Raw genomic sequence first — 124,984 nt, forward strand, 5'->3', positions numbered from 1 at the left:
CTGGGATAGATATACAATCCTCCTGGATTCAGCCCCTGGTAACAATATATAATATATGAATAATAAAAATAAGAGTGGGCTGGAGATGTAGCTCAGTGGCAGGGCATCCCTAGGTTCAATCCCCACTACTTCAAAAAACAAAAATAAAAAGCTATGCAGGCATGGTGGTACACACCTATAATCCATACACTTGGGAGGCTGAAACAAAAGGATTGCAGGTTTGAGGCCAGCCTCAGCAACTTAGTAAGACCCTGTTTCAAAATAAAAAATAAACCGGGCATGGTGGTGCGTGCTTATAATCCTAGTACTTGGGAGGCTGAGACAAGAGGACCGCAGGCTCGACAGCCTCAACAAGTAGTGAGACTCTTAGCAACCTAGTAAGATTAAAAAAAAAAAAAATAGGGGTGTAGCTTCATAGGTAGAATGCCTCTGGATTCAATCCTCAGTACCACAAAGATAAATAAATAAAATACAGCTAGGGGTATAGCTCAAAGGTAGAATGTCCCTGGGTTCAATTCCCAGCACCAAAAATAAATAAAAAGCTAAACCCACTATTAGCTAACTAGCAACAAACAAGAACAAAACTCTTTCATATTTTATTTATTTAATAACATTATCCATGTAATATATATAGCTTCATTATAAATTTAATTGAAAAACAAATTCTGGGTCTGAAGAGGCTTAGAAAAAGACTTCTTTTTGAAATGATGTCCATAGCTACAAAGCAATTTTTTCGGGTCAAAGTCTCTGAAGCCTATTCACCCTCTGCTGCCTCTTCTTCCCCACATTCAAACCGCACAAAGTCTACTACAGACACGCCCTGGGGCTGCACATACTGCCCCAATGTGATGGAGGGGTCTAGCAAGTAAGGCTGGGACAGCATCTTGGTCTCCGCCTCTCCGCCAGGCTCATCATCCAGGGAGCCCACAGAGAGGGGGGACATGCCCACCACGTGCTGCCCAAGGCGGCGGCCGAGGTCGGCGAGGTCTGCCTGCTGCGCAGACGTCTCGCAGATCACCAGGGCCGCATACTTCCCCAGCACCAGGTTGTGCAGCGAGGGACCGTTCATTGCTCCGTGGACGTATGAGCCAACGTAGAACCCCGATGGCACCTTCACCCACGCTGCTCGCGTAAGAGTCATGTTTTCTCCCAGCTTCCCTAAAAAAGGCAAAAGCAAAAAGCAACACATCACAAGAATATTGTGCCTATGGCCATACCGACCTATGCAGGGAAGAGGTCATGTCTGGAAGATGGTCTCTGCAGGGACACCAGAAGTGCAGTAAGATGGAGATAGCATTTTCAGTTTGTTTAAAGAGGGAAGGAGGCGGGCTGGAGGGAGTAGAGAGTACTTTAAAGAAACATAAACTATGTGCCAGTATGTATTATGTATGTATTATGTATGTGTAATGTATGTATTTATTGGTGGTGCTGAGGATGGAACCCAGGGGCCTTCTACCTCCGGGCTACACTCCCAGACCTATTTTATATTTTATTTGGAAATAGGGTCTCACTAAGTTGCTGAGAGCCTCACTAAGTAGCCGAGGCTGGCTTTGAACTTGTGAGATCCTCCTGTCTCAGCCTCCCAAGTGCTAGGATTACAAGGGTGCACTACCACGCCCGGCTCCGGCATTATTTGTTAATTTTTAAGTCTTGCTACTAGCTAAGGCTGTACTCGATCTGAGATCCTCCTGTCTTAGCCTCCCAAGTACTGAGATTACATGTATACGCCACCATGCCCAGCTTAAAGTTGTTTATAGGAACCAAAAACAGCTAAGTGTGGTAGTGCATGCCCATAATCCCAGTATTTGGGAGGGTGAGAAAGGAGGGTTGCAGGTTTAAGGCCAGCCTCAGCCTCAGCAATGTAGTGAGACCCAGTTTCAAAACTAGAAAATAAAAAGGGATAGGGATATAACTTATAGGTAGAATGCCCCTGTGCAAAAAAAAAAAAAAAAAAATCAGTTTTCTCCTTTCTCTGGGGATGCCATTCTAACAGAAGTCCAAATAAACCAAAAAGTCGCAAGGGGCAGGAGGATAAATGAAAGTCTCAACTAATCACAGTTATAGCTAAGAGTTATGACAAGGAAGAATCCAGAAACCAAAGCAAGTTTTAAAATAGCTCAAAACATCTACTTACCCAATAGTTCATTCCCAGAAACTGACAAGGAAGAAACACCCTACCCAGTCCTTCCAAAATTTCTTAATAAGCTCCATTTCTGCTATTCTCTCACCCATGACTCACTGAAATATCTTAAATACTCTAAGGTGCACTGATAAAAACAGAATTGATGCCTTGACTGGAACCTTCAGGTGAGCAGTAATTCCAGCAGTCCAGCCCCAGCTTCCCCCCACCATCAAGGACAAGTAGACAGCAAAACCCCAGCAGTCTCAGCACAGCCACCCAGATGCAGCTCCCACAACCAGCAGGCTCTAAAACAATGTGCCTTCACAAATTCAGGACCAGATTCTTTGAAGAGATCCAAATTCCTAAAAATGATAACCCTAAGTTTTCCCAGATCTGTGTATAAAGAAAAAATTAAGTCAGCCATGGTGGTGCATGGTTGTAATCCCAGTACTTAGGAGGCTGAGACAGGAGGATCGCGTAGGTTCGAAGCCAGCTGCGCTGGCTTAAGAGACCCTGTTTCCAAATAAAAACATATAAGAAAATAGGTCTGGGAGTGTAGCCTGGAGGTAGAAGGGTTTCCAGGAACCCCAGTACCACCATAAATAAATAAATAAATAAATAAATAAATAAATAAATAAATAAATAAATAAGAATTTAGACATTCTAATGACATTGGAACTCCATTTACCCCCAACACCTGATTAACGCCTGGTGACAGGGGCCCTTTAGCAAAGGAAGAATGCTTCAAGATGCCTACTGTTCCCCAAGACCTAACACAATCCATTTCTCCAGTTCATGTCACATGGCCCTTGTAGGCACATGAGCTTACAGCCCTATTTTTTATTCTTTATTTTGAAACAGGGTCTCACTGAGGTGCAGAGGGCCTCACTAAGTAGCTGAGGCTGTTCATGAACTGCGATCCTCCAGTCTCAGCCTCCCGAATGCTGGGATTACAAGCGTGCGCCACCACGCCCGGCTCCCATTTCTTCCTCTAGATTTGGAGGAACATCACAGATAGCAAGAGATTCAGTCCTCCATTTCCAGCTTCCAGAATCCTTATAAATACTTACCAATTGCTAAGGCCAACTGATCCTTGAGAGAGCCTTCTTTGTTCGGCGCAGAGGGAAGTCCAGAAAGCTCAGAGGAAGTCAGGAAGCCCTAGTGTGCAAGGGAACAAAAACAAACCAGTTCTGCAATACTGAAATTATCAAGAGACCAGGCAAAAACAGCATGTTTTGGGGGTTTTGTTTTTGTTTTGGGTACTGGGGATTGAACCCAGGGGCATTCTACCTCCATGAAACGGTCTCACTAAGTTGTGGAGGGCTTCACTAAGATGCTGAAGCTGGCTACGACCTGTGATCCTTCTATCTCAGCCTCCCAAGTACTGGGATTACAAGCGTGCACCACCACACCTGGCTCCTAAAATAGTCTGTTTCTAAGAAAACGGTTAAAACAACTAAATATAAACAGATGATATTTTCATTAAGCCAAGGATTTTAAATTGGTGACATTTTTACTTCTTTTGTGTGTGTACTGGTACTGGGGATTGAACCCAGGAGCACTGTATCTCTGAGTTATACCCCAGCCCAATTTTACTTGTTACTTAGAAACAAGGTCTTGCTAAGTTGCTGAGTCTGGCTGTGAATCTGCAATCCTCCTGTGTCAGCCTTGCAAGTACTGGGACTACAAACATGTCCCACCACACCCCGCTTACAGTTCTGTGTTTTATAAATTATTATATTCTACTAGTATTCCACTCCCAATTCCATTTTACTCTCATCCTCTAGCCTAATTTCTTAAAATGTAATTTTCTAGAATCCAAAATAATAGTTTCATACAACCACAAAATGTTAAAGCTAGGATTTACAGATTGTGGGTAGGAATGCAAAATGGTACAAATCCAGCAGAGAGAAATTAGACAGTATCTACACAGCTATATATACACATATACATACATTCTCTCTCTCTCTCTCTCTCTCTCTCTCTCTCTCTCTCTCTCTCTCTCTCTCTCTCTTATCCTGGGGGTATTGAGGGTTAAAGAGGTTTCTACCTCTGAGCTACAACCCCAGCATATTTTAATTTTTATTTTGGAACAAGACCTCCTTACCTTGCTGAGGCCTCACTAAATTGTTGAGGCTCTCCTTGAACCTGTGATCCTCCTGTCTCAGCCTCCCAAGTACTGGGATTACAAAGTGTGAGCCACCATGCCCAGCTATGCTTCTAGGGATTCGATGACACACTTCCAATGACACAAAAGTACAAAATGTACATTATTCATTGAGCAGTTATTTCTTTTCTTTTGTGTGTGTATATGTGGTGGTGGGGGGGGGGGTTACTGGAGACTGAACCCAAGGACATTCTACCTCCGAACTACACTCCTAGCCCTTTTTATATTTTCTTTCGAAACACAGTTTTACTAGGTTGCTGAGAATCTTGCTATCGCTGAGGATGGTCTCGAAACTTTGGTGCTCCTGTCTCAGCCTCCCAAGCACTGGGATTATAGCTGTGGGCAACAATGCCCAGCTTTAGCACTTATTTCTAATAGCAAAATTTTGCAAACAAGCCAGGTGTGGTGGCACACTTATAATCCCAGTACTGGGGAGGCTAAGACTGGAGGATTGCAGGTTTGAGGACAGTCTCAGCAACTAGTGAGATTTTCATCAACCTAGCAAGACCTTACTTCAAAATTAAAAAAAAAAAAAGCAAGATCTTGTTTCAAAATAAAAATAAAATAAGGCCAGGGGTATAGTTTGGAGGTAGAACACCCCTGGGTACAATCCCCTGTACCACACAAACAAAAAAAAAAAAATTGCAAACAAGCTGGGCATGGTGGCGCACACCTATAATCCCAATACTTAAGAGGCTGAGACAGGAAGATCACAGGTTTGAGGACTGCTTCAGCAAGTAGTAATATTCTCATCAACCTAGTGAAACTCTATTCAAAATAAAAATAAAATAGAGCTGGAGGTGTAGCCTGAGGTAGAATGCCCCTGGGTTCAATCCCTAGTACCACAAAATAAATAAAAAATAATTCTGCAAACAGCCTAACTTCCCAAGCACAGAGAAGACTGGCTAAGTAATTCATGGCACATCCACACAACAGAATACTATGCAGTTGAAAAAAAGAAAAAGGAAGATCTCTATGAGTTGTTATAAAGTATATCCAGGATACATTAATTGAATAAAACAAATTAAGACTGTATGTGCTGGACGTGGTGGTGCATGCTCTGCAATCCCAGCATTCAGGAAACTGAGACGGGAGGATTATAGGTTTATGGCCAGCCTCAGCTACTTAGCAAGGAACTTAGTAACTCAGTGAGACCCTGTTTCAAAAAAAAAAAAAAAAAAAAAAAAAAAAAATATATATATATATATATATAGCAGGGGGGTGTAGCTCAGAGGTAGAATGTCTCTGGATCCCCAGTACCACACACACACAAAAAGACTATAGATACATGTTATACCAATGTCTGTATAAGAAATAGAAACACACACACACACACACACACACACACACACACCAACCTAATGAGACCTTGTTTCAAAATAAAAAGGGCTGGGAGTGTATAGTTCATAGGTAGAAAGAGAGTGAGATGGGAGTGTTTCTAACAAACAAACAAAAAATAGCAGGGGTTGGGGGTATAACTCAATCATAAAGCATGCATTTAACATACATAAGGCCCTGGGTTCTGCCCTCAGCACCAAAAAACAAAAACAAAACAGTAACAACAACATAAACAGCAAAGACTCACTTTACTATACGTGGAGAGTTGATCCTTTAGGCTCTGGCAGTGCAACATGGTTCCCAGGGCTACTTGTTGGACCAACTCTTGAAATTTTAAATTTCTGGAAACAAAATCTGTCTCACAGTTTACCTGTAGAGATAAATTGACATTGCTACATTAGTTATTTACTGATTGTTTCCAAAAGGACTTTGAGGTTTAAGGTTTGGAGAGAAAAAACAAGATACTGACAGAACAAGCTGTAGACTCCAGAATTTCAAAGCCACAGTCCCTCTCTCACTTGAGGCCAGAAACTAAGTGAAGTGATTCCTGCCGTGCCGATGAGTTAGCAACAGCACGCACATCCAAAGGGGACAACATAAAGTCCTAAAGAACTCACAGCAAGTTCCCCACTGTGCCTGCGGCCCGCACAGTAAACACCTCATTTCTCCAGCCTCCTCCACTCTCAACCACTTTTGCTATCATCTTATTTCCTTCTCTTACTCTAAACAAATTCACATCTGTTTCTTCACCAATTAAGACCTCAAGCCTCCTCTGAAACAGCTACTCTCTATCCATCAACTAATTAATATAATTACTAGCGTTAAAATCTAGTTTTTGAGCCCGGCGTGGTGGTGCATGCTTGTAATCCCAGCATTTGGGAGGCTGCGACAGGAGGCTCTCAATTTGAGGCCCTCTGCAACTTAGTGAGACCCTGTTTCAAAATAAAGAATAAAAAATAGGGCTGGGGGCGGGGAATAGGTCAGAAGTAGAATGTCCCTGGGTTCCATCCCCAGTGGGGGGAAGAAAAAAAACTTAGCAAGACCCTATTTCATAATAAAAAATAAAATAGGGCTGGGGGTGTAGCTCAAAAGGAAAATGTCCTGGGTTCAACCCCCATTACCACCAAAGGAAAAAAAAAAAAAGGAGTAATATTATAGACTGCTAGGCTATTTTCTCATCAATACACCTGTGCATTTCTATACTGAAAGGAATCCCTAGCTAATAACTGACATCCCTCAAGCTTAACTCCTTTCCATTACTTGTTTTGGTTCTCAAGCATACTTCTTTAAGAATACCAAGAGTCTACCACAAATCTTACTCAAACGACAGCTGTTTCTGATTCGTGGAATTCCCAACTCACCTCTACTAATACAGCCGTGTTTCCTTCCTGCAGCAGCCCAATCAGGCCTTCTTTAGTCTTCCTACCCTGGAGCTTAGCAGCTTTGCTCCAGCCCTCTTTCTGGGCCTGCTTGTGCAACCAGATCTCTGCCTACAAATTGGAAAGACAAAGAGTAGAAGACAAAGTCAAAGAATTTAGAACTGAATAGGACTCTAAAATATGTTCAAGATCCCTTATTCTTTTTGCTTCTCCTAAATTCTATAACAAAAACTAAAGTAATTTCTAATTTACTGGCAGTCTATCACTAAATGCTAAACACTAGGCATTGTGAGTTTAATCTTCACCAAAACCGTACGGAACAGATGGTAGTGTCGTCATTACACAGACAGGAATAATACGCTTATGAGAGATAAATTAAAATGTCCAAAGTCAAAATGTTACTGCGAGGGTGCCATAATTTGAGTCCTGATGGATCTAACTCCAAAGTTCAAACATCCCTTTCAGCTCCACGCTGCGGATAACACCAGATTAGTCTTGAATGGAATAGGGCTTGTGAACCCTAGAATCCTAAATTAAATGCTTCCAAATAAGCCAAAGTCAAAGGCTGAAGTAGTTTATGCCAGACTCCCATCTCCGGTTCTGCCCTCACGGGCCCCGGGCGGCTGGTCTGATTTCCAGGCTCCCCCGCGTGGCCTCCCGTCGCCCGAATCGGCCTGCGTCCCCTCCGCACCTGTCTAAGATCCCCGTCACACGTCTCCAGGGCTTTCTTGCAGTTCACAAAGGTGTAGCCTGTTTTCCGCCGAAGCTTCATCAGGAGCTCCTTTCTGGAGGCCGAGGAGGCCGAGCAGGGCCCAGCGTGGAACACGCGCCAGGGCTGGGGTGACGGCGGCAGAGGGGGCGCCGCCTGGAGGGGGAGAGGGCAGGGGCCAGCAGTCCTCACCGGGCAGCTCCGGGTCCCCGAGAGCACGCAGAGCCGCAGAGACCTCAGCAGCGCCATGGCCAGGGCCCGGCACACGCCGCCGCAGGACGCGCGGGCTACGGCGAGCGCAGGGGCCAAAACGCTCCCGCGCGCGCAGCCGAGCGGCGCCCCCTGCCGGCCGCGGGAGGACGCGGGCGCCTCCACTGTCGGGTTATTGAAAGGTGGCTCAGGAGAATTACCTCCCCGCTCCCACCCCGTAAAATAATTTTTTTAAAAGATAGAACGTTATCACAAAATAACAAGACGTGTGGTAACACTTTGTTTTTTATTTCCAACGCACGTTTATATTCATTATCCATTTATGACTCGGGACAAACTTCCTGAGGTAGACAGATGGGTTCAGAAAATTGCCCAAGGTCATGCATGAAGATAGTAGAGTCCCTTCCACAAACCGAGTAACTGTTAAATATTCTGGACCTCCATGTACTGGAAACTGTGCTAGGCTTCAGGGGATTGGAGGTGAATAAATCACAGACCCACACTTCCCCTACCCCAAGAAAATCTAACGGTGAGAAAATAAGGCTCAAATATCCACCCTGGGCATGGTGAGGTCCTGTAAGATGGACAGTTAAAGGCTGGAGGAGGGTCATATTCAGACAGAAGTCTCAGAAAAAGACGCAAAGAGAAAGGAAGGTTTCTGTCAGGTAGCAATAGCCCTTCCAGGCAGGACATCATCGTGAAGAATGGAAGAAGTCAGAAAGAAAGAGCTGACCTTTGGTAATTTGGCCAGGGATCCAATACATACAAGAAAGAATTAGAGAAATAGGTAGAAAGATGATGTGGGACTGCATGGGGTTAGATTGGGGATTACATGGAGTACCAAGCCGGGGACCATGCTTCTGTAGGCAGTAGAAGCTCATCAGAGCTGATGTGGGAAGACCACAAGAGATTGCAGAACAGCTTGAAGGCAAGAGAATGATGGCAGAGGTCCAGAGGAAATGACTATGGGCCTAGGGCGTAAGTAAAGAGACCGCAAACCAGAGAGGCCACAGTGTGAAGAGCCAAGGAAGGACCTGTGAGTCCTTCCTTGAAGGAACACATCAGGAAGGACTTGTGAGCGTCGGAAGAAAAAGAGAAGAACCTGGGACTTAGTCCAGGGTTCTGCACAGCATGATGTCCTGAGACTCAGACTCCAGGTCTAAAAAGGATAAAAAAAAAGCTACAGCCCAAAGGACAGCTCTACTGCTAATCCCCAGCTTCAGGGCTAAGAGGACATGACCAGTTAGAGCCACAATCCTACCATATTCTTATCTGTACAAGCAAGAAACACGTGGTCTGAAGTGTGTTCCTTCTCAACTCCCTGGCAAAAGCTGAGTTCTTTGGATGCAGAAGAGTTTGCCATGGCACCCTGGAAATGCTCAGAATTTGATTGGAAAATATTCAGAGGTAATGGGAGCATGGTGGTACATGGCTGTAGTCCAAGTTTAAGGCCAGCCTCAGCAACTTAGTGAGACCCTCAACAACCCAGTGAGACCCTGTTTCAAAATTTAAAAAGGGCTAAGGGTATAGCTCTGAGGTAGAACACCTCTGAGTTTAATCCCCAGTACAAAAAAAAAAAAAAAGCTCAGATGTGAAATAATTGAATGATGAGGGTTCTAATCTCATCAGTGGATGAATCCATTGGTGAATTAATAATTTTGATTTATTGAGTGGTAGCTTATGCAGGTGGGGTGTGGCTAGAGGTGGTCACTAGGGGTGGGACTTTGGGCACTGTATATTTGCCCCTCTTGTCTTCCTTGTCCTCCTCCTCCTCCTCTCTCCCTCCCTCCCTCTCTCTCCATCTCTCTCTCTCCGTCTCTCTCTCTCTGTCTCTCTCTCTACCTCCTCAGCCATGTCCTGAGCTCCAAGAATGTGATTGGGCCCGACATGGACTGAAACCTTTGAAATCCCCAGAACGGTGAGCAAATAAATATTTCTTCCTCTAAGATGTGGTCGTCAGGCATTTTGGGTCACAGCAGTGATTGAAACATCATTAATGCTCATTTTTTCCTTTTAAAATTTTCGACAGATAGCCAGGTGTGGTGGCGCTCACTTGTAACCCCAGCATTTGAGAGGCTGAGATAGGAAGATCGTGGTTTTTCCCACAGCCTCAGCTACTCAGTGAGGACATTTGCAACTCAGTGAGACCGTTTTAAAATAAAAAATAAAAATAAGCCTGGAGATATAGCTTGGAGATAGAATTCCCTTGGATTCTATCCCCAGTACTGCAAAAAAAAAATTGTTTTTTCCAACAAAAACTGGGCCATTAGCACATGCCTGTGGGGAGGCTGAGCAGATCGGGAGAACTACAAGTTTGAGGCCAGCCTCAGCAACTTTATGAGACCCTGTCTCAAAATAAAAGGGCTAGGAATGTAGCTCAGTGGTAGAGCACACCTGAGTTCAACCCCTAGTATAATAACAAAAAACTCCATAGATTTTTTTTAAATGTCTGTATAAACAACCAGGGGACTGGAAGTCATCAGTGACAGTCTCTTTGCAGCTACCACTCTCACATCCCATTTACCTTCCTTATCCCTAGAAATATGGACACCCTGCCATCCTCCTTCTTTGAAAACAAGACCTGGAAATCTCCTTTGTGCTTTAAAAGCCAGTGCTTCTAAAGCTCTAGATCTTTGGTAAGCAGGCATCTTCCTAGATCTGCCTAAGCACATCTCAGGGAAAAAAGAAGCAAAAGGAAGCTGAGCATGGTGGTGCGCGCCTGTAATCCCAGTACTTAGGAGTCTGAGACAAGAGGATCACAGGTTTGAGGCCAGCAAGCAGGACGTAGCAAGACCCTCCCTCAAATTAGAAAAATAAAAAAGGTTTTGGGAATAGCTTGGAGGTAGAATGCTCCTGGGTTCAATCTCTAGTACCAAAAAACAAAAGTGGGGTGAGGGGGAGGCCAGGTAAATCCATCCTTTTGGTCCTAATGTTTACGGCTCAGAAGATATGGTTGTGGAGACATGCAGTCCCTTCACTGGGACAAGAAGCTGAGAACAGAAGGGGTGACGTCGAGCAGGTCTTGGTTCCCTGTGCCTGGCCTTATAGATGTTGACATTCTCATCCTCATCCCGCTGGGCCAGCTCCAGTTGGAAGTGCTGGGGCAGGAGGTGCTGAAAGAAGCTCTCCGTGCCATGTTCCTCTCTCATCTTGGAAGCCAGATAGATGGTGCCCTGGGGCCCGCACAGGTGTCGGAGGGTCCCCAGCAGCAGTGGGAAGGTGGGCTCCAGGTACACGATATCTGCCCCCAGCACCAGGTCATAATCTCCAGGGAAGACATGCTGGTCAATCCCCCAGGACAAGGCTCGGACCTGGGCCCGTCCTCCAGTTGGCACGTTAGCCTGGACGTTGCCCTGGATCTGCTCTAGGGCTGGAGGCAGGTCAGTGATGGTAACATCCCCCCCTGAGAGAGAGCAAGGAGGAAAAATGCAAGTCAGAGGGACCAACCCAGGGCTCTTGGCTCCTGCCTGGAAGGTCAGAGGCCTCAAGACCCAGAGGACAATGTCCACGGCCCGAAGTTCACTGTGGCTTAGTTGCCCTAACGTCCACCTCACCTGCTCGCTACTCTACATTCTACAACATCAACATTCTCTCTGAGCTAATCTTCAACCTCTTTGCCCAACACACAACTATCAGATGTCAGCAGAAGCCTGTCCAGGGCTAAGCAGGGGATGGGCTATGCACCCGCCCCCAGAGACACCGACCACCTTCGGGGGTCTGGAAAGTTTCCCAGAAGACATGACCTCAGCTGAGCCCAAAAGGGCAAACAGGAGTTAGTGAGGCGTAGATTTCCAAGAGACTAGTGAGTACATAAGGCCTGGCAGGGGAAGGGCATGCCATTTTCAAGGAAGGCTGTATCTTAGAAGAGGCGAAAATGGGAGAGAAGTGTCCAGACATGAGATGAGAGCTGTTTGACATGCTAAGGGAATTCGGGTTTCATAATGAGGGCTATACGTTTTAAGAGGAAAAGCAAAGCTGAAGAGGACCTGACTAGCATTTCAGAAAGCTTCATTCATGCCCCAAATACATGTGTGAGCACTTTCTGAGTGCTAGGGAAGTGGTGGTGAGCACAGGAAAACTGTGCCTTCCCTGGGTTTTACTCTAGAGGTAGGAACCAGCACCCTAGGCACTGCAAACGTAACTATTCAATCATAATCGTGATGGGCTTTAAAGAGAAGCAGGAAGTGCTGATCGTTCACTCATTCATGTTTATCATGTGCCTATAACCCAAGTACAGCAGCGATCCCCACCCCATGGGGCTACGGTCTCGTGGCAAGAAACAGATGACAATAGACAAAATAAATGAAATTAAACACAGTGAACATCAAGTGGTAGGAAGTGCTGTGGCAAAGCCCCAAGCAGGGAATGGGGCTACGAGCTGCTTGAGGATCGGGGCAGGGAATGCAATTCTAAACTGGATGATTTGGGAAAACCTCACTGACAAATTATGTTTATGTTTGGGCCAAGACCTAAAGGCAGTGATGGAGCAGATGGTGTCTAAAGGTTAAAGTCTACCACACAACAGACCAGCAAACACAGAAACCTTGAGGGACTGCGCCTGGCAGGGGTGGGGAACAGCAGAAAGCCAGCAGTGAGAGGAGGAGGGAGGCAGATAATAGTAGAAACAGACCTGCAATCAAGGCCTTTTGACCAGCCATGGTAGCACACACCTGTAATCCCACTATTTTGGTGTAGCCCGGAGGTAGAAATCCCCTGGGTTCCATCCCCAGTACCACCAAAATAATAAATAATAATAATAATAATTAATAATAAATTATTTAAAAATAAAAGGGGTGGGATGGTAGCTCAGAGGTAGAACACCCCTGGGTTCAATCTCAGTACCACCAAATAAAAAAAAATCAAGGCCTTTTAAGGAAAATATGAAAATATAAGAAACTTAGTTTTTACTTCATGTGATATGGAAAGCTATGGAAGAATTGCATGTACTGAAGACTTATGTTTTAAGAAAAGCACTCTGAATCAGGCTGGGGGTTGAGCTCGGACGTAGAATGCCTCTGGGTTCAATCCCCAGTGCCGCGCGCATGTGCGCGCGCACACACACAGTGATAGGGCCGCTCAGGAGGAAGTGCAGAGAGAAAAGAGGAGTCAGAGGACAACTCCTGAGCTCCAGGTTCTCAAATGTTCAGCTCTGAATATGAAAAGGAACCAAGAAAAGAGAATGGAAAAATACCCCCGGGAAGTAAGCAGGAGCCTGGTGCCCAGAGAGCAAAGGGAGTTCCGAGGAGGAGGGATGCAAGCTGCAGAGTTGGGCTTATAACTGCTTTCCAGGTTTAACAACACGGAATTAAAAGTAAAGTTCACAGCCTTAGCCAGAGCCGCTGGGGCGAAGGAGGCATGTGGAGGGAAAGCATGATAAGAATGCATTGGGAAGAGAATAGGAGAGGAACTAGGGACAGTAGATACTAAAACTTTTGAAGAGTTTTGTCTTACAGTAGAGCCAAGCTAGGCGTGGTGGTGTGTCCCTGTAATCCCAGTTCTTGGAAGACTGAGGCAGGAGGCTTAAAGGTTCCCAACCAGCCTTGGCAATTTACCAGGGTCCTCCACAATTCAATGAGATCTTATTTCAAAGTTAAAAAACAAAAGCCAGGCGTGGTGGCGCACGCTTGTAATCCCAGCATTCGGGAGGCTGAGACCAGAGGATCATGGTTCCTGGACAGCCTCAGCTATTTAGTGAGGCCCTCCGCAACTTAGTGAGACCCTGTTTCAAAATAAAGAATAAAAAATAGGGCATGGGGTGTAGCTCTGAGGTCAAATGCCTTTGGGTTCCACCCCCAGACCCGCAAAAAATAAATAAATAAATAAAAATTTAAAAATAGCCGGGCGTGGTGGCACACGCTCTTAATCCCCGCACTTGGAAAGTTGAGACAGGAGGTTCACTCTGGTTCGAAGCCAGCCTTGCTGGTTTAAGAGACCCTGTTTCCAGCCAGGCGTGGAGGCGCACGCTTGTAATCCCTGCGCTTGGGAGGCTGAGACAGGAGGATCGCATGGGTTCAAAGCCAGCCTCAGCTACTTAGTGAGGCTCTCAGCAACTTAGTGAGACCCTGTTTCCAAATAAAATAGAAAAAAGGTCTGGGAGTATAGCCCAAAGGTAGAAAGCCTCTGGGTTCCATGCCCAGTACCACCAAAAAATAAAAAGAGAGAGACCCTGTTTCCAAGTAAAAAATATATAAAATAGGTCTGGGAGTGTAGCCCGGAGGTAGAAGGGTTTCCAGGAACCCCAGTACCAATAAATAAATAAATAAATAAATAAATAAATAAATAAATAGGGCTGGGGGTGTAGCTTGGAGGTAGAATGTCCCTGAGTTCCAGCCCCAGTACCACAAAAATAAATAAATAAATAAATAAATAAATAATAAAAATAAAAAATATATAAAACAAAGCAGGGCATGGTGATGCATGCTTGTAATCCCAGTACTTGGGAGGCTGAGACAGGAGGATCTCGCAGGTTTGAGGCCAGCCTCAGCAAGTACTGAGACTCTCATGAACCTAGCAAGACCCTGTTTCAAAATTTAAAAAAATTAAATAGAGCTAGAGATGTAGCTCAGAGGTAGAATGCCTTCCTGGATTCCATCCCCAATAACCCCCCCCACACACACACACAAATAAAGCTGGAGGTGTGGAGGTATAGCTCAGAGGTAAAACGCCCTGGGTTCCATCTCCAACAACACTGAATAAACAAACAAACAAACAAACAAACAAACAAATAAAAGCCGAGCATGGTGGTACACACTTGTAATTCCAGTACTTTGGAGGCTGAGACAGGAGGGTCACAGATTTGTGGCCAGCCTCATCTACTTAGTGAGGCCTTCTGCAACTTAATGAGACACTGTTTCAAAATAAAGAAAAAAAAAATAGGGCTGAGAGTGTAGATCAGATATGCCCCTTGGTTCAATTCCCAGTAAAACACACACACACACACACACACACACACACACACACACACACACAATAAATAAATATATATATATATATATATATATATATATAGAGAGAGAGAGAGAGAGAGAGAGAGACATATATAAATATAATAATAAAAATAACAGGGATGAGAAATGGCTTGGAATCGCCCGGCGTGGTGGCACACCTTTGTAATCCCCACGCTTGGGAGGCAGAGACAGAATTGCACAGGTTCAAAGTCAGCCTCACTGGCTTAAGAGACCCTGTTTCCAAATAAAATATAAAATAGGTCTGGGAGTGTAGCCTGAAGGTAGAAGGGTTCCATCCCCAGTACCACCAAGAAAAAAAATGGCTTGGAAACTGGACAGAGACATAGGATCAGGGATTTTTTCTGAGAAAGGAGAAGTGTGTATGTGTATGGAGAGAGAGAGAGAGAGAGAGAGAGAGAGAGAGAGAGAGAGAGAGAAAGAGAAAGATAGATAGGGGAGGTTTTGCTACAACAGTGTCTGTGAGCAGGTGGGAAGGTTTGAGGTCCTGCTTTTTTTTTTTCCCTGCTTGTTTGTTTGTTACCTGGGAATGGGGATTGAACCCAGGGGCACTCTACCTTCAAGCTACATCCCTAGCCCTCTTTATTTTCTATTTTGAAACAGGGTCTTGGTAGGTTGCTGAGACTGGTTTTGAACGTGTGACCCTTCTCAGCCTCTCGAGCGTGGGGGTTACACGCATGGGGCCCTACATGGGCTGGTGTGGTCTGAGGTGAGCGGAGACCTGGACTGTAGCTGGCGCTGGGTGTTGACCCACATAACACGGCAGAAGGCAGTGCGCCCGGACAGACACAGGAGAGTCGATGTGGGAGGAGCACGTGAACCAGCAAATACAAGCAACATAGCTAGGAAACAAAGTCACCAGCTGAGGGTGGAGAGTAGAGGGGGCATTTACAGGTTCAAAGAGCAAGAAACTAAGGAACAGATGAGAGTGGAAGAATAAGCAGAAAAGAGAAGTGTGACCAGCCAGCCAGCTGGGCAGCACTTAAGACCCACTGAGGCTGGGCGTGGCAGTGCACACCTATGAGCCCAGTACTTGGGAGGCTGAGACGGGAGGACTGCAGGTCCAAGCCAGCCTCTGAAATTTAGAGAGGCTCTCAGCAACCTAGCAAGACCCTGTTTCCAAATAAGAAATAAACTCAGGTTGGAGATGTAGCTCAGAGGGAGAGTGCCTCTGGGTTCAATCCTCTGTACCACAGGAAAAAAAAAAAAGAAAAAAGACCCACCGGAGGTCAATGATAAATTTGAGACCTGCCAGCATAGCTGGGAATGTACTCTGAAGGCCTAAACCAGCCTGGGATGGGATTATCAAGGAAGCCTTCCCTAGAAAGTGAGGTCTGAAGCTACGTATGGTAGTGCACACTTGTAATCCCAGTATTTGGGAAGCTGAGACAGGAGGATCACAGGTTCAAGGACAGCCTCAGCAAGTAGTGAGACTCTCAACAACCTAGTGAGACTGTATTTCAAAGTAAAAATAAGCCAGGCATGGTGGCACACCCTTGTAATCCCAACACTCAGGAGGCTGAGACAGGAGGATCGCACAGGTTCGAAGCCAGCCTCAGCTACTTAGTGAGGCTCTCAGCAACTTAGTGAGACCCTGTTTCCAAATAAAATAGAAAACAGATCTGGGAGTGTAACCCAGGGGTAGTAAGCCCCGGGGTTCCACCCCAGAACCGCAAAAAAAAAAAAAAAGTAAAAATAAAATAGGGAGCCGGGCATGGTGGCACATACTTGTAGTCCCAGTACTTAGGAGGCTGGGATAGAAGGATCACACAGGTTCAAAGCCAGCCTCAGCTATTTAGTGAGACTCTCAGCAACTTAGTGAGACCCTGTTTCCAAATAAAATGTAAAATAGGTCTGGAGTGCAGCCCGAAGGTAGAAAAGTCCCTGGGTTCCATCCCTGGTACTACAAAAAGAAAATAAAGAAAATAAAATAGAGCTGGGTGTGTAGCTCAGAGGTAGAATGCTTCTGGATTCAATCCTCAGTACCGCACGCACACACAAAAGTAACGTATGAGTTGAGTATTGCAGAATACGCATGCATTAGCCAGACGTCAGGAGGGTTTCAGACAGAAAGCACAGCTGGGCAAGGTCCCCATGGAGGGAATATCAAATAGGCTTATGAAACTGACAAAAGAGCAACAGACAGCACAAAGAGGACAGAAAGAAGAGAGGTATGGAATTGTACATACCTGTAATCCCAGGTACTCAGGAGGCTGAGGCTGGAGGATTACAGGTTCAAGGACAGCCTGGGCAACTTTGACCTTAACCCAAATGAAATAAAAACAGCTGAGAGTTGGGCATGGTGGCGCACGCTTGTAATCCCAGTATTTGGGAGGCTGAGACAGAAGGATCTGGGTTCACGGCCAGCCTCAAGTACTTACTGAGGCCCTCCTCAATTTATTAAGACCTTGTTTCAAAATAAAGAGTAAAAATAGGGCTAGGGGTGTAGTTCAGAGGTAGAATGCCCCTGGGTTCAATCTTGAGTAACACACACATGCACACGGAGCTAGGGAGCCAGGTGTGGTGCACATCTGTAATCCCAGTACTTGGGAGGCTGGGACAGGAGGACCACAGGTTCCAGAGCAGCATGCAGTAATTTACAGACCCTGTTTCAAAATAAAAAGTAAAAAGAGGCTGAGGGTGTTGCTCAGAAGTAGAATGCTCCTGGGTCCAATCCCTAGTACCACCAAAAAAAAAAAAAAAAAAGGCTGTGGATAGCTCAGTGGTAGAGTGCACTTACCTGGCATGTGGGAGGCCTTGGATTCAGGTCTCAGTATGAAGGAAAGAGAAAGTGTATAGACAGGGAGGCAGAGCACTGAAGGCCAGGCTAAAGGTGTTGGTTCAACATTGAAAGCAAGAAGAAGCCACTGAAAGATTTGGGGTAAGCCAGGCGTGGTGGCTCAAGCTTGTAATCCCAGCATTTGGGAGGCTGAGACTGGAGGATTGCAGTTCGCAGACAGCCTCAGCTACTTAGTGAGGCCCTCTGCAACTCGGTGAGACCCGGTTTCAAAATAAAGAATAAAAAATAGCGCAGGGGGTGTAGCTCGGAGGTAGAGTGCCCCTGGGTTCCATCCCCAGACCCGCAAAAAAAAAGAAGGAGGAGGAGGAGGAGGAGGATAAAAAGAAGAAGAAAGATTTGGGGTAGCCGGGCATGGTGGCACACCCCTGTAATCCCCGTACTTGGGAGGCTGAGACAGGAAGATCACAGGTTCGAGGCCAGCCTCAGCTACTTAATGAGTCCCTCTGCAACTTAGTGAGACCCTGTTTCATAAATAAATAAATAAAAAGATAGGACTGGGGGTATGTCTTGGAAAAAACTGGGGTAGGAGTGGGGTATGATTATATTTGTTTTGAAAAGGTCATTTGAGCCGGGCGTGGTGGCGCACGCTTGTAATCCCCGCTTGGAACGCTGAGACAGGAGGATCGTACGGGTTTGAAGTCAGCCTCAGCTACTTAGTGAGGCTTTCAGCAACTTAGTGAGACCCTGTTTCCAAACAAAATACAAAAAAGGTCTAGGAGGATAGCCCGGAGGTAGAATGCCTCTGGGTTCCACCCCCAGTACCACCAAAAAAAAAAAAAAAAAAAAAAAAAGGTCATTTGACTGCTAGGTGGTGTGGGCAGAGGGGTCAAAGTAGGAAGACCAGTTTGACTAACTGTACAGTCCAAACAAGTGACCATAGTGGCTTGGACTGGGAGGCCATCAGTAGAGATGGCAAAACATTAAGAAAATTCAAGACATTTTTGGGAGATAAAATTAATAGAACTTAGCCGAGCATGGTGGCCCACACTTGTAATCCCAGCATTCGGGAGGCTGAGACTAGAGTATCGCAGTTCTTAGTGAGGCCCTTTGCAACTCAGTGAGACTGTTTCAAAAATAAATAATAAAAAATAGGGCAGGAGGTATACCTCGGAGGTCGAATGGCCCTGGTTTCCATCCCTAGACCCACCAAAAAATATTAATAGGACTTGAATCATGCTATGAGGGTGAGAAACAGGGCCATGTCCACAGCGATGTCCAGGTGGACTGGTGGAGAGTGGTCTGACTCACCAGGACGGGGAAGCCTGAGGACGAACAGGTTTGGTGAGGGACGATCCCCGGCTCCAGCTTGGGCGTGCCAAGCTTTCCTATGGGGAAGCGTGAAGGCTGTTGTGGGAATCCGCACAAGAAATGGTAATGTCCAGAACCAAACACGGTGGGAAGAGAAGCAGACAGCTGGGAAAGTGCTGAGGGCACAGAGCAAGGGCAGGGCTGATTACTGGGATGTGAAAGAGGGGCAAGAGAGATAACAGCCAGATTTCCGACTTGGCCACTAAATAGGGAGCAAAAGAGGAAGGCCGGAGCTCCCCTCCATATACATGCCTGTCCTCCCCTTTAGGAGGACTACCTGACTCTCCTCCACCACCCTCTTCATGGGAACTGCTGCTGACGTTCTCTTCGTTCTTTCTGAGGCTTGTGTGCTGATTCTGTTCATCTTCCCACCTGACAAAGCTTGCAGGGCTCCAGGGAGGCAAGGCAGACGTGGCCAGAGCATGTGTATGGGCTCCACACACTTCACCATAGCTCTGACACCGCTTGACCACAAGCCCCTCAGGGAGGGCATCCTTATTCACTGCAGGATCCACAGAGCGGGCTTTCTGGCACACAGGGGACTTGGAGCACATGTTGGCTGAGTGAATGCCTGATTCCAGGAAGACTTCCCTTACTGTGACCTAGTTTGTCCCTATCAACAGGACATACTAGTTTGCATGACTTCGTAAGTGTTTTTTAAATTCGTGCTTTCATTGTGGAGTTTTGTTTGCACCTTGGATTATAAGAAACTCTTTATAAAGTTTCTGGTTCCTGATACAATGGAAGCATTTTTTCCTTACCCTTTCCATTCCCAAGTGTGCATCCTATCCCTACTCCCTCCCCGATATACCCTAACCCTCCAAAACTCATAAGCTTGTTTGTCCTAGCAATAAAGGCCTAAGGGACCTAACAGATACTCATTATAAAATCATAAAGCATTCGTGAGGTTTAATACCTGCAGGTTGTTTCTCTTCAGAAACCCCCATATATGTATTTTTTTTTCTCTTTCTTGCCATATGTGCACATTTTGACCGAAGATCATGTCCAAACCAGCGGGGATTGTAAAGTGACAACATCCCCATGAAATCATGGACAACAAAAAGAAACGACTCCACTTAGGCTGGGCATGGTGACACATGCTTGTAACCCCAGGACTTGGGAGGCTGAGGCAGGAGGCTCAGAGGTTTTTGACAGCCTCAGCAATTTAGCGAGGGCCTCAGGAACTTAGTGAGACCCTGTTTCCAAATAAAATAAAAATAGGGCTGGGGATGTAGCTAGGAGGTAGACGGTCCCTGAGTTCCATCCTCAGTACCACCAAAAAATAAAAAATAAAAATAAAAAAAAAACTTCTACGAGGTCTGTCTGATTTTTATTTCCTATCATACACAAACCATCTTGGATGTTTAGACAGCCAATTAGCACTGTAAGGCACAGAAGATGGAGGGTAAAATGTAGGAACTGAGCTGGGCCCAAAGCACTGCTCTCCCAGGAATCCCCGAAGTGGCAATTTCTCCACACACTCCGTCACCACCTCCCTCTCTCCAACCGCAACCCCAAATGCCAGCTCACACACCCTGCAGCGCTGCCAGGATTCCCACGATGCCCGTCCCCGCGCCCAGTTCGATCACCTTCTTGCCTCGAAAATCCACATTTTGACTCTCGAAATAGTTGCACAGGCTCAGAGCCTAGGGGAGAAAAAAGGAAACACGCCCGCGGTGGAGACGGCTCCATATGGCAGAGGAGGGGTCCGGGTTCCGGACCTCCCAGGGACCCTTGCCCGGCGCTGCCCCTCTCTCACCGAATCCCACACGCAGCCCGCCACCCCCAGGCTGGACCCGAAGTTCTGGGTGATGCTCAGCACATGCCCACAGAAGCAGAACCGACTCTTCTCCGAGTAAGAGTCGGCGAAGAGCCCGACTTCGCGAGGGAACACCGACTCGGGCTCCGATTCCGGATCCAGGGGGCACGTAGCCATCTGGAGATGGAGCCGCCGCTCGCTGCAGGCGGGTCAGCCCCGGGGCCGGCGTCCACGCAGCACCCGCCCCGCCTCCCGAGTCAGCCCTCCTCCGTCCAGCTGGACTTCCTGGAGGTGGACGAGGAGCTGCCCCTCCCGCCCGGGTCCCTAGAGCACAGCCAACAAGCACCGCGTAGGACCACACGGCCAGCCGGGCCGACGGCTCGAACCCGGGGGCGAGGGAAGAGAAAGGATGCTTCACTGTAGGGGGCGGGCCCGACTCTCTCACCTGTGGAGTGCACAGGCGCCTGCAACCAACAGGATAACCGGACCAGAGAGCAGAAGCAAGCTAAGAGAAGAGGTTGGAGCCTGGGTCGGCCAGGCCAGCGGGCCAGCGTCTGGGGAGCGCAGCAGGCGCCCACACCCGGCCCTCGGGGCGCTCGGCGCCCAGCCCCGCTGAGCGTGTCTGGTCCTTTAAGGGGCGGGACCTCCTCAGAGCGTGCCCGTTGCGTCATCATCTTGCGCCGCGGGCCGCCCCCTCCACGTGGGTTCGGTGGAAACCCGGGGCTCGGCAGGATGGCGGGAGCCGAGACCGCGATCGCTGAGGCGGCGGAGGCCCCGCAGCCTCAGAAGCGTTACTACCGGCAACGCGCCCACTCCAACCCCATGGCGGACCACACGCTGCGCTAGTGAGCGAGCGGGGCGGGCGGAGGGGAAGGAAGGCGGGCTCTCCCGGCCGCCCGGAGAGCTGCGGCGCCGGGACTCGGAGGGCTGGGATGGGCGGGACGGGCGACGTCAGTCGGGGTGGGTCCGGGAGATTTGCCCGAGGGCGGAGTTGGCCAGTTGGGAGGGGGCGTGACGTTCCAGCCTCCTTTTGAGTAGCGGTGCCAAATCAGGGGAGAAAGAAATTGTTACTGAAACTAGAGTGAAGAGGCAGGTTGTCGTTTCCATCTTTCAGTTCTGTTTGTTGGATTTAATAAGACAAGCATATGCACAGTTCTGCCCACTGCCTACTCCAGCTTCTTCCCACAGAGCACACAAAGAAAGATCCCGGTGCCTTAGGCAGTCAATCTCCAGGGAAAGGGGAACTTCTGCCTCAGAAAAGAGAGTTGCCCAGCCAGGGTCTCATATCAGTCCCCAGAAATGGAAATGAGCAGGCCACAGGCAGCAGTCGTGGGCCTCATGCTGAGCTTGTAATTCACACGGGAAGGCAGGGGGCCTTCCATTGTGCCTCCTGGAGGTCACAGGGCCCACTACTACAGAATTTTTGAGAAACCCTCCTCCGTCCACCTTCCACCCTCACCCACCGTCTCACAGGCAGTACCACTTCTGCAAAATGGAATGGCCAACCTTCTCATATTTCTCATGTCTTCTTTCCAATAGCCCTGTGAAGCCAGAGGAGATGGACTGGTCTGAGCTATACCCAGAGTTCTTCGCTCCGCTCACTCAAAATCAGAGCCACGATGACCCAAAGGATAAGAAAGAAAAGCAAGCTCAGGCTCAAGTGGAGTTTGCAGACATAGGCTGTGGCTACGGAGGCCTGTTAGGTATCACTCTGACCCTGGTTCTACCACCTCAGCAGGTTTGGCATGGGCCACAGTTGACCTTTCCCCTTCAGACCAGACGCTAGTGACATCAATGTGGAGAGCCTCCACCTCCCTCTACTCTGGGTCTGTGGCCTTTGCCCTGGAGAAGGGAGGGGGCTGCCTCAGATGTCTCTTAGAACCTGGACTGTCCTGTCTGGCCCAAGTCCCTGCGTGAGCCATTTCACCTGCCACGTGCTGGGTCAGTGAGCTGGTCAGCACAAGCGTCAGAGGTTAGCCACTGTGGCCAGTGATCCCAAACTGTCTTTCTCAGGGGTTTTACCACCTGCCCTCCCACCCCCCTTACCAGAACACATTCTTTCTGCGCTGCTCCCATGTCTTTGGGCTCCTCTTGTATTGTCTGTGTTGTCCCAGGCATGCGTGCCAAGCCACTTCCCTAATGTTAGATCTTCCCATACAGATAACAGCCAGACAGAAAGGAAGAACATGGTACTTGGAAAAAACCTTGGTTCAGGTTCCAGCTCTACCACTTATTACCTTTATGATCTTGAGTATTTCTGGCCCTTAGTTTCCTCATCTTTACAGTCTACAACAGAGTGATACAAAGATTAAATAAAACTGTGTGCACCATCACTGTGAAAACTTGAAAGCAATTACAAATTGTACCTGTAGTCTCAGACCTCTCACTCTAGTCCCGGTAATAGGTTTTTGTTTTCTTTTGTTTTGATTTTGATGGTACTAGGGGTGGAACCCAGAGGCTTTATACCTCCAGGCTATACTCGACCTTTTTTATATTTTATTTGGAAACAGGGTCTCACTAAGTTGCTGAGAGCCTCACTAAGTAGCTGAGGCTGGCTTCAAACCCGAGTGATCCTCCTGTCTCAGCCTCCCAAGCGCGGGGATTACAAGCGTGCGCCACCACGCCCGGCTCCCGGTGATAGTTTTTGTATCTCTCCACCTCATCTCCAGCAGAAAACTACCCTTATAGGTATCTCTTCCCCACTCCTGACTTTAGTATTTCAGACTGAGGTCTCCTTTCCTGTATCGACCTCTTTTCCACTTCTCACACGAATGATGTTGATGATCCCATTGCTGTTTCTGTGTCCAGTGGCACTGTCACCGCTGTTCCCAGACACGCTGATTCTGGGTCTGGAGATCCGGGTGAAGGTCTCGGACTATGTACAAGATCGGATTCGAGCCCTACGTGCAGCTCCTGGAGGTGGCTTCCAGAACATCGCGTGTCTCCGTAGTAATGCCATGAAGCACCTTCCTAATTTCTTCTACAAGGGCCAGGTGGGGAGGGGACCTGGTACAGTAGGCTGGTTGGCAGGCCAGGCCTGGAGAACAGATATTACAACCCCAGTGGTGCCCATCTGTCTCACAGCTGGCAAAGATGTTCTTCCTCTTCCCTGACCCACATTTCAAGCGGACAAAGCATAAGTGGCGAATCATCAGTCCCACGCTGCTGGCAGAATATGCCTATGTGCTAAGAGTTGGGGTGAGTGGGGAGGGGGATGTTCCTTGCTCAGGGGCCCTGCACTAGGAATTGATTGGAATGCTTTCAGGCTCTCGCATGAACACTCCCATTGGTCCATTGCTTAGCCGAATGCAGCCTGTCTAGAATGGTTTTGCCTATGCAGGGGCTGGTATATACCATAACCGATGTGCTGGAGCTTCACCACTGGATGTGCACCCATTTTGAAGGGCACCCCCTGTTTGAGCGTGTGCCCCTGGAGGAACTGGTAAGCGGGGGACCTAAGGGAAACTGTAAAGATGTAGTAGTTTTATATTCTTTGAACCCAGGTCAGGGGAAGGAGGATGGAATGGGAGTGTAGGGGCCAGGGAAGTCCGAAAAGTTGGCAGGGTCTTACTGGAGCCTTCTTTCTCCCAGAGTGAAGACCCCATCGTGGGACATCTAGGCACCTCAACTGAGGAGGGAAAGAAAGTTCTACGCAATGGAGGAAAGAATTATCCAGCCATCTTCCGAAGAATACAGGATCCTGTCCTCCAGGAAGTGACCCCCAGTCCCACCCTGCCTGGTCACTGACTGCTGACCCGGCCTTGGCTGGACCCCATCTTTCAGGAAATAGAAAGAAGAGACCTGCTAGGCCTTCCCAGCTGATCTTGGGGCTGGGGGACTGCAGTCTCCAAGACCTTGGAAGGTGCCTCTGTTCACACCAACCCGAGCTCCTCTCACCTTGTTCTTCCAGTGCCAGAAGAAAGCAAAGGAAGCTGCTTGTGAAAGACACCTTGGACAAGAGGGGATCTTTGGAAGGGTGTGGGGTCGGTCTTGCTCTCCTTTGGGACTCCCTTCTCCTGTGGGGTCTCTCCAGCTGGAGTGAGGAAATGTAATGCTCCTCCGTCTAAACTGCCCTCTCTGCTCCCATCACCTGTCCTCTTGTGTTTACTTTGGAGTCATGGGGATTGTGTGTGTGTGCACATGCCCACGCTGCTGTTTCTCAGAAAAGGCTGAGGCATGTGTCACATGCCTCCTCCCAGGCTCTCCCTGCCCAAGACTTGACCTGGGCAGTCTGTGCTTCTCTTATTGTTGCTGTTTCTGGAGAGTCCCTGGGGGGATGAGGGGGTAGAGACCCTCTCTATTCCATGTTGACCTTTGATTCTAAAACTCCAGAGCTGACCGGCTGGCACAGCGACTGACAAGGGTGGAGAGGGGAGTAAGGTGAGGAGCAGGGAGCTAAATGTGGAGGATTCTGAAGCTAACTGCTGGCCAGAAACTACCCAGAGGAGAATGAGGTAGCTAGGAATTTAAAGCATGCACTTAACCCTTGTTTCATCCAGTAGTCCAGAGAGAATCTCAAACTTCTCTACTTGGCAAAAAGTGCCTAATTTCTATTCTTCATGCCCCAGATTTCCACAGCTGGAAGGAGAGAGCCTTTCAACCTAAGAATCCCCCCCCACACCACGAAACAGATGAAAGTGCCTGGAGCCATTTTACTCCATTAACCCACCTGCCATCTACCCAGAATGCATTAGATTCTGTAGCTAACGGGAGGGGGATATCTAGCTAGTGCAGGAAAATTCTGCTCACCTGCAGAGAAGGTGCAGCCCACTGAGCCAAAAGTATGGGAACAGTTACAGCTGTGCCGCTACCCAGTTTCTTTTGGTGGAGGAGACAGAGCACGGGGCATTCCCAAGGTGGACCTGAGGGGCTTGGCTTGCAAGGGAAGGAAGTGGTAGGAATTACCCACCAGTGACTCCTGTAATCATACCGAATAGCCTTTCCCAGGAAAAGAGGCTGCTGGACTAGGGCACTGGCCCAGGAGGAGAAACAGGCCTCCCCTCTCATGAGGGTCATTGTAAAATGAGACCCAAATGAGCCAGGAAATCAGCCCCAGCCCCGCCCACTGTTTCTGAGTGCTGTTTGCCAGCACAGACCACTCAGGCAAAAGGGATTGGCTGAGGAGCTTGGAGAGGGGTGTCGCCACAGATTCGCCCAAGGGTTAAATAGGGATTCAGGTAAGCAAGCCAGAGAGGTGTTCTCTTTTGTGGGCTCCCTGAACCCCACCATGACCCAGACCCTCAAACTTGCCTCCAGAGTGTTCCATCGAGTCTGTGAGGCTCCTAAGCTGGGCACCTCTCTAGGCTTCAAATCAGTGCCCCAGAGCTTAGCAGACATCCCAGGTCCTTCTGCACCTAGCTTCCTGACTGAACTTTTCTGCAAAGGAGGGCTGTCGAAACTACATGAGCTGCAGGTAGGAGGGGACACAATTCAATTCCTGGAGCAAAGAACTGGGGAACTTGCTTTGCTAACACTAGAAAGAACAAATTAGTGCAAATGGTAGGAGGGAGAACAAGTGAGAATGGATGCCCATGAATTATAATAAAGGCACTTTGGGACGGGGGACGGGGGCGGGGGTCCATCCCAACACTCAACAAGTGGTGCCTAGCGCTTTGTTGCAGTGCAGACATCCGGAGATCTAGTAGGTTTAGGAGAGTGCACTAGGAAAGAAGCAGGTGGACCTCTGACTGTCCATTGGCTTAAAGCTCTGTGCACTTTTCATGCACTGGAAACTCGTCCTGGAACGATGGGACAGGTGGAAGATTTTTAGGGATCTCTGCCTCGGCTCTACCCATCACACTTTCACACCATCAAAACTTTCCGAGGATGGGAGAAAGAGGAGTTTGCGGCATCGGAGCCTTAACACTAGCTGGATACTCCAGAAGCTTCCCTGTCCCAAGCCTAGCCAATGCCTTTGGCTCTGGCATAAGCCAAGCTGAGTCCGGGTCCAGGTGTCCAAGCGTCCGCTGTACCGGTTCTCCCAGGTGCAGGGCGCTGCGCGCTTCGGGCCCGTGTGGCTGGCCAGCTTCGGGACGGTGCGCACAGTGTATGTGGCCGCCCCAGCACTCATCGAACAGCTGCTGCGACAGGAGGGACCTCAGCCCGAGCGCTGTAGCTTCTCGTCCTGGGCAGAGCACCGCCGTCGCCACCAGCGGGCTTGCGGACTGCTCACCGCGTGAGTCCCCTTGCCCCCAAAACCCATTCCCTCAGCAGCCGCCCTCTGCTGCGGCAGGTCGCGACACAATGGATCCTGGGGCGGAGAGAGGTTGCTGTTTCTCACAGCCTTCTGGTTTCTGCAATCTGCTCCATTTAAACTCAGGTTAAGTCCCGCCCTCGCCACCCACCCTCCCACTTTGAGATCACAGAATCCCGGGAACCTGAGGAGCCGGCAGAATAGGCGAGGGTACCAGAATCTGGATAGAATGTAAGATTACGTGACTCAGACTACCTGGGAACCCAGGTCCCTCCGAGACAGGAAAGTAGTAAAGAAGGAGGGAGATGCAAGATGGGCTCAGGTAGGAGCAGCCAGCAGCACCCGAGGAACAGACGCAATACCTCTCCTGGCCACCGCGGCCCAACACACAAGCTTCCTCTCCACCCCAGTGCCGTCCACCCGTCTTCCGACACCTCCCGGCGCTAATGCGCCCTCTCCCGCATCCCACCCCAGGGAAGGCGCAGAGTGGCAGAGGCTCCGGAGCCTCCTGGCCCCGCTCCTCCTCCGACCTCAGGCTGCCGCTGGTTATGCCGCGACCCTGGACGGCGTGGTCCGAGATCTTGTGCGACTTCTAAGGCGCCAGCGGGGACGTGGCACCAGGCTGCCCACCTTGGTTCAGAATGTGGCAGGAGAGTTTTACAAGTTTGGACTAGAGGGTAAGTTACTCCCAAACCTTTAGGGACACGCGTAGCAGGCCCGGGCCTGGGTCTCCGCGTGCCTGACGGCGCCCCCTCCCGGCCAGGCATAGCCGCGGTGCTGCTGGGTTCGCGCCTGGGCTGCCTGGAGGCTGAAGTACCGCCGGACACCGAGACCTTCATCCGCGCTGTAGGCTCTGTGTTTGTGTCCACGCTCTTAACCATGGCGATGCCCAGCTGGCTACACCGCCTTGTGCCGGGACCCTGGGACCGTCTCTGCCGAGACTGGAACCAGATGTTTGCGTTTGGTAAGTCACAAAAGCAAGGTGGGGCGGCGGGAAGCACAAAGCTTGCCAGGACGGGGAGACATCAGTGTGTCTTGTCCCCACGCAGCCCAGCAGCACGTGGAACTGCGAGAGGCCGAAGCAGCCATGATGAACCAGGGAAAACTGGAGGAGAATATGCCAATGGGAGTGTACCTGACCTACTTCCTTTTCCGGGAGAAGGTGCCTGTCCAGTCCATCCTGGGGAATGTGACAGAGCTGCTGCTGGCTGGAGTGGACACGGTGAGGCTCTTCCTCTGCGCTGTGAGCCCCCTTTGCAGAGTTTAGCCTCCCCAGTCTCCGAGGCCACGTTCCTGCTCCCAGGGATCCGCAGCAGCCATGCTACCAGCTTACTTACCACCTCTTTGGCCCCAGACTGCTCCACCTCCTGCCCCCCTCTGCATGGTCCCCATGCCTAATATCTCAGATGCTTGTCTTCTCAGGTGTCCAACACGCTCTCTTGGGCTCTATATGAGCTCTCCCGGCACCCCGAAGTCCAGACAGCACTCCATTCTGAGATCACAGCTGCCCTGAGCCCTGGCTCCTGTTCCCAGCCTCAAGCCACTGCTCTGGCCCAGCTGCCCCTGCTGAAGGCAGTGGTCAAGGAAGTGCTAAGGTGTGGGGGAGGAAGAGAGGGATGGAAGCAGGGAGCAAGAAGAGAGGAAAATGGAACTTTACCCCCAGCCAAAAATGGGTTGGAATTGCAGGCTGTGTTCCTCAGCCTCACCTTGCTGTCCCCTATTTTACTTTGCAACCTAGATTGTACCCTGTGGTACCTGGGAACTCCCGAGTACCAGATCGAGACATTCGTGTGGGTGACTATATTATCCCCCAAAATGTGAGTAGAGTCTACAATCCCCCCTACTTACTATCCTACCATTTCTTACTATCTAGGGCCCCAGCCCTATTCCCAAACATCCCCCCAAGCCCTCCAGCCCCTCTCTTTGACCAAATGCCTCTCTCTAGGCTATGATAGGGCAGTGGAGAAATCATTCCAAAAGTGGCCCCAGAGAAATTTCCCATTACCAACCAGGGCCATCCTCTGTCCTAGTCTATGGATCCTTTTTCGTGCCCCCGCATACTTCTGGGCCCAAATGACAAGTTTGTTTCTTCCTACCTAGACGCTGGTCTCTCTGTGTCACTACGCCACTTCAAGGGACCCTGCCCAGTTCCCAGATCCAAACTGTTTTCGCCCAGCCCGCTGGCTAGGGGCCAGCCCAGCTCCCCACCCGTTCGCCTCTCTTCCCTTTGGCTTTGGCAAGCGCAGCTGCATCGGGAGACGCTTGGCAGAACTTGAGCTGCAAATGGCTTTGGCCCAGGTACGTGATCTCGACCTTCTCTTCTCCCCAGACTGGAGTGACCCAAACTTTCTAAAGCTGTGAGCTAGCCGGGCGTGGTGGCGCACACTTGTAATCCCAGCATTCGCGGACAGCCTCAGCTACTTAGTGAGGCCCTCTGCAACTTAGTGAGACTCCGTTTCAAATTAAAGAATAAAAACTAGGGCAAGGGGTGTAGCTCGGAGATAGAATGCCCCCGGGTTCCATCCCCAGACTGCAAAAAATAAAAAAATAAAAATAAATAAAGCTGTGAGCTCTGGTCATCTGATAAGCATAGGAAAATATATAAGACCCACCAGACCTAATCATTAAAAATGTGAAAATCCTGCTGGGCGTGGTAGCGCACGCTTGTAATCCCCGCGCCTGGGAGGCAGAGACAGAAGGATCACGCTGGTTCGAAGCCAGTCTCACTAGCTTAAGAGACCCTGTTTCCAATAAAAATATGAAATAGGTCTGGGAGTGAAGTCTGGAGATAGGAGGGTTTCCAGGAACCCCAGTACCAAAAAAAAAAAAAAAAAGAAAATCCCATTATAGGACTAGAGTGTTTCACTCAAGTAGTCCAAAGGTACTTGGACTTTCTTTACTTCCATAATCTCTTACCCTCAGTGACCAAGAAGTTTCCCCCCTACTGGCCACAGGTGTGACCCCAAAGTAGTGGCAATAGCTACTATTCTAACACGAATCATGCCCTTTATCAACGACCCCTCCATTGTAGATCTCCCCATAGTGATAGCTTTCTTTCTCCCTTTCCAGATCTTGACTCATTTTGAGGTGCTGCCTGAGCCAGGTGCTCCCCCGGTCAAACCCATGACCCGGACTATCCTAGTGCCTGAGAGAAGCATCAATCTACAGTTTGTGGACAGATAGTCCTTGGAAAGAGGCTGTCATCATCACTTTTGTGTGTGTGTGGTGCTGAGGGTGGAACCCAGGGGCCTTTCTACCTCCGGGCTATACTCCCAGGCCTATTTTATACTTTATTTGAAAACAGGGTCTCACTAAGTTGCTGAAAGCCTTACTACGTATCTGAGGCTGGTTTCAAACCTGTGTGATCCTCCTGTCTCAGCCTCCCAAGTGCTGGGATTACAAGCATGCGCCACCACGCCCCGCTCACATTTTTCTTATCGTAGGGCTTTATGGAGCACAAGACCAAGAGATAGACCTGCCCTGAGGCCTGTCTGGCTGAACTAGGTAGAATGACCATGGCACAGCGAGGGAGGGAGCACTGATCCCGGCGTGAAGTGCGCATTTGGTCTGACTCAGCAGGTCCTCCACTTGCTTGGCCCTTCTCCTGGTCACTATGCATCCTTCAAGGATCAACTCAGGTTTTAACAGATAACACTGGGTGACCTCAGGGAGGGCTCAAGCACTGCTCTCTCTGGTGATTCCTGGTATTCACTTACCATGAGCTGAGAGTGTGCACTGGGTCTACACCTGGTTGGTTCTCCCTCTAAACATGTGAACTCTTTGAGAACAGGAGAGGATTTATTTGGGCTTTATATCTCCTATCGAGCTATCCCTGGGTAGGTGACACCACACACATTCTCCTGAATCCGGACCCTGCGGCAGAAGGGGTAAGCAGTGTAACAGGCTTCTAGAAGTCTGCCCCTTCCTTCTTCATCTCATCCATAAGGTGAATCTGCTGTAGCCTGGCTTATAATTTATTTATTATTTATTTTTTTTTTTTTGCGGGTCTGGGGATGGACCCCAGGGGCATTCAACCCCCAAGTTACACCCTCTACCCATTTTTTATTTTTTATTTTGAAACGGGTCTCACTAAGTTGCTGAGGGCCTCACTAAATAGCTGAGGCTGTCTGCAAATTGCAATGCTCCAATCTCAGCCTCCTGAATGCTGGGATTACAAGCGTGCACCACCATACCCAGCTTATAATTTTTTAAATTTAAATTCTTGGTTCTCTTGTCACTTTATTTTTCTGAGATGGGTTTCCACTCTGCCACTCGGGCTGGCTTTGAACTCACAATTCCCCCCTCCCAACCTCCCAAATAGCTGAGATTCCAGATGTGTGCCACTGCACTCTGTCTCTGGTCACTATTAAGTGGGTTTGTATCATTGCTTAATTCCCAGGCAAAAACACTGTTGGGCCTGTCCTTGTCATTTTTTATACAGAAGGTTTTAAATATTCATGTTTTGGAATAAAACCCCAAAGGTTTAATCCTTGGCTTTTGGTTTACTTTTCTCTCCCTCCTACTGACCCCCATCTCCCACCTTGGCTTCTCAAATCCAGGGAGCGATTCCCATGACAATGGGAGGTCTGGATACCTGGAAGAGTGGTTTGCAACACAAACCCAGACATGTTTCTGTCTGTAGTGGGAATAGCCAAGTCTAGTTTGGCTTCCTGTAAGAGATTAAGGGAGTGGTGATGAAAAGTAGTTGCAGGAGCTAAATTGGGTCGGGGAGCTAGGGACTTACAGAGATGGGCAGAGACAGACCCTTTGGCAAGAGAAGTGCTTTTGTCACCTGCGCTGCAGAACCAAAGGATATCCTAGAATGGCAACTTTGCCCTCTTCGGAAAAGTTACTCCAAGAGAAAGGGTTGCAGGCAGAGAAGTGGAGTCAAACAGGTCTCTACTCACCGAGTGTGAGGGTGGCCAGAAGCCCTGGGGCACTGAAGTGGGAGAAGCAGGGTGGGCAGAGGGAGCCTCTCTCCTTGAGTCAGTACTCTCTGGCCCCCCAGAGGCAGGGCACAGTACTCCCCTTGTGAGGTACACAGGTTAACTCATCTTCCATCCAAATAAATCTCTCAGCCCTCTGCGCAGTTCCCTCTCCATCCTGGATTACACTCCTGTCAGGACCTGCCCCTTGTCCTGTTTCTCCCCTGCCCATTCCAATTAGCTGGGTGCAGATGGAGATTTCACCTCACATTTCCTCCTCCATACCACCTCTGCCCCCTGTCTTAGACATGGCTTCCTAACTGCAGAAACTCCATTAGTCATCCGGCCTTTTGGAGGATCTACAGAGGGACAGGGCATGTCCAAAGTCCTATACAGAGACCCAGGTCTTAGGGCATTACTGCCCCTCCTCTCCTTTTCTATTATACTGTCTCCACCTCTACTCCCATATTACCAAACTCAACCTGAATACCTATATAATGTGATCTTTATCAGATTTGAGACTTAAGGGAGAACAAAGCCCAGCCTACTATTGGACTATTTTCTCTGGAATCATTCATAAGAATTCTGCCCACCCACACTTCCCCACTGGGCAAGAAGGAATGCCCACTTGAAGAAGACAGCAGTGCCCATGATGCTTTTCTTGGACAGGATTTAAGTCAGAAAAAGGGGAGAGGAGACCATATTGTCCTGGCCCTAACCCCAATCCCAATCCTCCATTTGGTACTGAAACAGAGAGGAAAGAACTCTCACTGGGACTGGCTTCAGGACCCAGAGTGGAAATGTAGATTATGCATGTGTCTGTGATCTTGAGTATGTCTACGTTTCCACGTGGAGCCATCACAGGAGACAGCCCAGGCTCGATGCATTACCCTGTTATATTTACCTGAAACTTATCTGGAAGTATAGCTATTAGTAGTCACTCTGATTTTCTGCCTCTCATCTGGTCCCTACCAGCTCTTCTGTGGATGGAAAATCAATATGTTTGGCCTCTCTGCTTCTCCAGGTGGGGGTGTACAAGGGTATGTTCCTGGGGAAACAATTTTTCACTGGGAAACTATAGGGCTCAGCCTCAGTCCTCTATCCGTTTGGATTCCCTCAGAACTATCCTTGCACACTTTGAAGTGAATCAAATTCCAGAAAGACCATCTTTGATTCCTACACCCCCAAGCACAGCTAGGTGCCAGTACCATGGACAGCGGCTGAGGACCCCCCCCCCCTTTTCTAGAGAGGGAATCAAGGTTTCCTGCCCAAGAATGTGTAGGCTTTTAGAAAAGAAGCATTTCTTCCAAACACCTGAAGGGAGGAGACAGAGCAGAAACTTCCTTAAAAGAAGGACCAATAATAAGAAAGGCCTCTGGGTCTGACTTTAGCAATGTATGAAGAAATTATTTTAATTGCTGATGAATGGTTCACTTAAAAGACACCATCATTCATATAATACACAGCCCCCAGGCCTCAGGAGAAGGGACCAGGCTTCAGTCTGACCCACTTTTTTCTTTTTGTGATGCTGGAGATGGAACCTCAGACCTCGTGCATGCTAGGCAAGCACTCCCCCACTCAGCTACAACCCCAGCCCTCTCACCCACATTTCCACCAGTCCCTCTCGTCTTCTCTCTAAAAACAGGCTTCTACGCTTCTGCCTCAAAGCGTAATACCTTCCACTCAATACCACTAATGGGCACACCAGGATCAGCCCTGTGACTCTGAACTGCCATAGAAACAGATTAGACTGGAGCTAGAGACCCATAACATAGGGGGATTCCCTCCATCTCAGTCCAAATGAGCCCATATTCTCTTTGCACCATTTTCTGGGTAAGCACAGTACCTGGGAGGAACTAATAGAACTCAGAAGATCTCCAAAACAAGATGAATGGCTCCACATCCCCAAGGGGGATGAGAGTCTGAGGAATCCTTTTCATACAAATAACCACCATCCTTCACATTACAATGTCTATTTCCCCCTCACATTTCCATTTCTATTTTATACTCATACACAATTCCAAGGTTCTGTGTCATTTCCAATGAAAAGCACATTTTGGAATTTGTTATACCAGCTACTATTTGAAATATATGGACCATCAACTAATCTAGAAATCCGTTTATGCCATTACCGGTTTTCTTTGCAATGGCACCCAACCTGTCCCTCGTTAATCTTTGTTCCAACTCTATGAGGTAGACAGGAAAACCATAGCTTGGAGATTTTTTTTCTAAAACAGACAACTTGCAGGTGGCAGGTACACCCTCTTTAGATACCTTTGAGCACTGCCACCTAGCAGCCAACGTGAATTATTCACCAGCAAGTAGGAGTCACACCTCCAACTGAGGATCCACTGCTGCACTTAGGATTGGCAACCTGTGCAGAGAAACCTCCCCATACCTCCCAGAAAAACCCCAGATGAGAAAGGAGTCTCCACGTGCATATAAATGATTCTTTATGCCCTTCCCCCATGCAATGGGGGTGGAGCAGGGGGAGGTCCCCCGCCCTCATGCAGGGAACGGGAGGTCAATGTATTCTAGTCTTATTGCCAGACGCCCTGTGGCCATGGGGTGGGGAATGGAGGTGGACAGCCCCTTTCTTCTGGCATTGGTCCCCCTTTGCCAAGTTACTGTGGTAGAGCCAGGGGGCTAGAGGCCCTAGGAGCTGAGGTAAAGATGGTTCTCTCCAGGGAAGAAAAGGTGCTCTTCCCACTTGCCCACTGACCATCTCAGGATGAGTATGAGGAGCTGTCAGCGGGGGCTGGAACGGCATCCAGGTGTCTTTACCCAGTGAGCAGTAGTGGCCAGACAATGTCTCCAGCTTGAGGCTGCCCACAGAGATTCTCAGTGGTGGGGCAGCACTGTGCCCCAAACACCTTGTCCAGGTGGAACCTCCAGCAGCCATGAGAGCTCATCTCTGGCTGATGCACTGACTTAAGATCCCTGCTCCTGGAGTCCAGATCAGACCGTGGTGACCCTCATGACAACCTCTCGGCCAGAATGGGAGCTGGAACGGGCATCTGGTGGCCGCAGCTGTCCAAGGAGGTGCAAGATTGTGTAACCACAGCGCTGAGGCAAGAGCGTCCGCATGCGCTGGGCAGCTGGAGGGCGGCTGGTGGCCCCAGCGGGGGGGCCCGTCCTTGAGGTCCTGGGGCCTGGCTTCCCTGCCGTCCCTCCCCCTGCATCTCCTCCTGTGTCCTTGGTCTTGTCATAATTCAGGACCTTCCACTGCTGGTTCACTGCCTGCCAGCGCTTAAAGATGCGGTAGACAGAAGAGCCTTCGTGGACGATGAGGCCTGAGCAAAGAGGATAAGAAATCCAGGGTCACCTGCTGAGATCTGGGCCAGAGGCCATTAAGCACGTGTGTGTGTGTGTGTGTGTGTGTGTGTGTGTGTGTGTGTGTGTGTGTGTGTTACTGGGATTGAACTCAGGGGCATTTTACCTCCAAGCTACACCCTCATCCATTTTTTAAATTTTTTCTTTTCTTTCTTTCTTTCTATCTCTATCTCTTTCTTTCTTCCTTCCTTCCTTCCTTCCTTTCTTTTTCTTTCTTTCTTTCTCTTTCTGTTGCTGGGGATGGAACCCAGGGGCATTCTACCTCCGAGCTATAACCCCAGCCCTATTTTTTGTTATTTTGAAACAGGGTCTCACTAAGTTGCAGAGGGCCTAAGTAGCTGAGGCTGTCCGTGAACCCAGATTCTCCTGTCTCAGCCACCCAAGTACTGGGATTACAAACGTGCGCCACCACACCCGGTCTATCCCTTATATTTGGACTTGTGTGTGTGTGTGTGTGTGTGTGTGTGTGTGGTACTGGGGATGGAACCCAGGTGCTTTATGCCCCTGGGCTATACTCCCATACCTATTATTTTATATTTTCTTTTGCAAACAGGGTCTCACCAAGCTGCTGAAAGCCTCATTAAGTAGCTAAGGCTGGCTTCAAACCTGTGTGATCCTTCTGTCTCAGCCTCCCAAGTACTGGGATTACAAGTGTGCACAACCATACCCGGCTTAAGCACCTATTTTGCGTAGTGAAAAGATAAAGCTGCAAAGGACCCTAGAAAAGTAGTCAAGGAAGGGGTACCAAGACAGCCCTAAGAGCCGGTAGCGGTGGCACACGCTTGTAATCCCAGTACTTGGGAGGATGAGACAGGAGGATTGCGGTTCGCAGACAGCCTCAGCCTCTTATTCAGTGAGACCCTGTTTCAAAATAAAGAATAAAAAATAGAGCTGGGGGTGTAGCTCAGAGTTAGAATGCCCCTGGGTTTTATCCCCAGTACTGTAATAATAATAATAAGAATAATCATCATCATCTCTAAGGACTCACAGTGGCAGAAAACATGGCCATGAGACAGTGGGAATGGGCAGGGAAGCTGAGAAGGTAAGAGGAAGATGCTGAGCAGGTGAGGGGGGAGAGTTGCTCTCACCTATGCAGACCACATCCATGAAGCCGTACATGCCGTAGCAGATCTGAAAGAGCAGATCCTGTCGTTGCCACTTGGCTGACGGGCTGAGTGAGGACCAGATGAGCCAGGAGATGCTGGCGACGAGGAAGAGCGAGCCCAGAACTATAGCAGCAATCTGAACCTTCTCAATGACCGTCAGGGAGATAGCCTGCCACTGTATGGAAAAAAGGGCTCCAAATAGTTACAGAAAGGGATGGAGGCTGGGTGATGGGAAGCATGAACAGGAGACAGCTCCAGAAGCCTTCCCTACACCCTGTGGGCAGTATTAACATCTGTCTTTTCTGCTGGGCGCGGTGGTGCAAGCTTGTAATCCCCGCGCTTGGGAGGCGGAGACAGGAGGATTGCGCGGGTTCCAAGAGACGCTGTTTCCAAATAAAAATATAAAAGAGGTCTGGGAGTGTAACCCGGAGGTAGAATGGTTTCCAGGAACCCCAGTACCACCAAAAAAATAAATAAATAAAATCTGTCTTCTCTGGCCCTGATCAAGCCTAAAATGTGGCACTCTCACTTGTCTGCTGACATTTGTCCATTTTATTTATTTATTTTTGTGGGTCTGGGGATGGAACCCAGGGGCAGTCAACCTCCGAGCTACATCCCCTGCCCTATTTTTTATTTTGACTTTCTTTCTTTTTCTTTTCTTTTCTTTTTTTTCTTTTTCTTTTTTTTTTTTTTTTGAGGTACTGGGGATGGAACCCAGGGGTTTTCTACCTCCAGGCTATACTCCCAGACCTATTTTTTATATTTTATTTGGAAACAGGGTCTCACTAAGTAGCTGAGGCTGGCTTTGAACTTGCGCAATCCCCCTGTCTCAGCCTCCCAAGCGCTGGGATTACAAGCGTGCGCCACCACACCTGGCTATTTTCTTTATTTTGAAACAGGGCCTAAGTACTTGAGGCTGTCCACGAACCGTGATCCTCCGATCTCAGCCTCCTGAATGTTGGGATTACTAGAATGCACCACAATGACCGGCTCCATTTTATTTTAGAAAAGCAGAATTAGACAAGTGCCCTGAAGCCCAATATCTAGGTTTGAATTCCAGATTTTAACTCCATCCCTCAATGGTTGAGTAACCTTAGGTAAGTTTTTCAATCCTTGTGTGTATCAGTGTCTCTATCTGTAAAACAGGGATAGTAATGGTATACAACTAATAGGATTATTACAAAGATTAAGAGTTAATACAAAACAAGGCTTTACACAGAAAATACATGTTAGCTCTCATCATCATTGACATCTCTTTCTTTTCTATTGTCCCAATGACTAGAATAGGGCCTGGAAGTGACATCCAACAAATGTCTTTGTGAATAAATGAAGGACTTAGAGACATGAGACTGCCATATGGTGGGGAAAGGGTGTCTGTGGAAAAACAACAAATGAGATGAAACAGGTTCCCCGGAGGGCCCCGGATGCTGATGGCTGCAAGGCCCTCGCCCAGTCCGAGTCCTTTCCTTGCACCTCACCTGCAGTGGGTTCTTGGTGCTGATTGCCAGGACCTGGTACTTGAAGTAGCAGAGTTCACAGCTCCAGGAGCCCCTCTCGCTGATCCAGCGGATGAGGCAGGGCTGGTGTGTGCAGCGTACAGAGCCGTCGCAACGGCAGGGGCTCAGCAGCTCCCCCTGAGAAAGTATAAGGAGGGGCCCTGTCAGTCATCACCACCCCACTCCCCTCTGCCCAGCTCCAGGAGAGGGATATCTCTGCAGGTCATTCTCCCCCCTTAAAAAACTGAGACCCAGCCAGGCATGGTGATGGATGCTTGTAATCCCAGCATTTGGGAAGCTGAGACCAGAGGATCATAGTTCTCCGCCAGTCTCAGGTACTTAGTGAGGCCCTCCACAACTTAGTGAGACCCTGTTTCAAAATAAAGAATAAAAAATAGGGCTGGGGGTATAGCCCAGAGGTAGAATGCCCCGGGTTCAATCCCCAGTACTGCAAAAAGAAAAAAAAAAAAAAAAGTAGACCCAATTGGAGTGTGGTGGTATACCACTGTAATCCCAGTACCTGGGAAGTCAGACAGGACGGCAGGTTCATGGCCAGCCTCAGCTACTTAGTGAGGTCCTCCACAACTTAGTGAGATCTTGTTTCAAAATAAAAAGCCGGGCATGGTAGCGCATGCCTGTAATCCCAGCATTTGGAAAGCTAAGACAGGAGGATATGGTTCGCAGCCAGCCTCAGCTACTTAGTGAGGCCCTGTTTCAAAACAAAGAATTAAAAATAGGGCTTTGGGTATAGCTCAGAGGTAGAATGCCCCATGGGTTCCATCCCTAGTACTGCAAAAAAATAAAATAAAATAAAGATTTTTTAAAAAATAAACTCAGATACAGAATGCCCCTGGGTTCAACTCCTGGTACCAAAAAAAAAAAAAAAAAAAAAAAAAAAAATAGTAAGGCTTGAGCCAGGATGGTGGTGTACACTGGTAATCCCAATACCTGAGAGGCCGAGATGAGGATTACAGGTTCAAAGCCAGCTTCAGAACTTAGCGAGGCTCTCAGCAACTCAGAGAAACCCCACTTCCAAATCAAAAACAAAAATGGTCAGCCGGGCGTGGTGGCGCACGCTTGTAATCCCTGCGCTTGGGAAGCAGAGACAGGAGGATCGCGCAGGTTCGAAGCCAGCCACGCACGCTGGTTTAGGAGACCCTGTTTCCAAATAAAAATGTAAAAATAGGTCTGGGAGTGTAGCCCGGAGGTAGAAGGGCTTCCAGGAACCCCAGTACCACCAAAAAAAAAAAAAAAAAAAAATGGTCTGGGAATGTAGCTTAGAGAGAGAATGCCTTGGGTTCAGTCCCCAGCACCACAAAAATAAACAAACAAAAAAACCCTAAGCCCTGGGCTGGAGATGCAGCTCAGCGGTAGTGCTCTTGCTGAACATGTATGAGGCTCTAGGTTTGATCCCTGGCATCGCAAAGAATTTAAAATACCACTCTCAGGCCCTCCACTCAAAGCAGGGGAAGAGGCCAAGGCTGAGAGCAGACAAGAATTTAAAGCTCAAGGAAAACTTTCCATAGAAAAGAGGTGAGGGATGGGGGTTGGAGAAGACTGGGTCTTCTCTTCTTCTAGAACTTGGAGAGGGCAGGTTTGGGGGCTTTGTTTGTCATACTGGAGACTGAACCCAGAAAGGTGCTATCTCTGAGCGACACCCTCATCCTTTTTTTTAAAAAATGAAATATGGTCTTGCCAAGTTGCCAGAACTGGCCTCAAATGTGCAAACCTCCAATCTCAGCCTCCAAAGTACTAGATTACAAGGCTGGAGAGGGTAGTTTTTAATACTTCCCAAAGGGAAGGCTTCCCCCTAGGATCTGGAGGAAGGGGTGGGTCAGAGCTTCTGGGCCATGCCTTCTCTTTCTAATACCATCATTGTAAAGTGGCATAGATCGGGTGGAGACTGGGATGGATTACCTCTCTCGGTTTCCATGTATTAAAAAGAAAATCCTGGAGGTGGGAGTGAAGCACATTCCTCTCTATTCAAAGAATCATTTCCCACTACATGGTGACACCCTCTGGCACTATCCCGGGACAATTCTGCCCACAGAATTTAACAAAGGCGGCTCTTTGGAATGAGATGAAAACTTGCAGAATGAGAAGTGAAAAGTGCCCCACCAGGAGAAATACCGAGCGAGGCAGGGTCAGGCTCGGCCCCTCCCTCCAGGTGGGAGCAGACAGGACTGTCACTCTGCCTCCCGCAGAATTGGTCCCCCAGCCAAAGGTGACCACGGGGTAAGGGAGGGGGAGGCAACCGCTATTCCCATCAGTGAGCGAGAGGGATGCTTAGCCCTCCGGGAGAAAGCCCCACCCCCTCCGGAGCACCCCGACACCCCGGCCAGACACCCGCGCCCCGGGCGTCCCCAGCCCGCGCCCAGCCTCGCCCAGCCCCACTCGGCCCCGCCCCCGCGGTCTCCGCGGACGCCCCGGGCGCCCCCCGCCCCGCCAGGCGCCGCGGCCTGACCTGCTCCGGGCCCTGGAAGCAGATCCGGCACTGAGGGGTTCGGAGCCCGCTGTCCAGGCTGCTGCTGAGCGACAGGGCGTCCAGCGCGCCCGGGGGCGGCGGCGGCGGCGCGGGCGGCGGCGGGGGTCCGGTCCGCGGCTCCTTGTCGCCGGCCAGGCCCCGGGCCCGCGGCTCCGACCCGTAGTACTCCTCCTCGTCGCCGTCGCCGTCCCGGGCGGAGCAGCCGGCGAAGGGCGCCCAGCCGCAGCCGCCCCCCCCGCCCCCCCGGGGCTGCGGCTCGGCCCGGGGCCGCCCCCCGCCCGCCAGCACCAGCAGCTTCAGCTCGTTGAGGAACATGCGGAGCCGGGACTTGAGCATCGTCCGGGCGCCGCGGGGCGGGGGGCGGCGGGGGAGGGGCGCGCGGGCGGGGCGGGGGCCGGGGGGCTGCGGCCGGTCACTGCGGCCACCTCGGGGCGGCCATGGGGGCGGGGCGGGGCTCAGGGCGCCGCGCCCCGCGGGTCGGGGTCCGGGGCGGGCCGGGCCCCCGGGGCCGCGCGCCCGGGTCCTGCTGCGGCGGGGCCGCCCCCCATCGCCGCGGTCCCGGCCCTGGTCCCCGCGGGCTCCGGGCTCCGGGCTCGGCTCGGCTCAGCCCGTGCGCTCGGCGGTGGCAAATGGCGGCTCCTTCCGGCGGCGGCGGCGGCGGCGGCGGGGACCCCCCCGGAGCGGCGGGCGGGCGGGGCGCGAGCCCGAGCCGGTGAGGGCGGGAGGGAGGGGCGGGAGGGAGCGCGGAGAGGGGCCGCGGCTGCGCATCCCCGCCCTGCCCCGCACGAGCAGGTGTCCCCAGGGGCGGGGCGAGCGTGCGAGCCGAGGGCGGAGGGAGGGGCGTGGCCAGGAGGGGAGTGTGCGCTCGGGTAGAGAATAGGTGTGTGTGCGGGTGGAGAAGGTGAGCGGTCAGAGGATGCCAGTGTGGGGGGGGGGAGGAGATGCTTGTGCAAAATGGGAGTGTGCAGAGAAAGAGCCGTGCAGCATCCGAGGTGCGAGAGAGATGAGTAGGCAAGGGACCGGCTCAGGCAGTAAACACTTTTACACAAAAGACTGAAAGTGGTCTGCCTGCAGTGGCACACACCTGCAATCCCAGTGCTTGGGAGGCTGAGGCAGGAGGAGGCAGGTCTGAGGGAAGCCTCCCAACTTAGCGAGACCCTCTGCAACAGTAACAAGACCGACTGGAAGTGAAAAGATAAAAGGGCTGGGGGTGTAGGTCGGGTAGAACGCCCCTGGGTTCAATCCCCAATACAAAAAAGAAAGAAAGAAAGAGGAGATAGTGCAAAGGGGCTGAGCGCGTCTCTCCTAGAACCCTCCTGCCCTCACCTTTGCCTGCTGAAGCCAGTGCCGCCCCCCTCTCACACACATTTAGCGCTTTGTTTGTATGAGAGCCAGTTCTACCCAGCTCCTTTTTTTCTGCCTTCTGTTTACATCCTTCCTTTCATCCCCTTTGCAAAGCCAAGGGAAAAGGGATTCCAGAGGAACCCACTGGGTCAAACACCCTGGGAAAAAAAATTAATTAGTAAAAGAGTAATTAACAGGAGAAGGGAGGAGACGGGAGCCAGGAACATACCGCCAAATTAAGACTCCTCAACAGAAAGTGGTAAAGAAGAGACAGTAATGTTTTATTGGAGCATTCAAATGTTTTGGATGGACGAATGAATCAGAGAAAAGGGCTAGGACTCAAGCTGACTTAAAGTATAGCTTCCGTTCCAAAGACAGTCAACTGCAGTAGGCTTACGTGGAAGGTGAGGCGGAAGTGGGTACTACTGGCATAGGAAAGGAGTTTGACAAACTCACAGCCAGCCTTCCAGAAGATGCACAACTAGCAAAGTAGAACTAGCAAGGTAGACGATGAAACTTTCATTTCTCCAAACCTTCAGTGCAGGCCTGGAGGTTTTTCTTTTTTTGCATTGCTGGGGATGGAACCCAGGGACATTCTACCTCCACGCTACACCCCCGGCCCTATTTTTTATTCTTTATTTTGAAACAGGGTCTCACCGAGTTGCAAAGGGCCTTACTAAGTAGCTGAGGCTGTCTGCGAACCATGATTGTCCTGTCTTGGCCTCCTGAATGCTGGGATTACAAACATGCACCACCATGCCTAACTTAGGCCTGGAGGTTTTTCTTACTACTGTTCCAGCTACCTTGCCAGCAAGGGCCCAGAGCTATAAGCATCAGAAGGAAAAAAAAAAAAAAAAGTACCAACATGCAACATGTCCTCCATTTTGTCCTGAATCCTGGTTTACATTTATCTTCAAGCTGAAACTCTTACATTCCTAGCCAGATATTAAGGAGAATACAAGTTAGGGTGGAAGGAGTGGCAACAGGATAATAAAATGGTTTCAGATTTTAGGGCCGGTGGTGCAACCCTAAGCCCCACCCGGGGTTCAATCCCCAGCATAAAAACAATTATTTAAAAAACCTTTTAAGCCGGGTGTAGTGGCGCTTGTAATTCTAGCATTCAGGAGGCTGAGATGGGAGGACTGCGGTTCACAGACAGCCTCAGTTACTTAGTGAGGTCCTTTGCAACTCAGTGAGACCCTGTTTCAAAATAAAGAATAAAAAAATAGGACTGGGGGGAGTGTAGCTTGGAGATAGAATGCCCCTGGGCTTCATCCCCAGTACTCCCCCCCCCCTCACACACACACTACAAAAATACAACAAACAAAAAGGACTGGGAATGTAGCTAGGAGGTAGAATTTCCCTGAGTTCAATTCCCAGTACCACACAAACAAAAAACACTTCAGATTTTAGACAAATCTGCTGCAAATGGGGCAGCAATCCTTTAGTTCTATAACCCTAAAGGTTTGGGGGATTATAAAGAAGTTGGAACTAGTAGGACAAAAGAAGCCAGAAAAATCTACCTTTGCCTACGTAAGTGTCTGTGGGCCGAGGCCATTTGGGAAAAGCTGTTCTGGGCAGGAATAAGAGCTAAGAAAGCTGCACTTGGGGCAAAGGGACAGAGTGATCTCAAAGAACACTCAGGTTTGCAAAGAGCCAAGTCATTCTCATGCAGTGTGATGGTCTGGGGTAGTGATGCTGTCCTTGCACATGCTCACCTTAATCTGCCCATCTATGTACATGTGTGTGTATTACACAAACACACATCACAGACTTGAAGGTTTTCTTTTGTTTGTTTGTTTGTTTTTTTGCGGTACTGGGGATGGAACCCAGGGGAATTCTACCTCTGTGCTACACATCTAGCCCTATTTTTTATTCTTTATTTGGAGACAGGGTCTCACTGAGTTGCAAAGGGCCTCACTAAGTAGTAGCTGAGGCTGTCCTCCAACGGCGATCCTCCTGTCATTTCAGCCTCCCAAATGCTGGGATTACAAGCGTGGGCCACCACGTTTGGCTTAAAACAACTTTTAAAGTATTCCTAGCCGGGCGTGGTGGCGCATGCTTGTAATCCCAGCATTCCGGAGGCTGAGACCTGGAGGATCGCGGTTCACGGACAGCCTCAGCTACTTAGTGAGGCTTTCTGCAACTCAGTGAGACCTGGTTTCAAAATAAAAAATAAAAAAATAGGGCAGGGGGTGTAGCTCGGAAGTCGAATGCCCCTGGGTTCCATCCCCAAACCCGCAAAAAAAAAATTTAAAAAAATAAAGTATTCCTGTCTTCTGTTCATCAATAACTTCCTGTCATATGGCACCTGGTCTCTGCTTTAACACTTCCCTGGAGGTTTGGAAGTTGAGAAGAGGTTGCCGCTCTTCCTGTTGGGTTACTGTATTAATGTACTAATCTTTCTTCCATCCACTCATTTTTTTGTAGTGGGGACTGAATCCAGGGGGCCAAGGAGCATTCTACTGCTGAGCCACACCCCCGAGTCCTATTTTATTTTTTATTTTGAAACAAGGTCTCACTGAATTGCAGAGGGCCTAAATTGCTGAGGCTGGCTGCGAACGTGCAATTCTTCTATCTCAGCCTAAATACTGGGATTACCAGCCTGCACCACCACGCCTGTCTCCTTCCATCCATCTTTTAATCGTAGCTTTGTCTTGTTGGGCATTGTCTATTCCCTATTGTAAGAGTGCGCAGTTGGCTACACCTTTATAGATGGCCTTCTCACTCCTTTAGAGAGCTAGTGACTGAGCTGCCAAAACCAAAACAAAAACACCACCTACAAACTGGAAGCAGGCACTTAGTAAAAATTTTGTTGAATGAATGAGTGAAACAAAGACACAAATGAGGATCTATTTTCCCATGGCGGGGAAGCGAAACAATGACAGCATCTCCGCTACCCCATCCTTCATCCCCAACCCTCCTCCCCTAGGTCGCCAATACAGATAGACAAGAGACTGACAAGCGCTCAGGTCTGGCTTTCAGCCTGGAGTTGCGATCTGGGTGGCCCGGGTTGCCATGGCACCGCCGGCTCCACCCCCCCGCCCCCGCCCCCGCCCCGCTGCCGGAGGAATGGCAGCCAGTCACGTGCCCGGCTGCGTAACCACACCTCTGCTCCTCCGAGCAATGTCAAGTGGTCACGTGTGATAGCAACAGATCACGTGGCTGCCGCCGCCCTCTCCCCCCAGGTCCCCCCCCGGCCCCGTCCAGGCCGCCCCGGCCGGCCGTCTGCGCATGGGCGGCGGTCACGTGTCCCGAACGTCCGGCCTTCGCCCCTCCCTCCCGGTTTCCGCGCGCCTATTTGGCAGCTGGTCACATGGTGAGGGTGGGGGTGAGGGGCCTCTCTAGCCTGCGGCCTGTGTCTATGGTCCCGCCCGCAGAGTGCAGAACCCCCCGCACCCAGCTCGGGTGTATGGCGCCGCAGGAACCGGCTCCGGGGTGCCGATAACGGGCCCGCCCCCGCAGCGCCTGGTGGAGTAAGGTAAGTGCAGTCCCTTCTCAGGAATGGGGGGCCAGTACCCGCCCCCCACTGCTTCCCACGCGTGCTCCTGGCGGGCTGGTTATGGAAGGGTCGCCCCGGGGCGGGCAGGGGGGCCTTTGTGGTTCTGGGGAGATGTAATTTTAGGGCCCGAGGTGCCCAGTCTCTGATGGTGGCCGTGTGTCCTGTGTGGTCTCTTGTGCGGTGCACGATGGTCCCAAAGGAAAAAAGGCATTTTTTTTCTTTAGGGCCCCACGTGGCTGGAGGGGACGGCAGTAGAGCCTTTGTGTTACCTGAGGGGCGGCCCCAGGAAGGTGGAGGAGGGGGTGGGAGGCTGGTGATGTCTTTGTGCTCTCTTCTGTGGGAATCTCTTTGTTCCTGCAGGCTCGTACCAACCTAACTCTGCAACGAAGTTTTGGTGGTAGAAATCTCTGTGATTGCAGGGTCTTCCCAGATCTGAGAAATGGCTACCTCTCGATACGAGCCAGTGGCTGAAATTGGTGTTGGTGCCTACGGGACCGTGTACAAGGCCCGGGATCCCCACAGTGGCCACTTTGTTGCCCTTAAGAGTGTGAGAGTCCCCAATGGAGGAGGAGCCGGAGGGGGCCTTCCCATCAGCACAGTTCGTGAAGTGGCCTTACTGAGACGGCTGGAAGCCTTTGAGCATCCCAATGTTGTCCGGTGAGAAGGTGGGGGTGGTTGGGAGTGGGGAGTGAGGGGCAAGGGTAAACCCTTTGGAGCATGTGGCCAGAAAAGAAAGGGCACTGAGAAAATACAGGAGGCTATGTTAGATCAAAGGAGATTGACCAGCGTGAGGCCATTTTATTCTCTCCAGGCTGATGGATGTCTGTGCCACTTCCCGCACTGACCGGGAGATCAAAGTGACCCTAGTGTTTGAGCACGTAGACCAAGACTTAAGGACCTATTTGGACAAGGCACCGCCACCAGGCTTGCCAGTTGAGACCATCAAGGTGAGTGGAGTAGGTACACATTGAGGGGTGGATTGGGATCTTTGTGATAGAACTTGGCTGGGATTTCACATACCGTGCCTACTTTCTGATATCTCCATCTCCCTCTTCCAAACCAGGATCTGATGCGCCAGTTTCTAAGGGGCCTCGATTTTCTTCATTCCAATTGCATCGTTCATCGAGACCTGAAGCCAGAGAACATTCTGGTGACAAGTGGTGGGACCGTCAAGTTGGCTGACTTTGGCCTAGCCAGAATCTACAGCTACCAGATGGCCCTTACACCCGTGGTCAGTAGAAAAATGGTAGCCACGCGGGCTTCTGTTGGGGTGGAGAGTGAGTGCTCATAGCAAGCAAGAAGTCCTGTTCTTCTTTTCTTCGGTCAAACAGTTGTGATTCTGGGTACCTGGCAGGGCCCTCACCCGCTCTTCCTATTCCCCGTAGGTGGTTACACTCTGGTACCGTGCTCCTGAAGTTCTTCTGCAGTCTACGTATGCAACACCTGTGGATATGTGGAGTGTTGGCTGTATCTTTGCAGAGATGTTTCGTCGAAAGTATGTGACCCTAAGCCCTCTTGAATTCCCCAGATCTCTTATTCATAAGCCACATCTACGCTCTGCTTTTGCACACACATACAGAGAAGCAAACCTAGGGCCTTGTGGATCCTAGGCAAGCACTTTACCACTGAGCTACACACCCATTCCTCTCTGCCCATTGTTTTACTACTGACCACTTTGCCCATAACCAGAAAATCTGAAATGTTCTAAAAGTAGAACTTTTTTGGGGGGGGAGGGTACTGGGGATTGAACTCCGAGACATTCTACCTCTGAACTACACCCCAACCCTACTTCTTCTTTGTATTTTGAAACAGTGTCTTTATTAGGTTGATGAGAGTTTCACTACTTGTCTGAGGCTGTGCTCAAACCTGCAAGCCTCCTATCTCAGCCTCCCACATACTGGAATTAGAAGTGTATGCATACCTGGCTGGAATTGGGAATTTCACATCCCTTTCTTCTTACTATTTTAAGCCACCTAGCAGTTGTCATTCCACTTATGTTTGAAAATGATTGCTACCTTGTATCCCTTCTCACTTTAGGCCTCTCTTCTGTGGAAACTCTGAAGCCGACCAGTTGGGCAAAATCTTTGAGTAAGTGCCCAACAAGGGGGAAGGGAATTTTCCATTTTGAGTCCATTTCTGTTGATCCCTGGGTGATGGTAGGCTCTGTCTCCGGGGATGAGAACCAGAGAGGGACCTTCCTGACCGGAGCTCCTCTGTCCCCATAGCCTGATCGGGCTGCCTCCTGAAGAGGACTGGCCCCGAGATGTATCACTACCACGAGGAGCCTTTGTCCCCAGAGGGCCTTGCCCCGTGCAGTCAATGGTGCCGGAGATGGATGAGTCTGGAGCAGAGCTGCTGCTGGTACTGGATGTGGGCATGGGCAGGATTGGGTTGGGTTGGGGTGAGAAACAGTGCAGTACATAAGGGTTTGGACCATTGTGGCTCACAAGATCTGGTCAGTGGATGGGCTGGAGTGTTTTTTTGTTTGTTTGTTTGTTTGGCAGTACTGGGGACGAAACCCAGGGGCATTCTACCTCTGAGCCACACTCCCAGCCCTATTTTTTAGTCTACTTATTTATTTATTTATTTTGCAGTACTGGGGACGAAACCCAGGGGCATTCTACCTCTGAGCCACACTCCCAGCCCTATTTTTTAGTCCATTTATTTACTTATTTATTTTGCAGTACTGGGGGTTGAACCCAGGGGCATTCTACCTCTGAGCTACACCCTTGGCTCTATTTTTTTAATTCTTTATTTTGAAACAGGGTCTCACTAAATTTCAGAGGACCTCACTGAGTAGCTGAGGCCGGCTGCGAACTTGTGATCCTCCTGTCTCAGCCTTCCAAGTACTGGGACTACAAGTGTGCGCCACCACACCCAGCTTTAGTCTTTTTATTTTATTATTATTTTTATTTTTGGCGGTACTGGGGTTCCTGGAAGCCCTTCTACCTGCGGGCTACACTCCCAGACCTGTTTTGTATTTTTTTTTAAATATGGAAACAGGGTCTCTTAAGCCAGCACCCCTGGCTTTGAACCTGCGTGATCCTCCTGTCTCAGCCTCCCAAGCGCGGGGATTATAAGCGTGCGCCACCATGCCCGGCTAGTCTTTTTATTTTTGAAACGGTCTCACTGAGTTGCCAGGGGCCTTGCTAAGTAGCTGAGGCTGTCTGCGAACCCCCATCCTCTGGTCTCAGCCTCCCTAATGATGGGATTAAAAGTGTGTGCCACTACACCCAGCTGTATACTTTATTTGAAACAGGGCCTAAGTAGCTGAGGCTGTCTGCGAACTGCGATCCTCTGGTCTCATCCTCCCAAATGCTGGGTTTACAAGTCTGCACCACCACGCCCAGCTTCCCATGGTTTTTTAACCTTTGCCTCTCCCCTCAGGAATTGCTGACTTTTAACCCACACAACCGAATCTCTGCCTTCCGAGCCCTGCAGCATCCTTACCTGCGTAAGGAAAATGATCCGGAGTGAGCAGTGGCATGACTGCTGCAGAAGGGAGAGAAGCTGCCATTTCCCTCCTTCTGAACACTTGAGTGGAGTGAACCCCGCAGAGAAGACAACCTCACCCTCCTCTCTGAGGCTGTGGGGACTCCTCCAACTTTTCCCAGAAAATACCTTGCTGCCTTAATGACCTTCTCCACCTCCCTCCTTTGAGGCTTATCCTTCTCCTGTCTCCCCATTTCTTTACACTAAGGGGTATGTCCCCTCTCCTCCCCCTCCCTACTTTGATACTGGGGTCCTTTTTTATACAGGAAAACAAAACATGACAAAGAAATATGGTCTTTTTTTTTTAATGTTTCTTTCTGATTGGCTTTACCTTTAGATTTGAGAAACCTCTTGAAAGACAACTTCTCTGCATAACTGGAAAAGATTTCCCATGTCATGCAGGGCCTAGGCAGTCAGTGGAGAACCTTTCCTGGCAAAGATTAGACAGGAACTTAAGAAGCTTCTTTGAATATGGAGTTAAAATGGCTTTTATTTTTATATTCCCGGAACTGCCTCACACTGGGTCCTGTGTATTCAAAGAGTTCTTGGTGGTTTTCTCTTTGGCTCTGTCCCTTATTTATCCTTGGAGGCAGGCCAGGCGGTGTTGAGGTGCTCCACCAGGTGGAACAGTGAAAGGGGGGGACAGTATGAATGACTGCCGTCCTCATCCATGCACTCCCAGGAGCTGGCCACGTCCACTTGGGGGGAAAGGGAGGAAGTTTTTAAAACTTTTCTCTTCCTTATAATCTTGCTCCCACCAAAATATGTCAAGGCATAAAGCCTAGCCATTCAATCAGTTTTGAGGGATGTGGCAAAGGGCCTTTCCTTTTTTCTCAAAAAGGGCTGCAGACCCTAGGCTTTTCCCCCCTAGGGGAATAAAAAGCTGAGAGAGCAGGGGAAAATCTGAAGGATCCACCGTCTCATAGAAAGGCACTGGGATTGGCTCGAGGGTCCTTTTGATTCCGAAATCTCATCGCTAGCCAAACACCAAGGATCTGTGGGAACAAAGAGGGAGAGACCTCAGTTTTGAATCTTGAGGGTTTCCTACAGAGAAGGGGTGTACAAGAGGAACTGGACGACATTACCTCTGTAAAGCTAAAGAACAGTCCAACACCCCCTAGGATTTTCAGGGCTTCATCTGAATGCTTCAGGAACTTTTCTCCACACATCTGGCATGTGGAGCTCCTGCTGCTCTTGCAGATCTGTGCATAAAACACTTGTGTTACACGGTGCAGAGTTGCCTATGGTGAATGTCTCTAGAAATGATTTGCTCTAGTATCTGATTCATATCCTACCGTCTGAAATCCCACTAGGCTAAATCCCCAGCCTCTGTATGCAGCAACTTTACAGAGATGCCAATCGAATCTGCCAATGTAGGCATTGTCCTTACCTAGTTCCCCTGCCTTCCTCCCGTTGTTCCCCCATCTCCAACTCACTGCATTGCAGGAAGCGTCCTCTTGATGCAGGGTTGTGAGGTTGAACAAGCCACAACAGTCAAAACTCCTTTCCAGCTCATGACGGGTTTTGTTGCTCATGACCCACCAAGAGGCATTGATGACATCTGTCTAGGGGGTACAGGCAGAGGAAAATTACCTTCCTCGATTTAACTGTTCAGCAAAGAAATGATCCCTCACAAACACGGTATGTCGTAACTTAAGGCAATGATAAGTGTCTAGGTCATCCTCACGGAGAAATAACCATACATCCCAGAGGAAGCAAATGGTTCAATTCTGGGAGCAGTGGACCTCAGGCTGATGCGGGGTAGTTAAATCCAGACTAGAGGAATTTGAAATGGGGAAGGGAGGAGCAGGTATCTGAAAGGATATCCCCTTACCTGCCTGCTTCGGTTAATAGCCAAGCATGAACAAGAGAGTCCAAACTGGAAAATGAAGACCAAACCAAGGATGATCATGTACTGAGAGGCAGAGTTATGGAGTAAAATAACGAGATCTTTATGTTCCATTTAAAATTACTATCTGGTTTCATCTGTTAATAGAAATCACACAGCCATACAAAATTGCAAACAAGATCCTGGGCTCTTGTTTTGCAGATTGTAATATAGGAAAAGGCAAGGGGAGCCCCAAGTCCCCTTTCTTCCTAGGTAACTTGGGCCCTCCCAACACTTCAGGTCAGGATACAAAGAACAGCAGGACTTGGTGGTGGTTGACAGCACCCACCAGTCCAGCCACTGCGATGAGGAGAAGGAAGACTCCCACAGCGATGACTCCTCCAATGATGTGGATGCTGGACACCAGACCCAGGCCCTTGCCCCAAGCAGCCACGCCAATGAGTAACAAGCCCACTAGCTGCAGGAGAGAAAGGAGGATACATCTCCAAGAATAATCACGTGTAGCACAAAGGTCACTATAAAAGCACTTGGGCGAAATAGGACAATCCAGTTGCCTGTGCACGAGGGAGAGGTGCTACTGGAACGAGGAGCATCTCTTCCTAAGGAAGATGGGAACGGCTGGGGTGGGGCCGGGGAGGCAGGGAACGGATAGTCTAGGTGTACAAATTGAACCCCTAGCGTCGTCCACCGCATCTGTTTCGGGAAGAAACTGGTTCACTGACGTGAGTTATGCCCACAGCCTTCAATTCTTGCCCCCCGCCTCCCAGACAAGGCCCCTCATCACCGGAAGTCTCTCCTTTTCCACGGAAGTCCTCAGGAATCCCCTCTTCGCCGGAAGTTGCTGGGAATCTCCCCGGAACCCCCAGCGCACCCCTCTACCCACCGAAGTCTCCTAGAGTATCTCCCCTTTCCACCCCGAAGCTCCCCCCATTTCCAAAACCTCACCATGTAGACCACGTTGAGAGCGCACAGCGCATTCTTGGAGCAGGCAAAGCCGCCGCAAACCATCTCCCCAGCTCTAGGGACCCAAATGGTCCCAAGGACTAAGAGAGAAGGTATTAGGGACTCGTCTTCTAGGACCCCGACAGCGTCTGTCTCTTTAAATCCAGGTCAGCCAAACCAATTCTCTGCGCCTGCACCGTCCCACCCCTGCCTCTGGATTGGCGAAGCTCGAGGCTAATCCTGGCCGTCCCTGGCCCGAATGCCAATCAATATGCATTACGTCACCGGCCGCCTCCGGCCCCTCCCTCGGCGTCTTCATTGGGTGAAACTTACGACTGGGGGCAGGGTTTCTAGACAGTCTCACAGCGACCTGAGCCTAAACTTTAAAAACCCGGATTGAAAGAGGAGCTTTCATGGTCTGAGTTGAAAGAGAGCTAATCCGAAGATGCTCTGGAGACACGCAGGTGAAGAGAGAAAAAGGGAGGCTTCCAGAGCTGGACGGAAAGGGCTCCGCCCCGCAGAGAAGAGCCCTGCCCGCCTCCTTCCCCAGGTCCTGTGGTGACCTCATGATGACGCCTTCGTTTTGTTATTCTGTCACCCTGGGGAACACCTGGAGGAACCAAATATCGAGCTATTGGAGGCTTCGGGGTGTCTCTTCATATCCCCTTCTAACAAGGGGTGAATATGGAAGAACTTCAATGTGAAAAACAGCAGCAAAGCCACAGGTGTACACACGGGTGTGCTCAGCATGTTGCAAGCTTGACGCAGGGCTTGCAAATATGACACAGTAATCCCAGTACTTACGAGACTGAGACAGAATCGCAGGTTTGAGGACACTCTTGGCAATGTAGTGCTACTGTCAGCAACCTAGGAAGCCCTATAATTAAAGGGAGTGAAGGTTTAGCTCAAAGGTAGAATGCCCCTGGGTTCAATCCCCCGTACCACAAATACAAATAAAAAATAAATTTAAAAAAAAAAGACAGAAGCCGGACATGGCGGCACACACCTATAATCCCAGTACGTGGGAGGCTGAGACAGGAGAATCACAGGTTCAAGACTATCCTCAGCAAATTAGTGAGACTCTCAGGAGCCTTAACAAGACTCTGTTTCAAAAGTGAAGAATAGCCAGGCGTGGTGGGGCGCACTTGTAATCTCAGCATTTGGGAGGCTGAGACAGGAGGATCGTGGTTCGCAGACAGCCTCAGCTGCTTAGTGAGGCCCTTTGCAACTCAATGAGACCCTGTTTCAAAATGAAGAATAAAAAATAGGGCTGGGGGGTGTAGATCAGAGGTAGAATCCCCCTGGGTTCCATCCCCAGACCCACACAAAAAGTGAAGAATATTGCTGGGCATGGTGGTGCACTCTTGTAATCCCAGCATTTGGGAGGCTGAAACAGGAGGATTGCTCTTTAAGGACAGCCTCAGCTACTTAGTGAGGCCCTTTGCAACTCAGTGAGACCCTGTTTCAAAATAAAGAATGAAAAATAGGGCCAGGGGTGTAGCTCAAAGGTAGAATGTCCCCGAGTTCCATCCCCAGTACCACAAAAATAAATAAAACAGAAGAATAAAAGGGCTGGGGGCATAGCTTAGAAGTAGAATGCCCCTGCATTCAATCCCCAGTACTGTGGCGGGGGGGGGGAATACAAGGAGTAGTGGCACACACCTGTAATTCCACAATTTGAAAGTCTGAGACAGATCAATTTATTTATTTATTTTTATTTATTTATTTGGTCTCACTAAGTTGCAGAGGGCTTCACAAGTAGCTGAGGTTGGCCATAACTTGTCTCCTGTCTCAGCTGCCCAAGTACTGGGACTACAGGCATGTGCTTGTAATTCCCAACTAGGATCACAGTTCTGAGGCCAGCCTCAGCAACTTGGTGATACCATTTTAAAATTAAAAATAAATACTGGTGGTATCGCTCAGAGGTAGAATGCCCCTAGATCCTAGATTCAATCCCCAGTACCTCCCCTCCCCACCAAAAAAAAGACATAAAGGGAGGAGTCTGGGATATGATAAATATGAGAAGAAAGAGGACTGTCCATTCTAATGGTTGGTCAGTGATGGTCTGTTATCACATAAGTGCTTTGATGCGTCCCTTTTTACAGAGGTAAAGAAAGGCATTTTCCTGGGATAAAGAAGCAATCTTGGGTGTGAACAAAAAGAAAAACCTGCCAACCCTACAGATTTGCTTGTGTGCACCGAGATTCTATGAAGGCCCGAGCAGGCGTCTTTACTGCTAGGGGCAGGCTGCATAGGTTCTAATTTTGCCCCTCACTAGCTGTATAACCTTTAACCAGGTACCTAAAACTCTGTGCATTTCTTCCTCTGTAAAATGGGAGTGCATCGACAGTTACACTTACCTCTAACTCCGCATTGCTGTGAGGACTGAATGAGTTGACACACAGTTAACTCCACATTAGTCGTCATTGTTCAGGAGCCGGGCGTGGTGGCGCACGCTTGTAATCCCAGGATTTGGGAGGCTGAGACAGGAGGAGCTGGGTTTGCAGCCAGCCTCAGCTACTTACTGAGGCACTCTGCAACTTAGTGAGACCCTGTTTCAAGATTGAATAGGAAATTGGGCTGAGGGTGTAGCTTAGAGGTAGAATGCCCCTGGGTTCAATCCCCAGCACCACCAAAAAAATAAAAAGATTCTAGTGGATAATCCCAATCTCCAACTATACAAATATTCCCATAGTTACCAATTCCTGTCCATAAATTACTACAAATCTATGCAGAAGATAAATTTGGCAGGGCCAAAGAGGTTCAGATCTTGAAACAAAATAATTGGTTGCACCCCACCACCTCTCAACCCCCACCTTATTCCTCCAGCTCCATTTTCTTTTTTAATTTTTCATCTGCCCTCTTCTCTTTCTGATCCTAAATCAAGGGTCAGACAATGTTATCAGGGAGAAGGGAACTGGTTGGCAAACTTTTTTTTTTTTTTTTTTTTTTTTTTGCGGGTCTGGGGATGGAACTCAGGGGCATTCTACCTTCTTCGAGCTATACCCCTTACCCTGTTTTTTTATGCTTTTGAAACTGGGTCTCATTAAGTTGCGGAGAGCCTCACTAAGTAGCTGAGGCTGGCCGCAAACCGCGATACTCCAGTCTCAGCTTCCCGAATGCTGGGATTACAAGTGTGCGCTACCATGCCCACCTGGCAAACATCTTGATTGTGTGTTGAAAGGGGTATTAAGATAGCAATCAGGAGACCTAGATTCATATCTTTGTTCACCTGGTATTGGCTTCTGTGAGCCTCAGTCTCCTTTTTTGTATACTAGGGATAAATAATCCTACCCTTGGGCCTGTCATGAAGACAATATGAAGGTGTGTTGTAAACTATTAAATGTTATGCACATGTTAATTATTACAAAAGTAACTGAACACACAGCATGATAATTTTGCCTGGTTTTACGTTACTCCAGGATTATACTGCGAGATGTTATCATGCAGGGCTTATTGGGATGGGTGGAGAAGGTGACTAAATACACCACTGTATGCTAGAATGTGGGGCTAAGAGTGACAGACCAAATGTATGTGTATTCCTGTGTGAGTTTGAGACAACACAAATTCACAAATCCCCAAGTTTGGGATTGCAGCTGAGACCTGGCTGGCCACATTCTCCCAGAACCGACACCCATTTAATTAGCCACCTCCCACAGGAGGCCCTGGGATGCTTGTCAAGGTGTCACCCTGCACCTGGATAGGGAATCATAGCTAGGGCCGGCTGGCAGGACTGATGGGCCAACGCTAGAGGGGGTGGGAGGTGCAGGAGGTAGTGCTGTCCCAGGCTGTGGGTTTGAAACTCACCAGTCAGGAAGTGAGGCCGACAGACGGAAGGGAGGGCAGGGGCGGGGAGTTCTGGGGCACAGCAGAAGGGGCCTTCTGAGGGTCGGGGAATGCAGATCCATGGGCTTCAGGGCCAGAGGTTGCTGTTAGTCTGGCAAGACAGGTCTGGGCAACATGCATGCCCAGAGGCAGCTGGCTGTAGCCGCTGTGAGAACAGAAGTCAGGAGACACGAGGTGGCCAAGCAAGCTCTGAGCCACCTCAGGAAGCTAGCTTGGAGAGTGGGTGACCCTGACCTTCGGGACAGCATCCAGGCCTCACTGGACATCATACGAGGTAAGAGATGGATCAGCCCTCCAACTTGGATGTATCGGAGACGAGCAAGGGCATCGAAGAGCTAGCTGTGTCATGTATCATTTCTCAATTAGCTACTTCCTAGTCCCCAGGATGAAGCTGGGACTCTGGGGAGGAATACATTTGGGGAGGATAGAATAAGACATGGGAGGTATCATTTTTCCTTTCCCCAACTCTGATCCTTGTCCCAGGAGAACAAAATACAGGTCACTGTTGAACTGACCTTCTTGGCAATGGAGAAGTGGGTAAGCATGGGGAAGACCGGCTGTGACAGACCATGGTAGACACGTCCCCTGCTTGGGGAGTCCAGAACAGGAAGCAGTCTGGGGCAGGAGGTTCTGGGACTGGATAATGTGTTCATTCCCAGGACCCACTAAGGATCAGTGACCTCTTGTTCTCTAGCTGTAGAGAGAAACACACACACACACACACACACACACACACACACACACACACACACTAAAATATACGAGGCAGAGAATCTTGGGCTTCCAGGCACACACTAACACTTAAACATCATGTTCTGCACAGCTGAAGTACAGAAAGGTCCCAGGACTCTGGTTGGTCCCTTCTCCTCCTGTTCCTGTCTTCCCCCCACACACCTTCCGCTCTACCTCCTTAGTGCCATTAGAGCAAGTGATGACAACACAGGGAGGAAGTGCTGCCATGGCAACACCATCCGCCACATCCTCCTGCCCACCCCAGCCTTCAGTCCTGTGGTGGGGCCCTGGCAGGCAGCTTCTCTCCATCCACAAGGCTCCAACCACTAAGGAACTGGTGGAATTGAATGTTGTTTTCAGCATTTTCTCATCTCATACATCTCTGAGGGAGAAAAAAAAATTACAGAAGCAGGCATCTTAGCCCATGAAGAGTTCTGGTAGAACACATTTTCCAGTATGTCCTGATTTCTTCCAGCCACGTAGTCCTCCCCATTACTTATATGTGTGTGTGGAGTAGCAGACATTGAACCCAGGGGCACCCTACCACTGAGCTATACCCCTATCTCCCTCCATTTTTTTTGAGGCAGGTTCTCAGTAAGTTGTGATCCTCCTCCCTCAGTCTCCCAAGTAGCTGGGATTACAGACCTGTGCCACCATACCAGGCTGATCCTGTCCATTCTTAGCTGCTTACCTAGGGGGTCAAGGGGCGCATCAGTCAGTCCTTCTATCATGGACACCTCCTACCAGACTTCTCTGATGGAAGAGGCCACCAGAGCATAGCCTGGGGCAGGAATGGTTGGTTTGGGCTCCTAGTAGGACAGCTGGATCCTTTCCCCATGCCTTCATCTCATTGTCCTTTGGATGCTAGTATCCCTCTCACTTCCTGTCCCTTTGACAAGAACTACACCTGATTTTGTCGTGACAGCCTTAGTAGTTGGAAAGTCAGACCTAGGAGGAGTGGCCCATGAGCTCTCTCTCCTAGGAGAGAACTTGAAGTCTCACCCATGGGTAAAAGAAGGAGTACTGGGGGTATAACTCAGTGATAGAGAGCTTGCCTAGCATGAACAAGGCCCTGAGTTTGGTCCCCAGGACTGGGGAAGAAAAGATGCATATAATAATATATATATTTGGATATATAATATATTATATATTACATAGGTAATAATATATTACCTATGTATCTATATATGCATATATATACACATATGTATATAGAGAGGGGGCGGAGAGAAACAGTGCACAAGAGTACAAACCTGCATGGTGGAATTTGCCTATAATCTCAATACTTAGGAGGCTGAGACAGAAGAATCACATGTTTAAAGTCAGCCTCAGCAAATAATCAAGATTCTCAGCAACTTAATGAGGCCCTGTTTCCAAATAAAAATAAAATAGGGTTGGGGTGTAGCTTAGAGGAAGAATGTCCCCGGGTTCAATCCCTAGCACTACAAAAGAGAGGGTGCATGATTGCACCTGCCTGTAATCCCAATACTTGGGAGGCTGAGACAAGATTGCAAGTCTGAGACCAACCTGGGCAACTTACTAAGATCCTGTCTCAAAAACAAAAAATAAAAGAGCTGGGGATATGACTCAGTGGTAGAGCATTCCTGAGTTCAATCCCTAGTACCACAATAAAATAAAATAACAAGAAGAGATATATAGGCCAAGTAAAGAAGCTCCCTCTACCTCTTGAAAAAGAGGGAGTGAGGAGAAGACCCCCCTTTTCCCTTTTGTGCTGGTGATGGAACCCCAGGTCTCCAGGGCCTTGAGCACTAGGCAACGGCTCTGCCACTGAGCTATGTCCCCAGCCCAAGACTGCACTCTTCACAAGATTTGTTTTACTCCTTCCTTGAGTCAGGCTTCTGTTCCCATTGAACAACAAGGAAAACTGAGGCCATCAAAGGAAGGAAGCTTAAGGCAGAACCAATAATTTTCCTTCACCCTCTCCTTCACAAAAGATGTGAAGGGTCTCTTGCACTGGGAATAGTGCCATCCTGGTTCTGCAGGGAGTGGGGAAAAATCTGCTGACCTCCAGGACAGGACCTAGGAGGCATGAGGTGTGGGCCTCTTGGAGAACAAAGGGCTCCTGGCACCCTGGTTCAGCCCCCCACCCTCACCCCCCACCAGGCCGAGCATGCCTCGGGCTCCTGCCTCCAAGAGCCGCCCACGGCAGCACTTATTATAGTCTGGCTGCGTCAGGAGGGCGGGTGCCAAATTAAGGGACCGATACCGATGAGACTCCAAATCCTGGGGAGGGGTCTCCAAAACTGCAGGGAGACAGCTCCCCTCCAAGACACTCCCCACCCCCAGATCTCAGCCTCTCTTCCCCATTGGAAACTGCTCAGGCTTTTCACAGGGGCTGGAGGACAGAGAGCTTTAAACTCTGAAGCCCCTAGAGGGGTGGGGGGCACAGAGCAAATGGTGTCCAATTCTCTCTTCCTACCTCCTCTTTAACCTTCTAAAAGACTCCTGCCTCATAAACCTCAGGAGACCCAATAGAAACCCAGAAGAGGCTGGCTCCCCACTGCCTCAACCGAGGGGTGCTTTTATTCAGGGAGCAAAATCCCCCGCAGGTGAGTAACCAGGTGTGAGGGTAGAGTCTTCACTAAACCAACATCTCCTGGACGGATCCCCATCCACCCTACACTGATCCTTCCTGTCTCCTTATCCCCACTGCTTCTGAGGCACTCTTGGAGCTGTGGTTGCTATGGAGACAGGATGCATTTTGGTATGGGGGGTGTCAACTCATAGATGTATTTCTCCTCCTTCCACCTTGAGCTGGGGCCTCGACTCATGCAACAGCTCAGGTTCCTGGCTCCCCAGATCTCTCCCCTCGCGAAGTGCCCCCCCCCACTTCCTACCCTAAGCTCCATGTTTGTCCCCATCCCTGGGGAACACTTTCCAAGTTCACTTTGGGACAATCGGCTGGAGTTGGAATCCCATCAAGTAATTAAGTGTGGGGGTGTAGGAGGGAGAGGGAACCAGGGGATGAGAAAGGGAACTCATCAGGTACCCTGTAGGTGCCCTGGGAAAGGAATTTCAGGGGCCCCCACTTTCCCACTTTGGCATCCTCTGAATTGGCACTGACCCCGAGTTTGCTGTGTTCTTCGAGCCTGTCTATCTAATAAATCGATTTTTTGCCCTTGCCCTTAAACGCCACACCCCCCGCCCCCCAGTTTTGCTCCCTAACCTTGGTGTGCAAGAGGAGGGGGCTAAGGTTGTTGGAGATGAATCCAAGTCCCAGAAAATCCAGCCCAGGATTTGGGAGGGAAATCCAGTCCTGGATTTTGCACCGCCCTCGCAGACAGCGGTGCTGGTGGAGAGGTGGGGGGGTAGATGAGACTGGGGGGGCCGGGGGCCGCCTCCTCCTCAATGTGAGGGGAGCGCCCGGACACAGCGCGCATCCGGACCCAGCCGAGCCCGGGCAAGGCCCCCGGACTCCGCGCCGGGATCTCACGCCCCTCCCCTCCCAGACCCCAGACCCGCGGGTTCCCACCCCCTCCTGTTCCCTCCTTCCTCCCCCGCCGCCTCCTAGATCGCCATCCCCAGCATCCTCCCCGCGCCCCTGCGAATTCCCCGCACGACCAGCCCCACTAGCTTCCCACCCTCCTCAAGACCCCCTCTCCGACCGCATCTGCGGCCCCGTCCCTGGAGTCCCCCTTCCCCGCCCTGCCTCCCCCGCGCTGGTTCCTCTCCCCCAGCCTCTGGTCCCTTTTCTACCCCCTTTTCCTCCCTCTCCCCCATTTGCCCCCACTACTGTCCTCCCCGCCCTCCTCCGCCCATCTCCGCGCCCCCACCCAGGCCGGGGTGCACGGTCCGGCGCGCCTCCCTGGAGCAGCACCAAGGTCCCGGGGCTCCAAGGGGGTGGGGGCGCAGGGCGGGGAGCATGGGGAGGGGGCGCCCCATGTGATGGGAGGGGGGCGCAAGCGGAGGCGGCGGAGGCGGCGGCGACAGCGGAGCCGGGCCGGGGGCTCAGCGGGGTCCGGGGGCTGGGGGCAGCGAGCAGGGCGGCCCCATGGCCGGGCCCCCCTGAGGCAGTCCGGGGGAGCCCCCTCCCCTCCCCAGCTCGGGGGTCTCCGGGCCCCATGAGCCGGGGCGCGGGCGCGCTTCAGCGCCGGACAACGACCTACCTCATCTCGCTGACCCTGGTCAAGCTCGAATCGGTGCCTCCGCCGCCGCCTTCTCCGTCTGCAGCGGCGGCCGGCGGCCCCGGCGCCAGGGGCTCGGAGACCGCGGATCCGGGCAGCCCCCGAGGCGCGGAGGAGCCGGGCAAGAAGCGGCACGAGCGTCTCTTCCACCGGCAGGATGCGCTGTGGATCAGTACTAGCAGCGCGGGAGCGGGGGGCGCGGAGCCCCCCGCCCTGGCCCCGGCTCCGGCCAGTCCGGCCCGCCCGGTCTCCCCCGCTCCCGGCCGCCGCCTCTCCCTCTGGGCGGCCCCTCCGGGACCCCCGCTCTCCGGGGGGCTGAGCCCCGACCCGAAGCCCGGGGGCGCCCCCACCTCCTCCCGGCGCCCTCTACTCAGCAGCCCGAGCTGGGGGGGCCCGGAGCCCGAAGGCCGGCAGGTCGGCGGCGTCCCCGGCTCGTCCTCCCCGCACCCTGGCACCGGCAGCCGAAGGCTCAAGGTGGCGCCTCCTCCGCCGGCTCCCAAGCCTTGCAAGACCGTGACCACGAGTGGAGCCAAAGCCGGCGGGGGCAAAGGCGCGGGCAGCCGCCTGTCATGGCCCGAGAGCGAGGGCAAGCCCAGGGCCAAGGGGCCAAAGAGCGGCGCCGGGACTGGAGCCTCGGCCGCCGCGGGCGGAGGAGCCGGCGCTGCAGCCACGGCCTCTGGTGGGGTTGGGGCCGGGGCCGGGGCCGGAGTCCGAGGGAAGCTGTCCCCTCGCAAAAGCAAGAGTAAGACATTGGACAACAGCGATTTGCACCCAGGACCGCCCGCCGGCTCGCCTCCTCCGCTCTCTGTCCCAGCAACCCCGGCTTCAGGCTCCGCTGTCTCCGCCGCCTCCGCGCAGTCCCCCGGGCCTGCACCGCCCATCACTCTGGAGCCCCCAGCCCCAGGGCTGAAACGGGGCCGGGAGGGGGGCCGAGCATCCACTCGTGACCGCAAGATGCTCAAGTTTATCAGCGGTATCTTCACCAAGAGCACAGGAGGGCCTCCTGGCCCCGGGCCCCTTCCGGGACCCCCGGGCCTGTCTTCTGGCAGTGGGTCCAGGGAGCTGCTGGGTGCAGAGCTCCGCGCCTCCCCTAGTGAGTGGGGTCGGGGCCTAAGAACAGGGAGGGGAGGGCAGGGCACCGGAACGCTCAGTCCGGGAAACTAGGGAAGCTTTTGGGTAGGCAGAGTAACCGAGGTTCGCTCCTCTGCCAAGGACTGGGGCAAGGAATGAGCGCAGGGCGAGCGGCTCCAGAGCCACAGGGCGCGACCTGAGACCCGACTTGGTTTTGGAGGGATTCAGAGGCATCGGCGTTTCCAGGGAAAATAATGCCCTTGGTGGGAGTGACTGTCGGAAATTGCTGGCAGAAAACCCAGACCCCACTTCCAGCCCCAGCCGGACCCTGGGAGCATGGCCACCAGGCTTTGCCTTGTCTAGAGGGACGTTGAAGGTGAAGGGGTGAGGAAGCCTCAGTTTCCCCTGAGCACTTGGGCCCGGTGGCGTGACAGTGACCTTGCAGGCAGCTTCTCGCCAGGAACAGGTCTTCTGGGTTGAGAGCAGGCTAGTGGTGGCTTCCACGCAGTGGAGGTGGGCTGGGCCGTCCGCGAGTGGCGGGGGCTGGAACGTGCTGAGTATTTAAGCCTGAAGTGAAAGGGTGGGTAGGAAGCTTTGCTTCCCCACCGCCCACCCCCGCCCCACAGCGGCATGAAACCGCCCGGGCTGACCCTGGAGTGAGTCAGGGGGGCGGCACTGCTGCAAAGACAATCCTCACCCCGGGAGGCTTGGGAGGCGGTGCGGGAAAGTGGTGGGTCCCCCCCCCCTCCCAGGGGTGTCTTTATTCTTTTTTTCTTTTTCTTTTTAACTGGGGGAGATAGGCGGGGGCTCCATGCGGCTCACACTCCCTGGAGGAGAGGCGGGTCTGGAAGCGGGGGCGGCCCCCGGGGTTTGGCTCCGGAGCGGGTGGGAGCAGATGGCTCCGGATCCCAGAGTTCCCGCCGCAGCTGCGGCGCCCCGGGAACGTCCGGCCAGTGTCAGGCGCGGGGGCTGGACCCGGCGGGCGGAAGGAGCATCCTTTCCCCCACAGGCCTGTGTCTTGTCTCGGCCATGGGATGGATGGAGCCCTTCCCCACAGTTCTTTAGGAGGGCGCTCGTGGGGAGGCTGTGGGAGAGGGAGGCTAGGAAAGCGAACTCTATCTCTTGGGCTGTGGGGAGGGGTTAGGACCACCTAGCCGTTGACCTTGAAAAAGGGGAGGGAAAGCCCTCACCTCATTTTCTCTCCTGTGAAGTGCAATGGAGATGGAGGAAGCCCCACTCCCTTCTGTGTGCTAGCACCTGCTCCCAGGATCTGCCCTGGGAATCTTTCAGACGGAGGGAGAGGAGCCCCTTTTCTCCCTCCGCAGAGAAGAAGCTGGCACTGTCAGAGCCCTGGTCTCCTGGCCTGGAGCAGGGACCCACGTTTGGGGATGTGCTTTAAGGGAGATGCCAACTGAAGTATTTTTGTCTTGCTAGCTCTGTTGCTAAGCAACCACTGAGCGGCAGCAACAGCTGTGGGGAGAGCGGCTGGGATGGAGGACTGGGGACCACTCTCAGACCTGTCTGTTTCACACACCCCTCCAGCGCAGGCAGGGTCCTGGGGGTAAAGGGAGCTGCATAGAGAGGAGGGGTGGCTGTGGGCTGGGAGCCCTCCTGGGTCAGAAGCCTTCCTCTTACTGTCCCTTTCTCATTACAGAGGCTGTGGTCAATAGTCAGGAATGGACTTTGAGCCGCTCCATTCCCGAACTCCGCCTGGTAAGTATCCCCAGCCCGGCCCCAGCAAGGAAGGCTAACCCTGCCCACTGCACTCAGCTCTGTCCCCTCACTTCTCCTCTCCTCTTTCTACAGGCCTGGGACTCATTTCCAGTCCCCTGAGAGACTACTTTCATGACACTATTGTGGGGCTTGATACATTCTTATGACTTTTTCTTCTGCGGTCTTACTCTCTTGTTTCTCCCCCTCTCTTTGTCCAGGGCCCTCTTTCAGGCTTCTCCTCATTTCTGGCATCTGTCCTTTGGCCCTTCATGTTCTATTGCCTAGAATTAATTAGGTAAAACTTTCCAACTAGTGCCTAGGCCTCTGACATGCCTCATACACAGGTCTAAAACATTTCCTAAACAACACAAGAGAACTGGTCCTGAACACATCCTTCACTTGTGGCCACTTTGAGCTTGGAATCATTTCTTACACTGGAGCATGCTCATCCCAACTGCTTTCTCCTGCATGGCAGTCATCCAGTCACCCGTGTGACTTAGCACTGCTAGTCCCTGGGGCCCTCTGGCATGGGCAGACCCAAGCATCGTGGCCCCTCTTGATGCCCACTGTCTCCGCTCCTCAACCTTACCCTCAGGGTGTGCTGGGTGATGCCAGGAGTGGAAAGTCTTCGCTCATCCACCGATTCCTGACTGGTTCATACCAGGTGCTGGAGAAGACCGAGAGTAAGTTCTCCAGAGCCATAGTTAACTAAGGATTGGGATTGGGGATGCAGGAGTAAGATCAATGACTGGGCAAGGGAATTTGGTGACCTGTCCCCTCTGACCAATGAATCCTTTAACTCTTCTGGACAGGTGAACAGTACAAGAAAGAAATGTTGGTGGACGGGCAGACTCATCTGGTGCTGATCCGAGAGGAAGCTGGGGCACCTGATGCCAAGGTGAGGGGCGGAGGTGGTGGGTGGGTAAGCTGGCTGGGAGCATGCCTGGATAGGAGTGAAGCTTTTGGCTTCCCAGTCTGACCCTCAGTTTGTCCCCTCACCCCTCGCAAGTTCTCAGGCTGGGCAGATGCTGTGATCTTTGTCTTCAGCCTGGAGGATGAGAACAGTTTCCAGGCTGTGAGCCGTCTCCACAGTCAGCTGAGCTCCCTTAGGGGGGAAGGACGAGGAGGCCTGGCCCTGGCTCTGGTGGGGACACAAGGTAAGGAGGGCTGGAGGAAAGGCTGCTTTCAGGGGGCAGTTCTTGGATGCCACTGGGCTCTTGCCCAGTGACTCCTTGGGTTCCAGTAACCCTCTGAAAGGGAGACTGATCTTCAAACAAGGGAGTCATGAAACCAACACAAACTTCCCATAAACAGAGAAAAAGGGACTGCTAGGGAAGAAAAGACAGCGAGAGTAGCCATCCCTGGTCCCCTCCTGAGATGTCACCTCTTTTGTGTTCTCATACTGCCATTTCCCCATGCCACCACCATGGGACACAGGAAATCTCAAGTAGTATGGATAGAAAGCCTTTTCCATTTCCCCTTGCGACAGCTAGGTCAGGCTGACACCCTTTGAAGGAACTGAGCTGAAAGAAAATGCTGAAGAAAACAGGAGGGCAGAAAACCTTTCAGTTTCCAAAGTAGTGACTCAGAGGCTCTCAGACTCTCCACTGGGGAAGGAGGAGCCTCGCCAGTCCCCACCTGTGTGCTGACAGTACAGAGAACTGGCAGAGCTGTCTGGATGCCTAGCCGCAGGTGCCAGCCCCCACCTGCTGCTTGCCTCCTGATTCCCACTGCAGAGTTAGCAGTCCACCTGTTACCTGTGGGCATCCAGTCTTTGCCAGGTATCTTCTCACTCAGGTCCAGATTCAATAGCTATGCAGAGCAGGGTGAACACACACACACACACACACACACACACACACACACACACACACACACACACCTACCTCCTGGCCTCCTTACCTACAATTGGGTGTGTCGGCTGGGCTTAGCACTCAGAAAGGGCTCGTCGATTCTCATTCCACCAGAGCAAGGTAGACTTTCTCCCACACTCCATCTCCAGTGGGCTCAGCCTAAGCCTGGAACACCAGGGGGAGGGGATCGTGAGGAGTGGGGAAAGGGGCCCCATCCAATCCTGCCTTTTTCCTGTCCCCTCAGACAGGATCAGTGCCTCCTCTCCTCGGGTGGTGGGCGATGCACGTGCCAGGGCTCTGTGCGCAGACGTGAAACGCTGCAGCTACTACGAGACTTGTGCAACCTATGGGCTCAATGTGGATCGGGTCTTCCAGGAGGGTGAGTGTGGCCACCCCCACCAATGTATTGGAAGTGGGGAGCTGGGGGCCTGGGATATTCTAGAGGCCCAGCATCAGGCCTCTCTGTCTGCCACTGATAGGAAACTGGCCTCTGTGGAAGGGAGGAGAGATGGGGGAGGCCAGAGAAGATTCACTCACAGGGTGTTTCTGGGCTCAAGGAGCTGGTTAGGCCACAGGTGGCACAGAGGCCACAGCGACAAGGAGGTTGGGGCCTGTGTTATCTGCAGGGGGTTTCTTAAGGCTAGGCATGGAAGGGTGGTTTGGGTATCTGCCCTGCTCAGGCCTCCTCCTTCTCCTCCTCCCTTCAGTGGCCCAGAAGGTGGTGACCTTGCGCAAACAGCAGCAGCTTCTGGCTGCCTGCAAGTCCCTGCCTAGCTCCCCAAGTCACTCAGCTGCCTCCACCCCTGTAGCTGGGCAGGTGAGTTGGGGTTTCGGAGACAGTAGAAGAGGGCCTGGGAATCTGAAGACAGATCTAACACATCAAAGGTCGGGGTGGGGTGGGGGTGGGACAGGTGGAAATGGCAGGGATACCATCTGCAGAAAGTGCATTAGTTTGGAAATCAATCAGGTTGGAGGCAGCATTTGTGAAGCTGCAAACCAAGTCATCACTTAACCTCCCAAGGTCATCTAGAAGACCGAAGTCAACCTTGGCAAAACTCAACGCACTGTAACAATGCTAGTAAAGATTTTTTAACTATTAATGATAATATACATGGCGATGAGATCAAGGAATGTCTCCAGGGCCCCATAACTGGATGTAAGTGTAGCTTTGAGGGGGCAGCTCGGCTCTGCTGATTCTTCCATATGTCCCCAGGCTAGCAACGGGGGCCACACCAGCGACTACTCTTCTTCCCTTCCATCTTCACCCAATGTTGGTCACCGGGAGCTCCGAGCGGAGGCGGCCGCAGTGGCTGGATTAAGCACCCCAGGGTCCCTGCACCGGGCAGCCAAGCGGAGAACAAGCCTTTTTGCGGTATGGGACATGCTGGCCTCCTCCCCTCCTCTCCTCTGGTACCTGTCCACCTTCCCTAGCCTCCTCTGTTGGGCCCTCCTTTATTTATCTTCCCTGTCCTTCCATTTGCACCCCTCTATCCATCCTCTGAGTTATTCCAATAACCATTCCAGAATCGTCGGGGTAGCGACTCTGAGAAGAGGAGCTTGGACAGTCGGGGAGAGATAACGGGGAGCGGGCGAGCCATCCCCATCAAACAAGTGAGTGGTCCAGGGGCTGGGGGAAGGCTGGGGGCAGCTGGTCTTAGCTGCCTCTTCTCCCATACGTTTCTCCATACTCCAGAGCTTCCTACTAAAGCGAAGTGGAAATTCCTTGAATAAAGAGTGGAAGAAGAAATATGTGACCCTGTCCAGTAACGGCTTCCTACTCTACCACCCCAGCATTAATGTGAGTGGCAGAGACTGGGCCACACTGGCCGGCCTTGGGTGCCCTTCAGCTCTACCTGTCTGTGTCTCCGACAAACACTAGCATCATTTCCGGGAAGCCCTAGTCCTGTTCTTTTAAGTTGAGCAAGCATGTAAAGAGCCCACCCTCTGCCCATGCTGGCAGTCTAGGGAGATCACCCAGGAAGGGCCACTCCTGGCCTGCCATTTGGGGCTGCTTTCTGGGGGAGATAATGCTGGGCCAAATCTGATGGGCCATTTCCTGAGAAGCTCATCCCAGCCCAGTCAATGCCCAGAGCCCTCTCTCCATCTTCCCAGCACCACCAAGGACCCCAACCTTCCCTCCACTCTTGACACCTGTGCCCCTCAGGATTACATCCACAGTACCCACGGCAAGGAGATGGATTTGCTGCGAACAACGGTCAAAGTCCCAGGCAAGCGGCCGCCAAGAGCCATCTCTGCTTTTGGTCCTTCAGCCAGCATCAATGGCCTGGTCAAGGACATGAGCACTGTCCAGATGGGGGAAGGCCCTGGTGAGTGGAGCACATGGCAAAGGGCAGGAGGGTCCTGGGTAAGTGGGCAGTTGGGTCATAAAGAGGGACCACCTAGGGGCCGGGGCCGAGAGTTGACAGGTTCACTGAGGTTTTCTCTTCCTCCCCTTCCAACAGAAGCCACTACGCCCATGCCAAGCCCCAGCCCCAGCCCCAGTTCCCTGCAGCCACCACCAGACCAGACATCCAAGCACCTGTTGAAGCCAGACAGAAATCTGGCCCGAGCCCTCAGCACCGGTCAGTGGGGCCATCCTCCATCTACTCTCTTCCAGCTCCAAATGGGCCGTGGGTGGGAAGTGAAATTGGGTTGGAGCTGGAATAAATGCATGAGTGAATACATGGAGTGTCTGCTGGGTGCCAGCACCAAGCTCAACCACACTGTCTGTCATTATGGCCGAGACAAGTGGGTCCAAAATGCCTGAGGCCAAGTCCTGGCTCACCGTGTGGGCAGGTTACTCCACCTCTCCACGCCTCAGTTTCCTCATCTATAAAATAGAGATAAGAATTTCTACCTCCCAGGTGGTGCGGTGGTACACACTTGTAATACTAGTCCTTGGGAGGCTGAGACAGGAAGATTGCAGGTTCGAGGATAGTCTCAACAATTCAATGGGGCTCTCAGAAACCTAGTGAGACTGTTTCCAGATAGGAAACAAAATTCTGTCTTAGAATGTATCTTCGAGGTAGAATGCCTCTGGGTCCAATTCCCAGAGAGACAGAGACAGAGACAGAGACAGAGACAGAGACAGAGCGAGCATGAGCAGTGCACGCTTGTAAGTCCAGCATTTGGGAGGCTGAGACAAAAGGATCGTGGTTTGAGGACAGCTTCAGGTACTTAGGCCTTTTGCAACTCAGTGAGTCCCTGTTTTAAAATAAAAAAAATAGGGCTGGGGGTACAGTTCATGGTAGAATGCCTCCGGGTTCCATCTCGGTATTCAGTAGAATACTGGGGGGGGGGGGGAAGAGTTTCTACCTTACATGGTTGCTTGGAGGCTTAAACAAACTGTGAACAATGTTTAGTGCTTGAAATGTTACTTGCTATTTAAATAGTAAGTAGCATTGTTACTAGTGATTCTTGGCCGATTATTATCAGGTCAAGATTACCATCTCCATTTTAGGGATGAAGAAACTGAGACTTAACCAGGCATGGTGGTACAAGCCTATAACCTCAGTACTTGGGAGGCTGAAACGGGAGAATCACAGGTTAGCAGCCAGCCTCAGCAACTCAGCGAGGCCCTCAGCAACTTAGTGAGACTGTTTCAAATAAAAAATAGAGCCAGGTGTAGCTCTCCTGCAATCCCAGCTTTAGGAGGCTGAGACAGGAGGCAGAGGTTGGAGGGCAGCCTCAGCAAGTAGCAAGACTCTCATCAACCTAGTGAGACCATGTTTCATAATAAAAATAAAATAGGGCTGGGGTTGTAATTTAGAGGTAGAATGCCCCTGGGTTCAATCCTCAGTAACACACACACACACACACACACACACACACACACACACACACACAGAAATTAAAATAGGGCTGGTGGTGTAGTTTGGAGGTGGAACACCCCTGGGTTCAAACCCCAGGACCACAAAAAAGAAAAAAAAGAAACAAACTCACAAGTAACTTGCTCAAGACCCCAAGGTTGATCAATGGGAAAGCCAGGATCTGAGTTGAAGACTGACCTTAAACCATTGATTTGCCCACCTACCCAGGAAACGGTCTAGGGCCCCTCCTGGAGAGAGACAGCTGAGGGGGACCACATCAAAATGCCAAAACTAGTTCAGGGAAGGAGACAGGTTGTCAAGAAATCAGGAATTCTGTGGAGGGGGCAACTGAGGCAGCTGTGTCCCCCTCCCTAAGACTGTACCCCATCTGGAGACCTGAGCCCCCTGAGTCGGGAACCCCCTCCTTCTCCCATGGTGAAGAAGCAGAGGAGGAAAAAATTGACTACACCATCCAAGACCGAAGGCTCGGCTGTGCAGGCTGAAGGTGAGGCTCTGGTGGCAGCTCCCATCCCACCCTGGACCGTCCCCCCAACACCAGATCCCCGGCCTAGTTCCTGCAGCAGGAGGAAAAGTGCCCGAGCTGAGTGCTTGACTCTCATTACCACGGCACATAATTTATTGGAAAAATGGATGGCCATTCCCCAGCGCCTGCCCCTCCCCTGTCCCCAGGAGTCTCCAGCCTCTGCTCTCAATGACATCCATAAGTCCATAGCTCCTGCTCCCTCTTTAGTTACTGTTCCTGCCCTCAACTTTACTCAATACCCAGCCTCTGCACCCTGACTCTGGAGGCTCAGCCCCTGCCCTCAGTGCTGAGGCCTCAGCTCCTGAACTCTGGTCACTCAGCCCCTGCTCCAGTAACCTCCAACAACCCTTGACCACAGTCCCCCCATCCCTGTCCCCCAGGGGCCCACCCCAGGCCCTGTGACTCCTGAGTCCCAGCTTCCGTTCTCTTCCCCAAGTTCCCCCAGATCCTACCCTCCCTCCTCTGCAGAGACCCGACCCCTCCCCTGTCCCCACTGCCCCCCACTGCCCCCGCTCTCTGCCCGGCGCTCAGACCCGGGCCCCAGATCTGCCTACTCCCATGGCTCTTGGCTTCTGCTCCACTCTGCTCCAGGGCCACTGACTTTAGTTCTGCTTTCTCTCCCCTCTGTCTGTCCTGCTTTGTCTCTGGCACTCTCTGTCACTCTGTCTCTCCGTCTGCTTCTCTTTTTCTCCTTTCTTGGTTCTCTCTGTTCTACTCCATTCTATCTCTATCTCCTTCGCTTCGGGAAACCAGCCAAGCGCAAAATGTGGAAACTAAAATCCTTTGGTAGTTTAAGAAATATTTATAAAGCAGGTAACAAGCGGGCAGCCGGGAGGGGCGCTCAGCTGGGGTGCAGAGGGGTGGGGGTGCCCCTGCCTCTCCCTGCATGTGCTCGGGCTTCCCGCTCTCCTCCACCCTCTGCTTCCCCTTCCCCACTCCCAGGGGCTCCGGCTGGATATCAGGGAGGAAGGGCTTGGGGAAATCCGCCCCTGCTTGAACTCTGTCCCTTATGACCCCATCCCATCCGCCCACCCAGAGGAAAACTTTGAGTTCCTGATCGTATCCAGCACTGGCCAGACGTGGCACTTTGAGGCAGCCAGCTTTGAGGAGCGGGACGCCTGGGTGCAGGCCATTGAGAGTCAGATCCTAGCCAGTCTGCAGTGTTGTGAGAGCAGCAAGGTCAAGGTAAGGGCCTGGGGAGCTGGGGGGAAGAGGGGAGCAAGGGTGCCTGAGGAGGAGGGGTGGAGAGGGAGCTACTCCGAGGGAGAGTCACCTAACCAGGCCCTCTCTGCAGCTACGCACAGACAGCCAGAGTGAGGCCGTGGCCATCCAGGCGATCCGAAACGCCAAGGGAAACTCTACCTGCGTGGATTGTGGGGCCCCCAGTGAGTGCCAGAGGCTGCGGAGGGTTGGAGTGGCAGTATCCAGGGCTAGGAGAAATCAGCGAATGCTGGCGTGTCTGGCAGTCCATGCTGTACAACGGGGATCCGAATTCTGCTCTCTGTCCCCAGACCCCACGTGGGCCAGCTTGAACTTGGGTGCACTCATCTGCATCGAGTGTTCCGGCATCCACCGGAACCTGGGCACACACTTGTCTCGTGTTCGCTCGCTCGACTTGGACGACTGGCCTCGGGAGCTGACCCTGGTGCTGACAGCCATTGGCAACGACACGGCCAACCGCGTGTGGGAGAGCGACACTCGGGGCCGTGCCAAGCCCACGCGAGACTCCTCGCGGTAAGTGCGAAGAAACAGCGGGGGTGTGTGCGAGAGGGTCCCCTGGGCAAGGGGCAGAAGTCTTACGAGAGTCCTCTGGAGCCCTTTCCGGTGATCCCCGGGTCTTGCAGGGAGGAGCGCGAGTCCTGGATTCGCGCCAAGTACGAGCAGCTGCTGTTCCTGGCGCCACTGGGCACCACCGACGAGCCCTTGGGCCACCAGCTGTGGGACGCCGTGCAGGCCCAGGACGTGGCGGCCGTGCTCCTGCTCCTGGCCCACGCGCGCCACGGGCCTCTGGACTCCAGCGTGGAGGACCCGCAGCTCCGCTCCCCACTTCACCTGGCGGCCGAGCTTGCCCACGTGGTCATCACGCAGCTGCTGCTGTGGGTGCGTGAGGGGGCGCGGGTCGGGAACGGAATCCTTGGGGGCTCCGTCACCTCGGACAGCGCCCACGGCGGGAGCGCCCCACGGTCCCGGGGAGGGCCCGCGCGCCTTGGGGGGGCCGGGGAGGGGCCGCGCGCCTGGGGGAGGGGGCCGGCCCGCGGGGACGCGCGGTCACCGGCCCTCTCGCTCTCCAGTACGGCGCGGACGTGGCGGCCCGCGATGCGCAGGGCCGCACGGCGCTGTTCTACGCCCGCCAGGCTGGGAGCCAGCTGTGTGCCGACATCCTCCTCCAGCACGGCTGCCCCGGCGAGGGCGGCAGCGCGGCCACCACGCCCAGCGCGGCCACCACGCCCAGCATCACCGCCACGCCCAGCCCCCGCCGCCGGAGCAGCGCCGCCAGCGTGGGCCGCGCCGACGCCCCGGTCGCGCTGGTATAGTTGCCCAGCAGCAGGAGAGACACCCCCACCCCGCGCGCCGGGCACAGCCACACCGGGCGGACAGCTGGACAGATGCACCCACTCACCTCTCCAACCCGCACCCCGCCCCCCGGGAGCACCTCCTACCCCCACGAGGGCACAGCCCCCACGCCTCCCAGAAGACACAAACTCACCGCCCCCTCCCCGATGAGGCCCGGAGACCCCAGCTCAACACGCCCCTCTCCGCTGTTTCCACTCTCGGATTGCTCTGGGTCTACCCGCTCGGTGTTTGCAGACGCGGACGCCCCCTCGCCGCGGTACCGGCTCCAGGGCGCTTGGACCTGCCGCCTCGCGCCCCCTAGGGGCGGGCGAAGGACCCAGTCCTGCCTGTCCACGACAATCCCGCGGCCGGAGCCCGAACCCAGGCTGGCTCCTGGGGCGACGCCACGCCAGAGGGAGGGGTTAGTAAGTGCAGGGCTAACCCTGGGACTTGGGGCCACTATGGGGACCCCACCCCTTCTATGCTGATCTCACTGCCCAGTGAAAGGGAGAAGGGCAGCGAGGGGCAGGACCCCTGCTGCCCACGGAGGTGGGGGGTCCCCAACCCTTTCCGTGAAAGGGACCACAAGGAGTGGAAATCAGGATGTCCCCCTACACCTACCCATGGAAGCTAAAGGGCCAGGGGGAGCTAAGATTCTGGGTCTCTCCCCTACCATCTTGGGAGGGAGAAGGGATGAAGCAAGAGCGGGCTAAGGGGGCTGGGGAGGGGCCTTGTAATTTATTGCTTTGTTCCCCCGACATGGGAGTGGGTGGGCCGGGGCGTGGGGAGGGCGTTTGGGGGCAGGGGAAGCCAAGGGTGGGCAGGGGTGGGGTGGGGTGGGGGTGCTCTCGGGTTGTGTCTGTGCCTGTGACTGCGTACCTGTGACTGTGCAGCGCCCGTGGTGATCTGGGGTAGGGGGCACCCCTACAATGGGACCCCTCCCCCATTATTTTTTTCTGTCCAGCCCCTCCCTTCCACTGGAGCAGCTCCAGACCCATCCCTCAACCCCATGCTCCCGCCCAGCGGGGCTGAGAAGCTGTGCGGTGGCTGGGAGGGCTTCCAGGTTCCCTGCCCCATCCTCAGAAAGGGGGTGGTGGGGTGGACTCCCTGGCCCAGCCCTGCCTCCTCCCTCAATCAACCCAGCCCTTGGGCCATCTGTGTCAGTGGTTTCCGGTCCTTTTTTTTTTTTTTTTTCCTGGCTAAAATATTTTGCAAAAGACCAGATAACTGGGGAGGGTAATAGGGTGGGGGCAGGGGGATGTCCCCCTCATCTCCTCGGAGGCAGGTGGTGTGAATCTTCAACAGCAATTAAAGAGGAAGTGATTTTTGTCTAGGGGGTGAGCTGCTGGTCTGTTCTTGGAGAGGCAGGTCAGGATGTGTTCTTGGTCAGCGTGGGGAACTGGAGGTGGGAAAGGGCTAGGCAGAGGTGCCTCTCCGGTCTGGTGGCAAGGCGGTACCCACGGGCATGGAGGTGGCTCCTTCTTGTACAACAGACCTGGGTTTGTGCAGTAGACGAGAGGGGCACCTGGGAGCAGAGGTCAGACTCACAAGGATGTCTGTTCTGGGGTGTGCTGTATGTGTGGGGGTGGGAGAGTGAGATGATGGGGTTCCTCTGGTTAAGAACAGGAAAAGAACTGTCTCATTTTGAAAGCTGGCCCTCCACTCCCTAGCTAGGGGATCTTGGGTAGAATGTTTACTTGTAATCTGAGAGACAGCTGTTCAGAGGGCACCTGGTGCTGCTCCAGCCTTGAGTACTAGAGAGTAGAGAGAATAGGAGGGGTTTTCTCCTGGCCCCAGCCGGGGTGCTAAGGCAGGCAGGGGTAGAAGACCTGGGAGATTTCTTCAGGTCACTGATGCCCATAAGCTCCATCCAACTGATGCAGGCATTTGCCCAGCTGTGTCAGAGCCGCCTGATTGCAGCGGCTTGAGCTGCTCAGCATGTAGCCAGTCCCGCCGTTTCCTATGTGCACTTGAAAGCATATGCTCTGGTAGAGCCTGGGCTGGGTGGTGTTGGGCCAGTAGCCTATGCAGGTTGGGTGCAACCAACACACAGCGTCATCCATCTTGAGGAATCAGTTGGTGGCACTAGCATCTTGGGGGAGGGTCAGTTTCAACCCTTAGCACCCCCAGCCTCAAGATACTCAGTTTTCAATGTACCAGCCAGCTGAAAAACATGGTGTGAGGCTTTTCAGGACTTGCAGGACCAAGCCCTGTCCAGTTTTCCCAGAGGTTGCTACTCTGGTGGCCACCAGCGCAGCAGTGATCCAGGGAGGGGCGAGCTCGGGTACAGGGACAAATGCAGGTGTGTGGTCTGGGCAAAGTGAGACAGCGGGGGAAGTGAGACCTTGGTCTCTTAGTGCATTGTTACCTTCTTAGGGCAAAAGCTTGCTCCCTTCCTCAGAAGTCTAGAATGTGAGAGTATGGACAGGAAGCTAGGACCATGGAGAGAAGGAAGTTACCTACAAAGGGAACCGCAGACCAGTGGGAAGGTCCTTTAATTTAAAGCCAGCGAAAGATGGTCAAGTGTTAAAAGCCACAGCAAGTCCCGCCACCAAGTAGCCCATGTGATTCTTCTTTAATGCGCTTCGCCTTTGGTCTTATGGGGAGACAGATGGGGCGACACAGCATCAAGCCCTCTAGGTCACAGCAGAATGGGACTTTAGGAGGGGCTCCGTGCTGCCCCCACATCCGTGCCAGCCGCAGCTCACCGTGCGTCTCCTTCCTTGGGTTCCTCTGCTGTGCCCTCCTCCCCCACCCTCCTGGCAGCCATCTGCCACACACCCTGCCCGATTCCTTTTGTCTGTCTTATACAGCTGGGGCAGCCTGACCTCCAGGGGAGTTTTGCCAAAAGCCAAAGGAAAGTAAAAAAGAATTTATTATTGAAAGTACAAAATGATTAAATACAGTGAGGTTTCCAGAACTCAGTTTTCTGACTTTGCTGAGACTCGGGAGTCCCATCAAACCCAAAGACAGCCTCCTGCCCCAGCCTCTCCCCCGCTCCCTCCCAAAGGATTCTACTGTGGCTGATGATCTACTTTTGGGATTCCTTCTATGATTCCTCTAAGTGCTCCAATCTCTTCTGGACTAAGAAGCTGGTGTATAGCCAGGTATGGTGGTACACACCTATAATCCCCACTACTTTGGAAGGCTGAGACAGGGAGGATCATAGATTCGACAGCCTCAGCAAGTAGTGAGACTCTCATCAACCTAGTGAGACCGTTTCAAAACTGAAATAAAAGCCGGCCATGGTGGCGCATGCTTGTAATCCCAGTATTTGGGAGGCTGAGACAGGAGGATTGCAGTTCAAAGACGGCCTCAGCTACTTAGTGAGGCCCTTTGCAACTCAGTAAGACCCTGTTTCAAAATAAAGAATAAAATATAGGGCTGGGGGTGTAGCTCGGAGGTAGAATACCCCTGGGTTCCATCCCCAGTACAAAAAAAAAAAAAAAAAAGTAAAAAAATTGGGCTGGGGTTGTAGCTTGGAGGTAGAATGCCCCTGGGTTTCATCTCCAGTACCTCAAAAATTTTTTAAATTTTTTTAAAAAACTGAAATAAAATAGGGCTGGGGGTATAGCTGAGACATAGAGTGCCCCTGGGTTCAATTCCCAGTACCTACCAAAAAAAAAAAAAAAAAAAAAAAAGGCTGGGCATGGTGATGCACACTTATAAACCTAGTACTTGGGAGGCTGAGACAGGAGGATCACAGTTTTGCAGTCAGCCTCAGCTAGTGAGGCCCTCGGCAACTGGAGGTGTAGCTTGGAGGTAGAATGCACCTGGGTTCAATCCTTAGTACCACAAGAAGAAGAAACAAAAGAAGCTGGTTTATATTGAGTTGGTGTGCACTGACTGTGGGCTGAGTTCTGTGTGAAGATATGACACTGCCCTGCAAGCAAAGCCAGTGCTACTAGCCACAGCTTACTAATGAGGGAATACCATTTGGAAAGTGAGATGATTTGTTCAGAGACCCTGATGGGAGCTGGAAGGGCAAGGGCTTGAACCTACAACTATACGATAGCAACCCCTGAGGCAATTTCTTCTTTTTATTGCTGAGATGGGTTCTAGCTCTGGGATCCAGGCTGGCCTTGAACCCGGGATCCTCCTGCCTCAGCCTCCCAACTAGTTGGGATTACAGGCACATACCACTGTGCCCAGCTCCTCAGGGCAGTTTCCAGTTTCTTGCCCAGCTGAAGCATTGAAGCATCCCCTCAAGATACCCAAGATGACCCTTGGGAAGCAGGATTTAGAGTGTACCCATCTACAATTCAACCTATCTACAATTCAAAACAAAACAATTTAAATATGACATGCACAATAATTACTAGTTCACATTCAGAAAGAAAAGGGCCAGTCTCACAAAACTTCAACAGCTGAATCCCTCACTTTCTGCTTTTGGAGACGGGGCATTCTGTGTCCTCCGTCCCTTTCCTTATTTTGCAAGCCAGTAATCTTCAGCAGGAAGGCTGTATGCCTCTGAGCTGGGGAGCCCGAGAGCCTTTGCACATCACTGTCCTTAGAGTCCTCTGCCCTGGGGGAAGGAGAGGAGGTGTGGGGACCCTCACCTGCACCTGGTCATGAGGAAGACACGGAGACACCAGGCCCACCTACTCCTGGCACACTCCAAAGCTGGTGTGCGTGTGCAACAGCCCTCTCTGGGCACAGCCAGAGGTGGAGATCTTTTCTGGGGAATGAAGAATGACCAGGAGGGTATAAGATGCAGCTGACAAATGGAATCTGGAACATGCTACATGGATGGAGTTCAGCGGGAGGGAAGATGCCTGGGCCTGAGGCAGGGGGATGGCTCTATGGTGTGCATCATGGCTTTCAGGGTGTAAGGAGAAAGAGGACAGGGAAGGATCGGTGCTGAATAAGGGAAGGAAATGGGCTGGAGGGGTAGCTCGGTAGTAGAACACTTGCTAAGCATGTGCAAGGCCCTGGATTTAATTCCCAGCAAGGTAAAAAGTTTAAAAAATAAAAAGGGAAGAAATGGAGAGGACAGATGAGGACCAGGAGGCATGACAGCACTGCAAGTGTTTTGACCCTTGCCAAGCCAACTTTGACTCTGTTCAGCTGTCCTGGACTGTGTGTCCCCAGCCCCACTGATATCTGAGTGGTATGGAGCAAAACCCAGGATGAGAGCATGAGCCCTTCACCCCGAAAAGAGCAGCGAGCCTCCTCCATACTTGAGCACTTTCACCCAGCCCCCTCCCCAAAAAAGGCTGATGGGCTGATGGTCCAGTTCTTTATTGAGAAACCTGATTGTTGAAGAACGTGGTGGGTAGCTCTGCACCCACCCTTCTGCTGGGATTGTGTCAGAAGTGATGTGCACTGGTCTCCCATTTCCTCAGCCACAGAGGTGAAGGCTCGTTGACTCAGAAGCACAGATTGTAGGGGACAGTGGGAACGGGAAGGGGGTAAAGCAATTCTAAATGGCAGGAGGGCAGGGGCTGGTGGCCTGCTGAGCTGTCCTGTTACCCTCCCTGGCCAGCCCCACTCCAAAGATTTCCCCAAGTCTCAAGGTAGGAGGAGGAAAAAACAACAAATTAGGGGGTGATAACAGGGAAAGCTGAGGGAGGGAGGAAGGGCATGTGGGGAGAGCCAACCCCGGGCCTGGTGAGGTCTGAGGCTGGCTCAGGGCAGCTGCGGCGGCACTCACCGCCCTCCACACTGGAGCTGGGTCCCAGCGGTCCACAGCTCAGCTCCTCTCTGCCATTTTGCCTCAGGGCCCCGGGGGTGGGGAGATGAGCAAGCCAGGGCCCGTCAGGAAGACACTGGACTCCTTGGAGGGCTTTGTGGCAGTGGTCTCAGAAGTCAAACTCCTCCAGTTCCCCCGTGCCCTCGCCATCTTGTGAGCCCCACACCCGGCGGTAGTTACTCTCCAGCTCTTTCTGCCGCTGGCGCTCTTTATGGGCCTCTTCAGCTCCCTGCACCTGGGGGTGGGAGGGGGAGCGTAGATGCTTCAGGAGCCAGGGAGGCTGGGGGCTTCAGGACCCATGGAGGTCCCTGGACTGGTGGGGAAGGCAGGGGCTAAGGACACAGCCTCCTAAGGGGCTCTCTCTGATACCAGACCAGAGATCACATGCGGCAAGGCTGGGTATGTGTGTGTATATGCGTGGGCTGTGTAAATGTGTGTGTGTATGTGATGTATGTCTGTGTTGTGTGTGATTATGTGGTGTGTGTTTGTGTGTGTATGTGTACATGTCTGTGTGACTTCAGATGACGCTCCCAGCAGCTCTGCATGCTGGGAAGGGGGTAGGATTTCTCACCAAGATATTGAAGAAAATCTCCTTGAGGTTCTTGGTGTCCTCATCAGTCAGCCAGCGTGCGTCTTCCTCAGTCCCTTCTGCCCCAGGGCGGACAATCTTGATCTCAATTTTCCCTGGAAAGGAGCAGTATGGGTAGTGAGGAGGGGAGGCCGGGAGCCTCGGGTCCCCAGGCAAGGTTACCGGTCCACCTTGACCCAGCCCCTCCGCTTCCGTGGCAAGCCCTTCCAACAGCTCGTAGCCCGCCCGCCAGGGCCCACCTTCAGCTGTGAGTCCCTCCCTCTCCAGCAGTTCTTTCACCAGCCCCTCGATTTGTTTCAGCTGTGGGTTTTCCCGTTTCATCTCGAGGACAGTCAGATCCTGATTGGGGCCTCCGTGACGGAGCTTGGTGACCCGGACCCGGACTCTGTGCTCAGGATCCTCCTCTTAGAGGGGGAGACACACAGGGAGACACAAAGCACAGCCGTGACTCCAGGGGTAGGGCTGCGGCGGTCACCACTTCCTAAGCCATCGACTGGTTTTGACAGCTCTTCCATCTCAAAGTGTTGAGCCAGGGCTCAAAAAATCTAGTGCTGCTCACCCCAGCTGCAGCCTGCCTTCTTCCCACACCACTCGGTGATTCTGCCTGCCACCTAGAGGAAAAGGTCTGTGTTTTCTGAAAGCAAAACTCAGGCCCCATGCACCAACAAAAATGTTTTGCTTGAAGGAGCAGATTGGACAACCCTGGTTTGGTCCTTCGTGTGCTAGGACTTCAAAGACCTTTCAGTGTTTATACAGAGAGTGGGATAGAAGGTTTGAAACTGGAATGTTCCACTTGGAATGTCTGATCTCCATACCTACAGAACCCTGTGGAATGGACATGGGGAGATGCAAGAAGTAAGTCTTAAAGTGCCCAGGCTAGTGGCTCGTGTGCAGCCGGGTGCGCCCACTCCGAGCCCTGATGCTGGGCCACTCCCTCTGCAAAGTCTTGAGGCTGACAGGCTGCATCCTTCACAGGTGTGTGGTTTCCACATTTGGGCTCAAAGTCAGCCAGTTAATATCTATGTGACGGGCCGCATGCTCAGCTGGGTGCACAGACGCAAGCCAGGGATCAAGACAGACACATCCAAAAAGCTGCTTCCAGATGATGGCTAGGAGGTAACCGTGCACAGGGAGGAGAACAGAGAGAATGGTGTTCCAGAAAGTAAGAAGAGGATGTGCACTCTCAGAAGGGAAAGAACAAGGTGCCCTTGGGAACAGCCCCACCTGGGGGACAGACAACCGGCCCAGCTGCTGCTCCTTCTCTGACCACTCTCACCTGTAGGATGGGGTGGTGGGGCTTGCTTTTTGGGGACAACTCTCCTTTTCCTATACTTCTTCACCAGCTCTGGACTCTGTTTTTCCTCCAGCCTTTTGATGAGTTTGTTGAGTGTGGACGTCAGAGCCAGCATTGCCCGCTCACGCTCTGACTCCTTCTTTAGCCCATCGGGGTCCAGCTCCTTCTCTGTCTGAGATGCACAAGAGAGGACGAGAGTCGAGGGCCTGGGGAGCTGGGGCCGGCGGGCGACCCTCCAGGACAGTCTGATATCTGGGTCTCATCCCTGTCTCATATCGGTTCCCTGTTGCCCCTTTCAGTTCAGTGAACCACCCATCCTGCCCCCAGGCCCAGCAGCTGGGCAGCTTCCAGAGCCACGCTGCACCCACCTCCTGCATGATGTTCTCCAGTTCGCGCTCCATGCCGGCCTTCACCTCCGAGCGGAGCCGCTCCCGGTCTGACGGGAGCAGTATCCCTTCCAGTTCCTTCTCAAACTCTCCCAGTAACTGCCGCTCGTCCTCGTCCTCGTCCTCGTCCCCGTCGCCGCCGTCCGCCTCTTCTTCCCCCTTGCTCTGATGCTCTGTGTCGCCCTTCTCCTTCACTTCAGCCTCCTTTGGAGGGGCCTCGGCAGTGTCCTCCCCCGGCTGCTCCTGGCCTGGAATCGGCTTCCCCTGGGTGGAGGTTGGGGAGAAGGAGATAGGCAGCCTTGGGGTTCAGTGGTGACACATGGGGGGGCCAACAGTGGACTGTGGTGGCACGGGACTCAGGAAGAGTAGGGCAGGAGCCAGGTCTACTGGGCCCAATGCAGGCCCGGGCAGGGTGGCTTTTCAAATGCTTCCAGACAGGAGGCAGGGCCCTCCCCTCCCTCGAGCAGGGGCTACCTTTTTTGATCCACCTTTCAGCTCCTCTATCAATCGAATCAAGTCTGCAGGACTCCGAATGACTTTGACCTGCACATTGTTCTGAAAATCTGCGAGGAGAGAATAGGCAGGGAGCTGCCATGTTTTAAATGCTCTTTTGATTCCTAAGGAGAGGCAATGAGAGACCGAGGAGGGGCATGGTCTCTGGCTCCAGGGGCTACCTTATCTGGTAACTGAGAGGGACAAATAGACCCGACGGAGAGCAAGCTCACAGTGGGCCGGCCGCATGCTGACCAGCTGCTGGTCCCCAGCTCTTCCACAGACTTCTGCAGCCCTTTTTGCAAAAACTCTGGCTTTTAGGACTACAGAAAGATTCTGGGGCTGAGGGCTCTTCCTGCTCTCTCCCCTTCCCACAAATACTAACCATTCGTTGTCCACTAAGTTCTAAGCATTCTGTTATGAATTATAGATTCATCTTCATCCATATCACAACAGTCCTCTAAGGTGGGGGTCGTTACCCACATTTAAAAATTGTGTGTGTGTGTGTGTGTGTGTGTGTGTGTGTGTGTGTGTGTGTGGTACTGGGATTGAACCAGTGGCATCTACCTCTGAGCTGCACCTCCAGCCGTACTGTTTATTATGAAACAGGGTCTCACTAAGTTGTGGAGGGCCTCATTAAGTAGCTGATATTGGCCTCAAACCCACAATCATCTGGACTCAGCCTGCCAAGTACTGGGATTACAAGTGTGTGCCACCACACCTGGCTCCCAGCCCTATTTTTTTATTTTGATTTTTGAAGCAGGGTCTCACTGAGCTGTGGAGGGCCTAAGTAATTGAGGCTGGCTGCAAACCTCCTGTCTTAGTCTCCCAAGTACTGGGATTACAAGTGTGTACCACCACACCCGACATTACCCACATTTGATGGGTAAGGAAACTGAGGTTAAGTGAAATCTTCTAGGAATAGAAAGTCAGTAAGTCTCAGAGCCTCTGTGCCCTACTATCTCCTCCAAACAGTGCTGCTATCTACAACAGCACTAACTCAGGCACAAATATGTTCTCTGGGGCAGGAGATGTAGCTGAGTAGCAGATTGCCTGTGTGAGGCCCTGGGCTTAATTCCCGGCACCACATCCCTCTCCCCACATGGTTTTCCTCCCTCCGTCCTTCCCTTCCTTTCGCTCCATCCTTCCCTTCCTCTCTCTCTGGGTGTTTAGCTGTCCCCTCCAACCCCAGCCCCACCAGCCCTAAAATACATTCAGGTGCATGAAGCGAAGGAAACATGGAGGGCTGACTCACCATCAGGAGGGCCTGGAGCTGGATCTGCCGCAGGCTCGAGGTTTAGGTCTTGTTCCTGATGAGGAGAAAGAGCAGACTCAAGTACGAGGCTTGCTGATGCCTACCATGCTCTTCAGGCAATCGATCTGGGGATATCCTTCCATCTCTGGGCAGATGCAGGTCACTGCATAATGGCCTCAGCTCCAAGCACCCTCCCATCCCAAAGCCCAGGTCCAGCCTCATGGAAAAGCATCCCAGAAGCCGGCTCCTACCTCCGCCTGGGCTTCCTCTCCTCCTGGGGCCTGGTCCTCTGGTTCATCAAGCATCTTCCAAAAATCTGACTCCTTACTGCCGTCCTTGGTAGGGCTTATATCTATGGTACAGAGAACGGGAGAAAATCCATAAGGAAGGGGAAAGGAAGAGAGCGAACGGGATGGGGTACACTTTCCTCTCAACTGCCAGGGCCCATGGCAACCTTCTGGCCCACCCGCACCCGTCAGTACAGGCCAGGACTAGGGGGAAGGAAGAGGTGGAGGCCCATCTCACAGATTAGGGAAAACCAGGTCCTACCTGCTTTCTTTGGGGAAACCACCCCAGCCTTGGTCTCGCTCCACATTTGGTGGTCCAGGTCTTGCAGGTCCTCTGTGATTTTACCTTCGTACTGCTTTGAGTCTACCAAAAACCAGCATGCAACGGGGTATGCATGCATTCCTGCCTTCTGCTGCACCCCCCACCTCTCCTTGCTCTTCTAATCACTCACCAGCCTGCCTCTGAAGGTAGGCCATGTACTCCTCAGGCTGCAGGGAGGGGTGACAGCGAATGGCCTGTGGAGCGGCACTGGGAGGGGGCCGGAGGAGCGGGTGGGGACAGAGCCGAGGGGTCCGAATGGTCAGCACGTAAGAGCAGGACAAGGGCTCATCCACACGATCAATGTAGTCCCCAGAAATACTTGCACCCTCGTCACAGAGGAACTGCCGGGACAGAAAGGGGAAAGAAACGCTAAGGACCTCTAATAACTAGCTTTAGATTTTGGAGCTGCTGGCTTTTATTAAGCACTATTATGTGTCTAACACTGTACATACGCATACGCACACAATGTCACATATTTTGTGGCACTTTACATAGATTGGCTCATTTATTGGTCACAAAAACTCAGTAAGAGAGGTATTAGTATCCCAACTTTGTGGCTTAAGAAACATAGGTTTAGCTGGGCGTGGTGACGCACGCTTGTAATCCCAGCCTTTGGGAGGCTGAAACAGGAAGATCGCGGTTTGCGGTCAGCCTCAGCTACTACTAAGTGAGGCTCTTTGCAATTCAGTGAGACCCTGTTTCAAAATAAAGAATAAAAAATAGGGCTGGGGTGTAGCCTGGAGGTGGAATGCCCCTGGGTTCCATCCCTAGTGCCGCAAAAACAACAGCAACAACAACAACAACAACAACAACAACAACAAAACACTTAGGTTTGATGCAGTTGAGGAGCTGGTTCAAGGTGACCAGCTGGTCAATGGTGAAATGGGAACCAGACTCAGGCAGCTTACTGTAGGTGACTAGCCAATTTTTGTTTCACTTTCTTGCTTTATATAAATGTGTATAGTCAGGTGTGGTGGCGCACACTTGTAATCCCTGCGCTTGGGAGGCTGAGACAGGAGGATCGCACAGGTTCGAACCCAGCCTCAGTTACTTAGTGAGGATCTCAACAACTTAGTGAGACCTTGTTTCCAAATAAAATATACAAAAGGTCTGGGAGAATAGCCCAGAGGTAGAAAGCCTCTGGGTTCCACCCCCAGTACCACCACCAAAAAAAAAAGTGTATAAATACATATATATATTTGCCTTATATTTTTATGAGTATATATGTGTGTATACATATCTATTTAGCCACTTAGCAAGACTCTCAGCAACCTAACAAGACCCTGTTTCAAAACAGACATAAAGGGTTGGGGTACATCTTGGAGCTAGACCATCTCTGGGTTCAATCCTTATTACCACCCAAAGGGGGAAAAAAAGTATGTGCATATGGTGCTGGGTGAAGTGGCACACACCTGTCATTCTTGGCCTTTGGAGGCCAAGACAGTAGGATTGAAGGTTTGAAGTAAGCCTCAGCAACTTAATGAAAGCCTCAGCAACTTAGTGAGTCCCTATTTCCAAATAAAAAATAAAAAAGAGCCAGGGTGTAGCTTGGAGGCAGAATGTCCCTGGGTTCAATCCCCTGTGCTGCTGCTGCTGCTGCTGCTACTACTACTACTACTACTACTACTACTACTAATAATAATAATAATAATAATAATAATAATAATATGTGCATATGGCAAAAAAACAAGCTCTAAGATGGGTATGGTGGCTTATGCCTGTAATCCCTCAGGAGGCTGACACAGGAAGATCAGCAGGTTTAAGGCCAGCCTCAGCAACTTAGCAAGCAGACCCTCAGCAACTTAGTAAAACCCTGTTTCAAAATTAAAAACAAATAATAAAATAAAATAGGGCTGAGGATCTGGCCTAGAGGTAGAACAATCCTGTGTTCAATCTCTACTAACACACACACACACACACACACTTCTAAGGTTCTTATTATTATTCAGAAAGAGAGTAAAGATATGCAATAGGAGAAATGTTAGCTTTTGATTAATTAAGCATGCACCACTATAATTTCTAAAGTAACTAGAAGAAGTGAAAGAAAGAGAAGCCCTACTTCTGGAAGAGCACCGTGAGGGGAGAGAGACCTGTTCCCCAGTGAAACTCTATAACTGGCAAAAATGGAAAAAACAGCCGGGCATGGTGGTGCACGCTTGTAATCCCAGCATTCGGGAGGCTGAGACAGGAGGATTGTGGTTCGCGGACAGCCTCAGCTACTTAGTGAGGCCCTCTGCAACTTAGTGAGACCCTGTTTCAAAATAAAGAATAAAAAACAGGGCATGGGTGTAGCTTGGAGGTCGAATGCCCCCAGGTTCCATCCCCAGACCTGCAAAAAAAAAAAAAAAGAATAAACTCACAACTTCGTGGTCCGTGGCCAGCCTCAGCTACTTAGTGAGGCCTTCCGCAACTTAGTGAGACCCTGTTTCAAAATAAAGAATATAACATAGGGCTGGGTGTGTAGCTAGGAGGTACAATGCCCCTGGGTCCCATCCCTAGTACCACACACACACACACACACACAAAAGAAATTTAAAAAAATCTAAAGTCATTGGAAATTTTCCTAAGTTTATACAAAGAACAAGGAAATGTTTATTTAAGAAAATCCACTGACTCTTTAACAGTGAGAGCTGTGGCACCTGAGCCCCAGCTGCCGGCCCCTCTGCGCCAGCCCCAGCCCCAGCCCCAGCTCAGTCTGACAGAAGGGCCGCTTGGGTGAGTGCTCAGAACCCGGGGCTCCCTAGCCCTCAACACCCGGTCATGGCCGTGGGATTTCACCAGAGGGCAGGCTGCCAATATGCCTCAAACTGTCCCCAGATCCAAGGTGCAGAGACTCAATTCCTAGCAAATGTGGTCAAGAGACCGAGGCTCCTTCCTTCCCCAGCTCCGCTTAGAAGGCAGCTTTTCTCAAGTGCAAGAGAACAAGCATCTTGGGGCCCTGACTGCCTTCCCCTGAGCCACTCAGGGGTGGAGGTTTTACAAAAGTATAGAGACCTGAGAGGCCAGAGGCTGTGGTCCCTGCCCAGCTCCCTGCTCAAGCAGGAATGTCACTCCAAGAGATGAAAATCGCTGCCCCAACTCCAGAGAAAGATTTCAGAAGTTTTGCTCAGGGAGGTAGGCCACCCCAAGAACTGAGAGCTTCAAGAGTCTCAAAGAAGCCAACATGAAGTGATCAGAGTTACAGGGAAGTTCAAGGTTGCTGAGATAATTCCGTTGGAAATAGTTTGGATATCTGCATGTAAAATAATAAAGGTGGACACTACCTTATACTATAAACATGAGTTAACTCAACAGAAATCAATGCATATTACATCATACAACAAGTTTCAAAAAATTTAAGAGAGCTGGGCATTGTGGCGCACGCTTGTAATCCCCATGCTTGGGAGGCTGAGACAGGAGGATCGCACAGGTTCGAAGCCGGCCTCAGCTACTTAGTGAGGCTCTCAGCAACTTAGTGTGACCTGTTTCCAAATTAAAAAAAAAATTTAAGAGGACTCTAAGTGGTATCACATTTGTCTTACTACAAGGTAACTCAACAAGAAATCAATAAAAGATAGCTAGAATAAACCCAAATGTCAGGAGAAGAAGAAACGTCTAAAAAACTCACAGTTCAAAGCAGAAATAGGGATTAGGATGTAGCTCATGACAGAATACTTGTCAAGCATCAACGAGGCCCTGGGTTTGATCCTTAGCACCACAGGGGATAAAAAAAAGTAGAAATAATACATCAACATTTAGAACTGAAGATAAAAAGATTGCTCATCAAAACTGTAGGACCAAGGCCGGGCGTGGTGGCACACACTTGTAATCCCAGCATTTGGGAGGCAGAGATTGGAGGATCGCGGTTCACAGACAGCCTCAGCTACTTAGTGAGGCCCTCTGCAACTCAGTGAGACCCAGTTTCAAAATAAAGAATAAAAGCAGGGCGTGGTGGTGCATGCTTGTAATCCCTGCGCTTGGGAGGCTGAGACAGGAGGATCACGCAGGTTCAAAGCCAGCCTCAGCTGGCTTAAGAGACCCTGTTTCCAAATAAAATATAAAATAGGTCTGGGAGTGTAGCCTGGAGGTAGCAGGCCCCTGGGTTCCATCCCCTGTACCAAACACACAAAAAAAGAATAAAAAATAGGGCAGGGGGTGTGGCTCAGAGGGCGAATGGCCCTGGGTTTCATCCCCAGACTCCCACAAAAAAAAAAAAGAAAAAAAAATGTGGGACCAATCAGATGTAGGGGTGCACACCTGTAATTCCAGTAGACTCTCAGCAACTTAGCAAGACTCTGTTTCAAAACATAAAAGGATTAGGGGTATAACTTGGAGGTAGACTACCTGGAAATTCAATCCCCCATAAGGTAAAAAGAGAGAGAAAGAGACAATGAAACAAACGTGCAATGGAATATTATGCTGCTGTAATAACAAAGGCAAAGCAGGGTGTGGCGCACACCTCAAATCCCAGTACTTGGGAGGCTAAGACAGGAGGATCGCAGATTCGAAGCCAGCCTCTTAAGACCCTGTCTCCATATAAAAAATAAAATAGGGCTGGGGGTGTATCCCAGGGGTAGAAGGCCCCTGGTTCCATCAAAACAACAAAGACAGAAGCACTAACCTAGTGAGTGTTGATACTTTGGACCTGAGTGGAAAGGACAAGGGGGAAGGGGAGGAGGAGGAGGCGATCAGGTATGGTGGCACATGCCTGTGACCCCAGTACTTGGGAGGCTAAGGAAGAAAACGATAGGTTAGAGACCAGCCTCGGCAATTTAGCAAAACTCTCAGCAACCAAGTGAGACCCTGTTTCAAAATAAAGAATAAAAAATAGGGCTGGGGGTGTAGCTCAGAGGTAGACTGCCCTTAGGTTCAATCTCCAGCACCACAAAACAAATAAGTAAAAATGAATGAGCTAGGCATTCAGTTCAAGAAGTTCAATAAAGAAGAGTAAAAATGAACACAAAAAAAGGAGAACAAAGGTATATCAAGATTAGAGTGAGCAGGCGTGGTGGCGCACACCTGTAATCCCAGCATTTCGGAGGCTGAGACAGGAGGATGGCAGTTTGCGGCCAGCATCAGCTACTTAGCAAAGCCCTTTGCAGCTCAGGGAGACCCTGTTTCAAAATAAAGAATAAAGCCGGGCATGGTGGCGCACGCTTGTAATCCCTGCGCTTGGGAGGCGGAGACAGGAGGGTCGCGCAGGCTTGAAGCCAGTCTCGCTGGCTTAAGAGACCCCGTTTCCGAATAAAAATATAAAAATAGGTCTGGGAGTGTAGTCCGGAGGTAGAAGGGTTTCCAGGACCACCAAAAAAAAAAAAAAAAAAAAAAAAAAATAGAAGCCAGGCGTGGTGGCGCACATTTGTAATCCCAGCGCTTGGGAGGCTGAGACAGGGGGATCGCGCAGGTTCAAAGCCAGCCTCAGCTACTTAGTGAAGCTCTCAGCAACTTAGTAAGACCATGTTTCCAAATAAAATATAAAACAGGTCTGGGAGTATATCCCAGAGGTAGAAAAGCCCCTGGGTTCCACCTCCAGTAACACACACACACACACACACACACACACACACACACACACACACAAATAGGGCTGGGAGTGTAGCCCGGAGGTAGAATGCCCCTGGATTCCATCCCCAGTACCAAAAAAAAAAAAAAAAAAGATTAGAGTGGGGCTGGGAGTGTAGCTTGGTGGTGAAGTGTTTGCTTAATATGCTCAAGGCCTCGGATTTGATCCCTAATATGTCGGCGGGGGTGGGTGTGTAGGTGGGTGAGAATTTAGGCAAAATTCATGAAATAAAAAAATCAATAGAGCCAAAACTTAGTCCCTTAAAGACTAATACAACTGAATAAACTCTGCAGAGACTGACCAATAACAAATGAGCGAGACAAAATAATGCAAGAGAAATAAAAAGAGGGTCCTACTTACAGATGCTACGATTAAAAAGATAACAGAAGGATATAATGAAGAATTTTATGCCAATACATCTAAAAAATCAGATGAAATGGACAAAGTCCTAAAAAGTAAAACAAAAGTAAAGTAAAAAAAAAAGTCCTAAAAAGTAAAACAAAAGTAAAGTCCTAAAAAGTAAAACAGGTAAAAAACAGAAACTGAATATTTATAAAACTGGTAAAGGAAAAAAAAAAAACTGGTAAAGGAAATAAATCATCAATTAAAGATCTTCCCACAGCCAGGCTTAGTGGCACACACATGTAATCCTAGTACTTGGGGGGCTGAGACAGAAAGATCACAGGTTCAAGGGTAGCCTCAGCAACTTAGTGAAACTCTCAGCAACCTAGCAAGACCCCGTTTCAAAATAAAAAATAAAAAGGCTGGGGTTGTAGATAGAGGCAGAATGCCCTTGGGTTCAATCACCAGTAACAATCCCAGAAAGCCTTTCCACAAAAAAAAGCTAGGCCAAGATGATTTTACAGGTGAATTGTAGCAAACATTGTACATATAAGTTCCAATTTTACATGGTCTTCAGAGTATAGAAAAAGTACATTTTAAAATTTATTTTTGAGGCTACTATAATCATATTAATAAAATATTAGAAGGATAGTACTAGGAAGGACAATTACATATAAGTATCTCTCACAAGCATGTTTAGAAAAGGCTTTTAAAAAACCAAAAAACTGGCCAGGTGTGGTGGTGCACACTTGTAATCCTAGTATTTGGGAGGCTGAGACAGGAGCACAGGTTAGAGGACAGCCTCAGCAATAGTGAGACCCTCATAAACCTAGTGAGACCCTGTTTCCAAAATAAGAAATAAAATTGAGCTGGGAGTGTAACTCAAAGGTAGAATTCTCCTGGGTTCAATCCCCAGTACCACAAATCAATCAATCAATCAATCAATCAATCAACTGGCCAGGCACGGTGGTGCACACCTATAATCCTAGTATCTGGGAGGCTGAGACAGGAGAATTGCAGGTTTGAGATCAGCCTCAACAACTTAGCAAGACTCTTAGCAACCCAGGGAGACTGAAAAACAAACAAAATAAACAGGTCTGGGTTTTAGCTTGGAGCTAGAATGTCTCTGAGTTCAATTTCCAGTGCCATACACACAAAACAACAACAAAAACAAGTTGAATAGTTAAGGATAATATATATCATAATTAAATTGGGTCCATCTCAAGAGTGAAAAATTGGTTCAACATTAGAAAACCTAAAGCTGAGCCGGCGTAGTGGCGCACGCTTGTCATCCCCGCGCTTGGGAGGCGGAGACAGGAGGACAGTGCAGGTTCGAAGCCAGCCGCGCGCACTGGCTTAGGAGACCCTGTTTCCAAATAAAAATGTAAAAACAGGTCTGGGAGTGTAGCCCGGAGGTAGAAGGAGTTCCAGGAACCCCAGTACCACCAAAAAAATAAGAAAACCTAAAGCTGGGCGTGGTGGCGCGCGCTTGTAATCACAGCATTTGGGAGGCTAAGAAAGGAGGATCACGGTTCGCAGACAGCCTCGGCTACTTAGGCCCTTTGCAACTCAGTGAAACCCTGTTTCAAAATAAAGAATAAAAAATAGGACTGGGGGTGTAGCTTGGAGGTAGAATGTCCCTGGGTTCCATCCCCAGTACTGCAAAAACAAAAACAACCTAAAAATCACTTAATTTCAAATTAAAATAGGCTCAGCTGGGTGTGGTGGCACACACTTGTAATCACAGTACTTGGGAGGCTGAGACAGGAAGATCAGAGGTTCAAAGCCAGTCTCAGCAATTAAGTGAGGCTCTCAGCAACTTCATAAGACCCTGTTTCCAAGTAAAAAATAAAACAGGTCTGGGGGTATAGCCTGGAGATAGATGCCTGGGCTCCTTCCCCAGGACCACACATACACACCCCTCGAGAATTAAAGCAAGACTGAAACCTATGAAGAAAATTAACAAAACTGCCAAGTCCACCACCATTGTGAGAGTAGTTTTTATACTTTTATTGTAGTTTTATACTTTTATTGTAGTTTTACTGTAGTTTCAGAGTGATAGTGCCATATACAAAACATAGTGGGAATTTTTTTTTTTTTTTTTTTTTTTTTTTTAGTATTGAGGATTGAACCCAGAGTCATTCTGCTATTAAGCTACACCCCCCAGCCCTTTTTTATTTTTTGTTTTGAAACAGGGTCTTGCTAGGTTGCTGAAGCCAGTCTTGAATCTGTGTTCCTTCTATCTCAGACTCCCAAGAACTCAAATTACAGGCATTCACCAGCCACCTGGCTCACAGTGGGAATTTTATTTATTTTTTTATGGCAGTGGGGATGGAACCCAGAGGCATTCTACCTCTGAGCTACACCTCTAGCCCTATTTTATTTTTATTTTGAAGTAGGGTCCCATTAGGTTAATGAGAGTTTCACTATTTGCTGAGGCTGTCCTTGAACCTGTAATCCACCTGTCCTAAGCCTCGCAAGTACTGGGATTACCAGTGTGCACCACCATGTCTAGCTCAAAGTGGGAATTTTAACATATCCTTTTCAATAATGTTTTGGCCAACTCAACATAAAATTAGTTTAAGAAAAAGAAAAAAAAAGGCGGGGGGGATACTGGGGATTGAATCCAGGGGCATTCAACTCACCACTGAGCTATACCCCACCCCTTGTATTTTTTAATTTTGAGACAGGGAACCACTAAGTTGCCCAAGCTGGCTTCAAACTTGCAATTTTCCTGCCTTAGCCTCCTTACTAACTGAGGTTACACATGTGTGTCACCACGCCCTGCATTGATTAGAATTTTAAACTGAATAGAGAAAATACATGTTTTTAAACACAAACATACCATTTAAAATTTTTTTTTCAACTTTTATTTTTTGTGGTACTGGGGATGAGACCCAGGGGCCTTCTACCTCCAGGGTGTGCCCCCAGTGTGGGCATTGTGAGGTCTGACTGTGAGGCCTGGCTGCAGGAGGTCAAGAACAAAGGACTTCGGGGATGGAGGGGAAAGCCTCTGAACGTCCCCCTGCTCCCAGCTCTAAAAATTTATCTGCCTGGCCTGCTGTCAAGCTCACCAATCAGAGAAACACAACTGCTTTGCTCTCCCTCACTCCAGACGCCACAGAAAAGGCCCCTAGTCTGTAAGGAAGGGGCTTCTGACTTTCGTGGGCTCTTTTGTGTGTCAGTTCCCTTCCCAGGCTTTATTCCAAATAAAGCCTGTTCTGATCTATTGAGCCATGTCGCTTTTATCCCTGTTTTCTTTTTTCTTTTTTTTTCAGTACTGGGGATTGAACCCGGGAGTATTCTACCTCTGATATACATCCCCAGTCCTTTATTCTTTATTTTGAAACAGGGTCTCACTAAGTTGCGAAGGGCCTAAGTAGCTGAGGATGTCCATGAAATGCAATCCTCCTGCCTCAGTCTTCCAAGTATTGGGATTACAAGCATGCATCACCAAGCCTGACTATCCCTGTATTTTCTAACACCCAATTCTTAAAACTTTTTTTTTTTTTAATTTGAAAACAGGGTCTCCCTAAGTTGCTGAGAACCTCATTACATTACTGAGGCTGGCTTCAAACCTCCAATCCTCCTGTCCCAGCCTCCCAAGTACTGGGATTACAGGTATATACCACCATGTCCAGCTCAAACATACCATTTAAAAAAATTCACCATAAAGAAATTCCCAACAATCACCAAAGAGTCATGAGCACTATGGTATAATATTCGGAATCAACCACAATTTTATTTGTTTAGAAATATAATAAGCAAATATAATAAGCATGATTCGAAATAAGTTTGTTTTTTTTGTTGGTTTTTTTTTTTTTTTGGTGGTACTGGGGTTCCTGGAAGCCCTTCTACCTCCGGGCTACACTCCCAGACTTATTTTATATATTTTTTTATTTTTGGAAACAGGGTCTCTTAAGCTAGCGCGACTGGCTTCAAACCTGAGCGATCCTCCTGTCTCCGCCTCCCAAGCGTGGGGATTACAAGTGTGCACCACCACGCCTGGCTCGAAATAAGTTTTGAGCAAGGTAGAAATCACAATGAAAATGAAAACATGTCAAAACTTGAGAGATGCAACCGAAAGACTACTTAGAATGAGGTGAGTAACTTTAAATGCATAATTAAGGAAGACTTAAAACCAGTGTGGTAAGCACCCTGCTCAAGAAGTTTCAGGAAGCTGTGCATGGTGGTGCACGCTTGTAATCCCAGTACTTGGGAGACTGAGACAGGAGGATCACAGGTTCGAGGACAGCCTCAGGAACTCAATAAGACTTTCTTTCAAAATAAAGAATAAAATAGGGCTGGGTGTAGCTAAGTGGTAGAACGCCCATGGGTTCAATCCCTAGTAACACACACACACACACACACACACACACACACACACACACACACACACACACACCGGGCATGGTAATGCACGCTTGTAATCCCAGTATTTGAGAGGCTGAGACAAGAGCATGACAGGTTTGTAGCCAGCTTCAGCTACTTAGTGAGGCCCTCCCCAAATTAGTGAGACTCTATTTCAAAATGAAGAATGAAAAATAGGGCTGGGGCGTTGGGGGTGTAGCTCAGAGGAAGAATGCCCCTGGGTTCAATCCCCAGAAGAAGGAAGGAAGGAAGTAGGGAAGGAAGGAAGGGAGGAAAGAAAGAAAGAAAGGAAGAAAGGAAGGAAGAAGAGAGAGAGAAAGAGAGAGAGAGAGAGAGAGAGAGAGAGAGAAAGAGAAAGTTAGTTAGTTACAGGAAAGAGGGCTTGGGGTGGAGCTCAGTGGTATGATGTAGGCTTAGCACTCTCAAGGCCCTGGGTTCAATCGCAGCAAGCCCCCCCCCCAAAAAAAAACAATAAAAGAAGTTTTAGAGGACAAAATAATGATGATCTATATCTAATGTATAAAGAATTTTTATAGCCGGGCGTGGTGGCGCACGCTTGTAATCCCCGCGCTTGGGAGGCAGAGACAGGAGGATCGCGCAGGTTTGAAGACAGCCGCACGCGCTGGCTTAGGAGACCCTGTTTCCAAATAAAAATGTAAAAATAGGTCTGGGAGTGTAGCCCGGAGGTAGAAGGGCTTCCAGGAACCCCAGTACCACCAAAAATAAATAAATAAATAAAAAATAATTTTTATAAATTGAGATGAAAAATATAAATAAGCCACTAGGAAGCTGATCAGAGAACATAGATGGTTAAAAGAAAAAGAGTAAAAAAGAGACAAATGGCTCTGAAATATGAGTACGGTGACACATCTTTTCTTAAATGCAAATTAAAGCCAAACTAAGAAATAGTTATTCGATCCCTAGCTGATGACTGGCCAAAATTGAAAAGTTTAAAAATATGCTACGTTGGCAAGGCTATACAGAAACTGGCATTCTCATGCATTGCTGGAAGGAGAATAATTTACCTAAGTCGGGTAATTTGGCAGTACATGTTAAAATTACACAAGTCTACTTCCAGGAATGGAATCTATATATATTTTGTAGGTACAGAATTATTCATTGCAGCACTTTTGTGTTAATAAGAGTGTGTGTGTGTTTTTTAATGTGGTACTGGGGATTGAATCCTGGAGCTGAGAATTTTGCTAAATTGCTGAGGCTGCACGCCTTCAAACCTGCCATCTTCCTGTTTGTCTCCCAACTACCAGGATTACAGGCATGTAACACCACAAACAGAGAAAGCAGGAAGGAAATCATAAGCTTTGCGTGGTGGTGCATGCCTGTAATCCTAGAACTTGGGAGGCTGAGACAGGAAAAGTGCACGTGAGGCCTAGTGAGGCTACCCAAAACTTAGTGAGACCCTGTTTCAAAATAAAGAATAACAGGGCTAGGGGTGTTGCTCAAAGGTAGAATGCCCCTGGGTTTAATCCCCAGTACTGCAAAAAAAAAAAAAAATTTAAAAATAGCAGATATTAATGGAATAGAAAATAGATAATAATAAAGCCGGGCATGGTGGCGCACGCTTGTAATCCCCGCGTTTGGGAGGCTGAGACAGGAGGATCCCGGTTCAAAGCCAACCTCAGCTACTTAGTGAGGCTCTCAGCAACTTAGTGAGACCCTGTTACCAAATAAAATATAAAATAGAGGTCTGGGAGTATAGCCCAGAGGTAGAAAGCCTCTGGGTTCCACCCCCAGTACCACCAAAAAAAAAAAAAAAAAAAAAAGAAAATAGATAATAAGCTAAACAAAATCAAAAGGTGGTTCTTGGACTAATAATGTAGGCCTTAATAAAAAAACTGAAGCAACCTAAATGTGCATCAACAGGGAACTATTTAAATAAATGATAGTAGAAGCTGGGTTTGTGGCACTCACCTGTAATTCCAGGACAGGAGGATCACAGGTTCAAGGCCAGCCTCACCAATTTAACAAAACTGTTTTAAAATAAAATAATAGGCCGGGCATGGTGGCGTATGCTTGTAATCCCAGCATTTGGGAGGCTGAGACAGGAAGATCCGGGTTTGCAACCAGCCTCATAATGAGGCCCTTTGCAACTCAGTGAGACCTTGTTTCAAAATAAATAAAAAATAGGTATAGCTTGGAGATAGAATGCCGCTGGGTTCCATCCCCAGTACTGGAAAAAAAAAAATTTAAAATAATAAAATAAAGTAATAAAGGGATGGAGATGTAGCTTGGAGGCAGACTGTTCATGGGTTCAATACCACTAAAATAGAAAAAAAATTACAAATATCTAACAGAACAGCAGCAACTGTATACATGATCAAGTTTTTTTGTTTTGTTTTGTTTTGTTTTGCTTTTGGTGCTGGGGACTAAACCCTGAGGCATTATACCTCCAAGCTACATCCCAGACCTATTTTATTTTATTTATTTTTTTACTTATTTTGTGGTACTGGGAATGGAACCCAGGGGCATTCTACCTTTGAGCTACACCCCCAGCCCTATTTTTTTTTTAATTTTTTATTCTTTATTTTGAAATATGGTCTCACTGAGTTGCAAAGAGCCTCACTAAGTAGCTGAGGCTGTCCGCGAACTGCGATACTCTGGTCTCAGCCTCCTGAATGCTGGGATTACAAGTGTGCGCCACCAAACCTGGCTTTATTTTTTTGTTTTTTGAATTGGAATTTGAACCCAGAGGTATTCTACTGCCAAGCTACACTTCAAGCCCTATTATATTTTTTATTTTGCAACAGGGTCTAAGTTGCTGTGGAATCTCATTAAGTTGCTGAGGCTAGTCTCAAAACTGTGATCCTCCTATCTCAGCCTCCCAGGTACTAGGATTATAGTGTATGCCACCACTCCTGGCTACAAAGAAGCCTTTTATTACTGAGTTGGAAAGAACTCAAAGACATGGGTACGTGTGTGTGCGTGTGCACGTGCATGTGCGTTACTGGGACTGAAGGTGGGAACATTCTACCTCTGAGCTACATAAACCTTGAGTCCTATTTTTTTATTTTTATTTAGGAACAAGTCTCGCTAGGTTGATGAGAGTCTCACTACTTGCTGATGCTGTCCTGAAACCTGCAATCCTCCTGTTTCAGCTTCCCAAATACTAGGATTATAGGCGTGGGCCATCACACTTGGCATAGTATATTAAAAAAAAAAATCTCTGGACGTGGTGGCACACACTTGTAACCCCAGTACTTGGGAGGCCAAGACAGGAGGATCACAGGTTGGCAGCCAGCCTCAACTACTTAGGCCCTCTGCAACTTAGTGAGATCCTGTCTCAAAATAAAGAATAAAAAGCTGGGCGTGGTGGCGCACACTTGTAATCCCAGCATTTGGGAGACTGAGACTGGAGGATCACATGTTCACAGCCAGCTTCAGCTACTTAGTGAGGCCCTCCGCAACTTAGTGAGACCCTGCTTCAAAATAAAGAATAAAAAATAGGGCTAGGTGTGTAGCTCAGAGGTAGGATGCCCCTGGGTTTAATCCCCAGTACTACAAAAAAGGAAAAGGAAAAAAAAAAAAAAGGCTGGAGCATAGCTTGGAGGTAGAATGCCCTTGGGATCAATCTTTAGTACCACAAAAATGAATGAATGAATGAATGAATACTAAAGGTCACTTTCCACAGCCTTCCCTTCACCCTGGACTCAGTTCCTTCCCTGTATGCTCCCTGTGGCATGCATTTCACTTGTCCAAGGGTTTATCCTACATCTGTCTCCTACAGGCGGGGCAGTCCTCTCAGCTGCCCTTTTATCCCCAGTACACAGGGTGTGTGTTCCACAGATAGGAGGAAGATGCGGTCTTTGCCCTCAGTTCTTGGAAGCCCCCCCGAAGGTATGAACCACCATAGGAATCATTAGAATACAATGAGGGAAGTGCTGTGACAGGGTAGACATGTGTGCGATGCCAGTGGGGACGTGGATGTGGGTGTCTGCGTATGAAACACTGAAGGAACCCAACTTTCTGGGTTAGTTATGAAACATGACATTTGAGCTGGCTTATCACCCGTTCCGTCTGTTCATTGGAACACTGGGCACCTGTGTGGGGCCAGGCACCATTCCAGGCACCGAGGACACGGCAGAAGACAAGACAGGCATTGTCCTGCCTTTCTGGAGCTTATTTTAGTGGGGCTATGCATACAGATATTAAACTTAATGAATTCATTTCAGGTAATGATACATGTCTTGAAACACTGTTATTACAGAACACTACAGATGCTTACCAGGGGAAGGCTGTGTGTGTGTGTGTGTGTGTGTGTGTGTGTGTGTGTGTGTGCCAGTGTGCGCAGGTGTGTGTCTGTGTATCAGATCTCCCCTCCTGTAAAGGTGTCATTTGAATATAACCTGAATGAGAGAGCAGAGCCGGCCTTGCAAAGACTTATGGGAAAACTGTCCCAGGCAGAGGGAACAATGAGACCGAACGGTTCAAAGGACAGAAAGAAGGCCAATGTGGCAGAAACACAATGAGTGTTTTTACCTCCAGCCAGGATTTTGTCCCCGAGTTTCAGAGTCACAGAGGTAACTGCAAACTGAAAATCACCACTGGGATGTCTAACAGGCATCTCAACCTTTGGTCTTAAAACCAACCTCATCGCCGGGCGTGGTGGCGCACGCTTGTAATCCCCGCACTTGGGAGGCAGAGACAGGAGGATCGCGCAGGTTTGAAGCCAGCCGCGCGCTCTGGCTTAGGAGACCCTGTTTCCAAATAAAAATGTAAAAATAGGTCTGGGAGTGTAGCCCGGAGGTAGAAGGGCTTCCAGGAACCCCAGTACCACCAAAAAAAAAAAAAAAAAAAACCAACCTCATTTCCTCCCCCAAACCTACTCCTTCACATTTCAGTAAATGATAATTCTATTGTTTCAGTTGCTCAACCTAAAAACCCTGGAGTCATATTAACTCTGTCCCACCTTCAATCAACAAATTTTCTTGGTTCTCCCTTCACAATATCCAGAATTGAACGGTTTCCCACCACTTCCCTCGATCGCTATGATCAGTGCTAAAGGGTTTGGATCTCACCCCTTGTGCAAAGCAGAATCACTGAAGGTTTTCCAGGACCAGGCACAGAAGCGACACAGGTTTGCAGTGGTATGTTAGAGCCAGTTTACACCAGCTCACAAGAACCACCTGGTAGGTTTTCGTAAATGTTGCAAGATGAGCCAGGAGTGATAGTGCACACCTGTAATCCCAGTACTTGGGAGGATGAGCGAGGAGGTTTGCAGGTATGACACCAGACTCAGCAATTTAGCAAGACTCTGTTTCACAATAAAAAATAAAATTGGAGCCAGGCATGGTGGTGCACGCTTGTAATCCCAGCATTCAGGAGGCTGAGACTGGAGGATCAAGGTTTGCGGACAGCCACAGTTAGTAAGTAGGGCCCTCTGCAACTTAGTGAGACCCTGTTTCAAAATAAAGAAAAGAGCCGGGCGTTGGTGGCGCACGCTTGTAATCCCAGCATTCAGGAGGATCACAATTCGTGGACAGCCTCAGCTACTTAGGCCTTTTGCAACTCAGTGAGACCCAGTTTCAAAATAAAGAATAAAAAATAGGACAGGGGCTGTAGCTCAGAGGTCGAATGGCCCTGGGTTCCATCCCTGACTCACCAAAGAAAAAAAAAAAAAAAAGAATAAAAAAATAGGGCAGGAGGTGTAGCTCGGAGGTCAAATGCCCCCTGGGTTGCACCCCCAGACTTGCTAAATAAATAAATAAAAATAAAATTGGGTGGTGGTATAGCTTAGAGGTAGAATACGCCTGAGTTCAATCCCCAGTCTCTCTCTCTCTCTCTCACACACACACACACACACACACACACACACACACACAAAATGCATGACGGTTGACATCATATTGAAAGGTGGAAATATTTATACCATGAACATTACAAACCAGGGCTTCACCTCACCCTGAGAGTCTGAGTGTTCAACATTGACCAGCACACATTTGCCTGTGCAAATCTGTATCCCAGAGAGCTAACTCTGGTAGGTGTTACATGGTTCTCAACAGGTGTGTAGGTTAGTAAATACTCTATCACCAGCCCTTTTTATTTTTAAACAAGGTCTTGCTAAGTTGCTGAGGTGGGCATCCTATCTCAGCCTCCCAAGTATTGGGATTATAGGCATGAGTCACCATGCCAGGTGGAAAGAATTTTAGGACGTATCTAAAAGTAGAATGGATGTGTTGTTATTTACTCTGAGAGAGCTAGATTGCTTTCTTTCAACTCACATCTTACTTTGTAATCACAAACTCATTTCTCTGTTTCTTTGTTAGCATCTGTCTTCCCCTCTAGTCTACGCACTCCACAAGGGCAGGGCTGCTTGCTCATCACTGTATCCCAGAGCTGAGCACTGCCTCGGCCCAGGTAAACAGCAAACCGTCACTAAAGAGAGTTACTAAATGAAGGACAGAGGGAACAATGGAAGGAGGAAGAATCAAGGACTGACACTCAGATTTATAGCTTAGGAGCCAGGTGTGGTGGTGCATCTTATAAATCCCAGTATTTGGGAGGCTGAGACAGGAGAATTGAAGGTTCACAGCCACCCTCAGCTACTTAGTGAGGCCCTCTGCCACTTAGACCCTGTTTCAAAATAAAGAATAGGGCTGGGGGGGTAGCTCAGAAGTAGAATGCCCCTGGGTTCAATCCCTAGTATTAGGAAAAAAATATATATATTTATATATATATAACTTAAGTAATAGAAAGGAGCACTGTGAGCTGGGCGTGGTGGCGCACGCTTGTAATCCCAGCATTTGGGAGGCTGAGACCGGAGGATCACGGTTCACAGACAACCTCAGCTACTTAGTGAGGCCCTCTGCAACTCAGTGAGACCCAGTTTCAAAATAAAGAATAAAAATTAGGCCTGGGGATGTAGCTCAGAGGTAGAATGCCCCTGCGTTCCATCCCCAGTACCGCCAAAAAAAAAAAAAAAAAAAAAAAAAAAAGCACTAGTGGGAAAGATTAAGGGTGGTTGATGTGTTTGTGTGGGGTGTCTGGGAAATGTTGACTTGCAGTACCTCTGAAAATCTAGACAATGACAGCTAGCTGGCAGCTGGAAATGAGCCTTAAATGCCGAGTTCAGGGTTTGGGAGAAACCCTCTGGACCATATGCTGTATCACCACTTCCCGCCCTTAAGAGTGTGGATTGTCAATGCCCTCTCAAGACTCACCCGAACCTCGGCCTCCCGGGGCCTCCCATTCAGGTCACACTTGGACCCGTTGCCATAGGTCTGGCTGTGGTAGCGTTTCAGGCGATGCTGCTTGGAGGCCTGGAGAAGACATGAGGCAGGAGGGTGGGACATGAGAAGGAGAGCACATAGAAGGATGGCACCGCAGCCCCATCGGGACCTTGAGACTCAAGAGATCCAGGCCCAGGGACTCTGTCCTGATGGCCACCAAGCCCCAAGAAACACATCAGTTAATCCTCCCCTTCTTGACCCGGCTCTCAGTCTGTAGCTAGACCCATTCCTCTCCCAATCCCGAACTCTTGCCACCTTGGCTGTTTCGTCATCCCAGTCGAAGGCCGATTGGTAGTAGCCGAGATAGAGGACGTCACCTTTGATCTCTGAATCTGCAAGAGAAGCCACAGTAAAGGCTGCCATCCTCTTTCAAGAGGATGAGGAGGGAAGAGGACTGGGGAGGCGGGTCACCTTCCGTGATATGATGCTGAGGGCTTAGAGAGAATGTAGAGGCAAGTCACCTTCCATGTGGTACTGCTGGATGTGGCGTCCATAACAGAATTCGTAGGTCCACCAGTCCTTGGTCTGACAATTAAAAAATGAACAATCAGAGGGAGAGTGCACATGCCTCTTCCTAGAACGCGAGTCTCCTGGATCCGAGGCACATGACCTCTCGTCTGCTTCTCCGCTCCCTCTGTTCCCTACGCATCCTCCAGACCCCCAGCGAGCAGGAACAGCTATTTTCTTCCTGCAGTTGGAGACACACTTCTAAAGTCTGGCTGACCTTCCCCTGTGGTCTTTCAATTTCTCCTTTAAAGATTTTTTTTTTTTTTTGGCAGTACTGGGGATGGGGCTCAGGGGCATTCTACCTCTGAGCTACACCCCCAGCCCAATTTTTTTTAATCTTTATTTTGAAACAGGGTCGCACTAAGTTGCAGAGGGCCTCACTAAGTAGCTGAGGCTGTCTGCGAACCTGGATCCTCCTGTCTCAGCCTCCCGAATGCTGGGATTACAAGCGTGCGCCACCACGCCTGGCTTTTAAAGATTTTTTTAAAGTTGTCTTTATCTTCCATAAAAATAAGAAATTATGGCTGGGCGTGGTGGCGCACGCTTGTAATCCCCGCGCTTGGGAGGCAGAGACAGGAGGATCGCGCAGGTTCGAAGCCAGCCGCGCGCACTGGTTTAGGAGACCCTGTTTCCAAAATGAAAATGTAAAAAATAGGTCTGGGAGTGTAGCCCAGAGGTAGTGTAGCCCGGAGGTAGAAGGGCTTCCAGGAACCCCAGTACCACCACCAAAAAAAAAAAAAAAGAAAAAAGAAATTATGGCCGGGCATGGTGGCGCACGCTTGTAATCCCTGCGCTTGAGAGGCAGAGACAGGAGAATAGCGCAGGTTCAAAGCCAGCCGCGCTGGCGTAAGAGACCCTGTTTCTAAAATATAAAATAGGTCTGGGAGTGTAGCCCGGAGGTAGAAGGGCTTCCAGGAACCACAGTACTACCAAAAAAAAAAAAAAAAGAAATTATGGTATCCTGGAAGCATTCAAACCAGGAAAACAAAGAAGATCCTAAAACCACTTTTATTTTTGTGGTACTGGGGGTGGAACCCAGAGGCTTTCTACTTCCGGGCTACTCTCCAGCCCAATTTTATTTCTTATTTATTTTATTTTAAAATTTATTTTAGTTTATTTTACTTTCATTTAATTATTTATTCTTTTTTTGTGTGTGTGTGGTACTGAGAGTGGAACTCAGAGGCTTTCTACCTGAGGGTTATACTCCCAGACCTATTTTATATTTTATTTCTAAATGGGGTCTCATTAAGTTGCTGAGAGCCTCACTAAGTAGCTGAGGCTGGCTTTGAACCTGCAATCCTCCTGTCTCAGCCTTCCAAGTACTGGTATTGCAAGCATGCATCACCACGCCCGGCTTCATGCCCAGCTTCTTAACTGAACATCTACAACATTCTTTACACTGTTCTAGCCACTGGGGATGCAACTTTGAACAAGAAAATTCTCTGACCTCATTAGGGCCAGGATTCAGACCAACAATAAACAAACTGATTCAGTTAATAAGATGATTTCAGATCATAAAGAGTGCCATGATGAAAATAAAGTAGGATACTGGGGCAGAGAGAGATGGAGCAGGTGGTGACTTCATTGGGCTTCTCTAATGAAGGGCCTGCCCCTCCTGCTCCACACTGTTCCATTTAGGCACCTCGATCTTGATTTAACCTATTCTGAGTTGTTTATTTTATTTATTTATTTATTTATTTATTTATTTTTGAGGTACTGGGGATGGAACCCAGAAGCATTCTACCTCCGACCTACTCACCCAGCCCTATTTTTTAGTCTATTTTGAAACAGGGTCTCACTGAGTTGCAAAGGGCCTCACTAAGTAGTAGCTAAGGCTGTCTGCGAACCTCAGATCCTCCTGTCTCAGCCTCCCAAATGCTGGGATTTCAAGTGTGTGCCACCACGCCCGGCTGAGATTTTTTTTTTTTTTTAAACAGGGTCTCGCTAAATTGCTGAGGCCGGCCTTCTACTTGTAATCCTCTTTCTCAGCCTCCCAAGTACTGTGATTACAGGTGTGCGCTGCTGCGCCCAGCTTATTCAGAGATATTTTATCCTAACCCTCCCCTACATCCACCAAAATGTTATCAGTAGTTATAGAGTCTATGCTTCTGTCCTGTCGGTATTATATGTCTAGTCTGCCAATGGCCTCTTAACTCCTACAGTTTCCCTAGATCCAGCCCCCGTCGCCAGCGCTCCGGCTCCTTCACCTTCAGCAGGCAGGGAGCGTCCCTCATTGGGTTCAACAACTCAGGGATCCCAGGCCCTTGGTAAGCAGGTGCCTCCTCCTCCCTTTCTCGCTGAAAGTGAATAGCTCCAGCTGGCAGGCGACACTCGTAGCGCTGTTTGTACTTAGAGGAAACTATCACCACGTCCGAAGCTTGGCTCTAAAAAAGAAGTGAGGGTCGGGGGGCAGGAGGGCAGAGAGAGACTGGGATCAGGGAGAATAACGAGATCCCTCTTCAGACCCTGGGGAAAAGCCCAGTTGAAGACAAGTTCTCCAGCTGTAACGGGGCAAGGGCATCCACTTCTCCACGGGGGCGGAGTCTGGGTGTTTTCTCCGTGCGCTGGGTGCTGGAGCCGGCAACGAGAAGCCCCACCCCTCGCGGTGCCTGGTCCGGGGAGACTGGGTCTGTCTGCGATCCCCAGGAGTCACCGAAAGAGCTCTCCTTACTCTTCTCGGAGCTTTTAGTCTCCGCCCAGACTCCGCAGCTGCCCTTTTCCCTCCACCTTTCCCCCTCTTCCTCTTCTGTCCGGGACCCTCGCCCCTTCTACGCCTCCTCACCTGCCCTCCCATGACAGGCAATGGCAGGATCTCGATCCCATATCGCATTTCGCTCAGTTCCTCCAGGTTCAGGCTCCCGACACCGCCGGTCAGCCTTGCAGGTACTAGGAGCCCTAGAAACAGCAGTCCTAACAGACTGGACAGCAGCGTTTCCGCCGCCATCTTTCGTTTCCCTTCTAAGCCGAGACGCTTTTTCCGCCCTAAACCTGGCAGCGGCCTCACCCCGCCTATTAGCGCCGCAAGATCCCATTGGCTAGGCGCTCTGTCCCTCTTACGTATCCTATTCCCATTTGTAAATGTGGCTTCAAAGCCTCCGAGGGGGTGGTTCGAAACGAGTAGCAAAATCAATTCCTGAGTGTGATTGGTCAGAGAGACCAACCAATCACCAATGAGATTGAACACCTCCCTCCCTCTTTCCCAGTTCCGGAGGGGTGTGGTCTACAGATGGGCTCTTTAAGCAAATTTTCTCCGGCCTCAGCTAGCTGTCATGCGCATTGCTTTTTATTTCTCTTTGAAACGTTTCTTGCAATGTATCCCGCACCCGCCGGGTGGAGTATCGAGGCCATGGGTGGCTGTGTGGGACTCTCCTAGAAATTTATACTTTATGCAAAACACCCACTATCCAGAAGCATTTCATATATACATAGTGCTGTAGGGCATCAGAAAATTTGTGTCAAACCTTTCTACACCACCCTGCAGTTTTCCTCCACTAAAATTATCTTAAAAAAAATAATGGGCCTGGGTGTGGTGGCTCACATCTGTAATCCTAGTATTTGAGATGCTGAGACAGGAGGATCGCAGGTTCGAGAACAGCTTCAGGAATTTAGTGAGGACCTCTGCAACTTAGTGAGACCCTATTTCAAAATAAAATAGGGCTGGGGTTGTAGCTCAGAGGTTGAAAGCCCCTGGGTTCTATTTTCAGTTCCAACAAAACAAAAAAAGAAAATAAAAAGAAAAACTGAGGATTTCCAAGTAAAAGATGGGGTAAAAGGCCAGGTGTGGTGGCACAGGTTTGTAATCCCAGCGTTTGGGAGGCTGAGATAGGAGGATCACAACAGGTTTGAAGCCAACCTCAGCTACTGAGTGAGGCTCTCAGCAACTTAGTGAGACCCTGTTTCCAAATAAAGTTTAAAAAATAGGTCTGGGCGTTTTGCCCGGAGGTAGAAAAACCCCTGGGTTCCACCCCCAGTACCACACACAAAAAAAGATAGGGTAGAAGGGATGGGGACTGGGGAGTGTGAGCACATGTGCCTGTATTGTCTAGGATATAGGTAGAAACCTTTAAGAACAAAGAGACAGAGAAACAGAAAAAGGGGACGACGACATTTTGGAAGTTGTAAAGTAAGCAGGAATGGTGAAAGGTTTAACAAACATGAGAAAATTGATTCCTAAACAAAGGTAAATAAAAGAATATGAAAATAGTTTTGGAAAACCTTCTCTGGGGAATTTCACCAGCTCAAAAGAAAATTCCCCAAAATAGTATCATCAGGATTCTTTTACTGAAACAGTGAGTCCTACTAGTAAGCCCTGGGTCTATATGCTGCAGCCCTCACACAGACATTCCAATCAGCATTTAAGTCTTCACTCTTAAATATAAGCAGATATCCAAGCATCATAGAATATTTAAGAAGAGTCTTAGCCAGGCATGGTGGCGCACACTTGTAATCCCAGCATTTGGGAGTCTGAGACAGGAGGATTGCAATTAGAGGCCAACCTCAGCTATTTAGTGAGGCCCTCCGCAAATCAGTGAAACCCTGTTTCAAAATAAAGAAAGAAAAAAAATAGGGCTGGGGCCGGGCATGGTGGCGCACGCTTGTAATCCCCGCACTTGGGAGGCAGAGGCAGGAGGATCGCACAGGTTCGAAGCCAGCCACGCGTGCTGGCTTAGGAGACCCTGTTTCCAAATAAAAATGTAAAAAGATAGGTCTGGAAGTGTAGCCCGGAGGTAGAAGGGCTTCCAGGAACCCCAGTACCACACACACACACAAAAAAAAAATAGGGCTGGGGGTATTTCTTGGAGGTAGAATACGCCTGGGTTCCATCCCCAGTACTGAAAGAAAGGAAGAAAGAAAGGAGAGAGAGAGAGAGAGAGAGAGAGAGAGAGAGAGAGAGAGAGAGAGAGAGAGAAGGAAGGAAAATCAGTGAGACCCTGTTTCAAGATAAAGAATAAAAAATAGGCTGCAGGTGTAGCTTAGAGGTAGAATGCCCCTGGGTTCCATCCCCAATACTGCAAAAAAAAAAAAAAGTCTTTAATAAGCAAGACGGAAAAAAGCGAATTAGAGGAAACAGATACTGCAAGGGAAGGAGAAAAAAAAAAAACCTTAAAAATAATCAGATGTGGTGGCGCACGCCTGTAATCCCAGTACTTGGGAGGCTGAGACAGGAGGATCTCAGGTTCCAGGACAGCCTCAAGTAGTGAGGCTCATCAACCTAGTGAGACCCTGTTTCAAAATAACAATAAACATAAATAGGGCTGAGGGTATAAGAAGTAGAATGCCCCGGGTTCAATCCCCAGTACCACCAGAAAACAAACAAACTTGTATATAAAAAAGAAGTGTTGGGAATGTGGCTCAGTGGTAGTCCTTGCCTAGCATGGACAAGCCCCTAGATTCAATCCCCAGTACCACAAAAAAAATTAAATTTAATTTAAAATAAAAGCTTAAGTCTGTCATCACTGTCCTCAGAGAAATACTATAATGACTCTGATATAATGACTCTGATACTATAATGAAAGCTGTTTGTATTTATTTATTTATTTGCTACTGGGGATTAAACTAAGAGACATCCTACCTGAAGTAAAATAAAAACTAAGTTTTCCTAAATTGCTGAGGTTCTTGCTAAATTGTTGAGCCTGGCCTTGAAACTACAATCCTCCTGTCTCCGCTTCCCAATTACTGGGATTAGAGACAGGTGCCATTGTGCCCCAGCTGGAAAACGTGTGTGTGTGAGCCGGGCACGGTGGCGCACACTTCTAATCCCAGCATGTGGGAGGCTGAGACAGGAGGATTGTGATTTGCAGCCAGCCTCAGCTACTGAGTGAGGCCCTTTGCAACTCAGTGGGACCCTGTTTCAAAATAAAGAATAGCCGGGCGTGGTGGCGCACGCTTGTAATCCCCGCGCTTGGGAGGCAGAGACAGGAGGATCGCGCAGGTTCGAAGCCAGCCGCGCGCGCTGGCTTAGGAGACCCTGTTTCCAAATAAAAATGTAAAAATAGGTCTGGGAGTGTAGCCCGGAGGTAGAAGGGCTTCCAGGAACCCCAGTACCACCAAAATAAATAAATAAATAAAAATAAAGAATAAAAAATAGGGCTGGGGGTGTAGCCCAGAGGTCAAATGCCCCTGAGCTGCAAAAAAAAAAAAAAAAAAAAAGAAAGAAAGAAAGAAAGAGAGAAAAAAGAAAACTGTGTGTGTGTGTGTGTGTGTGTGTGTGTACGCACGCGTGTGTGTGTTTTTCTAGGTATTGAACCCAGGAGCAATTTACCATCAAACTACACCTTCCCAGGCCTTTTTTATTTTTATTTTGAAACAGGGTCTTGCTAGGTTGATGAGAGTTTCAGTACTTGCTGAGACTGTCCTCGAACCTGCAGTCCTCCTGTCTCAGCCTCTCAAGTACTATGATCACAGGTATGCACAACCAGGCCTGGCTGGAAAACTACTTTTAAAGTAACTACATTTCAGACAAGTGAAAAAAAAAAAAAAAAAGGCTTTGAGACATCAAAATCCTGATAGGAGAAATAAAATCAATAAAAACCAATAGAAACACTGGAGGGTAAAGTTGAAGGTCAAATCTGTCCTTCTTTAAGGGAAAATTGATAATAATTAGAGGACCAGTTTCTCATGGGAGAAGCAGTGATGTTTTATTTTATTTTATTTTATTTTTGCGGGTCTGGGGATGGAACCCAGGGGCATTCGACCTCCGAGCTACAGCCCTTGCCCTATTTTTTATTCTTTATTTTGAAACCAGGTCTCACTGAGTTGCAGAGGGCCTCACTAAGTAGCTGAGGCTGTCCGCCAACCGCGAGCCTCCGGTCTCAGCCTCCTGAATGCTGGGATTAGAAGCGTGCGCCACCATGCCCGGTTTGAGAAGCATTGATTCTTCAACTCAGAACTCAGAATCAGCTGAGCATGGTGGCGCATGCGTGTAATCCCAGCATTCAGGAGGCTGAAACCGGAAGATTAGTGAGGCCCTCTGCAACCTAGTGAGACCCTGTCTCAAAATAAAGATTAAAAAAAAAAAATAGGGCAAGGGATTGTAGTTTGGAAGCCGCATGCCCCTGGGTTCCATCCCCAAACCCACCAAAAAAAAAAAAAAAAAAAAGAACTCAGAATCAATGGGCTCCTTGGCTTACTTGATAGAAAAGAATTTTAGCACATGCCAGTCAGAGACGTAGAAATTACTTTAGGAAAGTAGGAAATACATATTCAAGGGAGAAGCTGGGTCACTCCGAAAGTGAGGGAAGGTGCCTTTGTACGCACACGGCCTACTTTCATAGGAGACTCTCTTGAGGGGTGGGCAGGAGGAGGTATGTGACCATAGTCACAAGATGATTTAGGATATTTCAGTCTTCACTGTCTTATCAGTAGGTACTCAGTTTCTTTTAAACTCTCAAGGACAGCCAACTGTCAGCTGGTCAGCAGATACCTCCCCGAGAACAGACAGCAGTGTTCAGGGTAATGAGTAAAGACTTGTGAATTCCTCAGAAACTTCTGGGTCTAACAGGCCTTGCCGCAGTCTTCCATACTGAACTTACATTTTTCTTTCTTTATTTCCCCCTTCTCCTATTTATTTCTTCTATCTCAGATTTAGAAAGTCAAACATCTAAATAATGAGAGTACCAGGCAAGAATAGAGAATCAGAAGAGGAAAAAAATACCAAAGAAGTGTGTGTGTGTGTGTGTGTGTGTGTGTGTGTGTGTGTGTGTCCAAAGAAATTACTCAAAAACTTTTCACTGAAGAACCGAGCCTCCAGAAGTACATCAAGTACCCAGCTCGAGTCAGACGCACACCAGATCAGATCGTTACAGGATTCCAGAGCAGAGGGAACTGAGAAATAGTTCTAAAAGCTTCCAGAGAAAAACAAGAAGTTGTGCCAAGCATGACGGCAAAGGCCTGTAATCCCAGGACTTGGAAAGATGAGACAGGGAGATAGAAGATTTAAAGCCAGCCTCAGAAATTTAGTGACACCCTCAGCATCCCAGTGAGACACTGTTTCAAAAATTTAAAAAATTTTTAAAATCATGCTGGGATGTAGGGTGGAGGTAGAATGCCTCTGGGTTCAATCCCACCACCACACACACGAAAAAAAATTTTTTTAAGTTGGGCTGGAAATACTAAACAGATTTCTGTTTTGTTTTGTTTTGTTTTTGCAGGTCTGGGGATGGAACCCAGGGGCATTCGACCTCCGAGCTACACCCCCTGCCCTATTTTTTATTCTTTATTTTGAAACAGGGTCTCACTAAATTGCGGAGGGCCTCACTAAGTAGCTGAGGCTGTCCGTGAACCGTGATCCTCCTGTCTCAGCCTCCCGAAAGCTGGGATTACAAGCGTGCGCCACCACGCCTGGCTCCAGATTTCTGTTTTCTTTAATGTTATGGGTGTTTCTAAAACAACTAAAACAGCCATGCGTGGTGGCGCACACTTGTAATCCCAGCATTTGGGAGGCTGAGACCGGAGGATAGTGGTTCGCGGACAGCCTCAGCTACTTAGTGAGGCCCCTTGCAACTCAGTGAGACCCAGTTTCAAAACAGAAAACAAAAATAGGGCTAGGGGTGTAGCTCGGAGGTCAAATGACCCTGGGTTCCATCCCCAGTACCACAAAAATAAATAAATAAATAATAAAACAGTTAAAACATGGTGGGAAAATGGAGAATATCTTCTCAAGACCATGGTAGAGCTAAGAAGATAGTAAGAATTAACAGGCCACAATCTAAATGAAGTCAGGAACGCAGAGATACTCAAGACAGTCCAGTCCTGTTTACTTGGAGGGCATTTGCCAAAGTGCAGGCCGGAGCTTTGTCTGTCTGTTTTCCAGAGGGCGGGACAGAGGACCCATTGGAGCTGCAGAATCTAAGAAGAGATCCTCTACCGGAGACCTTCCCTCACCTCCCATTCCTGGAAACTACAAGGAGAGTGGCCTAGGTGTCCCACTGAGTGGGGGAATTGGCGACCACAAGCCATCCTTATTGAAACTTGCAATCTAATTTCAGATCTGTATTGTTTAAGAGCAAAGCCCCCCAAAACTCCTCACATCTGTCAATTTAGTTTAAAGTGGTTATGAAAAGGAGAGTGTAGTTCCCTGGCACTTGATAGAAACAAATCCAAATCCACTCTGGGTACCTGTCCTCTCATCCTAGGTGCCAGAGAACTACAAATCATTTCCCAAAGAAACTTAGTAGCTCATAAGAAAACAGTATCGAATGCAAGGAAGATAAGACACCATGACAACCAGAAGAAAAACCTGGACAGCAGAAACAAGCCCCAAAGACTTCAGATATTTAAGGATCTGGCACAGATTATAAAGTAACTATACTCTCACTCTGTGTGAAGAAATAAAAGAGAAACTGAAAAATATTTTAGACAGAAAACTATAAAAACAATGTAACACATTTAAAGCCGTGGTGGCACATGCTTGTAATCCCAGCATTTGGGAGGCTGAGACAGTAGGATTGAGCAGGTTCGTGAACAGCCCCAGCTACTTAGTGAGGCCCTCTGCAACTCAGTATGACCCTGTTTCAAAATACAGACTAAAAAATAGGTCTGGGGATGTAGCTCGGTGGTAGAATGCCCTTGGGTTCCATCCTCAGTACCTCAAAAATAAAATAAAATAAAATAAAATAAAATAAGTAAATGTAACACATTTAAAATAGTGTCTCTAGAAATGAAAAAAAATGTGAAATGGTCAAATTGAATAGATAAAGTAACTAGTCTAAGGAGTAATCTTACTTTCTGTCTGTGTGTCTTTCTTTTGTGGTACTGGGATGGAACTTGGGGCTTTCTACCTCTGAGCTAGGCCCCGTGCCCTATTTTTTTTATCTTTGTTTTGAAACAAGGTCTCACTGAGTTGCAAAGGGCCTCACTAAGTAGTAGCTGAGGCTGTCCTCGAACTGCGATCCTCCTGTCTCTGCCTCCCAAATGTTGGGATTATAAGCATGTGCCACCACGCCCAGCATTTATTTATTTATTTTTTGTTTGTTTGTTTGTTTTAATTTATTTTGTGGTACTAGGGATTTAACCCAGGAGAATTCTATCTCATTCTTTGACCTACACTCCCAAGCCCTTTTTTTTTTTTTTTTTTCAGTGCTGGAGATTGAACTCAGGGGTATTCTACCTCTGAGATACGCCCGCAGCCCTAATTTTTATTCTTTATTTTAAATTTAGACAGGATCTCACTAAGTTGTGGAGGCCTCGCTAAATAGCGGAGGCTGGCTGCGAACCTGTAGTCCTCCTGTATCAGCCTCCCAAGTACTGGGATTATAGGCATGCACCACCACACCTGGCTTACATTTCAGGTTTTGGGTTAGGAGATTAGTCATGTTCTACATATACTGCCCATCATTTTAAAATCCTAAAGGAATAAATGATCTAGGCAGCAGTTATTAATAATGCTGAAAACATTAGATAAGAGGCCTAAGGGTAAATCAAGCTAACATTATGTGAATACAGTGACAAAACTTAATATCAAGAAGAAGGAACAGCTGGGCGTGGTGGCGCACGCTTGTCATCCCAGCATTCAGGAGGCTGAGCAGGAGGATACTCAGCTACTCAGTGAGGCCCTCCGCAGCTTAGTGAGAACCTGTTTCAAAAATAAAGAATAGGCCAGGCATGGTGGCACACGCTTGTAACCCCCGCGCTTGGGAGGCTGAGACAGGAGGATCGCGCAGGTTCGAAGCCAGCCTTAGCTACTTAGTGAGGCTCTCCCCAACTTAGTGAGACCCTGTTTCCAAATAAAATATAAAATAGGTCTGGGAGTATAGCCCGAAGGTAGAAAGCCTCTGGGTTCCACCCCCAGTACCACAAAAAAAAAAAAAAAAAGAATAAAGCTGGGCATGGTGGCACACACTTGTTATCCCAGCATTTGGGAGGCTGAGACCAGAGGATCGTGGTTTACAGCCAGCCTCAGCTACTTAGTGAGGCTCTTTGCAACTCAGGGAGACCCTGTTTCAAAATAAAGAATAAAAAATAGGGCAGGGAGGCCGAACGTGGTGGCGCACGCTTGTAATCCCCATGCTTGGGAGGCGGAGACAGGAGGATCACGCAGGTTCGAAGCCAGCCGCACTGGTTTAAGAGACCCTGTTTCCAAAAATAAAAAAGTATAAAATAGGTCTGGGAGAGTAGCCTGAGGTACAAGGGCTCCCAGGAACCCCAGTACCACAAAAAAAAAAAAAAAGGATAAAAAATAGGGTGGAGGGTGTAGCTCAGAGGTTGAATGCCCCTGAGTTCCATCCCCAAACCCACAATAAAAATAAGTGAAAGAAAGAAAGAAAGAAAGAAAGAAAGAAAGAAAGAAAGAAAGATAGAAAGAAAGAATCAGGCATGTGGCACATGCCTGTAATCCCAGTATTTGGGAGGCTGAGACAGGAGGATCACAAGTTCTTGGCCAACCTCAGCTAACTAGTGAGGCCCTTTGCAACTTAGTGAGACCCTGTTTCAAAATAAAGAACAAGGCCCGGCCCGTCCACCGCCGCCGCCCGCATGGCGCTCTGGGGCTTCTGCGGCGCCGATGGCTCCGACCCCTTCTGGACTTCCAGGAAGATGGTGACTGAGAAAAGTGGGGCTTAAGAGCCCCGCTAACAACCAAATCTCCATTACCACAAAATCAGCGCCTTTCATAGCCAGAACACACCATCACCAGAGAAACAAAAAAATCACCAGGCTCCAGAGAGAAAGCGGACTGAGAACAGAGCTCAGAGCCACAGAGGAGATACACCGGCCTCATGCCTGAGGACGCGGCGGCAGCGGCGAGTTCACCGGACGGCTACAGCAAGCCGAGATGAGCCGCTGCGGAACAGCCAGGCGGGATTTTTCAGCGCAGTGAGCATCTAAAGCTCCCAGTGGCTGAGCTCAGCACACGCTGCAGGGACTCAGAGTGGAAATTAAAACCAAGAAGAAATAAGCCAGCCTCACAGCTGAGGGCGTAGCAGCGGCGCCATATTGCCACCGGCGGCAGCAGCAGCGAATTCACCAAGTCCAGTACAGCTACATCTGCGAACTTAAGAACAGTGAGTCAAATTGCGGGCCACAGAGGAGAAATCTCAGTACTGTACTCCCTGGGACTTGACCCAGTGGGGGAGTGGAGGTGGCAGAGATATCACACCATAGGAGAACGTGCAACCTGGCACCCCCCATAGTTTAAAGCAGCCTCTATCGACTCCCTGGGTCGGAGACTCTGTGATACAACCCAGTAAAGGAGTAGTGGGGTCTGAGATACTACAGACTCGAGATCCAGAGCACCTTAAGTGAAGTCATAGTGACCCAAGGGAAGAATCCAGAGAAGGCACAAACTTCTGAAATCATGGGAAAGAGGAATAACACTGGAGCAATGAATGCACACAATCCCACAACATCAGAACCCGATAAAACAGAAAATCAGAGATTTCTAGAAGATCAAATCAGGAAAATGACTGTAGAAATAATAGAGGTGCTTCGAAAAGAACTCAGAGAGAGCCAAAAAGAGATAAAGGATGCAATTAATGAAGTAAAGGCCTCAATTCAAAGTACAAAAAACCGATTAGACCATATGGAGAACAGAATCTCCCTCTTAGAAGATGATCATTCCAAAAATGAACGCATAGTTTCTAATCTAGAAAAAAATATCCAACAGCAGGAATCTGACATTGAAGAAATATGGGCCCATTTTAAGAGAGCTAACCTAAGAATAATTGGAATAGAGGAGGGAAAAGAAAGTGAAACCAAAGGGATCAACAATCTCTTCAAGGAAGTAATAGCAGAAAATTTTCCAAACATAGAGCAAGAGGTTGATACACAGGTCCAGGAAACTTATAGAACTCCCTTTAGACAGGATCGGAGAAGAGGATCCCCACGCCACATAATTGTCAAAATGACCAATGTGGAAGCCAAGCAGAGAATCTTAAAGGCAACAAAAACAAAGGGCCAAGTGACATTCAGAGGCAAACCGATTAGAATCACTCCAGACTTCCCAAACCAACTCATGAGAGCCAGAAGGGCTTGGAGTAACATATTCCAAACTCTGAAAGAAAACAACTTCCAGCCAAAAATTTTCTACCCAGCAAAACTTTCTATCAAATTAGATGGAAAAATAAGAAGCTTCCATGACAAACAGAAACTGAAGGAATTTATGTCTTCAAAACCAGCACTAGAGAAAATACTCAAAGAGATTAACTACAAAGAAGAAATAGGTAACACACACCAGAACCAGAGAAACAAGAGTTTCCATCCAACAGACAACTAAGATTGGTTATCTGTGGAGATTCATTATTTATGTTAGTCTTTTACCTATCTCTAAATGGTATTGTTTGCCTTTATTGTTGTTAATTTTTAGGATTTCTAGTTGGAATATTAATATACCTTCAGATATAGCATTTGGAAAAATTTTATCTAATTCTATTAGTAACTGTTAACTCTGTTTACATTGTCTTTGGATATACAATATTTTTTTATTTTTTAGGGAGGAGTTTGTATACTCTTCTGTTGCCTGTGCCATTGAAATCATATCCAAGAAATCACTGCCAATTTCAATGTTGTGAGGTTTTATGACCCAGATTTTCTTCTAAAAGTTTATAGTCTTAAGATTTATATTTAGGTCTTTTATCTATTTTGAGTTAATACTTGTATATGGGATTAGGTAAGGGTCCAATTTTATTCTTTTTCATGTAATTATTATTTTTCAACAATATTTAGTTAAAAGATAATTATTTCCACCACCAAATGTTCGTGGAAACCTTGTCAAAAATAACTTGACAATATAGGGAAGAATTTAGCTCTAGGCTTGTATTTAACTCTAATGGTTTATATATCTGCCTTTAGAACAGTACTACACTGTTTCAATTATTGTAGCTTTATATGGTTTGAAATCAGAAAATATATATCTTCTAGCTTTGTTCTTTTTCGAGATCTTTTTGGGTATCTAGAGTCCATATTCCATATTAGGATAGATTTTTTTTCTGAAAAATAAATATATAAATATATGATAGTTTCACCTAAAAAAAAATAGAAAAAAATATTCTCTGGTAAGAAAGAAAGCAAAAAGAAATATTGAAATGTTATCTTTAAGTCATCAAAAGCTTGGTATCAGACAAATGAAACTGTTATGTGAGATTATCATTTTTAATTTTGGATAAATTGCTATAATACTAGATGTCAACCACTAAGCCAAGCATGGGAAGGAGGGATGGGGAGAGAATGGGGTGGGGATCGGGTGGGGGCTGACTGGGTGATGTGTGCATGTATGTCTACAAAAGTTTGTATCCCACTATGATGTATGAATACAGTGCACCAATAAAAAATTATAAAAATAAAATAAAAAAATAAATTAAAAAAATAAAAATAAATAAAGAACAAAAAAAAGGGCTGGGGGCTGTAGCTCAGAGGTAGAATGGCCCTGGGTTTAATTCCCAGTATTAAAAAAAAAAATGTATACTTGAGATAATAGAAAGGAGCACTGGGAAAGATTAAGGTGGCACTGGGGATTGAACCCATAGGTATTCTACCTCCAAGCTACACACCGAGCTCAATTTTATTTCTGATTTGAAAACAGGGTCTCACTAGGTTGCTGAGAGCCTCGCTAAATTGCCAAGGTTGGCTTTGAACCTATGATCCTCCTGTCTCAGCCTCCCAAATACTGGGATTACAAGCATATGCCAACACACCTGCACACCTGGCTGGAAAATATTTATAGATTCAAATATTTCCTTTTTTTGTGGAACTGGGGATGAAACCCAGGGCCTTATATTTTATTCTTTATTTTTGAAACAGGGTCTCAGTGAGTGGCACAGGGCCTCACTAAGTGCCTGACACTGTGAACCACGATCCTCCTGTCTCCACCTCCCAAATGCTGGGATTACAAGCGCGCGCCACCACGCCCGGCTTGATTCAAAGATTTCTACTGATATCAACCAAATTCAATGTATAGATTTGGTTTGATCCCAAATTAAACTAGCTATAAAAATAATTTTATGGAACTGAGAGTACAGCTAAGTGGTAAAATATTTGCCTAGCATGTGTGAGGCCCTGGGCTTGATTCCCACAACCAAAAAAAGGACTTTTCTAAGAGTTAATTGGGAAAATTTGAACAAAACTGGATGCTATGTGATTTTAGTAAACTGTTAGATTTTGATAAATGGAAAATAGTTATTATAGCTATGTTTTTAAAAACAGTCCTTAAAGCCAGGCGTGGTGGCACACGCTTGTAATCCCCGCGCTTGGGAGGCTGAGACAGGAGGATCGCACAGGTTCAAAGTCAGCCTCAGCTACTTAGTGAGGCTCTCGGCAACTTAGTGAGACCCTGTTTCCAAATAAATTATAAAATAGGTCTGGGAGTATAGCCTGGAGGTAGAAAAGCTGCTGGATTCTACTCTCAAATGCTGGGATTACAAGCATATACCAGAACATCTGGCTCTACCACTGTTATGATTGGGATTTTGTGTATATGTGTGTGTGGTACTGGGAATTGAACCCAAGGCTGTTCTACTTCTGAGATATACCTCTGACCCTTTTCACTTTTTATTTGGAAACAAAGTCTCACTAAGTTGCTGAGAGCCTTGCTAAATTGCTGAGGTTAGCCTCAAACCTGTGCTCCTCCTATTTCAGCCTCCCAAGTACTAGGCTTCCAGGTGTGCTCCCCCACACCTGGTAATTTGGGTCTTGACTGTCCTCCAAAGGTTCTAGTGTTGGAGGTTTAGTCCAAGATGCCACAGTGTTGGATGGGGGCATTGGGAAAGTGAATGGATCACGAGGGCTCTGACCTCATCCTGGGCTCTTCCAGTTTTTTTTTTTTTTTTTTTTTTTTGTTTGTTTGTGGTACTGGGGATGGAACTCAGGGGTATCCGACCTCCAAACTACACCCTCTGCCCTATTTTTATTCTTTGTTTTGAAACTGGGTCTCGCTGAGTTGCAGAGGGCCTCACTAAGTAGCTGAGGCTGTCCACGAACCGTGATCCTCCGGTCTCAGCCTCCCGAATGCTGGGATTACAAGCATGCGCCACCACGCCCAGCTTCCTAGCTTGATTTTTTTTTTTTTTTTTTGAAACAGGGCTTCACTGAGTTGTGGAGGGCCTCATAAGTTCCTGAGGCTGTAGTGAGGCCAGCTGCGAACCCAGATCCTCCTGTCTCAACCTCCCAAGTACTGGAATCACAAGCATTCTCCACCACACCTGGCTGAGATTTATATATTCGATGTTGTTTTGGGAGGTGGTAAAAACTAGGCAGTGGGGCCTGGCAGAAGGGAGTAGGTCCTTAGGATGTGCCCCTGGGAATATTCTGTCCCTGGCTCTCTTGCTCTCTGTTTCTTTCCTAGCTGCTGTGGGGTGAGCACCTCTGTCCAGCCTTCCCTCCCCACCATGGTGCCCCATGCCACCAGAAGACATAGAAATGGAGCCAGCTAGCCAGGCGTGGTGGCGCACGCTTGTAATCCCAGCATTCGGGAGGCTGAGACCAGAGGATCGCGGTTTGCGGCCAGCCTCAGCTATTTAGTGAGGCCCTCCTCAACTTAGTGAGACCCTGTTTCAAAATAAAGATTAAAAAATAGGGCTGGGGGTGTAGCTCGCAGGTTGAATGCTCCTGGGTTCCATCCCCAGTACCAGCTGACCATGAACCAAAATCTCTGAAACCATGAGCCCAAACCAATCTTTCCTCTTTCTTTTCTTTCTTTCTTTCTTTATTATTATTATTATTATTTTTTTTTTTTTTGGTGGTACTGGGGGTGGAACCCAAAGGCTTTCTACCTCCAGGCTATACTCCCAGAGCTATTTTTTTATATTTTATTTGGAAACAGGGTCTCATTAAGTTGCTGAGAGCCTCACTAAATAGGTGAAGCTGGCTTCGAACCTGTGCGATTTCCTGTCTCAGCCTCCTAAGCACTGGGATTGCACGTGTGCGCCACCACACCCGGCTAGTGAGACCCTATTTCAAAATAAAAACAAAAAATAGGACTGCAAGTGTAGCTCAGAGGTAGAATGCTCCTGGGTTCAATCCCTACACGCACGCACACACACACACACACACACACACACACACACACACACAAAGGACTGGGGTACTATAGGTCAGAGGTAGAATCCCTCTGGATTCACTCTCCAGGGCCAAATATATATTTATATTTCTCATTCATATATATATAATTTTTTCTTATTTATGAGAAAAAGTGGAAGCTGGGTTTAGCGATGCATACAAATAATCCCTGTACTTAGGAAGCAGAGACAGGAAGATCACAGGTTGGAGGCCAGCCTCAGCCACTTAGTGAGACCTGTTTCAAAATAAAAGATAAAAAAGGCTGGGCTTGCCGGGCATGGTGGCACACGCTTGTAAGCCCCGCGCTTGGGAGGCGGAGACAGGAGGATCGCGCAGGTTCGAAGCCAGCCGTGCTGGCGTAAGAGACCCTGTTTCAAAAATATAAAATAGGTCTGGGAGTGTAGCCCGGAGGTAGAAGGGCTTCCAGGAACCCCAGTACCACCAGAAAAAAAAAAAAAAGGCTGGGCTCATAGCTCAGAGGTAGACTGTCCTTGGGTTCAATCCTTGTTACTAGTACCAAAAAAGAAAAGAAAAGAAAAAGTGCGTATCTTAGAATCGATGATATGTGTATATGTGGCTTATAAGGAAGAATATCTAAAATGTTCGGGTGCAGAATGACTGAGAGTGAAAAGATAAGAGCTGGGTGTGGTGGTCCACATGTATAGACCCGGTACCTGAGACAAGAGAACTGCAGTTTACAGCAGGCCTCAGCAACTTAGTGAGACTATTTCTAACTAAAAAATAAAATAGGGCTTAGGGTATAGCTGAGAGGTAGAATGCCCTGGGCTCAATCTCTAGTACCTAGGTCTGGAGGTATAGCTCAGAGGTAGAAGGCCCCTGGGTTCTATCCCCAAGCACCACAAAATAAATAAATAAATGAGTAAATAAATAAATATATGTATATATATGAACAAAACAGGGCTGATAGAATGTCCTGAGTTCCATCCCCAGTACCATTAAAAAATAAATAAATAAGAGCCAGGTGTGGTGGCGCACGCTTGTAATCCCCACACTTGGGAGGCTGAGACAGGAGGATCGCACAGGTTCGAAGCCAGCCTCAGCTACTTAGTGAGGCTCTCAGTAACTTAGTGAGACCCTGTTTCCAAAAATAGGTCTGAGAGTATTGCTCAGAGGTAGAAAGCCTCTGGGTTCCACCCCCAGTACCAATAAATAAATAAATTAATTATAAAAAGGGCTGGGTATGTAGCTCAGAGGTAGAATGCCCTTGAGTTCAATTTCCAGTAAAATAAATTAATAAGTAAGTAAAAAAATAAATAAATTTTTTAAATTGGGTAGGTTGTAATTCAGAGATTGAATCCCCTACCAAAAAAAAAAAAAAAACAAGAAAGAAAGAAAGAAAGAAAAGAAAAGAAATGTAAAAACAGGAAGCTACAAACTCTAGAGCAAAGGGGAAGCAGCGTTGACCAGAGGCCACGGCTGTTAAACGGAGCGGCCCAGCAGAAGCTCCTTTCCCCTGCTGCCATCAGCGCAACTCCAGCTACCATCGTCAGCAGGAAAGCAGCTGGCTAGAAAGTATGAGAAGAATTACCAAGCGACAGGAGGAAAATGTTGAACTGAGAGACCACAGACGTTATCTGGAACAGCGTGTATTCAGTGACTAAATATTTGGAAATCTGGTGACTGTGATAATTTGAAAAACACAGAAAGCACACCATATGCACTTACGCTTAGCGCTACAGGGGAATGGGTTGGAAAGAAGTAAATGGCCAATATGTATTCAAAAATTTTGGCTGCATTATAAAGATACGAGCACATGACTGTAATCCCAGTCCTTGGGAGGCTGAGACAAGAGAATTGCAGGTTCCCAGCCAACCTCAGCAACTTGTGAGGCCCTCTGCAACTTAGTGAGAACCTGTTTCCAAATAAAGAATAAAAAATAGGGGCATTCTAAGCTGGGCGTGGTGGTGCAGGCTTGTAATCCCCGAGGTTGGGAGGCAGAGACAGGAGGATCGCACAGGTTTGAAGCAGCCTCGCTGTCTTAAAAGACCCTGTTTCCAAATAAAATATTAAAAAATAGGTCTGGGAGTGTAGCCCAGAGGTAGAAGGGTCCATCCCCAATACCACCAAAAAAAAAAAAAAAAAAAAAAAATAGAGCTGGAGGTTGGGAGTAGAATGCCCCTGGGTTCCACCCCCAGTTCCGCAAAAAAAAAAATGAATTGTACAGCCGGGCATGGTGGCGCAAGCTTGTAATCTCCGGGCTTGGGAGGCGGAGACAGGAGGATCGCGCTGGTTTGGAGCCAGCCTCGCTGGCTTAAGAGACCCTGTTTCCACATAAAAAAGTTAAAAAATAGGTCTGGGAGTGTAGCCCGTGGGGGTGTAGCCCGGAGGTAGAAGGGCTTCCAGGAACCCCAGTACCACCAATAAATAAATAAATAAATAAATAAATAAATAAATAGTACAAATACATGGAAATTAAACATTCTCTTGAATGGCCAATGCATTAAGGAAATCAAGAGAGAAATTTAAAAATGTCTCGAAAGAAATGAAATGAAGAGGCAACATACATCGGAGTGTGTTGGCACATGCCTGTAATGCCAGTAGGAGGGCTGAGACAGGAGGATCACAGGTTCAAGACCAACCTCAGCAACTTAGTGAGCCCCTCAGCAACTGAGCAAGAATTCAAAACAAATCCACGTACTTACAAACAAACTGATTTTCAACAAAGTCAGCAAGAACATACACTGAAAAGGAACATCTCTTCAATAAATGGTGCTGGGAGCCGGGCGTGGTGGCGCATGCTTGTAATCCCCGCGCATGGGAGGCTGAGACAGGAGGATCAGGCAGGTTCGAAGCCAGCCTCAGCTGGCTTAAGAGATCCTATTTCCAAATAAAATATAAAATAGGTCTGGGAGTGTAGCCCAAAGGCAGAAGGCCCCTGGGTTCCATCCCCAGTACCACCACCAATAAATAAATAAATAAATAAATATAATAAAATAAACAGATAAATAAATGGTACTAGGAAACTGGCTATCAACATAGAAGGAACAAACTAGATGCCGCTCATTATATAAAAATCAGCTCAAAATAGGGCAAAGGTTTAAATAGAGTAAGGCTCCAAAGTATGAAAGTACTATAAGAAGACACAGGATATATGCTTCAGGATGCTGGTGCAGAAACAGATTTTTTTGGATATGTCCCCACAAGTACAGTCAAGAGAAGCAACAATTGACCAATGAGAACATATCAAACATCATACTAGCCAGTTTGGGGGCACATGCCTGTAGTCCTAGGACTTGGAGGCTGAGACAGAAGGATCACAGGTTCGAGGACAGCCTTAGCAAGTAGTGAGACTTGCATCAATCTAGCGAGATCCTGTTTCTAAATAAAAATAAAATAAGGGTGGGGATGTAACTCAGATGTAGAATGCCTCTAGGCTCAAACCCCAGTGTTGCCAACAAAACAAAACAAAACAAAACCTAAAAACTTCTGTACAACAAAGGAAATAATAAACAGAGTAAAGATAAAACCTTCAGAATAGGAGAAACTTTTTTTATTTTTATTTTTGCGGGACTTTCATTTTTATTTTTGCGGGGTTGAACTCAGAAGCATTCTACCTCCAAGCTATACCCCCAGCCCTATTTTTTATTCTCTATTTTGAAACAGGGTCTCACTAAGTTGTAGAGGGCCTCACTAAGTAGTTAAGGCTGGCTGCTAACCGCGATCCTTCTGTCTCAGCCTCCCAATGACTGGCGTAACAAGTCTAGCAGGAGAAAATCTTTTCAAGCTATTCATACAAGGAATTAATTTCTAGAGTATATAAGGAACTCAACTAAACAGCAAATAATTAATAATAGTAATTCAATTTTCAAATGGGTGAATAACTGACATTTCTTGAAAGAAAATATGCAAATGGATAATAAATACACAAAAAAACCCTCAACATCGCTAATCATTAGGGAATTGCAAATCAAAACCAAAATGAAGCCAGGCATGGTGGTGTATACTTATAGTACCAGTACTTGGGAGGCTGACACTGGAGGATTGCTGGTTTGAGACCAGCCTCAGCAATTTAGTGAGGTCCTCAGCAATTTAACAAGACCCTCTTTCAAAATAAAAAATAAAGAGCCAGGCGTGGTGGTGCACGCTTCTAATCCCAGCGCTTGGGAGGCTAAGATGAGAGGATCACACAGTTTCGAAGCCAGCCTCAGCTACTTAGTGAGGCTCTCAACAACTTAGTGAGACCCCCTTTCCAAATAAAATATTAAAAAAATAGGTCCGAGCTAGACGTGGTAGCGCACACTTGTAATCCCTGCACTTGGGAGGCTGAGACAGGAGGATCGCACAGGTTCGAAGCCAGCCTCAGCTACTTAGTGAGGCTCTCAGCAACTTAGTGAGACCTTGTTTCCAAATAAAGTATAAAATAGGTCTGGGAGTATAGCCCGGAAACAGAAAAGCCCCTGGGTTCCACCATCAGTACCACAAAAAAATAAATAAATAAAAATTAAAAATAATCCAGGCGTGGTGGCACACACTTGTAATCCCCACACTTGGGAGGCTGAGACAGGAGGATCGCACGGGTTCAAAGCCAGCCTCAGCTACTTAGTGAGGCTCTCAGCAACTTAGTGAGACCCTGTTTCCAAATAAAATATTAAAAAAAAAGGTCTGGGAGTATAGCCTGGAGGTAGAAAGCCTCTGGGTTCCACCCCTAGTACCACCCCAAAATAATAATAATAATAATAATAATAATAATAATAATAATAATAATAATGAGCCGGGCGTGGTGGCGCAGGTTTGTTATCCCCGCACTTGGGAGGCAGAGACAGGAGGATCGCGCAGGTTCGAAGCCAGCCGCGCGCTGGCTTAGGAGACCCTGTTTCCAAAATAAAAATGTAAAAATAGGTCTGGGAGTGTAGCCTAGAGGTAGAAGGGCTTCCAGGAACCCCAGAACCACCAAAAAATAAAAAAAAATAAAAATAAAAAAATAAAACCAAACTGGGGGTTGGAGTTGAGAGGTAGCGTTTACCTGGGTTTAATCCCCAGTAAAACACATACACACACACACACACACACACACACACACACACACACACACACACATACACACACACACACTGAAATGTTATCTCACCCCATTAGAATGGCTATTATCAAAAACAAAAAATAATAATTGCTGAGGCAGGGCTGTAGCTCAGTGGTCAAGCACTTCTTAGCATGCAAGAAGCTCTGAATTTGAGCTGCAGCACTGCAAAAAGGAAAAAGAAAAAAAGACAAAACAAAGGCAATCAAACAAGCAAAAAAAAAAAAAGGGCTGGCAAGAATGTGGAGAAAGAACTTTCATACACTGTTGCTGACCATGTAACTTAAAATAATAATTGCTGAGGCAGGGCTGTAGCTCAGTGGTCAAGCGCTTCTTAGCATGCAGGAAGCTCTGGATTTGAGCTGCAGCACTGCAAAAAGGAAAAAGAAAAAAAAGACAAAACAAAGGCAAACAAGCAAAAAAAAAAAAATGCTGGCAAGAATGTGGAGAAAGAACTTTCATACACTGTTGCTGACCATGTAACTTTAGTACAGCCATTATGGAAAACACCATGGCGTTTCCTCACAATCCTAGGACGAGGATATGGTCTGGTAATCGCACTACTAGACCTGCAGGCAAGGGAATTGAAGGCCCGTGTTGGAGAGACACCTGTTCACGGTGCTACCGTGCTGTTCACGACAGCCAAGACAGCCTGTCAATCAGGGGCCCATCAGCCCATGGACAGGTAACGAAAAGGTGGCATATATACAATGAAATATTAAATATAAATATATTTAATTATATTTATATTAAATATAAAAGAATGAAATTCTACCATTTGCAGTAACATGAATGGAACTAAAGGACATTACGTTAAACAACAACAAAAAAGTCAGACACAGAAAAACAAATGCCTCACGTTCCTTCTTATATGTAGAGCTAAAAAGACAATCTCGGGTTGACATGGTGGTGCATGCCTATAATCCTAGCACTTAGGAGGCTGAGACAGGAGGACCACAATTTCAATCATTATCTTAGTGAGGCCCTCAGCAACTTAGCAAGACCCTGTTTCAAAATAAAGAATAAAATAGAGCTGGAAAGCCGAGCATGGTGGCGCACGCTTTTAATCCCAGCATTTGGGAAGCTGAGACTGGAGGATCTCGGTTCGCGGACAGCCTCAGCTACTTAATGAGGCCCTGTTTCAAAATAAAGAAAAAATTGGGCAGGGAGTATAGCTCAGAGGTCGAATGCCCCTGGGTTCCATCCCCAGACCCGCAAAACAAACAAAAATAAATAAATAAATAAATAAATAAATAAATAAATAAATAAAATAGAGCTGGAGATGTAGCTCAGAGGTAGAATGCCTCTGAGTCCAATTTCCAGTACTAGAAAAACAACAACAACAACAACAATCTCATAGAGTTGAGAAGGAATGTAATCCCAGTACTTGGGAGGCTGAAATAAGAGGATCACAGGTTCTTGGCCAGCCTCAGCTACTCAGTGAGGCCCTCCGCAACTTAGTGAGACCCTGTTTCAAAATAAAGAATAAAGCTGGGCATGGTGGTGCACGCTTGTAATCCCCGCGCTTGTGAGGCAGAGACAGGAGGGTCGCACAGGTTCCAAGCAGCCTTGCTGGCTTAAGAGACCCTGTTTCCAAATAAAATATAAAATAGGTCTGGGAGTGTTGCCCAGAGGTAGAAGGGTTCCATCGCCAGTACCACCAAAAAAAAAAAGGAATAAAAATAGGGCTGAAGGTCGCTGGGCATGGTGGTGCACGCTTGTAATCCCAGCATTTGGGAAGCTGAGACCGGAGGATCGCGGTTCGCGGACAGCCTCAGCTACTCAGTGAGGCCCTTCGCAACTTAGTGAGACCCTGTTTCAAAATAAAGAATAAAAAAAATAGGGCAGGGGATGTAGCTTGGAGGTCAAATGCCCCTGGGTTCCATCCCCAGACCTGAAAAAAGAAAAAAAATAGGGCTGATGGTGTAGCTTGGAGACAGAATGCCCCTGGGTTCCAACCCCAGTACTGAAAAAAAAAAAAAAAAGTAAATTAAAAAATTAAAAAATTAAAAAATGGGAGAAAGGCCCTTCCTTTCCGTCTGGCGGCAGCCATCAGGTAAGCCATGATGGGCGTGTACAAGTACATCCAGGAGCTATGGAGGAAGAAGCAGTCGGACGTGATGCGCTTTTCACCGGGCTCCCCGCCCCACCCGGCCGGAGAAAGCGCGCAGGCTGGGACACAAAGCCAAGCAAGGCTACGTCATATACAGGATTCGGGTGCGCCGGGGAGGCCGCAAGCGCCCGGTTCCTAAGGGTGCAACCTATGGCAAGCCTGTCCGTCACGGCGTTAACCACCTCAAGTTTGCACGGAGCCTTCAGTCTGTGGCCGAGGAGAGAGCTGGACGCCACTGTGGGGCTCTGAGAGTCCTGAATTCTTACTGGGTTGGCGAAGATTCCACATACAGATTCTTTGAGGTTATCCTCATTGATCCATTCCAGAAAGCTATCAGAAGAAATCCCGACACCCAGTGGATCACTAAGCCAGTCCACAGGCACAGGGAGATGCGCGGGCTGACGTCTGCAGCCGCAAGAGTCGTGGCCTTGGAAAGGGCCACAAGTTCCACCACACCATCGGGGGTTCCCGCCGCGCAGCCTGGAGAAGGCGTAATACTCTCCAGCTCCACCGTTACCGCTAATATAAGTAATGTTTGTAAGATTCATACCTAATAAACAATTTAGGACAGTAAAAAAAAATAAAAAAATAAAAAAATGGTTGAATGAGTAAGTATTTCCCATACATAAAAATGCAAATGACAGAATAATGTGTACATAAATCCATAATTATAGTCACATAAATAGGTAAGGACACAAAATATTAGAATATAATATTTAGCAATCATGACCTCAGGGACATACAGAAAATATGGCAACCAGCAATAGAATGAATACATAATCCTTTCATGTATAAGAAACATTCACAAAAACTGATACATACTGGACCATACAA

At 49.1% G+C, this 124,984-nt stretch overlaps 9 protein-coding genes and 1 pseudogene across 19 annotated transcripts; 5 read left to right on the forward strand and 5 right to left on the reverse strand.

Moving 5' to 3' along the window:
- Positions 1-754: 754 nt before the first annotated feature.
- On the reverse strand, positions 755-7,964 carry TSFM (Ts translation elongation factor, mitochondrial; the record flags this gene model as incomplete). The annotated part of the gene is made up of 5 exons (XM_080705652.1): positions 755-1,158; positions 3,193-3,280; positions 5,875-5,997; positions 6,989-7,117; positions 7,698-7,964. 5 exons carry the CDS (start codon positions 7,962-7,964, stop codon positions 755-757), a joined length of 1,011 nt encoding a protein of 336 aa, XP_080561778.1.
- Positions 7,965-10,858: 2,894 nt separating this feature from the next.
- On the reverse strand, positions 10,859-20,934 carry EEF1AKMT3 (EEF1A lysine methyltransferase 3; the record flags this gene model as incomplete). Its single annotated transcript, XM_080704839.1, has 3 exons — positions 10,859-11,328; positions 20,533-20,644; positions 20,758-20,934. 3 exons carry the CDS (start codon positions 20,932-20,934, stop codon positions 10,859-10,861), a joined length of 759 nt encoding a protein of 252 aa, XP_080560965.1.
- Positions 20,935-21,460: 526 nt separating this feature from the next.
- On the forward strand, positions 21,461-24,504 carry METTL1 (methyltransferase 1, tRNA methylguanosine; the record flags this gene model as incomplete). Its single annotated transcript, XM_080706053.1, has 6 exons — positions 21,461-21,602; positions 22,297-22,460; positions 23,566-23,750; positions 23,842-23,955; positions 24,098-24,199; positions 24,349-24,504. The coding sequence occupies exons 1-6, from the start codon at positions 21,490-21,492 to the stop codon at positions 24,502-24,504; spliced, it is 834 nt and encodes a 277-aa protein (XP_080562179.1). The 5' UTR covers positions 21,461-21,489.
- Positions 24,505-25,984: 1,480 nt separating this feature from the next.
- Positions 25,985-30,133, forward strand: CYP27B1 (cytochrome P450 family 27 subfamily B member 1; the record flags this gene model as incomplete). The annotated part of the gene is made up of 9 exons (XM_080705409.1): positions 25,985-26,170; positions 26,742-26,932; positions 27,425-27,627; positions 27,714-27,914; positions 28,000-28,172; positions 28,373-28,545; positions 28,689-28,767; positions 29,051-29,248; positions 30,020-30,133. The coding sequence occupies 9 exons, from the start codon at positions 25,985-25,987 to the stop codon at positions 30,131-30,133; spliced, it is 1,518 nt and encodes a 505-aa protein (XP_080561535.1).
- Positions 30,134-34,833: 4,700 nt separating this feature from the next.
- MARCHF9 (membrane associated ring-CH-type finger 9) lies at positions 34,834-40,631 on the reverse strand (the record flags this gene model as incomplete). The annotated part of the gene is made up of 4 exons (XM_080706169.1): positions 34,834-35,168; positions 36,297-36,489; positions 37,793-37,948; positions 40,275-40,631. 4 exons carry the CDS (start codon positions 40,629-40,631, stop codon positions 34,834-34,836), a joined length of 1,041 nt encoding a protein of 346 aa, XP_080562295.1.
- Positions 40,632-45,067: 4,436 nt separating this feature from the next.
- On the forward strand, positions 45,068-48,618 carry CDK4 (cyclin dependent kinase 4; the record flags this gene model as incomplete). Its single annotated transcript, XM_080706366.1, has 8 exons — positions 45,068-45,120; positions 45,561-45,798; positions 45,953-46,088; positions 46,205-46,372; positions 46,527-46,636; positions 47,179-47,229; positions 47,367-47,502; positions 48,529-48,618. The coding sequence occupies exons 2-8, from the start codon at positions 45,581-45,583 to the stop codon at positions 48,616-48,618; spliced, it is 909 nt and encodes a 302-aa protein (XP_080562492.1). The 5' UTR covers positions 45,068-45,120; positions 45,561-45,580.
- Positions 48,619-49,553: 935 nt separating this feature from the next.
- TSPAN31 (tetraspanin 31) lies at positions 49,554-51,490 on the reverse strand (the record flags this gene model as incomplete). Of its 2 annotated transcripts, XM_080706462.1 has the most annotated exons (6): positions 49,554-49,628; positions 49,719-49,835; positions 50,070-50,198; positions 50,468-50,548; positions 50,772-50,939; positions 51,428-51,490. In XM_080706462.1, the coding sequence occupies 6 exons, from the start codon at positions 51,488-51,490 to the stop codon at positions 49,554-49,556; spliced, it is 633 nt and encodes a 210-aa protein (XP_080562588.1). The 2 variants fall into 2 exon arrangements, with proteins under 2 accessions (XP_080562588.1, XP_080562589.1); XM_080706463.1 differs by lacking the exons at positions 50,468-50,548; positions 50,772-50,939.
- Positions 51,491-55,384: 3,894 nt separating this feature from the next.
- On the forward strand, positions 55,385-71,671 carry AGAP2 (ArfGAP with GTPase domain, ankyrin repeat and PH domain 2; the record flags this gene model as incomplete). Of its 3 annotated transcripts, XM_080705090.1 has the most annotated exons (19): positions 59,909-61,240; positions 62,873-62,931; positions 63,527-63,614; positions 63,744-63,829; positions 63,941-64,088; positions 65,029-65,163; positions 65,492-65,601; positions 65,998-66,156; positions 66,309-66,395; positions 66,478-66,582; positions 66,949-67,111; positions 67,247-67,366; positions 68,970-69,098; positions 69,891-69,950; positions 70,174-70,322; positions 70,432-70,522; positions 70,649-70,871; positions 70,982-71,237; positions 71,429-71,671. In XM_080705090.1, 19 exons carry the CDS (start codon positions 60,085-60,087, stop codon positions 71,669-71,671), a joined length of 3,567 nt encoding a protein of 1,188 aa, XP_080561216.1. The 3 variants fall into 3 exon arrangements, with proteins under 3 accessions (XP_080561218.1, XP_080561216.1, XP_080561217.1); XM_080705092.1 differs by lacking the exons at positions 59,909-61,240; positions 69,891-69,950 and adding an exon at positions 55,385-55,544; XM_080705091.1 differs by lacking the exon at positions 69,891-69,950 and having other exon boundaries at positions 60,085-61,240.
- Positions 71,672-77,491: 5,820 nt separating this feature from the next.
- Positions 77,492-102,957, reverse strand: OS9 (OS9 endoplasmic reticulum lectin; the record flags this gene model as incomplete). 7 transcript variants are annotated; one of them, XM_080705411.1, is made up of 15 exons in its annotated part: positions 77,492-77,617; positions 77,954-78,066; positions 78,211-78,375; positions 79,248-79,437; positions 79,679-79,915; positions 80,126-80,214; positions 81,399-81,453; positions 81,650-81,750; positions 81,948-82,049; positions 82,138-82,348; positions 99,438-99,536; positions 99,762-99,838; positions 99,968-100,031; positions 102,221-102,397; positions 102,796-102,957. In XM_080705411.1, 15 exons carry the CDS (start codon positions 102,955-102,957, stop codon positions 77,492-77,494), a joined length of 1,968 nt encoding a protein of 655 aa, XP_080561537.1. The 7 variants fall into 7 exon arrangements, with proteins under 7 accessions (XP_080561537.1, XP_080561536.1, XP_080561539.1 ...); XM_080705410.1 differs by having other exon boundaries at positions 79,634-79,915; XM_080705413.1 differs by lacking the exon at positions 78,211-78,375.
- A 20,910-nt stretch (positions 102,958-123,867) lies between these two features.
- LOC308270658 (large ribosomal subunit protein eL15-like) lies at positions 123,868-124,673 on the forward strand (annotated as a pseudogene). Its single transcript has one exon. The product of its transcript is annotated as a large ribosomal subunit protein eL15-like (transcript).
- The last annotated feature ends 311 nt before the right edge of the window (positions 124,674-124,984 follow it).

Source organism: Muscardinus avellanarius (assembly GCF_963383645.1).
Source record: "Muscardinus avellanarius genome assembly, chromosome: 11".
NCBI lineage: Eukaryota > Metazoa > Chordata > Mammalia > Rodentia > Gliridae > Muscardinus > Muscardinus avellanarius.